The following is a 142649-nucleotide window of genomic DNA, read 5'->3' as shown; positions in this document are numbered from 1 at the left end:
CATTATTATGTGACCGTGGGTGAGCTCCCTTTCGCATAATGGTTGCAGTTTTCGCACGATTGCACCATTTTGAGGGGTTCTTTTTTTTGTTTTACAACGAGAAAGCACACAAACAAACACAAGCAAACAAACAAAATCAGTGAAGATAAACGAACCGATTGATGCACCTCTCACTCGGTGGCAGTTGGATGTTTAGAGTTCATTCATTCAGTCAACGGCATCCATTCATTCATTGCGAATCGCTAGTTCTATGCATTTTCTGAGCCCGAAAAGTACTGATGATTAGCGTCGTTTATGTGACCTCGAGTTGGTTAAAAGTTGTTTCGACTCCTTGTTTCTTTTTTGGATGATCATTTAGACGAGATTGCGTTGCAAAAAGGCAATAGAACTAACGCACCGTTCAAATTAGGTGTAAATTTTCCCAACGGTATGGTTTTTTGCTTCTGCCCATTATGGTAATGAACCATAATTTCACCCCTTTCAACGCAACGCAAATAGAGAGAAGCACGAAAGTGAGAAATTGTGCAAATGAAGCGTAAAATGTGCTTCAATTGGGCGGCACTGGGTGTGAAAAACGGCACGAAAAACTCGGGCGAGCCCGACAATTACATAATAATTGTACGCCACTGTGCGGGAACACAATACTGGAAATTAATTTGCAAAAACGTTTCGGATGGATGCGATTCGCCACGAGCGGGCACCAATTGGTCTCTGCTGAGCGTTTGCGAAGATGAGGAAGATTCAGCATAATGTGGCGTGTGTATGCAAAATTAGTCGCTTCGTTATGATGGCCTAGCGTGAAGAGCGATTGGTAGCCGAGGGAGATCTTCGTTTGATATCTGAAGAAGAGCGATCAGTTCGATGCAAAGATTAAGATATGAGATCCTGCTGAGTTGAGAGGGTATTAGTAGATATTATCGCATTTTTCACGCACCCTTGGGTGGTAAAGTGTTGTTGTTTGAATACATGATTTTTTTTGGTTGGATTCCTCTTATTTATATAATAGTTTTTTGAGGGCACATATGATGGTTGCTCATGCAAGAGATGGATTTTTCGTATATTTTTCTGAATTCTATTGCAAAATAGAACGTTGTGATATGTCTTTGAAGGAAAATAAACCATAATGAGATGCTAGTTGAGATTTATTTCAATAATCTTTCGATTATCCTCATTCTCATAAAAAAACGAAAATTATTTCAATTTAAAATTTTACATTTCTTCCCCATTAGGACAATATTCTCTGGTTGAGCCGGACGGTTCCGTGCGCACCGTCGACTACACCGCCGATCCGATCAACGGATTCAACGCGGTAGTGTCGAAGACGGCCCCACTCGTCCACGCTCACGCTCCCGTCGTCAAACACGTCGTGCCAGCTGTGAAGGCCGTCCAACATCACGTGCCAGCCGCTCCCGTTGTACAGAAGTTTGTCTATGCTCACGAACCACTCGGTAAGTAGAATTCACTCGACTGACTGTTCAGCAGATACTTCGCTGCTCTACAAACACTTTAAACGAAAAGAACGTATGGAATCATTCCTGCATGTGTGTCTAACTTCATGAGCCTGCTTCAGCCCAAAACCCGTACATGGCCCATCCAGAACTGGCCTCAAGTGACATTCAAGCATTGGCATCGCTGCTCATCCATGGCGTCGAAAAACTAGGCCACCACAATAAACGCCACATAATGAAGCGACGTCCCTCGCTCAATGGTGTTGTTGATGGCTACCAATTGTAAAAAAACCGCCTTCCCTCTCATAACTGCCTCTAGCCAATGGTGATGTTGTACCGATGACGCAGAAGTCCTTTATTTGAAAACAACATACCACTTTATGTAACTTTACGAATCGGCACACGGGTACTGTACGTGGTAACCGGTTCGGGATGCCATTTTATCGATCAATTTTTACAACTCGCGATCTCATTTGTTAATTGTTTGGTTGGGAGATTTTCGGCACAGCAGATCCGGTCTGGTACGCTTTCTTCCGCCGGTAAAATTGGAGGTATGCTATGTGGTACTTCCAGTTAGACAGGTTTTTATTTTATTTTATTCGGCGAGTTTTCTTGGAAGTTGTGCGAGCGTGTGTAGATATAGCGGGCAAGTTCGATAAGTCGCGTGATATAAGCTTTGTTACAATCTCGCTTGTCATGAGTCCTTTCACTGGGCTCGTTACTTCCGGATTTCCTTTTTGCTGGAGGTCATAAACGGCTGAGAGTTACGAAAGATAAAACAGCTTAGTATGATACAACTATCCGATTGTCCGACCGAAAGAGATTTGCATCGTCGAACTTGAAATGGATTTTGCTGATTATTATTAATTAAAACCAGCTTGCTGAAGCTCTTCAGTATATCAAATCATCATGAGTATCGTTTTAATTGCCCCTAAGGCTAACATTGCCTCATTCAACGATTGTTGAGTGGTTCCTCCCAAATTTTGATTACACAGCATAAACCATCCGTTACAAGGTTAGGCCAGCAGTTCGTCCTATCATAAATCTGCCGTTCTACCGAATTACCCCCATTCTAGGTAACATTCGATTGCACATCCGATGCATAGCGAAAACAGGGCACGGGTATAATTTGAATACCGTTCAGTGCGTCTCATCCGAGACCGCACCTCACGCAAACGGACGTCATTATTGTAGACCCTCGCCCACTATCCAAAAGAAGGCAATAGATTCGCAATAATCAGGTCAAGGCTAGGCTCGATCCAAACACAGCTCTCCCCGAACATGCGGATGCGACAAAACGCACCGTGTGAGGTTTTCACACAGACGCACCGCACAACTCGCTGGAAAAACAAATGCGGCCGACACACTGCGGCGTTCTTGAGATTGGAATCGGCAAGCGAAAAACAATGCAACATTGTGCTCAACAACACACGCTCCTTCAGTTGGTCCCAGTGCTCACTGTCACTGGTGAAGCGCGGTGCGAAGAGTTCTCTTAATTTGCATGTAACCGCTTGTAAACAGGCCGGATGATTTTGCTGGTAAAGGTTAATTACACACAAACACACATTTTACCAAGCGCCGCCGTACCCGTATCGGAGCAGTTTGGACGAACATAATGAGATTGGTTTATTTCTGAGCACTGTTGAGGAGTGTTTGCATTCATGTCTCATGAAACCAATGGACACGCAGGACAGCAGTGGGGAGTGGGCGAGCAGTTGGTCGTGATCGCCACAAGAGCCATTACATGCACTCCATCCGCTGTAAATAAGAACGGACCTTATGAACGGCACGATCTGGCAGCTGGCACTTGGTTTGCAGATGGATGAAGTGTAATACCGAAGACGAGGTCACATCGAAATATCTATTAGCAATAAAAAAAAAAAAGGGCAGTAATAATTCTGCCCATAGGAAAGACAAATGTAGCGGAAATATCAAGTAAAAATCAAAAGACTTCAACAAATGTCAATTTTAAGCGACGAACCCATTAACTTTACATCATACCGATCTCTCGTGATTTATGTCGCTTGTTGTTCCACTTTTCCATCTCTTCTAGTAGCAACATCGCAGATGTCATAAGAAAGTGATTATGCTGTTTTGCATAACAATATAATTACGAGCGAATTTCAAGAAGCGCGGAATATCGTTTTCTGCTTCTCTTTCGGAGCATGGAATCAATCGACCACACAATCGTCGATTGAATGGCACTGACTGACATTTTGTTTGCCTTTGTGACAAACGAGTTGGTTTAGCCGTTAACCTCCCCCGGCCTGTTTTCTTACCCATTCCCTGTTGATGTTTTGAATGCTGAACGCGTGAGTGAACGCACCGTTTCGGACATCAGCGAGCATGGTGGCTTCGCTTCAATCGATTTGCCTTTAAGCGTGCGGATCCGTGACAGCACGATCTAGCTGTCGGTTGGTAGGTAATGTTCTTTGCTTTCGGCTACCTGTCGACATCAGCGCGTGGCTAGCTGATGTCGATCTAGATCAGAAACGTGACTCTTCGCTAGCGGTCAGTTGATGAACGGTTGTTACTTAAATGTCACACTGTTCGGTGAAGATCTTGCTCGGCCTGCGCCTCTTACTCGATTAATGAAAGCTTTACGTTCCTTTTCCTGATTAATTTTGTATAATGTCTTCGTCTTCCGCCGTAACTAATGCAGTTGTCATTTGCTTTTCCGCCTTTTTCTTCCAGTTCATGTAGCAAAGACGGCCCACTACACCGAGCACGCTCCAGCCGTACACTACGGTGACTACCATGATGGATACTATGGCCACTACGACGATAGCCACTACTACTAAGAATCTCAGGCAGGATCGTATCGTTGCTGTTTGGTTGCTTCGGAACAGCATCATTTTCGGCAAACGAAAGAAAACAACTGCGTTAAGGTGCCTATTTGTCAATCGATGATGCTGTTCCTTTAACAACCACAGCAACGATTCCAACTACCACGACACTCATCTTTACACGTTTCACATTTTACACCCTCCACAACCAGTATTGCATAATTGCATTAGTTTGTATCATTAGATGCGTAAGTGAATCGGCAGGAGAAGCAAACGAGTTGTAGGAAGCGAACCGCCGCATGTAAATAATAATAATGAAGATGCTGTTGATATCTGCCTCTTAAACATGTACGTGTAACATTCTCTTTTCTTTTGCTATTGTTCAATGCCGAAACTTCCGAAATGTTTGTATGGGAAAAAGCATAAAAACATTCCTTGTGTGATATTTTATAGCGCATTTCTGTTAACGTGATTGTGTGAAAACTAATGGTAAACCATGTGTCGTTGGCATCTTCACCTTTTAGCAATACGGCCTGGCCGTCCCTCATGAATAAAAAAAAAAAAAAAAAAACTAATGGTAAATTGAAACCAACCAAATTAATTTGAACTTTTACCACCAAGCGTATGTGACATGGGTAAACAATAAAGACATAAACCCAAGAAAGAAAAGACATTCAACGAAACAACGTGCAATTCGTGTCGGCTTCTCTCTCGGTATGCTCGCTACATTAATTTGTTCAACAATCCGAACGCTTCGTGCTTGTGGCAAGCTGCAAATAATCACGATACTGGTGGTGAATAATTATTTCATTCGTTAATCAAATGATTGCCCCGGCACGGTGTACCCTTCATCTTCACCGTACATAATCCTACCGTTCAGTGAATGTTCAAGGCAGCTTTTCTGCTAATCGAGCGTCTGTATCTGATCTGATGAGAGTGGTAACGAGATGGATATTTTGCTAAAAATGATGTTAGTGTGTGATGCATATTGTTATGCTGGTTGTTTCGATATGTTTCCTCTTCGTTACCGAAGTCCCGTGAGGCTTCGTAGCCTTTAATAAATTAAAGTTTTAACTTGATTGTAGAAAAAAACTTAGTGGTTGAGACAGCAGCGACAATCTTCACACGGCAGGACTGTGGTTCAAATTCCATCCGGATCGTTTCTGCGCAGTGAAGACGGATTACCCAGTTACGAGGCATCGATAAATCTAGTAAGCCATTCGTTGGCCGGTGTGAGCTAGTAGGTCGTTAAGTCAATACAAAGATGTACAACTAATTGGTTGAATAATTTCACTTACTGTGGCTGCAAAAAGGAACGGTACGTGAACCAAGATCTTCAAGCAAAAACTCTTAAAGCTCTTCAGCTTTGCGTCAAAAAGATTTCGATTCATGTATCCGCATTATTTGCAGCACATCATGCTGCTTCTCTCTTCAACCGTAAACTCGGTTATGAAAATACCATAGGAAATGATAGTGAGGCAATTGAAGCATTCTTTTAAGAACATCTGGTAGTAAAAGTGGGTAGAACTGGTGTTTTCAATACGAAACTATCTTTTTTATCGTCTGCTCTTGCTTCGATATAATTATTTATCATCCAATTGTTATAATAATTGTGACAATGCAGCGTAGAGCCGTCATACTCACATAAAAAAATCGAACACCTAATTTTAATATTTAAGAAAATTTTCTATGGAGGTCTAGTGCCTTTTTAAAGCTCATGATGAAGATTTTTACATATTTTGTAGCTTTTTTGAAAATACATAGCTGCTTCAAATAACAACTTGAAACAAACTGGTATAAAAAGTGTTCCTTTTACTAAGTGCTATCATTCTGCTTATGATAATATTACGCCTGCTGCCTTATATATAATCGTTAATTTATATTCATAGCTATTTTGCTTATATAATGTACAATTATCATTTTAAGCAAACAAGTCACTGCAAAACCTGATCCGGATCGAAAGCCTACATTTGTAAATTGAATGTTTTAGAACAGATACGCCTAAATGTAGACAATGCAAAGCGGAGTGATATTAATGCATTGTGTACTAAAACGAAAGAACAATATAGCACAGTGGTTCTTCCCTTGAACACTTGCTATTGTTTACTTTTTCAGTGATATGGCAATTGTTTGCAATTGTTATTTTTTGAGTTACTCAACCGGTAATAACATGACCAGTATTTAAATGAACACATGTTAAATACGTGTATATTTTATCTTACCAATTATGCGGCTGTATCAAAATATATTATAGATTCAGGTCGATTCAGTAATGGAATTGGAAATGTTTCGTCATTGGATTGGCCTATCGATTGAAGTATTTGTTGAGCGGGATATAAATTCATGTCTTAACAACATATTTAGTCATATCTGTCCATCCTTTATGAAGATAACCATTCTTCAATGGATTTCAAACACAATTTGTGGAAAAACGCGATCAACTTTTACTTGAAACATTTATGCATTTTCATTATTACAGTCTAAACTAATCTAGGCATTTTTGTAACTGTCGGTATAACTTTAGCCATGTCAATATTACAATTCAATCATATTTAACCATTGAATGAAATCATTAAGTAGAACATGACTCCAACGGACATAAAAACATGTATTTTATTAAGCTAATCTCCTTTCTGAGTAAATGAGCCTTAAGTTAATGTTTCACCTAATCGAGCAGTAATCGAATCATAAATGAGCCGCATTAATCGTTCATATTTTGACATAATGTACTAAAACCTCCTCGAAACGGTAACCAATCCTCCAAAGGTCCAAACTAGTCAATAAGATGCGTAAAAATACTGTGCGAAGCGTGTCGTCATCCATACCGAAAACCCCCCGATCAAACCATTCGCCGGTGAGAAAACAGAGCTTGACTTCCATAAAGGTAGGTTTCCAACTGCCGTGAGATGCATTTCATCAAACCTTCGCATCGAAAGCAAGCTACGAAGAAAAAAAAATACTACACCTGTAAGCTCAATTTCCTACCATAAGCACCATCCGCGAACCATTCTATCGCTCTGGCAGCACTGCCGCGGGGCGATGGCTCTTAAAAAGGCTCAAACCAATTTGCTGCCAACCACCGGTCAATTGGTTTGGTGCGTGATCTTGTGTGCGAACGTCACCGATGTCCGGTCCTATCGGAGCAATCCACGCGAGTGCATGGTGTGTAACGAGAGCTACCCTACGGCGAGCTAAATACCGTTTTATTTTTGCTAAATACGTACAATACTCCCCTTCGGGTGGAGTCAGAAAAGGGTGAGACAAACACGAAAAAAAAAATGGTTCGTTCTTTCTTTTAAAAGGCCTACCGTCCCTTTGGGCAGTTCCGTTTAAAGATTAAGAAACTATCAGCGCTAAACTGACCGTGCGCAGCCCACCTCAGCATCGTCTCGATGACCTCTTAAACGTTGATTTGACGTGATTCATGGCTGGTTGTTGAATCATTACTGTTATTATCTGCGCTCGGGTTAAATACGTTTCTGCAATCCAGATCGTACACGCACAAACTGGCACGTGGTCGGGTATGTCACCGGGTGGCTTGTAGGGCCGGTGACCCTAGAATCAACCTTTCGTCGACGAAGAAAATGACGGCGTTTGATGCAATCTATTGAAATGTTTGCTAAATGCCGCATACTGATATTTGGTGGGAAAAGATCCTCACACACAGACACACACCAATACGCCCATGCCCAAGGTGCATCTAAAATGAGTGAAGTTACGGACTCCCCATCAATGATTGCGATCCTAATCGATCGTACAGTATTGGAAGATTGATTGGACTGTCAGTCAATCGATCATACGGCGCGAGGATTGTTCGTGCTGAGCTGCTGAGTTCCAAACTCCTACAGTGACTCCACCCCACTAAATGGGCAGTGTAATTTCCCACCTCCTGAGCACTTCCTCGGTCCTCCCTGCCGAGTAACTCCACCGTCGCAATGAATCAATTTCATAAGAACGTCGTCGCTCGGTTCGGAAATGTCGCCCAGATGGATGTTGTCGCCCGATGACATTCTCACACGTCGCACGCAACTGCCTGACGGATCGCCTCGGAAAATGGTCCCTTCAATACACCTTTCTTGCACTCTCTCTCACACACACACCCACTCTATCACCGAAGCCAGCCTGATGCTGGTGACGTGTTGAAATGTTTATTTGAAACTAATTGCACCGCTGGCTGCGGCAGGGTTCAACATTTTTGGCAATAAACCATACCAGGCGACACAGTTTTCCCATGACGATGCCGATGCCAAAATATCGAATCACCAGCATCAGGCTAGCTGAAGCGTAGAGGTCACACTCGGCACTCGAGCTGGTCGCAAAATTATGTGAGAAAACTGGCAGATAGAAATAGTTCATCAAGTGATTCGCGTGCTTTGGTGGCGGACAAAAGGCGTACCTTAATCAGTGGTCTCACCCCAGACAAACAAATGCGTCTCGATTCGCTGGTCATGGGTTTAATGGGTGGAGATTTTTGAGGTTGCATTTTTTTTTCGGACGTGCGACGTGATTAAGCACTGGTCGCGCGAGTTGCTAAATTTTATTGCTCTGCAGCTGTCACGCAGCTGCCTTTTTGTTTTGGAGCGAGAAAATGAGGCACCTTTGGCACGGTGGAAAATGATCGAGTACGGTTAAATTTTGGGCGTGGGAAATGTCGTTCGACGGGTAACCTTTTGTGATAAGTGAGAGTTAGGAGGAGTTTATATGATGCGAAAAATAGTAGCTTTCATTTATGGTTTTGCTGATTTTATTGAAAGTAGAAGGTCTTAATTAAAAAAGGTGGTCCCAAGCAGTAGACTTAAATTCAATCAAAGTAATGGTTACTATTACTACTTGAATAGTGTAATGCTTATGTCGCTTTACTGCATAAAAGAGAACATAAACATAAACACATTCTAATTTTTGTAGCTAGCCGATGAGGTTTTACTTTTAAATAATAATGACAACTCTTCATCATTATCTAAAAATATACGAACGAAAAAATATCAATCAAAGATCATTCTCCTATTTATTTTACACTAGTTTTTCGTGTTCAAGAACTCCACATAACAGCTACAAATCAAATTTAAGGATGCTTGATAGAACCACTTAGCTCAATGGATGTCAAGCTGCTGTAAAATTTGGCTGTGAACGAGCTTTAATAAGATAATTTGGCAGTTTACTGCGATGATCTTGTTATGGTACAGGAGATTTTGATACCTTGACATGACGTCTCTTCTGATAACAATTTCAGACTGCTGACGAACTCTAGCTCTAGCTCCAGAACTCCAGAAGGATTCAGAACTTTCCACAACTTGTTCGCAAAACATGATTGTTTGAAGAAGCAAAACATCTGAAGCTTTATTATGTATTATTTATTGTCTACAATACCCTAATGAAATGGACTATTATCCAAGCCACCCCAGATTTTCCGAGGAGGTGATACTTATTTGGGTCGGATACTCGGTTACACTTCTTAAGAGCCTGACCCGACAGTTTCTTTAAGCATGCAGTCATCCATAAGCTACCGATTTTTTGTAGTAAACGATGCACTTACAAGTACATCCTTCCCATCCCACCACCCCAATAGACGTATGTGTGCGCACACATTTGCATATGATTTACAGCTGACCGATTCGTTAATTATAATCGAACAACGTAGCGAACGAAGCACGTAACGGAACGGACTTGAAGGCTCTTCGGCAAGCCCCTTACCGGGCGAAACATATTTATAAAACTGTACCGAAACTTACCACTTCGGTTCAGTTGATTGGTATCGCACTGTGTATCGTAGCGCGCTTGGCAGTACAGCTCCGGTTCGGTTGCAGTTCCTATTCTAGAAGATAAATAGAACCTACAATATGCCGGCCCACGTACAGGCAAGTGTCCTGCAGCGATTGATTCCGATGCTGGTGTTACTGTCGATTGCTGCAGCCGTACCCGTCGTTCGTCCCGTTTCCGACACCATCAACGACACCATCAATCAGCATCGATCGAGTGGCGGGAAAACGCCACATCACACACCCCGGTACGAGTTCGCTTACGGCGTGAAGGACCCAATTACGGGCGATCACAAAGATCAGTGGGAAAAGCGCGACGGCGACCGGGTACATGGTGTGTACATGCTGGAGGAAGCCGACGGGACACAGCGTATCGTCGAGTACGAGGCGGACAACGTACGCGGCTTCCGGGCGATCGTCACCAACGTCAAGCTGCCCAAGGGCACCCACAGCCAGCAAGATCCGATCGCACACAGCTACAGTATGCTACAGGCCTCCACTTAGGTACGGTCTTGAGAGAAGCTCCCCAGGAATGGCCTTTAAAATCGGGTCAAAATCATCCCGATCACATCATCGGATTGAATTGGCACGAAACGCAATAAGCGCAATTAGAGACAAATAAAACGACTACGAATCGATCCTATCCGATCGACGAATCAATTAACGTCCTACTGCGTAATGTGTCGTATTAAATTAGTTTGCTTTTATGGAAACACTGACGAAGGTCCGATAATTCTCCTTAAGTTATTGAGCTAAATAAGCTCACCAATAAGCCCCCGAAAATAGGCAATCCACACATCCAGCCAGCATATCATTAGCGAGATGAAGAAGTTGTTTGAACCGTTTGCCTCATTCCCCACTTTCCATTTCACATCATTGTGGGCCGCGAAATCACGTTGAACATTCAACACGGGCTCAGTACAAACCTTACCGAGACAAGATATGAAACCTTTCATGCCGTTTGGGTTCACTTAAAGCTGGCAGCGCTTTTTCGCAACCGGGTTACACCTCATTAGGGCAAGCTGGCGGGTTCGCGTTGGGAGATTTGAAGAAGTCGCCAGTTTCGTCAGGCATCGTACAACTGTTCAGGGTGTCACATATCGAATCAAACGAATGCACCGCCAAATGGTAAAGGTTCTCTAGCTCGAGGTTTGAAAATTGTACCGCGTCAATGAGCACACATTCCTGGGTGTATTCTGTTGGTGGCTTTTGTAAAGTGCGCTTTCGGGGCCACCATTAGATCGTAGGCATGAAACGTCGTGTTTACTTAATTATCCGAAGACTTCTTCCCGAGTGCTAGCAAACGAGCAAGAAAGTGTCTTTTCTCCACTGCACAGAGTCGATTCGTCGATCACAAGCTTGCAGAGGTGTAGGGATCAGTGGCTTAAAAAGGGGATTCCCTACAAATGGTAAATTCCACATATCCCTGACTCTCGTTCGTGTTTGCGTTGGATCGTATGGGCTGGTGATTTTTTCCATTGGCTAATGAAAGTAAAGCAGTGCACCAATTGGTGGTGAATAATTGTCACTCGTCTTGGCGGTGATGACTAAATAAATGTAAAATATTTCAAACACCTGATTCAGGGCTCAATTGGGTAAGTAACGGAGCTGAAGCTCGACGGTTTGGTGCATATTTGTAACTACATTGTATGCTTAAAGTGAAAACTTTTATGAAATTTAGGAATTTAAAGTCAGGACGCAAATTTCAAATTTTTACACTCTTTTATAAACTCCAAATAGCATGCTAGTTTCTTTATTGTAAAAGTGCTTTTAACAGCACTTCGGAGCGGTTCAGCGTAAGAGGCGACAGCGGCGTCGGTCTTCACGTGGCAGAACCGCGTCTCAAATCCCATAAGGACAGTTAATTAACGAAGCAAGGATGAACGGAGGATGAGCAAGTTTAGTAAGCCATTTGATGGCCACCAACTGTTGAACTTAAGTTCACCTTGAACAAATTAAAGCTTTACAAATACATCACACAATTTTTCAACAACAACATAACGATGTCAAAAACACACTATATTCATTACACAAGTAAAAACATTCTGAAAAAAGATCCCAATCGAAGCAACACCAAACAATCGTTATTCAAACATTTATCAGAATGTTAATTTTGGCTTTATATCCCTTGTTCTTTTATTTTTCTACGAAGAATCTTTCGGACCAGGATTCTAAAAGATCAACTACACGAGGCTTTGGACAGAAACTGTTCCAAAACAAGCGCTACATCACAAAACTAGTTCTCTTAAATCGACGCTTATTTTCACTTTCTAAAACAAACGAACAAACTCATAGCAAACCTATAATTAAACATTTGCACACCACCGAAGTTGTACGAAAACCAACCGATCTGCTACAAAAACGAATCGATCGTACATACCCACCAAACTTGCCGGCTCAGAGCTTAGAACCTAACCAAAAAACATAACGCGAAATCGTCGATCGCACAGTCGATTAAAAATCCTTCGGCGGGCCAAAGTCGCCCCACATTCAGTGTTGGCGCTCGATCAACCATAGCCGAGAACAAGCGTCTACAACGCCGCAAGCCTTTGTATACATCCAATTTTTCCTTCGAAGATGTCTTAGAATGTTCGTATGCGTTAAGTGGGGAGGGTAGACGTTAAAGTGCAGAAGAGCATAAACATTACCGGTACCACAACACGAAAACTTTTGCATTGGCTAAACCAAGAGGAAAGTGAGTCGATCATGAAGTGGTACATCAAGTCGTGGTACCGTATGTCGGAAGTGAATCTAGGCCGAAAATTGTTCGGCTCGAAACTTGACCGGTCGACCAACTATGCTTAACCGTCTGTCCGGCAGACGAGTGCATCGTAGCTAAATGTTAGTACTTTTTCGATCTAGTCACTATAAAAGTTTGCGCAACCCCCGGCTACTGTATCAGTTACCAGCCGTCGATCGTACCGTTTGAATCGTAGCTGTTTTGTTTTTGCTCAGTTGCCGCTAGCGAGTCGCTCCGGTGGTGGTTCTAATTGCTTTCGTAACGAGCAGTTAAGAGTTTCTTTGGGTTAGATTTGTGGAGAGAAGAGCTTGTGAACAATGTCCAGCACAAAGGTGAGCATGACGCACGATGATAGAATGCGTGGGTTTCGTTAGTGATGTGAGGTGTGCTACTTCAAAACGTGTTTTTCACAGGTTTTTCTGTTGGTTGGTGCTGTGGTGCTGTTGGGACTTAGTGGATCGGCAGCTCAGACGAGTGCTCCTACGGATGCGGCCAAGGAAACGGCCACCGAGACGATCCCTGTTAAGGAAAGCGAACTAACAACGGAGCGATTCAATGCAAGCCGCGTGCTAAGTGCAATCCGGGCGGAAATCGAACGCCGTCGTGCCGATCGCCGACAGCAAACGCTCCAGAGAAGCCAGGAGCGTCGGGAGCAGATTCTGCAGACGCTCGATAGCTTGAGCGAACGTCGCCGGGAGTATGAACTACGACGCCAAGAGGCAGTGCAGGACGCTGAAGCCGTCAAGGAAGCCCGTCGTCTGGATATGGAGGCACGCCGAGTTGGACGTCTGTCCCAGCGGGAACGTGAGCGCGTGAACCGTGCTCGACTGGAGCAGCTGTCCGAACAGACGACGCCGGAGGAGAACGAAATCGAAGACTCGATCGATGAGGTGGCGGGCAGTGAGGAGGGTACGGAAGTGGTACAGCGGGTGCGTAACCTGTTGCTAATCGAGGAAGCGGGTGGCAATTTGCGGCTGATCGATTTAGACACTGAAGAAGGTCAGCAGTTTGTGCTGAACGGGGGCGTTAAGCGTGGACAGAGTGGTGAAGTAGGTGAGGAGGCGGATCAGGTGCAGGAAGAGGCGGAAGGTGGTGAAGGTGATAAACAGCAGGTGGTGGAGATTGAAGTGACCAAGCGGAAGCTTAAGCCTGGTCAAATTTAGACAAGAGTAGATTCTATAGGAAAATGTTGAAGCTAAAGGTTTAGATAAGTAGTTCATCGTTTCATCATTCAGTACATTCATCGTTCGAAGTATTCCAAATGCCATGTTTTGTTTTTCGAAATAAAAATTTAGATATCGGAAATATTTAGTCCATTTTAATTATTGAATGACCTACACTATTATTTTTTTTTTCTAGATCATAATAAATCATGAGTTGCCAAAGGACTGGACCACAAACGATGTACCAGCCGTCCTAAGAGAATTCCTAAAGATGAATGTAATTTAAGCGATGAGGATAAAAAAGTTTTAGATCAAAGATAAGGTCGATCAACATGAAAATGCTTTATCGCCAAGTTACGGTTGAAATGGCACTTTAAAATGAATTTCAAATGAACTCTGTTCGATCAGATGGACATTATAATAAACCTTTTCACAGTTAATTGTTATCGCATCTGCTAAACAGTTGCTTTATTCATCATAATCGTTCTAAAAATAAAACTTGGTAAGTATTTTTTCCATACTTTGGACGAGCTAATGGATTTTTTTGTAGTTTCAATTATATATTTTTTTATTTTTATGATACAATTTTCTTTCTCTCGTTTATGTAATGTACTTTTGAGATTATGTTCGAGGTTATCATTTATGATTTATGCTTTGAAACTATCTCCGAACTATATGATTTGCCTTTCTAATGATCTAAACTATAATTTTGTCTTATATTCCTGTTGAGTTTTTTCCTAAAACTACAACCAAACAAAGATATGCCATGATATGATATTTAGAAGACGTTAAGCTTCATCTTTTATGGTTTTGCTCGAAAAATTCTTTGCATTTACATTAGAACATGTTTCAAACACAATACTTATTTAATGTTTCAACCGTGTGCCTAGCCTTTAACGCTTAAAAGCGACAAAGAAAACTGTCGAATTTATTGGAAACGATCATTTCTTTCCCCCCAAAACTTCTCCGAAAATATTCAGCCACAATTGAAAACCTTGCATTGTTGCTTCCTTTGAGGTGCAAATTTCGACACTGACCTACAAACTGGAGCACCCAAAACCCTTCCAGCTTACCCACGGTACCTCCCACCATCCCTTTCCAAAGCGCCAGCATTCCAGTCAACGACACCTTCGTTTGTGCTGCTTTTTTTCTTTGTATGTTTGTGTTCACTCTCACCTTCAGCGCGTGCTTGCCATGGCATCAATCATCGTGATCGTGATGGAAGGCATGATCTGCACCACGCTTTAGCCGTGTACTTTACGCCCGTTACGGTCGAGAAAACGATGTTGCTCACACCGTGTGCATTAACATTTCCCTTTTATTGGTCGCACCGGGTCCGCTACTTCCGTTTTTCACCAGACCGATGTTCGGCCACCGGACCACGACGGTTAAAAGCGATCACTTGCTTTCCGAATCGGAAGCAAAACACACATTTGGAGTACTTTAAACTGCTCCATGCGGTGTTTTAAAATGGCAAACACTTTTGACTTGTTCCTCCGACGTAAACGTGTTGTATGAAAGGGGTTTCTTCATCCACAGTGGGAACTTTTTTTCTGGTACGGTGGCATGTTGTGTGTGAGTAGCGTGAACACCTCGAAGAAATGCAAAGCTGTAGTAAAACCTTGATGCTGGATTGCCAGCCAATACGTCGAAAGTAGGGCACAGGTGAGTTGCGTGCTTTACGTGTAATGCATGTCGCTCATCACATATGCATTTCGTGGGATAAACTATAGGCTTTTGGGAACTGACGGTGTGTACTTAGAAGGTGCATTCTAAATAGAAGATGATTTTTACTACCAGATTTATCCCACCATAATGGTTTGACGGGCAGTCGTTCTGAGTATAAAAGGTAGGTTCTGAGAAGCTGTTACTATCAGTTACGATTGACGCTTCTTATCACAACACAAAGAGAAAAACCTGAAAAATACACAATGAAGGTAAAAGTGAAACATAAATGATAATTTTGAAGCAATGTTAATATCTCAATTTTTATCCTTTTTCAGCTGATTGCATTCCTTCTCGCTGTAGAATTTGTATTTTCTTCCTACGCCCAGGACGAATTAGCAGAAGAACGCAAACTAATCACATACGAGACGAAAGTCTTTCACAAAATCCCGGAGCATACAATAATCGAGGAGAAAATCGAAACATTCAAGAAGATCCCTATTGCTGAGAAGAAAGACATCATCGTTGAGGAAAAGGAAAAATCATCCATCCCCAGTTACGAGTTTGGGTACGGAGTAAAGGACCCAATCAGTGGCGACCACAAGGATCAATGGGAAAAGCGTCACGGTGATCATGTGAAGGGTGCCTATCGATTTGACGAATCGGATGGTACGCAACGTGTGGTAGAATATGAGGCAGACAGCAAGAAGGGCTTTGAAGCGACGGTGAAGAACATCGAACGTAAGGACGCTATTGTCGAGGGTGAGGTAGAAAAAAAGGAAGGTAAAGTGGGGCATAGCTACAGCTATCTTAAGAGATCGGATAACTAATCAAAGTGACGCAATACTGGTCCGGATACCGGAGGGATACAACGGTGTCAATTGCCGTTTCGTGAGTACATTAAACTTGACTACTCGAATTATTTACCCAATAATTTGTGCCCCGCTTGTGGGGCACTGATCCATTGCGCCGGTCAACAGATTGCATATAATTTCAACTTCGTTCGCTCCTTCCTCTTTTCGGTTGATTACACGCAGCAGTATCAGTAATGGATGTTTTTACTTTGAAATAGCAAAGTAAATACAGGACTGTGTGAGATCTTGGCAAAAGGCTGTTGATTGAATTCAATCATAATGGTCATTACAATTAGCTGGCCATGAAAGTGCTCTTTTATAAGCTGTTCGGTGTTGAAAGAGTAAACTTTGCTGGAGTTCTTTGTATCTGTCTCTTGAACAATCTACTTGCTTGATATATTTGAGGCATTCTGAGACAAAAACTAACCTTTACATTTATTATTCGTACTCAGCTTGTCATTTTCTTCAAATTTCTTCCAGTTCCATTATTTTACAATTCATCATTATCAACATATTTATGTCGAAATAAATTCCTTTCTTCGTTTACTATAATAAACTTTTCTTGCCTTTTGTTTCATTTTGTGTGTGCAATATTTGTGGCATACTTTATACATTAAATCTATGTATTACTGAACTGTTCACAAACACTTTCTAAACTTTTCCCAGTGACAGGTACCTTTAGATCAGTGGCAGATTTAACATAAACTGCAAAGAAATCGAGATGGAGGAATAGGTTTAAGTTGGTTAAAAAAATATGCATCCAAAGAAGAAATAAAACAACATAAAGAAGCATCCAACTATATGCAAAACGCTCCGATCGGATAAAAACTGAGTGAGTTATAGCCAATTTTCCACAGCAAACCTCTGTTTCGTGGAATAACTGGACGAATGGTGGAGGAATCGAGATTAAGTGCAGGAAATAAATATGCGCGACTCAAATAAGCATACGTTGTTCAGCAAAAAGATGCGCAGCCTCAAGACGCACCCAACGGTATGCCGTACGCCAGAATCGGACCAGAACTGAGCGGGCTATCGCTGATTTTCCACGGGAATGTTTTTCTTCAATAACTGGGCAGGAAGTGGAGGGATCGGGTTGGAGTGTTCAGCAAAAAGATGCTCGGCCTCAAGACGTATCAAACGGTAGGTCGTACGTTAGGATCGGATCAGAACTGGGCGAGTTATCGTCGATTTTCCACGGGAATGTTGTTTTTCCTCAATAACTTTTAGGAGGGAGAAGGGATCGGGTTGGGGTGTTTGGCGAAAAGCTGCGCGGCTTCAAGACGCATCCAACGGTATGCCCGACGCCATGATCGGACCAGGAACGAGCGAGTGATCGCCGATTTTCCACGGGAATGTTGTTGTTTTCTGCAATAACTCGGGAGGGGGTGGAGGGATTGGGTTGGGGTGTTCGGCGAAAAGATGCGCGGTCTCAAGACGCATCCAACAGTATGCCGGACGCCAGGATCGGACCAAGAATGAACGAGTAATCGCCGATTTTCCATGGGAATGCTGCTGGCGGAATCCCCCCCCCCCCCCTCCCTTCTAGGTTCTGGAAAATCCCCCTTATTTCCATTTTATATTAAAAACCATCTTTTGGAGGGTTTTTAAAATATATTTCAAGAAAGAAATAAAAATGACTCTGAAGAACTTAAAATTGAAAGACAAACTTAAAATGAGACGGAAAAATATTTGTCGAGACGGAAAGAAAATAATTTTCGGACCACTTTTAAAATTTCCATTTGCTACCTCTTCGCCTGGTATGCTCTCCTGTTACTCCTGGTCAGATTTTGCCGCATCGAAATCTACAAAAATCTGGCATAAAAATCCGCCCAGGAGCGACTGGAAATAACAGGAGAACATGCATTCGAGAAGGTAGCTCGGGCCGGCCAAAAAATTGCAAATTCAAACTTAAAATTCAAAATCGGTTTTAAAATCTCTTGGCAAAATTTAGAGTTGACTTCCGGACTTAAAATTTCCAACTCATTTTTTTATTTCCAGTCGCTCCTGGGCAGATTTTTATGCCAAATTTTTGTGGATTCCGATGCGGCAAGAAAGATTTTCCAGAACCTGGTAGGGAGCCGGGGGGGATTCCGCCAGCAGCATTCCCGTGGAAAATCGGCGATTACTCGTTCATTCTTAGTCCGATCCTGGCGTCCGGCATACTGTTGAATGCGTCTTGAGACCGCGCATCTTTTTGCCCAACACCCCAACCCGATCGCTCCACCCCCCGCCTAGTTAATGAGGAAAAACAACATTCCCGTGGAAAATCGGCGATTACTCGTTCATTCTTAGTCCGATCCTGGCGTCCGGCATACTGTTGAATGCGTCTTGAGACCGCGCATCTTTTTGCCCAACACCCCAACCCGATCGCTCCACCACCCGCCTAGTTAATGAGGAAAAACAACATTCCCGTGGAAAATCTGCTATAGCTTGCCCAGTTTTGATCCGATTCTGGCGTCCGGCATACTGTTGGATGCGTCTTGAAGCCGCGCAGCTTTTTGCCAAACACCCCAACCCAATCCCTCCACTCCCCTCTTAGTTATGGAGGAAAAACATCATTCCCATAGATCGGCAATAACTCGGCCATTCCTGGTCCGATTCTGGCGTACGGCATACCGATTCTGGCTGCGCTGCGCATCTTTTTGCTGAACATCCCAACCCGATCCCGCCAGCCCCCGGCCAGTTATTAATAAAAAGAAAAACATTCCCGTGGAAAATCAGCGATAAATCGTCAGCGTTTTGGTCTGATTCTAGCGTCCGGCATACCGTTGGATGCGTTTTGAGGCCTTACATTCGTTCGTGGAACACCCCAACCCGATCCTTCCACCCTCATTCAGTTATTGCGAAGAATAACAGCATTCACTTTGGAAAATCAGCGATAATATGCTCAGTTCGATCCTGGCGTCGGGCATACCGTTGGATTCGTCTAGAGGCTGCGCATATTTTTGTGTCACTTACTTTCACTTCTTCTTCTTTTCTTTTTTCCTCCTTTTCCTTCCCAAATATTCCACCAAAAAAGGTGTCTCTAACGGTGTTTTTTCTGCCAGCTGATGAATATTCGATGTTTTTGGGGTTTCATAATACAGAACACTACAATTTAAGCTTTTATTTTGAGCAATATGATTTATTCAATAATCCACCCGTAATTATCATCCTCTTAATCCACCTTCTTCAGCTTACTGTAGCTCTGAGCAACCAACCCATCGGAATGTCCCCAACGCACATTACCCCGATGACGATCATCGATTCGATCGATTTCCTTCACAATCGCCTCAAATCCGCTCTTATCGTCGGCCTCATACTCAACCACTCGCTTCGTACCGTCAGGCTGATCGAGCGTGTACTTTCCCTTCACATGATCTCCGACACGCTTTTCCCACTGTTCCTTATTATCGCCAGTTTCCGGATCATGCACACCATACGCGAACTCGTACAGTGGGAAATCGTTGTAGTACCGATCCTTCTTTTCGCCCTGCTGCTGCTGATCCTGCCTTTTTAAACCCCACTGTTGCTGCTGGCGGAAATTTTGCTGACGACGACGTACTTCACGTGCTGGCAGTCGTCCTTGAGCACGTCCGATAGCTTCACGACTGCGTTCCTCACGATTTTCCAGACCAGTGCCTTCTTGCTGATTCTCGATGAATTCACGCTTGCGTTCGTTACGACGCTCTTCAGCCGCCTGCTCTATGGCTTCCTGTTCTTCCTGCTGCTTTCCATCGGAGGCAATGCCGAAGACTTCCTCGATGGTGTTCGTTATCTGCTCCCAGTCCATCTTGGTTTTGCGCTCTTGCAGGGGAGTTCCCGGCTTTTGTTGCAAGCCCTGAGGATCCGCAGCTCCCAGCACAAGGAGTGTAGAGAGAATTACCATAATCTGTCAAAAAAGCAGTCGTTACCCAGTTAAAATATGATATTTGACTTTATTCTATAAAAGTTGTACAATACCTTGGCCATAATGGTAGGGTGTTTAATTTAATACAGATGAAACAGGTTGCACATGCGGTAGCTGAATGGTACAGTTTTGGTTGCATTCTTGAGCTTTTATACTGATTATGAAACGCATTAGAAGTATGGCGTGACTCAGTGGAGCTTCCCCGTCAAGTCAACAGGCCGGTGTCAGCTGACCTTTGGCGGTGCACAGCGCAAACATGCAAACACCGGCTGAAGACGAAGCTCTCGCCCAACCATAACATGTAGTTCAAGATTGAGGTAGCTAAAGAACAACACTTAAACGGTTGCTTCTAGTGGTGAAATAGTCAAACGATTTCTCGGTCAAAGTCGTCGAACGAGCGCAAAACTTAGCTACAAAAAAAATTTTTTAACCAGTTTTAAACCCCAAAAGTATAATAAAATTGATACAGATGTCATCAACAACGCATGCGCTAGCCAATGATTTAAATTCACAAACAATTGTCTTTAACAGGTCAACAACAACTTCTACTATTTATTTACTCTCTAAGCGCTATTCTTAAACACAGAGGTAACAAAAATCGGTGCGGTTAGGATTCCAGCGTACGTGTCAGCCTGCTGAAGTGATCCTGATCCGCCTGAAGGCCAATCATTTAGCTGATTTTCTGGAACTTTACGTAGCTCTGTCCACCGTTGGCAGATTTTTCTCCATCCTTGGGCCCGGCACGAGCTCTTCCACCGAGTACAAAACCAAACACCGGATTGTCTACGTAAGCCATTGGCCCTATTTCCCGCACCGGTTGTTGCTGCCTGTACTCTAACCCACCCCGCAATCCATCGGCCGGCACCGGGGTACGCTCCGATTTTACCTTTTCCAGGAACTTTTGCGATTTATACACACCTTGGAACGATTTGGACCCACCGTATCCAATCTTGACCACCTTCTCCTTTCGCCCAGGCTTCAAAGAACCCTTGTTGATGAGCATCTTCAGCTGATCGAGCTGTTGCTTCTGTGCTGCAGTAGGACCCGGTAAACTGCCAACCGGCGATGCTTTTGCTATCTTTTTCCCATTCTCCGCCCTTATGTCGAATGACTTGGTTGGATCTTCAACGGATGGAGCCTCTTTGGGAGTTTCTTCGGCGGCTTTTTCGAGTTTTTTAAACTCATCCAGATCTTGTACGGTGATCTCTTTCTTTAGATAGTCTTTGAACAGCCGATTGAACTCGGAAATCGTAAGTCCACCCTGACGTCCGGCGAGAATCCGTGTCATTTCGATAATGTCCATATTAGCATCGATATCTGCTGGACCCGTGGCGACAGTTTCTTCACTACCCTCGTCAACCTCGTCTGTTTCACCTTCCGGTGCTTCCTCCACGTTTTCTTCGATCGGACGAATAGAGTCCTCAAAGTCCTTAAATTCAGCACTTAAGTAATCACCGTAGCTGTTGCGCAGTTTGCTAGAGGACACACGAACCTGCGAACTCCAACCAGGAGACTCTGTGGTTGGGTTACTTTCAACTGAGTTCTTCGTGGAGGTCGAAACCGGAGTCATCGGTGTGGTTGTATCCGAATCACTTACAAAGTAACCAACGGTCGTAAAACTTGCACCAGCTCTTAAACTTTCCTGCAGGAATTCAACCCCACCCTCCTCTGCCTGTGGTCTTTTACGAGTTCCTGCACTTTGTCGTGCGCTTGGTTGTGAGGTTCTCACACGCGAAGATTCAACCGTCCCTTGACGTTCACGATTTTCACTGATTTGATTCTGATCTCCTCCCTCGGGCCCATTCTCAGCATTGGTTTGCACTTCCAGCTTTTTCTTAGGGTTCTCGTACTTAAGCAATAGATAGATCTCCTCGTTCTCCTCGACAGCAGACTTCGGGATCGATTTTAACAATTTGCCAGCAGGTTTCACCGTTGTTGCGGCCGTTGTTGTGGTGGTCGTCGGTTCGGTAGAAAACAGCACTGGGCCACGTTCACGCAGCTGTGGCGTATTGTAAAAGTCCTGCGCACTGATCGATTTCACAATCGCCGCTCGTTCCGTGGTGGCTTCATCCGGTGGGTAGTATTCCACCGATTGGTACGACAAGACACGGTTCTGACCGCGTCCCCGGCTGCCCTGGAAAATGGTCGCCTGCAGCGGTACCTCCTCCAGCCCCGGGGACACGGCATTAAAGTCTATGCTCTTGATCGGTTTCACACTCGGGGACACTTCACCGCCGCTCGTCACTTGCTTTGCACTCGGCACCGTCGGTTTGGGCACCGTCAGTGTGGTGGAGATACGTTCCCCCTCACCCACCGCACCGCCCTCTCGTTCTGCGTTCACTGCACCAAAGAACTGTTCGTTGCGTTGCTGACCATTTTCTTTACTCGCACTTCCGGGGGCAATCGTGGGCGCTAGTGGCACCGAGCGCGACGTGCCCTCGTCCACGTTCACATGCCGCTGGTGGACGGCGTACGAACCGTGCTTGATATTGATCTCATACTCGTCTTTCTTCAGTGCACTCCCGGTGGAAACCAGCAGTGTGGCGAAGCACAGTATGACCACCACCAGCTGGAACCAGATACAGAAAAGGGATTTCTTAAGATCACTGACGACGTCGCGCTCGCGCAAACCACTGAAACTCACCTTAAACATTGCGAGCGAGTCTCTTTGGGAAGAGGCACCACCGTGTAACGCGGAGGCTCTTTTGACGACTCTGTTCAAACAGAAACAGAACGCTACGTGCCCTCTTCTAAAGCTACGACTACTACCGCGTTAATGGCTATCAGTGGACTGACCACTTTCTTTACTTTCGCTTACAGTATTTATAAGCTTGGCTGTTTACCGAGTTTAAGGCACCGATCCCTTTAGGCTGGCCGATTATGTGCGTGTGCATTATGTGCATCCAAGAAATGGCGGGGGTTTGTTGTGTGTTTGATCAGCTCGGTAGTCACTAGTGGAAGCGTAATCAAATTGTAGTGCAAGCAGGAAATTCGCAAACCACCCTGCTTAAGCAGTCAATTGCACTTTCTGTTTAAACGCCCTGCTTCGAGATGTTCCGTACTATGTGGGTGTGTGTGTGTGTGTGTGGGTGGGGAGGTTCACATCAAACAAACATATGTAGCGATTCTTCTAGCCCTCAGTCGCGTCGATAAATGTAACCGGACAATGGTTGAGGTGCCATCGGATTAAAATTGAAGCTTCGCTGCTATTTCATAGCATCTAAAATTTGGAACAGTAGGGCTTTGGGGTTCGTGACCGGTTAGTAAGCACCACCAAAGGCAGTTACCGCGTTGCGTGATGAGCAGACCCGTTCGGACAGTGTAGGTTCGCTTTGGAGCGAGCAAAAGTGTAAACTATGAATAAAGTCGATGATCATTCATCCGCAACGTCTAGACGTGTGAGGTAAATCAAATAGTTGAAATACAAATTTATTTAACTAATTGGAGCTCATGTAGTTTGTCGCTTGGAGACTGATCGCGAATGAAGGCAGACGGATTTGTTAACATTTGAATTGAAACTTCCGACCACGGAAGAATGGTCGGTGATCATTTGCACGAACATATTAATTTTAATAATACTTTAAATGTTTATTTAACTGTCGAAAAACATCGTTATTTACATTCATCTTCTTTTCTAGTTTTCGTTTTCATTTACGAATGGTGTTCGAAATATTGTTATTAAATATTCATTCTGAAGGTTGCATCTAAGTTGAAGCTGTTTGTTTTCTAGCCAATTCAAGCTTTTTAAGTTACAATTAAAGACATATTTAAACAGTAAATCAATTCTAAATAGACATCTTAAAAATTCTCAAATATGATGAGTTAGTCATTCGTTTATCATTTGTTTCTCAGCATCTTCCTTTCGATGATATTCTTCCATGATATTTTGAAACATCCGGTTGGTTTTTTATCACTATTTGTTCGATGTCTATTGATCTTTACTTCTGTAATTATTACCTATCTTGAACTTTTTTTTCTCTAGCAAAAATATCAAACAGATACAAGAATAATCCATACCTCACGACCTAAGCGAACCTCACTCATCATAAAGAACACCTGTAAAATCCAGTGGGATCGTAGGATTGATCGGAAATTCCTAAACAACGCTGTAATCCATTCACCTCTCGTGACTCAGTGCTTCGGCCAAGAAGAGTCTCCTTTAAAAACGACTTTCCTATACGACTTTGAACTGGAATCTTCGATCAGTTCTTATTCGAGGTCATCCCTTAACCGGACGCCGATGCAACTGGCCTCCAGTTTCTTGTACTAGCAGCACAGCTGCCTTGACATCGGAACGACCGGATCCGTTTTCCGTCTTCGTTTGTCATTTTCGATTAGTGGAAACTGGAACGTACCAAGTGAATGAAGATGAATGATTGTTTTCCATCATGTTCATTGTCTCCTCATCGGGTAGATGGATTGTTCGAACGATTGAAAAGCAGTGTTTGTCCGCACTGCTCTATAGATTGTCGATCAAAGAGCAACTAAGACGAGTCGCACTTTTGTATGACAAGTTCAGCGCTTTTTGCCTTATGCATGCCTTTCGTATAAGCCTTTGACCACGAACTTGGCGATGCTAACGATGGCCGATGGGTCGATCAAGGCCCGATCGGAGACGATGCCAACTACGCCACCGTATAATTAGCACTGCCGCACTGCTGCAGGCTCTCCTTTTTTGCCGTACCGCTGTCGAGCTGGACCGTTGTGGTGAGCTGAGCTGTGAAGGGAGTTTTGTGTTCGTTCAATCCAGCCAACTCCGTTTGACACTACGGCCCAACAACGGTTGTCTCCGAGAGAACAAGCGATGTGCTTATGGCACCGCAAGTTGACCGCAAAAATATGATGCCAACGGGTACAACAGCGACTAGAACTTCTCCAAGGTAGCGTGCAATTAGTCTGATTAATGAAAGTAGACAGCGGTTTAAGACGTACGGCGGATCCCAAAGGCCAAAAACACTTTGAGTGACGATACGGGTAGAATGGTGATTGTTATTGAGGAGTTGGAGATTTAGATCAAAAGATTAGGAATGTCTTGATTTTCCTAAGGTAGTCGACAGTGCGCCCGAAAGGAAAATTCCTCAAGATTGACCTAGAAATAGGCAAGCAAAGCCATCGTTATGTCATAACTCTCTTTCCGAACGCTGATATCGCACCGATACCGGTTTCGGACTGCAACTTGTACAAATGTCGTCTTCGATGTTTCCGAATCATGGGCGCTGGCGGCTTATACAAACCGTGCCCAAAACCACTTTCAAATGCGATGTCGGATCACGCTGTTCACACACTTTTCTTTTCCCTGAGAGCGTAACGTCTTGAGGTAAGGACTACTGAACTCAATCTTGTGCTCAATGTCTCAGACACCTTCTGGGGAGGACTACTTGACATTCGTGCTGTGTGTGGTGCCAAACAGCTGATTTTACAACTAGCAGAGAAGAAGCTAAAGAGCTCCAACAGAGACTGTGGCTTGCAACACCAATCGCCATAATCGCCGACGGAGCAGAGATGGCTGTTCGTGATGTAGCCATTTGTTGTTCTGTATAATTCTTAATAAAGCTATAATTTTGCTAGAACGGTGGTGTTGAAAGCTCGCTACATGATGCTGGGAAAGGGGTGTTAAAAAGAAGGTTTGATTAAGTTTAATTTGAAGTTTCGTTGCGTAGGGATGCGATTAAGTACACGGTTCATGCAGCGAGTTAAGAAACGAATTAAAATATGAGGGTCTAGAAAATTAACCAACCATTTTTATGTCTGTTGTAAACACTCTTGTGCAATTTGGTTCGTTTTTTATGTAATGGTACGGGTTTACTGTCCTTCGTTGTGCAAATTGAGTTTTATAATGACAGTTGTAACGCATTTACATTTTTAAATTAATTCAATGCATTCATCTGCATGCAGGAGACGATAAAATAAACCTTCAGAAAGTGATAAAGAGACCCCCATTAGTTTGAGTTTAGAAAAACAAAACATTCAACTGATAAAACTAGAGCCTTGTTAAACTGAAACCAAACCTTTTTCATGCTGGTTTTGTGATGGATTGAGAAAGGGAATAAACAATCAACGAACCATTATAGTTATGTGCGTTATCAGCCCATTTCTTTGACAGTTTTATTGCAAGGCTTTTGATAAGGCATAGAAGCAAAACGCGGACAGGAACTCACCATCCGTCACTGGTGAGAAACGGATCAGCTGAGAAAAGAAACAACATCTCCCTGTCTGGCGCACGGCAAATGAACATAAACAAACGTGACATAACCGCAAACCCAAGAGAGAAGTACTGCTGTTATATGAGAAGGGAAAAATTGTACCGGTTCCGGCGTTGAGCGCTTTCAAAGCTTTCAAAGCTCCCAAAGCACCCTCTACCACCAGACGGAAAGATGAGTTCTCCGACTGGAAAAGCTGCGAGCGGATGAGATCTTGCTGATCTGGTGGACACTCACCATTTTCGTCGCTAGCAGTGGGGATGCCTCATCAACATCAACAGCAGCAGTCTCAGAGAACCCACGCTGAGAGCGAAAGCGAGAGCAAACCGAGCGGTGCAGTTGGGGCGAAGGAACAGCAGAAAAAAATGGCGACAACAAAACTTTATTACGTTTTCGCTGGCTTTTGAAACATTTAGTACGATTTTTGTCGTCACCGGGGTTATCACGCGCCTGCTTTCGGCTTTCCGGCGTTTTCTCGGAACCGTTTCGCATGCTACGAGAGAAGCGAAGCGCTGTAAGTACACTAGTGGACCGACTTACGGGGTTCGTGTCTTGTTTTGGTGATTGAAGTCTCCGGTGATAAAAGTGCTTTTTGAGTGAAATTTTAAATAGTTTTCGATGGGAAAAAGTGTGTGTTTTGTGTTGTTTTATAAAATGAATTATTGTGTGATTGTGGGTTTCATTTGCCGTTTTATATTCCACCCTAAGCGTACATAAATTCTTAACCGAATCAAGTGTGAATTTATAGTGCTTAATGACGGTCGTTGTTAGTGTTAGGTTGATTCTATCGTCGGATGCCGTGTCGTAAGCGGTGTGTCTTTGCAAGTGATAATAAAGTTTGCCGCACTGACAACGCGTGAATTGTGTTTCTTCCGTGCGCTAAAGAACAAAATGCACGTCTACATTCTCATTAGTCATCCGACGCAGAAACAATGCAACATCACATCGTCGTCGTTCTCGTGGGTGCTACGGTGTCGGAAATTACTATTGCTGATGTTCGATGCATGCGTGTGGCCGTGTGGGATTTTCGTACACTCTGCGTCCTTGTCAGTAACGTCGCTTTTTTGTGTACAACTGTTTACGACCAGTTATGGCAAGATGGCCATCAACAACAGTGTTGACAATTGTGCGTGAAGTGTTTATCTTACGTATGCAAAACAAACCAGCGACGGCTCCATTCTGTGTATATGAAGATCTGTGTGTGACTTTCGGAAGTGTTTTACTGGCTTAAAGCAATGACTCGGAATCTATATTTACATAGCGCAGCATACTGCTCCGTACCGTGCCTTGCTGTGCTGCTCCAGTATTCGAGGCCGTTCGCCAAGAGATCCAGGAAGATGCGAGTGGCGGTCAAAGTGATTGCTATGAATTATGCATTCACCGTGCACCGTGCTTCAGGGCAGAACGTCTCCAGCGTACTTCCTGATCTTCCACTGTGAAACCGGTTACACCGGGCAGTTGATCGTTGGGCAGATTCTTACAGCCACTCGCAAACAGTCCTTCCAAGGAGGACGCTACAGTACGACCTCGATCCTTGTGTCTTCGGGACCGGAGAAGTTAGCCTTGAAGCAATATAATGACCGAGAACAGAACGTGTTGACTATCCCCGATTCTACCTTCAAACCTTCAGCTTGCTTCATGCGTTGTGATGCCTCCTGGGACACAAAGAATCTAGAACCCAGATGGATTAATGCCGTGGGCCGTTCAGATGATGCGATTCGAGACGATCTGAGCCGTCTGGCAGTGTTCTAGTTCTAGTTTTTACAGTTGCTTTTTCTACTGCTTCATGAAATGGGGACGCATTGGAATGGAAATGAGGTTGTTACGTCAATTGCATCATGAATTAATATGGAAAGTTGATGATATTAAGCTGCAGGAAGCCGTAGGAAGTGGTGAAACGTGTTTTAACGAGCAGTATGCAATTATTTTCCAAGTGTTTCAAATTAAAATGTAAATACTTTCATTTTTAATCCTACTGATTTGAATGGGATAACCACTCCAATGAAGATTATTTCTGACAGATATTGTAAGTGTTAAACTTGTTTATTTTTTTCTACGATAGAACGGAGAGGTTGTATTGCTATTAAATGTGTTTATGATGTGCTGCATTGCTCAATACCTTTTTTGACGCTAAAGGTGTTTAACAGTTTAATAAATTCAAGTGTCAAGCGTTAAAGAGCTATATAAGAGCAAATACTCTGTGTTTTGATGTCAATTTTCAATAATTTTGGTTCAACATTCAAAGAAGTTTTGAAAAATGCATAAGGAAATAATCTTCATTGGAGAGGAGAAATAAATTTTCAAAAATTCAATTTTATGGTTGATTATCACGGCCAATGGGGTTATGAAAATCATAATCAAAATGCTCGCCAATACTTCATCCTCAAACATTTGCTACACAATTTGCAACACTTTGTACGAAACATCTTCATCGCCTGGAGGCTTTTAAATGCATCAGTTGGGGAAAAAATCCACTTCGTTCGCATTATCTAATACCAATACGAATTGTGTTACATCGATAACTCTTAACATAACGACTACGAGGAAGGACGTTCCCAAATTCAACATTTTCAAAAAATAGTTAAAAGTACCGAAAAAGAAACGCATTGACACACTGCAATGAAGCAAACTCATTACAATAATTGCTCCACAATTAGCGATTCGTCGCACACATCGCACACCAATCCGTCGACGATCGGGGCGTCGGGTTTTGTCGCATCAGCCCACTGCCCGACTGACCCCGTGATCCCGCCATCACCCACCGGAACCTACGTTCCCACAGCGACGGGCGAACGATCGAGGAATGTTTATCATGCAAACAGCTTCCAGCCAGACTAGTTTCGATTGGTGCGACGAAAGAAAGCAGCCCAGCAGTCGGTGTCTTCGCTACGGAGCGAACCCGTACGCAGCAGGGGCGTGCTTGGTGCGTGTATGGCTACGCTTGCGTTGTCGAGTTCGCGGTTTTCCGATCCCCAAAGCCGTCCGCCCCCGGGTCGGGCGTTTGAAGCTCTGACGCAAGGCCTGCTGGTTGTAGGACGAACTACGAGCGTGACTTTTCCTCGCCGGCGAAGGTGGTTCGTTTTATGCAAATGCAAACGCCCGATATCGAATTAACATTCACAGCGCTAGCTGGATGACCGTACGTTGACGATATCGATAGCGATGGTGGAACCCGCAACCCGACCAGAATGCGACTCGATAATTTACGAGAGTGTAGCGACTTTTTCCTTCTATTTATTGCGTTAAACTGGCTCGTACTCACACTCACTCGGGAGCCCTCTTTCACCGACCACGGGTAGCGGCGTTTGTTTGAGGCCAATTTTGCAGTCAAACAAAACTTACCCCTTTTTTTTAAGTGTTAGGGATTTAACCGAACGGGGCTAGTGTTTGCCGATGGTAAAGCAAACAGTCAACGGCAACAGCGGCGGCACCGGGTCAAATCGCGTTCCGTCATTGGGCGCGTCGCGTTGGGCGATTCGATTGCACAAGTACTTCAGCTGGCGGCGTACTGACTTATTTTCACTCGTGCACAACCTCGACTAGCAGCAGTTTGTCGATACCATTCGATACGGGCTGGAACTTGAAAAACAGTGACACTTTCCTGGGGAAAATTATCGACTTTAGTTGAATTTGTTATTTCTTATCTGTGCGGTCGTGTTTAGTACTGTAACATGTAATGTAAATTTGTTCGCGTGATCGTAACAAATGCACGTGATTTAATAGATTAATGCATAGAGTATAAATTGCATAATGGCGTTTCAGGTGTAAGCCTGGCGTTGTTTTAAAAATGTCTGAAAAAGAAAAATAATCTGAAATTAGAATATTACATTTGGTTCTTAAAAAATATTTTCTTGCATAAATTTATACGAAAGCGATACATTTGTAAAATATTATTCAATATTATACATATTACATATAATGCTACACCACATTGGTTCAAACAATCAAGCACTTAAAAAAATCATGTAAGATTATTACCTTTTTTTAATCTTCTAAGCTATCCCTTAACCGCTTTGTCTTATCAAAAAAATAAAACTATAACAATATTTGCCATAAAAGCGATTGCATATTGAGTATGATACTCAAATTATTCCTAAATAATTTGAACTTTATTCCTATCAACAATCCAGCGGCAATTAACACCAAAGCAAACGATAAACTCTTATAAATTCGTTACATACATTACCCAGCCACCTTACCACCGGGGACTTTCAATTTCAATACAAACGGCACCATATGCTTTGCTCAACTTACACTATCAACCTCGCAAAACCAACCGAAAGTTTGGCCAAAAGAAATCAAAGCAAAGAAAGCACCAAAATGGATCCAGTCGCGTCACAGACCATTCTGTAAACGTTCGCCTATAAGCCTTGGCGGGATGCGAACTGTGTTACATGTATTGCTGCTGCCGCGTGTTGTACTGTGACCGTAAGGGGAAAGAAAGAACATAAAAGAAAGCATTTATCGGGCAAGCCGGCTTACGACGAGCGTACGAGGAGTTGGCATATTTCCCCAGCCATTTCCATGCATAATTTATTACGTGCACTTACCCATACAATGCCAATTTACGGGGGAGTAAAGGAAACGAAGAAAAAAGTAGTACGGGGGTTGATTTGCAGACAGAAAAAATGCAACCTTTATGTTTGGGTTTGATATGGCGGGAGTTTTTGGTTTTACCATAAACTGTTTGCAGGTTCGTGTTATGTTCGTGCGTGCCGTCGATTGTATGCCGTGGACCCTTTTATAAGTAATCGCAATCCTCTATCAGTGTCCTTTTTTGCGATTCATTGTGTGTCTTTTGTACGTTTTTGTTCGTGCGTTAGTGTATGAAAAAGAATTCAGTGACCCGCGGAGCATGATTAAGAACCAGATGAATGGACATGAAAATTTTATTGAAATTTATTAAAATTTACATTTCTTTTATAAACATGTCGCGCTTTTTTTTCTCAGACGGAAAGAACAGTCAGACATCATCGTTTCATGATCGATTTAAAAATGTGCTAAAAGTGCAGTGAAATGATGAAAGCTTTTATTGCGACAGTGGTATAACAAAGAACATTTAATTTTATTTTCAGAAGCAAAAAATTGTTGTAAACAAACTGTAGGATAACAATACAAAAATAGTGAGTGAATAGATAACCCATCGACATCATCAACTTCCCCTATACAAACACAAAATGCGGCGGAATCATCAATTTTGGATGGTAAGTTTCGGGGCTAACTGGGCAAAAACTTATTCAGTATTGAATTATTCTGTCTCCAATTTCTAATAAGCTGGAGGCAAAACTACTGCCTCATAATAAACCCACACAAAACCACTCGCAACGTTGAATTATACAGGCTTCATAATTCCGGACAATCTAGTTCCACGGCACATCATGCAAATTGCTATTTAGCAGCAATCGAATGCACGGTTTGCGATTCGCCAAACCGAGCAAGCTAGCCCGGGATGCGTAATCATCCGTCGTAATAATTCTATCGAACGAAACGATGCGTTACAGCCACTTCACAGCTTGACGTAACGATCATACGCGTCCAACCATTCAATCTCTCGCGTTTTGATTGAAAAGCATTCCGGAACACACAATCACGGATGGTTTTACCCCTTCTGCCTTCGTTAGAGAAAATTTGAAGCCGGCACAGGCAAAGCGTTCTCACCTCTTTTAATTACAAACAGCGATTGTTTCATTTGCAGCAGCAATAACAGCGGTTGTTTACTATGCGTCACAAGGCACAAGTGTTCCTTTCGTTCGCAAAACGAACGTTTTCTCTAACACTTCAAACACACAGAAGCGATAAACGTGGGGTGAAACATGACTGCCAACATTTGCTGAATCGAGTCATCTTCAGATGTTTGTCTTTTTTTTATTGCTCCACCATAAACCTTAAACCCTGTGCACCGCTTCGCCAATACGTTCGTCGCTTGTGTCCTCGCTTAAATCACGAACTCTTCCGCATCGATGCTCACCATCCTCAAGGTGGAACTGGCGGAAGCACACGGTGACGATGCGCAGCATAAAAATAATCAAATTGCTCGGATGAATCTGCAACGGATGTGATCATCCGCCGCCAGCTGTCAAGAGCAACCACTCGCACACACGCTTACATATGGTTTTTCTGACGTTGACCGCGTGGAAACGGATAATTGAGCCAAAACGATCGCCACACAATCCGTTTGCTGGTTCCGTTTGATGTCTGCGTTGGTGTGCTTGTGTTCACCACACGTGCTGACCTTGATCTTGAACTGGTGGCTTAGGTCGAGTCGTGATCGTACCGCAATGGTAAAGTGTGTGATGTAGTTTCGCGGGCAATTAATGAGATTACCGTGGTTTGCGTCTATGCCGGTGAAATGGTGTATGCGAATTCGATATCTGCTTATTACATCGAGTGCACTTAAGAGACAAAATAAATTACATACATTATGGGCTAATTAATACGACCAGGCACCCACTCACACGTGCGTAGCGCTTTATCGTGCTGGCGGAGAAATATTTAATACCTCCAGCCACACATAATAACAACAAAGTTGTTAAGCGAACCACTCTCTTTCCCTCCCTAGAGCTCGCGTCATGCATTTTTTCGCACTTCAAGCCTGCATAAGTCACTCCTTACTACCCTGTCCGTACTATCTCTGTTACCGATCGTTGACCACCTTACGGGTTTTTGTTGCGCCAGAAGTTATTAGAAGGTGTGACTCGGTGCTAAATGTTTGCTCTCCATTATGATAATGATTCGGGGGTGACGTTTGATTGATTGATAAAGCAAAGGCAACGAGGAATGAGGGTAAGCGGGACAGGAATTCGAAGACTAACCCCCTGTGAGTGTCTAAATCTGATCGACTATCAACTTGGTGGAGGTGTGTCGCGCTAGCACACTGGACCGTGTGTGAGTTTATATGTTTGGAAAGGTCACGCAAAAATATTGATCGCTGTCAGATTGATTAAATTATGCAAAAAATAGCCGCTCGCCGATGGTGATGCAATTGTGTCGCGATTGCACGGCTTCATTAGCTTCGCGCCTTTTGCACTAAGATTGCGTGTCATTACGAAGCGATTTTTTAGAGTTAATGGCACTTTTTTATTATGAGCTTCTATCTACTTAGATGATCCATTTCAAATTAAAGCCTTTTTTATTCACCTTTTACACACTGAAATAGATCGCTGGGTGTATGATTGTGATAAAAGCGTTTCGTAGTATCCGCAGTAGTATCATAAATCCACTGCTAGCCCATTTACTTACACGCCTCTTATACCTATGTTTTATTATATTCGCGTGCCATTCGCACGCCCTTCTAATCACAGTTTTGGCATCATGCAAAGCATAGCTTTAGGCGCACATCGTTACATTCTTTATGTGGCACGGATCAATAACGCCTTCGAGCTTCTCCCAGATTTATGGTACCATGCGAAATCCAAAACGGTAGCTACTAGGGCGTGTTTGTGTGCTTAGAAATCCCGCTGGCTGACTGAGAGGAACTGTTATGCTTTTCTTTTTAGTGCGCGTGCATCGGGGAACGATTTACGATCATGCGAGAAGGAGGTGAGTTGTTGCCTTGCGGGCAATCGATCTGGAATCGGATCGATGACCGGAAAATGATAATCTGCTGACCGAAATAGGGTTCAAATAAATCAAACATTTGGTTGGAAGTATCAGAGGAACACTAAAATAGACTAAGATTTTGATATCCACATTCCTTTATAAGATCGCTTCTAGGAAAATGAAACTCCCATCCTACGACTTTGACACACAAATCCCTTCACGATGAACTCGTAGCTCCATTAGTCGATGCTTTAATTAATTGCCCTCGCTGGCAGCTCTTCGCACAACGACAAGTGCACTGTCATTCTGATGGCCGGATCGTACCGGCCTTGATTGCGCGATTCAGACCGCGTGCCATAGTGTTCTCAACTTACCTGCGGCCATTCCTTCTATGTGCCACAGTTTGACGGTTGCAGCAAGATAATTGAATAAGCAAAACTAAACCTCATCTCCGTCCGTGGATTCTCAAAAAGGTATCAACTCGATGGTGGCGTGAGTTACTGAGCCGCAGCACCATGAAACCCAATTCTTTAGCATAAGATTCATGCGCGATGTAAACGTTGCAGTCCTTTATTGGACAGTCATGACACTACCAGGTGGGAGGTGAATGTCTGTGTCTCTTTTTTTATTTGACTTGATTAGCCACGTACCTAAGGGGTGATTTTAGAGTTCTTTTCTTTAGCTAAAGATCGATGAATAGAGTTAGCAGTGGGTGCAAACCTGCATGACTATAGGAAAAATCTTCCGACATGGCAATGCAAACATGATTTACCGCATTTTGGACGGTGACGAATCGGTAGAACAGTGTAGTTTTTGTGTCATGTATTTGATTAGCAATTCTTTTTTGATGAACTTGAACGAAACATCAAAGAGGTCTACGGAATTCAGGCAAGTAATTAAATCGTATTGAAACACATTGTTGATGGTTTTGTAGAGGATAAAAGAAAATTATATAATCGTATGTGGCGCGTATTGACGCAATCAAAGTAAATGATTTTCAAATGATCCTTCCAACATTGTTGCTGAGATGCATGCATCGATCAATCGACTCTATGGTTCTTACATCGTTAACAGCTTCAATACAATTAGTTTTCTTTGTAGTTTTTAATTGTGGTTTTGAATGACAAACATTTTAAAAGAATTCTTGCTTGTATTAGCATAAATATTCACAAAAATGATTCAAAATCTACGAAAGAAAAAAATCCTGCTCTTCTTGAATCGGAATTTAATTTCCCACACCCATTTTGCACAATTTTTATATACTTGCCCGCTGATCATTGCCCAACACCAAAGACACTCGATTTTCTTTCCAATCAAATTGGATAAAAGGTGCATGGTTTGTGTATGACTTTATCGATTGCGATTGCGTTTTGTGAGCTGCAGATAATCAGACTGTCAATTTCTCAAACATTTAATCACCCTCTCGAAGCCGTTCCAGCTGAACCGATTATCCTGCCCGCCAAAAGCCAATCAAGCACACCGGTCGAAAGGGAATTTTATTGATTCGTACTTTCACAAATACCTTTACCAGCGTATCGTGTGTGTGTGTGTGTGTGTGTGTTAGAGAGGCCATACGTGCGAGTTAGAGTTCTATCCACCACGGACCACGGACTGCAGATCATCATCCGTCCTCAGTGTACTAGACGTCATGTTTCCTAAATTGTTGTCGGTAGACGGCGTGGCACTGTCGGGCACCTAACTGGAGCAGCCCAAAACCAATTTTCCCAGCCCGCATTCGTTGAAAAATTAATTGACCCTTACGCAACGGTCTCCCTACAGGTTCTCCCATCTCCCCTATTACGCAGTTTCCTTCCAGTTAGGAGCTCAATCCAGGACTGGACTAAAAGCGAAGTGCAGTATCACATTACCATCAGGGGTTGCTGCTTGTTGATAAAAATCAACTCCCTTCCCTTTCGCCTCCAGTAGACGATCGTCATGCGTCGACCAGCGTACGAGTTCGTGTGGCACTCTTCGTACGGTTCATTAGAAAGAAAAAAGCCAATCCTAAGCCCTTCGCACTCGAAACGAACCATTTATGGACGAGAAGAAGGAATTATCGCACACGAATTATTACCGGGAGATTAGAAGAAGAAGCAAATGGAGTAGACATCACAAAAGGCACCATTCCACACGCTCGCGTACTCCACACAATCAAAGATCCATTAATCAATCCTTCAAACATTTCAATTTCCATGCGTTTGCGTTCCCATGGCTTTAGAAGCAACACACACACGCCATCGACCGGACCATTTTGACTTGTTGGTGCTTGTGATTTCCACCATTTCCTTGGCCTGTTTTGGAGAAGCCCCATAAAAGGGACACACACGGGCCATTGGTACGATCTTAAGGAACTTTGTTTCCCCGAGGCGGTTAGCGATAGTCAGTGGAGACAGCAGAACAATTACCGTTTTCGTGTCATCGTTACCAGAGCACGGATCAATCATACCACGCTACAACGAGCGGCAAAGAGATTATGTAAAAGCGCCACTGACACTAGCATGAGCATCATACAAAACGCTTTGCAAACTTCCAGCCTCGACGTGGGAGCGTGCAGCTTGAGTTGCGTTTTTTCTTTTCTTTCGGAGACGAAATTGCTCCGCGGGAGAGGTTAAGGTGATCGTTTTCTTCATGGGAATTTGGTCGGTGGGTGGTTGGATCGCTCAACGTTGAGGCGTGTTTGGACGCACCTCCCGAACTTATGTTTCCATTATCGATAGCTGGGCACGAACGATTAGCATTATTCAACCCATATTTTATTCCGCCTCTTCGGAGAAACGGCCACAATTGGATGTCTTAAATTGGATTAGCAATTCTCGTCCATCAAGCAAAGAAGCTCGCTCACATTTTTTTTTCTTTATGATTTATGAACCAGGGAGAGTTTCTCGTGCACAAAATTGCGACGTAACGCAAGCGAACGAGTTGTTCGTTGGGGGGAAAACTATTTATTGAGTATGGAAAAGTAGATAGCGGGAACTCTCCCCTGTTGACGATCGATTCCTTCCCGGAACGATGAGAGCCTCTTGACCCGGCTTACTCCAGGTGTTGATTGCTGTAACTGTAACCATGCTCACCGTGAACCTCCCCAAGATAGGCGTGCTCCTGGCCGTACTCCTGCACGTGGCCACCGTGGGTGATGTGTTTGACGTGTGCCTCGAATCCGTGCAGCTTGTCCGCCCGGTACACTACCACCCGTTCGGAACCGTCCGGTTCGTACAGCGAGTAGACACCCTTCACCACATCCCCGTCCCGTTCCTCCCAGTGACTTTTCTGGTCGCCTGTGTGCGGATCCTTAACGCCGTACTCGAACTTATACTTCGGGTAAGCGTAATAGTCGTGTGGTTCGTGATGTTCAAAATCCTGAGCAATCGTTGGCACGACCTGTTCGTGTTCAGTGGACGCTTCCGCTTCTTCGAGGTGCTCTACTGCTGAAGCCAGTTGAAGTGCAAGGAACAGACAGGGTATGAATAAATGCTGCAAACCAACAATAGAAATTGGAACACTATAGTCAACCACACCATCGATACACAGCACAATCACCGTTCTTACGCACTTGCTTCATTTTGTTCGATTTTATTTTCCACGCTTGCCCACAAATCACAACAAATTTCTCTTTATGTCTGCACTGAACTGACACTTCTTCGCTACTGCTTTTCTTTAACCGGTGGGCCTTTCATTTTATATGAAAAGCAATAAAATCATTTACCGTACCACACGCACCGTGCTTGCTTTGCCTAACGCGTCATTTCGCCAAAGCTCATCGGAACGTTGAAAGAGGATTTTTCTCTAATTCCTATTGGCAAATTCAAAGGGCGCGCATTGGTACGCCCCCATAATCAACTTACCTTGCATGAGGCAATGCTCATGCATTCCCTGGTTGTAAAGTAAATTGTATTCATATTTTTTTATTGGTTTTACTTTTTGTTGATCTAACTGGCCGACTGCCGCATACCGAAATGGTACGCGCATCGAAAGGGAATTTAGCTCCAATTTGCGCACCACAGGAAATGGTGGTATTTGACCGTAAGGTGGTCCGGTTATTGGGTGTTTCAACGTTGTTGTGGTGGTTGCCAAGGAAATGCGCTGGATTTTTTATTGAAGGCTGTAGAGAGACTTGCGGCACGATGAGCAAATAAATTGTATTTCAGAAGTTCATGCAGCTCTTTCTCCTTCTTCTTGAAAAAGATTGCGTTACAAATCCTTATTCATGAGAGCTTCTGCATAGAAACGACTTGAAGCGGTCATTAGCACGTTGGGTGGAAATTCTCTTGGTGACATTGATTTAGCCCAACGTGTGGCTACTTTGTGTAAAACTCTTAGACAAGCTTCAGCGTTAATCCTGCCGGTTGTCCAGTTACTTACATTTCGGCCGAATAAACGTACAGTTTTTGTGCGAAAGATCTAGATTATTAAGTTAAGATCATAACAAGTTTTGATTAAATAAAATCTATTGCAATGCTTTGGATACCGGCGCATACTGACTTAAATCAAACCAGATAAACTGCTTCCCACCTACATAATTGGAACCAAAAAACACGAGATTATCTTTGTACCGTTTCTTGCACACAACTTTTCACTTCTCACCTGTCTCGTTTAGCTAACTATTTGTAGGATTATATTAACATTCAAACAGTATCTCAATGACATATCATTAGGGGTGCGTTATCATGTAATGCGCGGCCCATGCATCCCCGTAGCTCAGTGTGCACTACGACTTGCGCAATGCTAACCATTAAATATGGGCGTTACGCGCTGTAATTGATAAAACTCGCTCAAGCCTCAGTGGAAAACCTGCACAAAAGCCCACTATATTTGCAATTTTCTTTTGCGTCTATATTTCTCTTCGGCGCAGCGACTACCCTGACTGCCAGAACAGGTAATGATGGCTAGACGAGCGTATCGACACCTGATCCGGTCGAGAGAGAGAGAGAGAGAGTGGTCCGGTTAGAAACATATCATACCTCTAAGCCATGGGACTCCAGCATTCAGGGGAAATGAATTATTATACGTTTTAATAACAACACTTCAGCTTCAGACCCATAATTGATTGATGACTTATCAGCCAACTGACGTCACCATTCGACAGGGCAAATTACTCACGGAGTCTCGGTGAAGTGCGAGGGTCTCCTTTAGCCACTTAAACCCAGACGCATCCCTCCGCTAGGTACACACCCGTTTTACCGCTGACAGGTGCACCGTTCATGTAATCACGGGCTCGATCACAACTGGGTTAAACAGAAGCGATAATCATCATTAAGATATTATCATGTAATTTCTTCATCGATCCTAGCGGCTGCTGGACATTGCGACATCCACCAGTTCAGGGTAATCTGGCGTAAAGATGCCATGGGGATCTTGTTCCAAAGTGTTTGATTAGACTAAAAGGCCACCACGGTGTGCAGCAAAGTAAAAGAAGAGAGCAAAAAATCATCTTCACCCTGAATAATGATCATCATTCTCCAAACTGCTCCGCACAAATTAAGATGCGGTAGATTGTGATAAATGGTTTCCCCTTTTCGAGAGGCCCTCGAGTTACCGCCATCGCGAATGGTTGATACATTTCGAGAGAGTTTCAAGCAGGTCGAGTCTATTTAAGCGTGTGGCATTTTCGTAGACTTTCGTCTCGTATATTTGTTTATTCACGAACGAACCATTTGTGGCGGTTTCGGCAAAAGGTTAACGGCAAACAACACGGTTTGATGATAGTGATACACGATCATTTATCATCCGGCATAATTTAGAAAGACAGATTCTGATTATGGTTATAAATCGGGAATACTTGGAGCTATCCTGAATTGTTGAGCTCTACTTCATGTTTCATTGACAAAAAAATTAAGCACAATGTTAATCCTTCAACTTCAAGTAATCCAAAATTTTGTGCGTATTTCGTTGTTATCTTGTTACAGAAAACGGAACCGACGGCATTGGTTCTGCTAGTCGTCTCAGCAATAAGCGTCTCAGCGATAAGGGTAGATTGGAATACAAACACCGGTCCAATAGTTCCCCCAACTAGCACACCAGCCCCTGTACCTCAACCTCCATTCCGTGATCCTGCTCCAGTGTGGGAAGATCAATCCGATGACATCCCGAATCCTAACCCTTACAGGTAGGTTCCCCCAAAAAACCTTGATATTTTAAAGTACCCAGTAAAAACAAGCAATACCCCCCAAATCATAGGTATATTCTCCCACCACCATCGCGTCCTAAGTACAATGACATCACTCTGGAGCAGCGCAAACAATCCCAACAACAGCATCACCAGCAAGCCCAAACTAGTGCTCAACCGGCCGCGCCAGCAAACCCAACACAGAGCTCCACAACGGCCGCCCCGACAGGAAAGATCATTGATAAGCCACAGCAACCCAACCACCAGCCAGCTTCCGGAGCGAACAGTCAGCCACCGCAGCAGCAACCACCACAACACGTCGTGCCAAGTCTGGCGGTGCAGTACGTGCCAAACAAAGGTCTCAAGTATTATGCCGTCGTACCGAAGCACACGGAAGTGACGTACGGTTCTGCCAAGCAGGCCCTGCTAGCTACCAACGATCTCTACAACGACCAGCAGCAAGCACAGAGCAAGTACGATAAGTACGATAAGCTCAACGGAAAGTACAATCCCAAGCTGAAGAAGTACAAGGCTTACGAGAAGGTTAAATACATGCCGTACATTGTGGTAAGTGAGTGTGTGTGTGTAAAGCATGAGCCCCGTGTCGCATGATTTATGCACGAATGTCTAATTTAATTAAATGCATATTTACCCTCTGCTGAGGCTTTCATTCGTTATCAAGTGAGGTTCGTGTCGTGTGGTTGCGCTTAAGTCTTTTGTCAACGCATATGCGCTACCACCGCCGGCATCTTTTCTTCTCGGTAATGTTCACTTTTATCCAACGTTTGTATTCGAATTGTTACTGAAATTGGTATGTTTGGTGTAATCGAAGTAGGTTTTGTTTCTTATACGCCAAGCCCGGTTGGTGTTACAGTACTTGTAAATAGACACGAGTCGGGGCACACGAGCAAGTGGCGAAAGGTGAACTTAGAAAGCTGCCTTTATTTTCCGATGGCAGTTTAGATTTTCCTTACCCTGGTAGCTTTCGCTTCGGTGACTTCACATCTGAATGTAACAGATCACTTCGTGCCGCCACTCCTCGCGCACGAGCAACGCCCTGTGTGGACTGGAAAGAAAGTGTCTCCAGACACCATAGATATTCACGTCCATAATCCCTGATGGCTGAGCTTATGCGCTCATGTTCGCTTATGTCATCTGGACCACAACCATGGACCAACTCGACCTCTGCTATCTGGCAAAGAGACATACATACAGGGCATACGAGGCCACTTGCTCGTTGTTACCGTAACGCTCCCTGCCTAGGAACCATGGCAAGTGGATAATAATAAGGCGCTTCCCTTTTGCAAAAAAAAAGAGTCTTGGTTAGGGTCGAGAGTTTCGTTCCTCTAGTTTTCGTTACTTTCTTCATCTAGACCCACCGGATGCTGCACCAGCAGCTGTGCTAATGAATGACCCGCGTAATGAACACAGAGGCACTCCCTTCTTCGTTGAAGCTTAGAGCTGTTCCATTTTTTCTGTCTCGTCGTCTGGTGCCGGTTAAAGGCAAATTAATCGAACACTACCATCAAATTGCAGCTAATTAACTTTCCTTGCTGGAAGGAAGACAGTGAACACGATCCCGTGGCAGATAGGATAAGCATGTATGAACCTTCGATCCGATCGCCGACACGATCGACGGGTGCCCAAATCCATTCCACCGACTATCGGGTCAAGATTATCAAATTGCAATTACGTAATTGTACCGGGAGGCAAGGTTCATTTCTCCACTCCCTGGTGGCTGCCGGCGTTGTCGGCACTTTATCTCGTCTACTCCCACTTCGATTAGAGAGCGTGGCAAGCTAAAGCACACGCTTCGGCTATGGTCATCTCACTGGTTCGATGCTACACGCGAATGGAACGGTCCGCAAAGGCTGAGATCCGATTGGGAAAATGTGAAACACTTTGTTCTGCATGCAGTCACGTGGCGCGAGATACGGGAACGGAAAAGTAGAAGCTAATGGTCAGCAGTTGTGGGTCCAAAAATAAGGAGAGAACATTTTGCAACCTGACGTGGCGTTGGTAAGCAGGAGCAGTTTGAAAACGAAAACAGCTCAAGCAGGTCGTTTTTTTTTTTGTAAGTGTTTCCCTCCTATTTTTGTCAAGGCAATTAGTTACGCTCGTGTAACTACAATTGCGACAAATGAAACGTGTGGTGCGTGCAATAGTGAAAGGGATTGTTTGGATGCTGTGTTTGCTTTTCTATTGCTTTTATTCTCTTCAATTTAGAGAGCCATTTTGGCCTTATTAAAATGGAAAATTATCACATTTAAGACCAAACGAAAAGAGCCCATGATATTGACAAGGAACTTAAAGAGTCTCTATCAAAGGGCTTCTGATTTTGCTTTGCTTTTTGTCGCATAATTGTCTCAATTAGCCTTTCCAAAAATTTCATTTCCCGCATTCAACGGGTTACCCTTGTAGTTGCATTTTTCACTTTCAACACATGTCCACCAAACTTCACCACTTTAAAGACATTAGTCCCAAAAGGACAGAAGAAAAAACGATCATGCAAAAAGCATTAACAGGAACTCACTGCCCTGTAATGAGCTTAATTAAACGTCATTAGGTAAATTGTTTATCATCAATTTGCCGCTCAATTTTCGTTGACAAAAAATTACAGTTTTCATCGTAGGAACGTTACTTCGTATCTCATTGATCGCATGTGACATTTTGAACTTTTCTCCCCAAAAATCTTCACGACCTCAACAACGAACAGCGATTAATAAGCAAGTCTATGTTGTTTTTCTCTTTTCTCTTTGTTTACTGGTAACTTTTTTTAACTTTTTGCTCTTGGAGACAACTATTTTCACATCTTGCACGATATATGAGATAATAACACTGTCCAAAAAAGAAATTATAAGCCTCCTTCAACGAAGGTGCCAAAATGTGAAAAAATTGACAAAATCGGCTACTCGGGTCAATTGCGCCCGTGCGTGTGTTGTGAAGGATGCCTCATGACGTAACTGACATTTACAAGGGAGTGTCTCTTGTACTTCAATGGTGAAGCGTGGAACAAAAGCATCGTTTCAGAATCGCCGTAAACGAATTAACATAAATTATGCTCTGCCAAAAACCGTGAATCTTCTTTTTTGCTTCGCGTTTCGCTTTCCTCTCTTTATTTAACTCATGCATTTTCTTTCTTTTTTTATGTTTTCTTTTTGCTTCCTCTTCCCAGTATTACGATGCCACCAAGCAGCAGTTTTACTACACCAGTGTTCCTTCAACGATGGTCATAAATAATAGTCTGTAATGTAAACGATGTGAGGAAGGCATGTGTGTTAGGAAAGTAAAAGTATACCGAAAAATCCGTCAACAATGGTGTATCATGCAAACCCTGCAAAAAACCTTTTCTTCCCTTGGATTAGACAAAACTATGATCCAACAAAAACTACTTCAAAAATAATTAGACCGCGCAACAAGAGACACAACCGTCCGTGTAGATTGTTTTGTCTTTTATTTTGTTACCGAAATTTGACTTACCATGTGCTAAGCGTGTGTGCATGATGATTGGTGGTTTTGCTTCACTCGGTGGAAATGCCTGAACGAACATAAGGAAATTTGATACTTGAACATAAATATGCCATGTCAAACGTTTCCACTACACCACAAAACAGAAAGCAGAGCCTTATTTAGATGTGAAACAATCGACACAGACACACAGTGAGAAGCACGCATTTCATATGTTTAGAGTTAGGAAGAAAGTAGAGGAAAACAAGCAGTTAGACGAGACAATCAAAAGCATTTGAGAATAAAAAAAAATGTAAGAAAATTAAATAAAGAAAAAATAGAATGAGAAACCCATGAGCGGTAAGAAAATGAGAAGAGTAAACTGCACAAAGTAGAAACAGAATGTAAATATCGAATGAGATAAAATAAATGTAAAAAAACTGTGTAAAAAATGTAACTCTTGAATTTAAAATTTATTTTTAAATGAGCATTGATCAAAATTTGAAAGAAATCATGCTTTATCACAACCAATATTTGTATATCTAATGCTATTATACATTCGCAACTTTCTACAACCTTCATTTCCTCGCAATACATTGTGCCTTATACGGCGAAAGACTTCTTGGTGGAGTAATTACTGTTCTTCATGCACAAAACTATTCATTACATCGCATCCTCTAAGGTTGCCATTTAGAGTGTGTGGAAGTGTGTGCTAAAAATAAACGTACGATGAGCAAACACAACATCCTAGATCACAAGTCAAATCCACACAGAGAGGGCACACAGGTGCCATTAAGCGGCGGGGGGGCACACAATTCCTCACACCCGTTGTCTCAACGACTCAATGCCGAAAGGGAAAGGAGTCTTCGATTGCGGACATCATTCTTGGTAGCGTCATCTGCTTACGTTTGTGGTGGTTTTCGATCGTAAACGACTTCTGATCGTACCGACGCGCGAAGCTGCTGTGCTTAAGTGAATGTCCCACAGCGTTCTTGGCCGCTTAGTGAAGATATTTGCTCCACATTCACTTTATGATGAAGATGATGCACGCTTCGGTGACGGTTTTGTAAAGGTACAAATGAGTGTGCTCTCCTGTAGTTTGCTAGATTTATGGAAAACTATTTTAGGTTTAGAAAGGTAACTGGCCTCCCAGAAGAGATGTGAAGGAAGATTGGAATTTCAAGACCTAGATAATTTGTCTAAGTAGGTTTCTACTTTTGGTGCGTTGCCTTTAAGTGACCTTAATCTTCGCCTCATGATAAACAATAACGTGTCCTTGTTGATGGTGTAGGTGATCACCGGAACGTGCCACAAGCAATGGAGAAGAAAATCGTGCCAACTTTATCTTAATTGGGAACTTTTTCGAAGATTTCATATGACCTCCACCGGCGAAGCAACTTGGTCGCGCCGCGACCTTTATCGCCGCTAGCTGACCGCTTACTGAAACCGGCCCTGCACAGTTTGACATTTTCCACGTGCAAGAAGAAAAACAACGTAAGGTTGAACTTTACGTGCGCAAAGGAAACGGCTAGCCATAACTAGAGCACAATGAGAAGTGATCTTAAGAAGCGGATAGTTGTGGTAAGGAAGGAACCATAGGAAGGCTTAAAATTTCACTCTTCTTCTCGCCTTTTTGCGTTCTCGAAGGCTCTCGGAAATGGGCTGATCGAGGCTTCTATAAAGATCATCAACTCCAAGGTAGGTATGCGGCGAGTGCGTTGATGGTGGATAGCCAAACGATTGTTGCACTAAATGCCATCTTCAAGGTGCACTAGCTCAGCTCTATCAACGAACAACGAATGCACTCGGCTGCAACGCAGCCAGGCTCTGCCCTTGTAGAAGATGCAGAAGTGAAATTTGAAGCTCAAACCCTCCTTGTACAACTTGAGTCGAGTACAGTATTTTTTTTTTCGCCTCGTGCTTACATCACACACAGCTCGAGTTGACGCAGCGGATGCTTCTGCTTGGGTTACATCCACAGGGGAAGATCTGCAAGGGATCGGATTCCGGTGGGAGATGTTGTCAGTCGGCTGGTTTCTTGACGTTCTTCCTTGCGATACAGCACCACTCGATTGCCATTTAACATCGCAACCACAGCCAGCAGAGGACATGAACATGAACTTTATCGCTCGAACCACACCACAACCGAGACTCTTCACCGATATCCCTTTCGATCGTTTTCAATATCGCTCATCGTACTTCGCGAAGTTTTTTTTTGTACACCCCGTGATATGTTTGCTTATCAAGCAAGCGAATGTGTTGCTGTTGTTTTTCACTTTTTGCTCACGTCATTCTCCATTTATGGCTGACCTGCGGCAACATAATGTGTTGTTTGCCTTTAAGCTATGTTGAGTTTCGGGTGTTATTTTTGCGAGTTGTGGTTTTGCGTCTTGTAGTAGGTACGCGCTGCACGCGTTCAACCTTTTCGGCGCATCCTTCGTGAGCTTTATCGTCACACTGGCGCGTAAAGCTCTCGGGGGGGGGATATGCCTTTTAACTGGGTGTTGGCTTGTTGGCACATTTCACCATAAAAGGTACACCACATGCGTGAACAGGAACATGTGGTTTGATCTTTAGCGGTACTGAATTTTGTGGCTTTTTAAATGAGCAAAGTTTTTATGAGAGTAGTTTGATATGAGGTGTTCCATCTAGCAATGGCGGTGGAAAATCATCAAACAGGTTTTCTTTTATGCCGTAAGGGTGTCAAATCCTAAATAATTAGTTTTACATACTCTGAGTCATAATTTAAAAAATAACTTTATCTTTCATCTTCTTTAAAACATTATTCAGCTGAATATCTCTTCAACATACAACACAGAAAAATCCATTATTTTCCATAATATTTCATTGTTTATGTTTCACCAAATCTACCGATAAATTACTCCAGTGGAAGAAATTAAACAAACGATCAACTAACCGTCGGCTAACCAGCCTTAGATCAACTACCCAACCGTCAATAAATCATACTTAATCACTACAATTTACTGTAAATCACGCTCCCACCTTTCAACAGTACGACAAAGTACCAACCAGCACAAATCCCATTCCAAGCACGGTAGCAAAAAGGAACATCCAGCTCCAACCGGGACTTATCAATCACTGATCATCGATTACTCTACCCGTTCGAATACCCATTCGAAAGTGTAACATTGTAGCAGCCATCTGTGCAAATAACTGCCGACTTTGAAATTGATCGTCAAACGATAGCGTGATTCAGTGCGGACAAGCCTAACATCATGCTGCTGTGCATTAGCACCTCGCATTCCTTGCAACCTTGCATGAAGCTAAGCTGCAGATCAATCAGTCGATACATATGGCACGGCGACACCTTGCCGTACGGTGGTGTGTTGAGATAAGGCGATGGAAAAATATCAAGAATTAGAACGGGTCCACCTTTTACGGTGTGCGATGCGATTGAGAAATGGCAAAGTTCTTAGACAAAACTTAATTAGATGCTGTTGTTGTACAACATATACAATAAATTTCGTTCACCACAATTTAGGACAGCGAGAGACGGAAATTCATGGTAGACGTACTTATGTCAAATCAACGGTTTTTATTCGGGTAAAGTGGATGCGTTACTGAACGAACTGGACAAACATTAGCTTCCCAAATGAACAGTCTAAATGCCACTGAAACGTTTCTAATCGGGAAGATTAGCAAGCTATTTATCACGATATGCTACGGCAGTCCAGCACACCCAGAACAATAACAAAACCGAGGTGACCAAACAACTTCCTGAATGCACCGGTCCACAAAGGTAGCTGCAAGTTGTAGGCTTATAACAACAAAAAAACAGGTTTGCTTCGAAACACACACTTTACAGGACGCTAACGAGCGATCAACCTTAAAGTGTAGCAAACTAGTTACTTAAGATGCGACCAGTACCAGTGGACCACCTTCTTCGGACACATCGTGCCCCATTGTGGACGGTTTTGGGGACGAACGCCTAACTAAACGCCTCGGCGATTGCGACGCGTTCTTGACCTTTAAGCGAAAGCGGTGAACGGAATCTTAAGATGCCTGCGGGAAGGATGTGAATCCTGTGCTATGAGCGCACCCTATCTATCTCGGCCATAACGCCTCCCAGATGACCATGAAGGACGCGCGAAGAACGGACAGTCCTGCCCCAAGCCAGCGGTGCGGTAAGCGATGCTGTACTTGGAATGGGAAGTTTTTGTAGAGCCGCGAGAGTTGTTTTCCTTATGCGCAGCGGACCATCTTTTCGCCCGAAGCCACACAACCGAACCGGGCAAGTGTTCTGGCGCATCCGAGATGGGGTGTGGGAATAGGCTGCTTCATGTTTTTTTTTTTAGCTATTTTATTTTATCGATTCTGGTGTGACTTGCGGTGTGGCTATCCTTGTTGGGATTTAGGATACGGCAAGAACGGTGGATGATGCAATGAGTGACTGACATTTCATCACAAGGCCGACGAGTGCTCTTTATCGACGATACATCCGAATTCCTCTGCGGGGAGGAAATGAGACATTAACGCCATAAAATAAGATCAGGACAATGAAATAAAAAGGAAGGATGGCATTGTAAATTAAAGAATTAATTATGTATCACTATTATCTATAGCACTATTAACTAAAATAACTTTTAAACAATCACAATAAAAGTAAAATTTAATCGCTTACTTCAGCACAGTAGCGATATGATAGCCTCTGTACCCTCAATACACTCCAATGTCAACGAACAATTTGCCAAAGATAGCAAAACAACTTACTTGTACGTAACCGGTTGAGGTCTTCATTACACAATCGTCCAAATGATCGTCTTCAGCGATATGTATTTCCTTCAGTACAACTTGAACGTCCGTAGCACCGAATGTTGATGCTACAAAAAGCCACCAGGCTTGCCCTTACCCGATGACGGCATGATTGCAGGCAATGTCAATCACGGCCACTCGCTATGCAAATTGCCGACCATTGGCGTATGACTTGCCGCTAGTTTGGAAGGGTAAAGCGTACTACTAACACACAAACATGTCGTTGAGGCCCTCATTGTGGTTGAGCCGGAACGTGTGGTCACTGGTAATGTCCACTTGTGCGAATTAACTGTTTGGCCTTGACATAAAGGGGGTCAACATGTAGACAATCAGAATGAAAGTAATTTGATGCGACGCATTCTAGACGTCAGTTCAGGAATGTTGTGACAGTTGAAAATGTTTTCACGATGGAATTTATGAATTCATATCAAATAGCTGGTATTACAATTAAGCTACCTACCAGATTTTTTCCCGACTCTTCAGGGCACATAAATAACGAAAAACGCACAAGAGCCTAGGTGAAATGTCAAATATTGAGGCAAAAAACATTCGAACTTCAAACACTTATCTTCTCGAAATTCATAATAAGCGTGAAACGAATGTTCTAGTTTCACCCTTAGGTGCTTGCCACAAATGAAAGTAAACCACCGTTTGTTCAAGTTCAAGAATTAAGGTCTAGCCCAAGAACACCCAACCCCAAACTGTTGCGTTCGGTGAAGCGCATCGACCAATTCACCCACTTTCTATTTATCCTATGCAAAAGGGCTTCACACGCAGACGTTAGAACTTTGTGCAATTCTTATAAAAGCATTGCCTGACCAAATATGTATCATCAGTTCGGAAGCTTCCACGGTAGGGTGCATCCTCAAAGTAGTCAAAATGTTCAAACTCTTTGCGTCGGTTTGCCTCGTTGCATTGGTGCACGGAGCACACATCAAACAGCACACGAGCTATGAGACGGTGGTACAGCACGAACCGATCGAAACGAGCCACTACCAGCTCGAGGAAGTCGATGCGGGTAAGGCGTCCGGCGAAGAGTCACAGGATTATTACGCCTATCCGAAGTATCAGTACGAGTACGGTGTCAAGGATCCGTTGACGGGTGATCACAAGAGCCAGTGGGAAATGCGGGACGGTGACATTGTGAAGGGTAAGTTAGGTGGCTGGATAGTGGCAGTGGTGAATAGTAAACTGATGACGTAGTGCACTCGTCCACCAGGATCTTACACGTTGGATGAACCGGACGGTACGCAGCGCATCGTAGAGTATCGTGCCGACGATAAGAACGGGTTCGTGGCAATCGTGAAGAAGATCGGCAAACCAAAGCATCCAGAGGCAGTGCAGGGTAAGAAGGTGCTGGACTTGAAGAGTGCAGACGCCCACCATGTCGTCGGGCAAAGTTACAGCAAGCTGAAGAAGTACAGCTGATTCCCGAGACCTTAGACCCCTGACTCGTGATGGTGTCATAATGGAATTTACATAAAAAATAAAATTCGTTCTACGGAACGTTTGCAAAGACTGTTCACAATGCTGTTTCTATTGGTAGATAGGGTATTTATTGGGAAGGAATTTTTATTACCAAGGTAGATGGAAGTTGTCAGGCACAAAGACATTAAGGTAACGATTAGTTACGCACAGCGTGGGTATTGAACAACAATCAACAAGCGGCGGCGTACAATGATGGCTAAGGAATGTCACGCTGTGAGTGTCTGGCAGAGGTGTCTTCATCTACCGCACGACAATGATTTACGATTCAATCATGTTTATGCAGCGAAGTGCTATCTTGCACACAACTTAATTACTATTGTGCAAGCTTTATTTATTCAAAAGATGCATATAATTAAATAAAGCTAAGAATTCCTATTGCTCAGCATCTCTTTGCACGCTGGGAATGCTCGATGGTATGTGCCTTGCAATTGGAGTCCAACTTAAGTTTTCCGGTTGTATCTGTGTGTTGTATTCAACCTATAATGTCCATAATGTCCAGCTAGATTGATATCTAAAAGATATGAAATTAAGGTATATCCTGTTCCAGTATCGATTGGACTTCTATGGGTGTATGAAGGTCTGTAATTATTTATAAAAGTTTCAAAATAACATTTTTTAATTATCTCTGTAACGATGTTGTTATTTAATTTTCAATAAAAAATGGCTCGAACTTAAACAGATATTTTACATTTGTTTGTGTGTTAGACAATTAATTTTTTTTATCGTGAATAATACTATGACAATACCAGACCTGTTCTTTCTCTAGCAACAATGTTTTCCTATCCAATCCAATCCTCCTATCCACTAAAATACAAATGATGCTCTCGTAGGTAGCAATCTATAAGCAAACCTTCTTCGTTTTTATACTCAGCGTATGACCTCGTGTACATGTTCGCAATAGAAACCTACAATTACGATTTAAGTGTACTTATAAAAACAACTCACACACCCCACGCTTAAGATGACCCAGCATCCTCACCAAATACTGGTTACTGGAAGCTGTTTTGTAAAGCACATAAAGAACATCAACACACCTGTCCCGAACAATCAACTGAAGCGTTCAAAACGACCGAAACCCATCACCTTTCGCACACAAGGCAGCCACAAGTCCTTCGAGCTCGGTACCACTAACTGAAACGGTTCACCCTTTGATTACTCCATTGTACTACGGGATCTTTGCGCCATGTCGCTCGCCGTATCTCTCTCACTCACTAGGCAGTGATACCCCTGCTGCTGCTGCTGCTGCTGCCGCTGTTTCAGAGTTCCTTTACAGAGCGTGCTCATCTTCAACTAGTGTTCGATTTTATCTCATATTTTAACTGTACATGGAGAATGGTATATTAAAAATCACAATCATACTTACACATTCACACATACTAAAGATGAACCGTGGCATGATTGGGAGGGTAGTTGAGATCCGTCAGCCGACATCACCTGCTACTAGTACAGCACGAACGATTCTCCCCGACGAAAACCCACCGGTGGAGGTTAACACCGGGTGACGGAGTGATGTTGATGCTCACCACGATGTTGATGCTGTCGCTGATTGCGTTTCATTGCGCTTGGTGTGCCACCATAACCACTGCACTCACGTCGCCCCACCGAAACCGAATAGGATCGAAGATTCTTCTAACGTTCCCATCTCGCTCGCACGTCTAATGGGGCGAAGATTGCAGCTTACTACGGTCCCTTTTAGCTGTGGATCCTAATGGCCGTGGCATGGAGGCATCCTAGGCGCACCATCATGCCGCACCAATCGAACACACGAACACAGCACCCCATTCGATTCGAACAATTTCCTCTCGCGCACTTCAGGAGGGTGCGCATCGGAAAACCTAATTTTGTAGCGCTGCTCCAGACGAACGGCAGGCAGAGTTTCATCATCCATCGATCGATCGATCGGTGTCGTCGTGGTCGTTGCAAATCGTCGCTTGCGACATCAGCACCGTACGGTACAGGGTGTCCAATACTGCAAGCTAGCTCCTATCACAGCTTCTGGCATAGTGTTGACGTTTTGGGGGAAGTATTGAACACAGACAAAAAACGCGAAGAAAGCTTTATCTAGGAGGTCTTCAGACATCGTAGCAAGAAGAAAAACTTTTGAGAGGAATATCGAAAGAAGAGAGACGGGAAACGGTTCATGATATCATGCACTTACCTCGTCGTGTCGTGGTGTAGCATCAACTTACGAAAACTCTCAACTAGTGCTTCCCGTGTGCTGTGAATAGTGGTGTAATAATTTCATAGTGTGCTAGCCGTTGGTTTTGGCACCCCCCGTCAGTGTAGAGTGATTGTGGCAAAAAGGTTTGCAAAGTGTGTACCTTTTCATCTTAACACTATCTCCCTCGCTCGCTGTTTTGTGCCATTCACATGATCTAACCACAATTCGTTCAGAAGATTCTACCCAGCAAAACAGTCGGCAAGGTGAGTGATTGCACGTTAACACAAGCAACGAACCCGCGTTACTAACCTACCATTCACCAAAAACAACTTGGTATACAGCTGGTGGCAATCGGACGCAGCAGAAGGTACGTGATTGATCGTCGGTACCCTCGGTTCCACGTGACACTTGGTGAGTGAGTGAGCAAAAGAGGCTTCTTGATTTATGGACTCGGGCTGCACAATGATTGCAAAAAGATTCCAAATTCACCGCAGGATTAAATTCGTCACGGGCGGCTCGGAGTGAAATCACTCGAACGTAGCATTTGGAGTGAACTTTAGCTACGGTTTGCTGTCTTTTCGCGAGGCAGCAAAAGAAAACACCCCTCCCAAACCACGGTCTGGTCAGTTATGATGGATTATTACAAATAAGTGCAGCGCCACAGGGCAGCAGGATGGGAACATTTTGCGCGAACTTCATTAGTTTAATTGAAAGCGAGTGCAAAAACCGTTCCCGGAAAGTTCCGATAGCTGCAATCGTTTTGAATTTTTTTCCCACTGACCACACCACGCGAACGTCTGAAGACGAGACGGGGAAAAAAAAAATTCAATCGCGCAATCAATTACCTTCGCGAATGGTTGTTGTGTGATAATGACGTTATCGCTGCAAAATTTTAAACTTTTATTAATCACGACTTGAGTGGGCGAGTGTTTGAAATCTAGTCGATAAAAATGAAAATTTCTATTTTCACCAGTCATTAATCATGTTGATAGCTTTTGTAAACGGCAAAAAGAGAAACAAAAACAAAAAAACACAGGAACAAAGCGGAACATTATTACTTAGCGCACGACACGGTATTGTGCGCCGCAATTCGTTTTAAACCGGAGCAAACATCGTCTGCTTGCTGTGAACAACCTTCGTGCGATATTCACACGTTTTGGTAGGACGGGTGCTGGCCACATGGATGATCCATAGCATTGCAAACGCTTACATTTTGACCTTTTTTCTTTTCGCTACATGTACGATGTCACCCAAGGTGGGGTGGGTTCGGTGGTGATATTCCAGCGGTAGTTATTCAATTCGCATACGATCATTTGATGAATGGTGCTGGTAGATGTCTGGCATGGGTAGAGTGATTCAAACTAGCAATTTGTAGGATTCGTGCACGGTTTTGATTGGCTCGCTTCCTACGCTTTAGATGTCTCCATTGATCGTTTGAGTGATGAATAGATGTTGTTATACGTTCAAATCAACAGCTGGCAAATCTATAAGACTGTTGTTGCACGCACATCTGGAGCCTTGTAGTGGAGCAGACTGCAAAAGGTAATATTTACAAAGGAGCTTTATGTTGAACGGGAATTGTTGATGTTTTTAAAACGCTACCTCATCACTTTGGATTCATGATCAAGACTTGATGTTTTAGGAGATCTCAATTGGAGGCTAGATGGCACGTGGTCCATCTGAATGAACATTGCAAGACAATTAACAATGTTAAGCTTGTGCTAATTGAAGGTTCTAAGCTATTAAGTTGATGGACATTCCTGCAAGAGCCATACGTTTTAAGACAAGGTCGTATAAAGTAACACTGCGATGAATTATGAAGGCTTATTGAAATAAAAAAACAGTCATTTCAGAAGCAAAAAAATCTTTTTTTTAATGAACATAACTAAACGAATATAATTTCAAACTATTTCATTTAAATTTTGACGAGAACGAGAACAACTCGACGAGAAGAACTTCAATGCGCAAACAGGCGAGAAACACACCGAAATTCTAATGCAAGCAACAATGTATGTTAGCTGAACCTTTACAACAAACCACAAATGAATTATGCATTAGAGACCACCTTACCAATTAAGCAAACTATCCCAAAACAACCTGGCCAGGGTTTTCAATTAACGCTAAATGGTATGCTTCCTTCCATAAGGAGACCTTTCAACAATCCTTTTCTCTTGTCCAGCAGACCAACCAGACAACGCCCAACACCGGTGAATTATCACCAGCAAGCTCAGTGAACCTTGCACACATGGGTACTTAATCATTACCAGCGAGTGAACGGTTTACCGGCACCTGCCCCGATAGTGCGGCAAAAGCAGATCGTTGCATAAACTATTTTTATGAGATGTTAAAAAGATTTACGACGTATTTCGGCAATGATTTCAAGTAACCATTCCCAAACGACGGTGTGAAGCGTTTGTGCTACACCACCTTCTTCATAACTTATCCTTATCGGTACCACAGTGCTCCTAGAGACTGATCGCATCACACGTTTAGAGATCGATAAGTGACGGCAGGCCGAGGCCGGAAAGCCCCCCCTGTGTGCCCTATCGTCGTGAGTGAATCAAAAGCGCTCTGTGTCGGAGTTGGCTTCAATCAAGTACTCGACGCAAGACACTCGATGCGGTCCAAATCGGTGTGGCGCTCCAAGCCCAGTGAGCTGATAAATTGTTAATAACCCAAGCCATAAAGGAAAATTTATTAGCCGCAAGGTTAGAGATGGCGATGAAGCTCACCGTTCGGTGCAGTGAACATGCAACCAGAAGCTTATGCTTTTCTGCACCGGTGACTGGCACTGCCACACTGGGATGGCGGCCCCACAGTCACGTGTCGCAAGAGATGCAACCGATGCGATAGCCTTACCGCGGACGGAAGGCCACAAGCCCGCGTGCCCGAAATGGCCGGAAAATAGACTCAACCTAAATTTTCTAAATCGCTCCGTTCCTGAATTGGTGCTTGGTAGTGCTTTATCTTGCACGGTGTAGATGTAGTTAACACCTGATCCAGCACTGGTCTGCCGATCACGTTCATCTCGTGCAGTTCTCTCAAGCTAGTACAAATCAGCGGCCCAACACTTGCAGCAAATAAGAAGTGAGCAAATCGATTTCATACGTAGGGGAATTCTGGTCCCTTCGGTACCGAGTTGCAAATCGATCGACGTCCATTCCTTTCGAAGGCATTTAGCTATATGTCACGAACGTACGCTTGCATGTGTAATGATGGTTGATTTTCTGCCTGCCCGGTTCGGTGTGCTCAATGTGATCTTCAATCGTAGCTCAATTAGTATGTTAATTTGCATGCAAATCAAAATACATACAAACTGGACCCTTCTATTTGAATGGCGTTAATTTGAGCAAAATAGAACGGAATTCTTCATGCTGCTAATGACGACAAATCGTTTTTGAATGTAGCAAAATGGACGTGTACTAATGATAAAATTATGTTCACTTACATTCAATGGACGATAGCTTTTATTCTGTGAGATGTGTGAGGTTTTTATGTTTTAAAACTCATTACAATTTTATCACTCGTACCTAAATACATAACCTGACTTTTTTAATTTATTTTTAAAGGAATGTTGCAAAAGGAATGTTATCCTAGCCCTAAGTACGGAGGAACGAACGGACAACTGTCCCTTATATTAAGCATGCCATTTGTAGAGCTACTTGAATCGCACATATCGAGCCCACGAGGTTCTTTCACCTTCCAAAACAAACTCTCTCCTCAGGTCTCAAAAAAAAACCCGTTACAGTTGAAAGTATCCAAAAACCAAAACGAACCAACGGTTGATAATCCGTGATCTTTCTGGTGACCTTTCTATTCGGCTGACCCTGAACCGTGTGCCATGGAAGCACCCATCAACCGTGCAGACACCCGTGTGGTGAAAAATTAATTATAACGGATTAATTTGCTGCACCGTAACGGCATTGTGGTGATGGCAAACGTTTGGCGCCTTTTGCAGGGAGCCACGAGAAAGAAGCAGTCGAAAAAAAAAACACTCGCCAACTACTACCATCCAGTGACCTTCGCTCATCCAAACGGACAACTGGCGGACGATGGCGAAACTGGTTGAGATGGGCTGGACAACACAGTGCAAACCTTCCTTCAAGCCCTCCGGAACGTAATTAACATTTGAGATCACCGGTTCGGTTCGAGCACAATGCTTTATGGAATGTTTTATCCACCGGGTTTTTTTTCTCGCCTTTTCCAAAAGTAATGTACACGGCAAGATCACATCTTTACGATCAATCCATCAAGTTCACTCTCGGGTGTGAAAAGAGTTCATGAACTCTTTGGCACTGGTGGGCAGTGTGGTGCCAAGCACTCGCCCTATAGGTCAACGAAGCTGATGTTTATCAATAGATTAACGACGCTTATGGTGGCTTTCAGCAAGTCACATGGAATGTTCATAATAGGTTACGAAAATGCATAACTTGCGACATAGATTCAAAGACGATTTCAATAAATTACTAAAGCTGTTATGACGGATGAATCAGCCAAATACGGCATTAAAAGAATGTAGATGAAATGGTAAGGTTCCATGCGAATTTGGCATCAAGTGACAAAGCGACGATCGTCTTGCTTGCATTTAGAAGGAAACAAAGCGTTAGAAAGATACAGCCGGAAAATGTCCTAAGGCAGCAATACAAACCTGATCCTATTTGTTTGCCCTTCTTCTCGGTTGAGCACGTTTTGATGGAATGCTTACAAGGTCATTCTGTGTTTTCCGTTTCCAGGAAATCCGCTTTTTCTGAAATATTCAGTAAAAATATAATTTATTGCCCTAATCTTTCATCCTCGACTGCATGTGGTCTCCTCTGCACCAGATGCAGTTAACGTCCGAGTTGCTAATGAGCGATTTCCTGGTAAACTATGAGCTTCCGATGTTGCACACCTTCCAGCTGATGTCAGATATTGTTTATTCATCCGATTTGGAGAAGCGATATGTGTAGCTCATAACAAATTTAAAATGATCGATCTTTCTAGTGAAACATTTGATGAAAAATATTGTCTTCGGCATTGAGTATTCAATAGATCTCAGAATTTTCAAGCACGCTAAGAGAATACTTATATTTAAAATAATCCTCAGAAAAATAACATATTAATTTATTTAACAGCTTCCTTTTACGCCCCATGTGTGATGCAAATTACTGTCAGAATCTTTATGTCATCACAAATCTTTAAACAACAATCCAAACTAAACTCATTTACATACAATGCAGTCGAACGATTCCTTGTGCAGTGATACAATCTTCCTTCCGTGGTAATGTAAAATTTGATTTTCCATCCACCTCACCGACATATCGCTATCATCCACGCTAAGGTCATCTGTAAGACAAAAAGCAGTATAAATATTTCATAAAATCAATTACATTCTCAAACGATAAATATCTACCAACGTTATTCATTCGTCCGGGAGCCGCTGATGGTGTAACGCCAACACGCAGGGTGTGACATTTATAATGTTGGCCTTGAACATTTTCAATAAAGTGAAAAAATCGAAACATGCAAGAAAACACCACCCCATGAAATCGGTTCATCATAACCTGATTTGCATACGAAGAAACAATACATACAAAACACCACCTCAAAGCGAAGCGAGAAATTGAACGCGACACCATATCGCTTTCGATCGCATCGGATCAGATCTTGGTAGTCAACAGTACCCGACATCTCATACCGGTTGAAAATTGGTTCATCTCGAAGCAGCTGCAAAACAAACCATCGACCATCGTCTGGTCCCCGTCTTCTACTCTCACACTTCGTTGCTTCGCTCCCTACGACGCAGCTAAAGTGCTCGATTGCCCTTGAGTGGCTTATTATTTTGCACATGACAGCCCCGGTCATGCTGATGCGCCTCCAATGCCAAGTTCACTGAAACAGTGGCGTTGTCGATGGATGGCATCACAAAACAAGCGAAAAAACCAAAAATGGTACCAAGTGTAGCATGCAAAAAATCAACAACAACAGCTGAGAATTAATTCCGGCCCGCCAAACTGCCCGAGGGAATCGCACCATACTGTTCACCAGGGAAAGGACAGTGATGTGTTATATTTGTGCAGGAACAAAAACTGAACAAACTGCATCATTAATGAGTCTTCATTAGGTTGCGAGTTGGAATAGTCGGTGGGGATACAAAACAACCAGCAAAAAAAAACCATCCTACGTTCTCCATAAACAACGAATGAGCTAGCGATTCCTCGTGTCACTGATGGACAGGAAACTGATAGAGATGAAACCGACCACGGCCACCGCTAAAGAAGACGTTCATCAATGTGTCTTCGGCGCGTCAAACGCACTGGTGCCGCTGGTATCTAACGAGCTTCAATACGACCCTAATAAGCCACTGCTAAAGCAGCTTGGATGGATTGATGTGAACAAACAGGGAACCGACATTTGATGTTCCGTTTCCGACAAACAAACAATCGCTCAAGTTCGCACCTTCCATTCCGCACCAAGGGAAAAACCCTCCAAGGAGTTCAGCAACCTGCCATTCGTCATGGAATTGAACATTGATCCGATGGGTTAACAGCCAGCGTGAGGAGGCATCAGGCAATCAAGAACCACTTTACTCGTGGTTCTAGAGGTTTTGTAGAGCTTTGTCTAGCCTTAAGCAGATGAGCTTGTATGCGGCAATGGAGACTAACAAGTCGTGACGAGCAATAGTTATGTAGAAGGTTTAAACGATTTTCTTTGATGTTTATGGTTACCGTTAGAATGAATCATCCAAACAAGGAAGAAAAAGCTCGATTTGTCCAAGGATGAAAAGCGCCTAGGGTAGAGTAAATAGTTGAGGCTAATAAACAACGTTAGTCGAATTTTTTTTCTATGAGGTTGAGGGATCGCGAAAGAGTAGCAAAAGAAATTAAATCGTAATATTTAAAAAAAATGAGTTTGATTATTTTTAGTAAAGAATTTAAATGGCTCCTTTCATAAAAAAGAACATAAAATGGGAATCTGAAGTGAATCATGCCAGCAATTATTACCGATAGCGCTACTCTGCTGTGAGGAAAATGGATTTAATTAAAACGATTGAATCATACTCCCATAAAAACCCCTGACTAAGCATTAAAAGTATAAAGTTTTTTTCAATTATTCATAAGACAATTTATTGCTAGTGCAAATTGAGAAAACCTGAATCAAGTCCCATTTGGCTCCCCTTTTGGCACCGTTGAAATATAAAAGCACCAATCCAAGAATCATGTCTTTAGTTTCAATCAACCTTAAGCGGCTCAACTGCCAAAAAAAAATACACCCAGACAACTGAACTTTAGCGTTCGATCGATCAAAACAAATTCTGGACGTATTAACGAATCACTGTCGGAAGCAGGATAAATACCTCATCCAAATGTCAGACCCATTTTCGGACGACCCACGCACGCGTCCCCTGGTACCAACAATTTGAACCTCCACCTCTCCGAGCTCTGATGTTTATGATGTTTACTACTTCTTTGTGCCGCAGGGCTACTTCATCGTCTTCCAAGAACCTGGTATTAAATTTAAGAATAGGTGACAACTCCACAACCACAATAGTTCCGATGTGCAAGAAGGAACACACATCGAACACACAACGCAATTTTCACCATCCAATCTTACGACGCAAATATCAAGGTCAATGGTATAAATTCGGGAACAAGTGAATGGAACGACGCTACCGCGGGCTTGCAAGATAGCGCCTCAAAGGTAAATGACATACGGCAATCGTTCGCAAGTCTTTGAACTTTAACGAGCGGTAAGCGACGAACCCGAGGTCCAACCGAACGATGTTATTGCAAGGCTTAAGGGAATTGCGCGTGGCTTTACGACAGGAAGGAGAACATTTTTCATCTATCCACATCACCATTGTTGTATCTCGGGTGATGTTTGAAGTTGAAACTCTTGTATCAGATCGAGATGATAGCTGGGGAATGATTTCCGAGACCCCTCATTCGCGTATGATTAACGCATGAGAGATGATATCGGGCACATTCTTGTTCTATTTTGAGACTATCCTTAATGAACTGGTTTTAGAAACTTAACCACAATGGATGGCATGAAACAAAGGCATGAAATATAAACCCGTCTATCTTTAATCTTACAACTAAGAACACTAACATTTCGCATGCAGGCGACCGCTTTTTTTAAGTACAACTGCGCGTGTGCTTTTGAAGAGCTCAGAATAATCACTTCTCTTCTAATCCCTCCTTATCGTTCTTCAAACATTCCAGATGAACCTGTTTCAAGCAGTCGCCTGTATCTGGCTAGCGATACAACTGTGCGTCCTGCTGACAGCCGGCGAGCACTTGGTCGAGTTCGTGTCAAATTACCAACAGAACGCTGAGGTAATGGGGGCTGGTTTTCAATAGCTGAAGCACAAGCTTCCTTACATCAGGTGTAACTAACGCGTTACGAATTACATATCAAACATTAATTAAGGTACAAGTTTGTCCATTTGCGCCCTCCCATGATACTGGCGCTGGGGAATGTGAAGACTCCCATTCGCGCTTCGATCGTCTAATCTCTGTAAGCTAGCGTGAGGTTTGCTTAATCTGCCTCAATATCGGATACCTGCTTGCGCTGGCAATAAATCAAGTCGTGTGTGTAAGCAGTCTTGAGCGCGCGCGCGCGCGCCATGGTAGCAAGGAAGAAAAAATGGCACCCAAGCCCTCCCGTGTTGCGCCAAAACACCCAGTGGTCTGAACTTTTCGTCGAGAATTTACGACGCTTAAATTACTTTCAATTAGCGAAAGTGCACCCTTAGCGTAAGGTAGAGCTAAAACCACCAAGAAAAGCAAACCAGAGCTGCTGGATGCAGTAAATAACACAACATCACTCGTACTCGAAGATATCGGCAGCCAGTTCCAGTATAGTTCGATCTCGAACGTGGCAAGAACTTGGCCAGGGGCAGTCAATTTGCGAGCTTCGCATTTTAAACTTCCCTTGACATACGACGCTTACTGTGCGTGCAATAAGCGCTACTTCTTGCTATCTGGAGGGCATTTCGTGATCGATAATTATGTTTCAATTAAGAAATAGAATACCTCATTAATTGGTGCAATGGCTGTGAGGAACTGTAACTGAGGGTCCAATTATTGTTAGCTAAACTGTTTATTAAAACGTGTTTCAGATTGACTACTCTTTTCGGTACTACATCGATCATCCTCCTTCCGGAGTGTCATTCGACCATTGGGAGAATCGGAAAGGGGATCACGTTCACGGTGGTTACGGTGTCCTTGAGCCGGGAGGATTCGTTCGTACCGTGCACTACGAGGTCGAGGGTGACAGTGGCTTCAGGACGGTTATTAAAACGACAGCGCCAGGTAACGATGTCCAACCTACTGGCGAAGGTATTATGTGTCAAGCGATGTAATCCTCATTTTTCTCACCTGCAGGAAGCTCTCAACAGTACAACATACACACCGGTGGACGAAGGACACCTCCTCCGCAGCCGCTTTGGAACACAAAACCGGTCGCTTTCGTGCAGGGTGGTCATAAATCGTAGCATCCCAAGCCCTTGAATGCGACAAAACTGCACTCCGATAGTGCCCCATAATACTTGGCCCGCGATCCAAACATCCCTCTTAGAGGTGTCTGTAAGTTGCATAACAAAAGACAAGGAACCAACTTAATAGTTTCGCCACAAATCACCACACTAGGTAAGCAGTGTTTGAGATTACCTATGTTTCCGTCTCACATGACATCGGCCAATGTTAGGTGATAAGTTGCGTTTATGTTTTGGTGCTAATAAATAAGCATTTTTACAGATGCTTCTTCCGAACGGAAACTGAAAACGTGTTTGTTGTGTGTTTGATTTAATGATTACTACAGGAAGTGGACCAAATATCCATATTGTCAATGATGACTTTTATCGGCAGCGGAAGATTTATGTAGCCACGTACTGTAAGATTATGAGAATAAAAGGTAAAGGTTAATATTTTTACAATCTGACGGAATTGTTACCGGTTGTCTTAAAAACGACCTACATGATGGCGACGTCTATGAAAAAAAATTTCTGTTAAAATGATAAATACTTTATTTTGCTTCTTCACATTGCAAACCTTGTAATTACTTCGAAACGTAGTTATTTTATTGCAATTTAAAGGAAAATATTGTTTTACGTTCACAATAATTTTGATTTATTTAGTAAATCAACAACAACTAGTAGATTTAAGTTAAAAGTTTATTCAACATTTATTTTTGGAATTTAAAAACACAATAGAAATGATTTCTTGCTTACATACATGCTTCTTGAACTTAAATATACATAATTCTAAATGATTTTTTAATTCATTCCCGCAAAACGGACTGTACATTGAACTTACGTTAAGTAGCAGCAGATTGGCCAAGAATACTATTAAAGAACTTAAACTCCCGCGGCAGGCAATTACATCACACGTAATAAAACATAATTTGCTTCTCTGTCATCCACAGTCATCCTCTTTTGTTCTTCTCACTAACGTCTTTCGATAATCACATTTCATGAAAACGTATTTCCTATGCAGTTTAATTTAACGATCGATTAAATGTGTTTATGAAGGTCCCAAACAATTTCGCGAACAAAAACTCACACTCTTAAACACTTGGTATAAAAATACCCATAACATCAGACAGCAGCCCCAAAAGCCATCCCCGTTCGATTGGATCGGTCTAAAATTTTTGCACTGTTCATCATAAATCTCGAGCCCGCCGTTCAGAGCTAACGATCAAAACACATTAAGTTCAAGGGCAAAGCGGTTACCGAAACTTCGCCGACCGAGTTCAATCAACTGTTGACGTACGGAACGCGCGAGATCGATCGATAGTACCGAAATAAATCGAAACCCTCCCCAGAAATTCCATCCACGTTCAGGTGGAGTTGATGGAAGTGATCGAAGGTTTGAATGTTCAGCATTCGAGCAAGAAAACTTCACGACGATCAAAGCTTCTCATGGGATAAAGCTTAAAAAGCTAACCCCGTTGCTAAGTGTACATGAGCTTATGCAGGTAAATTCGAATTTTTATTTCAACAATTTAGTACAAAAGATCGTTTGAAATTAAGGGTGCTTTTTACTCAGTAGCTTAAAGAACATTAAAATATTTAAAAAACAATGGTAAACTAAATAATCTACGAGGAAGTGAGTAAGTTTTAAAGGTTTTAATCATTTAGTATAAATATTGAGATTTATATTTTTATCTTGTAAATGGAAAACTCATTGAAAGTTTAAAATCTTTTTATCTTTATTATTGCAGCTTATCATAAAATTTTTATCGATGAATTTAAAAAAAAACAATAAACTTCTTCAATCGGTCATTCAATTACCGTTACTCACTGTTACATTTCAATAGTATTACAATTGAATTAATTATCGAAAAAAAAATTTGAAACGAAGGCACTCTCTCAACAGATATATGCAACATTATCCTAACTTAAATTTTAATCCTTTAAAAAATAGCTTCAACAATGTACATTGATTTCAACAAATGAGGACCAGGAATTGGAGTCTTCAGTCATACACAGGCATCGCTGGCTGTCGCATAATCGCTTCTTTTCAACCCAATTCGTAGCCAATTCAGTTGGGAAGCAGCAGTTACACAATCCGTCCCGTCCATTCGGTGCACCATCCCGGTCCGGTTTTATTGTTGTTCATCATCTTCGTCGGGAAAAACAATCATCGCGCGACCGCTCCGAACCAAGCTCTGATATAAGAAAAGTGCTCGTACACGATCGAGCAAAGTGTGCGCCTCCCTCAACAAGGGAAGAAACTCTCACTCTCATTAATCACAAACAAATAAATAAACGTTGGCCTGGCGCCCAATCCTTCGTGCAGCCTCTTGTCGTTTAATAAGAGCTTGCAGCACTGCTCAGCATGGGGTGAATACCAACCTGGAAGGTACGAGCCAATGTACGTGAGCGTAGGAGAAACATAATAAAGGAAGAGTGGAGTAGCAGAGCCACATACCCACACACAAAAAGCATGAGTGGAGCAAAAGAAAACTAATAGCATCGACCACCACCCTCACCACCGCCTCCCAATGCCTCACAACCGAACCGAAGCATCGAATTCAAGTTCAACATAATTTTCTTCACTTTCAGCTTCATTCGCGCACGCTTATTGCATCAATCGTGAAGGCTTTAGGTTTTTGTGTGAGTGGCCGTTTTTTTATTACTTTGTACTCCTCTCTTTAGTGGAGTAGGCTTCATTCGTTCAGATGTAGGTCATTCGTTCTGCGCTCCGCCGTAGTACCGTAGGCCGAACACGAAGATCACTGCTCAACGGTAGCACACCGCATCAGGCACGCGTCAGTCGCGATTGTTTCCGCGAATTAAATTAACTTGACATGAGTTGACTGCGCAGTGCCGATGCGGTTTAACTAAAATATGCAGAGCGGTTTTACATTTGGGTAGAGCTTTTTTATTTTTTTTTCGGTATTTGAGCTGGAAAGACATTATTTTTCAATTGACAATTTAAGGTACGACGGTTGCTAAACTATTTAAACTTTTTTTTAAGGAGATTAATTCAAAAATATGGTTCATATGAACTAAAAGAAAAAAAGGACAACGTTTATTATGTAAATTTTTTTTTTTTTTCATGTTTATTTATTTTTCATCTTATCTTGTGTGACACATCTTCAAAAATCATTGCTTGAAACCTAATATATTAGACTGTCAGGAAATAAATCATGCATCCTGGCATGTTATAAATTGCAATTTAAGTGAAAATCTAATAATGCATTTTCAAAAATAAGATGTAAAATTAAGCTTATTTTCAGTGGTTCGATTGTAATTTAGTAATAGTAATTATAAATCATCTGTGTCACGGAGCAAAATAATAGTAGACAGGAATATATTGTGAATGACTTTAGGGTTGTTTTAGAAACTAATTATTCATTTTAATATTTTTTTAAATTATAGTTTGCTCTTGTGCTATCAAAAACTCTTTTTTAACAAACCTTTATGGAAATAACGAAGCATTTTGATAATTTTTAAATTTCATATAAGTGAAAATCCCACAATAGCAATACGGCCAGGCCATCCTTAAGGCAGGCCATAAAGAATAATAAACCTTAAATATTTAGACTAATGAAGCTTACTGTTGCTATTTAAAAAACAATCCCATGAACTCGTGAGCTGTATTCTTTGGCTTACGTTTATTAACTAATCCTTGCTAAAAAGCCTTGTCAGAGCTTATGCCTCTCTGCTACATATACTCAAACTCTGCTATTAAATACTCAAACTTATCCATCAATTGACCAGAAACATCTTAAATCATCTCAGGAAGCAAGCCAGGAAATCACAAACTTCTATCAAAAACAATAAAAAATTGAAACAATGAATGTATCCCATTTCAGATATCTTTATCCTTTTATACACTCCAAAAATGGTTCATTTGTTTCGTCAGATTCCTTCAAAAGATAATAAGCATACCATGTCACAATACGCAACACCACATCAGCTCTCACAACTCAACGTCCTACATCAAATTGATCCGATCGGCTCAAACGTACAATTTCGAGCTCCCTACGCAATGCACGCATAAGGCTCCCTTCTGCGGACTGTTCCTAAAAATCAATTTTGAAGAAATTTTTAATTGCATGCTAGTGGACATTAACTACCCATCATTATCATCCCATCCACTAAACAGCTATTAAAGTGTCATCCGTTTGTGGCTAAACCATCCCAAAAACCCACCGAAAGGCACCCCACTGAGGCTGTCCGCACGATCCTCATTCATAACGAAATAAAGCGATCAATCAGTCCACAAAACCGATGCAGCAATTAACGTACGCTACGATTTTTACGATTGATCCATAACACGGAACAACCCTTGTGACTTGTGCTGGCTTGCCCAATGCCCATCACGCTGCTTCAGTGGGTGAGCTGGCTCGTTCGCTGTGGCAATAGTAAGCCACCGCTTTGCACTTTTTCTCCATCACGAAACCGTTTCCCGAGTGTCACACGTGTGCATACGCGCATACGCTTACTCGTGGCCAGCCTTCTCCGTCCATCGGTTGGCAGCAGAAAAAAAAACTATAATGATGAATAAGAAAAAGCACACTCTCTCACATAAACACATACAATTCCAACATCGAATAAAAAAACAAACGAAAGATTGCCACTGGCCTAGTGGCCCCCAAAACGAGAGCATAAAGCATAGCGAGCTTTACTCCCCTTCAATCATAGCTACTGTGGCCGAAGGGAGTGCAGCATAGTTTTTTTTTGTGTGTTGCTTTTGTCATGTTACGCTAATCGAGCGGCTTCGAACGACGAGCGGCCCATATGCTTCACAACCTGAACTCATTTCGATAAGTACCTGTATTTACCAGGGAGAGATACTCACCCCGCGTGCCCCCGGGAATGCGCGGACATGGCGGCGAGTCGCGCTCTTAACACGATTACTTCACGATTGCATCAAAGTTTGGTCAATTTTCCTGTGTCCACTAGTGTCGCACCCCCTTGTGTGGCTGTGTCTCGATGACAAAGCTTGCTCCTGGCGCAAGGGATAAATTTGAAGCGCAAACAATGTTAAGCATTGCAAACATAATCGACACTCAGGTGTCGGAATGGCAATATTGCAAAGCTACTGCCCGCTGTTCCTTTTATCGGTGGGCAATGAAGCATTGGCCATTTTGCAGCAAGCAAACGAAGCAACTGTTACTATCGTAATGCGCACCGATAACGTGCATCCATGCAAATCATTTGCAGAAAAACAACAACACAAAATGCAATGAATTTTACGCCATGAATTATTTCGAATTGTTTCAAATGCATACAACTGTAGCATTTTTTTCAATTTTAAATCAAATTCCATATTGTTATTTTTAATAAATCAATTTCAATCAATCACACTGCTTTCACTATTTTACATTCGTGAAAAGCAGTTTTTGAAATAACCATTTACATTGAAGTTTTTAGTTCGATTGCTCAATTTCACACTGCAAACGTTTACTGCCGTAATCTATCACGATCAACGTCCGAGTAGATGTTGTGCAGTTTTGTCGACGCCAATGCCTTCTTAAAATGACACAAAATTCCAAAATAACATGGCCATAAATTACACATGAAACGTAAACTGCACAGTGTAAAGGAAACATTTATTTTACGATTTTTATCCAGCATATATGCAATGTGTTTTAATTCTCATATTGCTACATATCTCTTATACGAAAACGTTGCTTCCAAACTAAAACACCTAACCTGATATAACTCTTCTCTCGAACTAAGTAACAGAAAATTTCTCTCCCATCTTCTATCACAGTCTTCCAAAACAACTACAGCTGCAAATCGAGCTTCAGTCTTCCCCACCGCCATCACCTTGAGTAGCTACACTTACCAGCACTGAATCGAAATAGGTGACAAAGACTTCTCTGCCACTATTTTCTAGTCGTTTGCCTTGAAAAGTAAACATCAAAAATTGCGCTGGTCATGGCACGACATCCAACTTTCATCATGGACCACATAAAAACACCTCCTCGGTGACTTGTGGCAGACAACATTGAATGGAATGGATTTCTTTTTTCTCCTTCTCTTTGCGCTGCTCACACCGACCCCACAGAAGCTTATTGAGATGAGAAAGGCCGTCCGTTGATGCGACCGAGCAGGGAACTTGAAGTAGTAAAACGTGTGGGCCGTAATTTATAGAACACGAGCGAGATATTGCATAATGATGCAGTTAGAAACTAATCAAAAGTGATCAGTTCACAATTAATGTGCGGGTTCAATTCTTCAATCCTTGTTGGAGCTATTTCATTTCGTTCATGTTTCGAGACTTTCGATTCATTGGTCTTGTTCTCAACGTGGAGGACACTGTGTAGAAGGCTATTTTTAAAAGATTTATTGTGTAGCCTTCGTTATACAATTTTTGTGTTTGTTTTGTCAAAGTAATAATTCTATAGTATTACCTAAACCAGTTTACTGCAGAAAAATTACAACTTCCAAACTAACGAATGTACTAACGAAGTTTACAAAGTTATTAACACATACTGCCACCAATCGTACCAATAAAACACCGGTTGCTCCTCCCCACAACCGAAATCATTTTGATAGCCCACCACCACTCAACATCTCAATCTTTCGCTTATGAATCAAATCCAAACTGCGCCTGCGCGCTGCAAAACGGATGGGAAAGCGTGTTGTTTTACGAGCTACGAACGGGTCTTTTTCTTCTTTCGGAACTTTAGACCATAACTTACGTTGCGTTGACGGACGCATTTCCGGACCACTTGGCACAGCACAGCAGATTGATAATTAATTTCTATCCTATCCTTCACAATACGCAGCCTCAAGGGGTAAAGGATTGAAAAATCGCGAGACAAAAACGTATTCATAAACATCTAAATCAGAAAACAAAAGTGAGAGAAGCATGCTTCACAAACAAAAGCAAAAGCACCCGATACATAATGCGCTAATCAATTTATGCAACATGCGTACGTTCAGCATATCGATAACAGGGTAGCTTAGGTGAGGTGTTATGCAATGCAGGAATAGATCAATCACCAACTGTAATAGCCAATCAAAGGTAAATAAACAGCTGATTATCTTAATCGTTAATCATGACCATGATAAGGATCATTTATTAAGGGAGACCCAAGAAAAAGTGAAGCATGATATGTCTGTGGTGTTTCTAAAACATTTCTAAAATATTTAGCACGATCAATCGTTTGGAACATCCAATCAGTAGTGCACCTTAATTAAAACAACTCATTTGTTACCTTTCAAACCCATACCCTTCATTTTGTGAACCGATATCGTGGTCAAGATCACGACAAAACCAATTTCCTTGTGGCACGTATCATGGCGTTCACGTTCGTCGGCTCGCAGCAACATCGGCATCGTCCTGCCCGAGTGACACACAAATCAATGCACGCAACGCTAATCCACACTCGATCGGAATGTCGCTCAATTACTACCACCGACAGTAGTAATTAACGCTTCACATGCCTCAATACACTGACTTAAAATGCACTCAAATGCACCCTCCTAGTGTGCATTAATAGCGCCTAATAAAGTTCCACAAAAAAGCCTAGTTTTTTTTGGCAATTCTGTTCTTGTTTTCTTTCTGCCAGAGTATGCTTAATGTTTGCAACATCAATCAAGCAACACGGCAAAACAACCTCAACACCACACCGTGTGGCCGCCTATGTTGCAATCTGGTTCCCATCAAAGGGTGTTCGGAAGCAGAAATAACACCAACCGTAGCAAACAAAAACTATTTCACATTCAAAACGATCTATACACTAATGGGCGGTAGGCTAATTAGCAGACGCAGAAGTGCTTTTGGGGTCAATTCGTTGAATTTTTTTTTTTTTTTGTTGCTTTCGAACTCCACCGCAACAGAAAAGCACTCCTTATAAGACACTAGCAGGGGGTGTGACATACGCCACCTTTACCCCTGTTAAGCACACGTCACACGTGCGACGATTTGATGGCACGCATGCGTGAAGTGCTTTTCATCACCGCTACTTCCACACGACTTCCTCTCCTTCCCACCGCTAATGCGATACTGGAAGTGGAAAAATTAATTTCAATGCCTTTGCGGTGCACACGGCTGACACACTGACGTAGTTCTGGTGCGGTTTCTATTTTTCCATCTGCTCGGTGGAAAACGCCCGCTGAAGCCATCCATTGTATGGCACGGTGTTGCACCGATTTCGGTGAGCCCGTTGTTAATGTTTATGGCTACGGCTTTTTGACACACGCTGTACACTATGGTTCGGCGAGAACGCCGATACCCTTGCCGAGTTCACGAGACTCACAGCGCCACCAACACCACATAGCCAACCCTACGCCTGCAATTAATTGCCACTGATGTCCGTTTTGAAGTTCTTTGAACCGAAGCACAAGCGTTGGTAGGTTGAAGGAGATGGCTCACGAGACGGAGAAGGCGGGAGGAGGTTGTGTCCTCGAGAATCAATGGCGCACGGGCGTGTGTGCACGGTTAGGGGTTGTTTTCAGTCGAACTTCTGCTGCAACGTTTTAGCAGCAAGTTGGAAAAAAGCTCCAACCATATAAAACCGTTCGGTCGGGCACAGAACACCATCAGACGTGCAGTTAAACGTTGCAAAGGCACAGCAGATCTAGTAGTTCCGGAGCAGCAGCCACAGTTCCTCAGTGCGGTGTTTGTGATTTTGCATTTTTAAGATTTGTGCGAGCAAAGGATTACACTTTCGGAAGAAAATGTTGCGAGTGAGTTTTCCCTGTGTTCTAGTGACTAGGAGGTGTAAATTTTATTGGAATTTGGACAAAGGATGCTAGTGGAGTGGTTGAAACAGTCAGAGGACTTCTCATTTATTGTAAATAGTGTGATTTAGAAGCTTCAAGTATTGGTGACGATCATGATTTTCATAGTGCTTTCAATTACTACAAAATAAGCTTTTTTCGAGTGTTGTTAACTCCATGAAACATTCATAAAATTTGTAGTATTTGTGATATTAGCAAACCGTTCTTAAATTGCGAGAATTTGACAAGAAATGACGAAGAAGCTCGAAAATCATTTATTGAACGATTCTATTTCCTTCGCCAGTTTGTTTCTGCTATTGCCATCTTGGCTGCAACGGCTGTCCAATCTGCCCCAGTCAAACCGGCTCAGTATGCTTTCGTAACGAAGCACCATCACGTTCCGGAGCAGCATCACGTACTCGAGCATGTTCATCATGTGCCAGAACCAAAGCTAGCCGTACACTACCCGGTCGAGCTGCTTCAGGATCAACATCATTACCAGGAGCCCCAGCTCGTTCTAAGCAACGATAAGTACATCGGTGAAGCTCACGAGTACCATCATCATGAGGCTCCTGCTACCAGCTACAGCGAGGGCAACGACTACAGCTCCCTGTACGGTGGCAAGCACGGTTCTCACCTGTACGACAACTACCAGTATGGACAGTACGAAGCTGGATACGCCAAGAAGTATGACGAGTACAACGCATACCCCAAGTACAGCTTTGAGTACGGAGTAGATGATCCTCACACCGGCGATCACAAGAAGCAGTGGGAATTCCGTGATGGTGATGTTGTGAAGGGTAGGCTTACTGAGGATTTCTGCTGAGGTTGTTATATCCAGTGCAATAATTTCACCTACTTATTCTCCCAGGTGGATACATGCTGAAGGAAGCCGATGGAACGACCCGTGTCGTCGAATACACCTCGGATGATCACAACGGTTTCAACGCAGTCGTCAAGAAGTTCGGCCATGCCCACCATCCGGAACCAGTCAAGCAGCACAACGCCTACGGCTACATCGGTAACTATGCTGGTGCGTACGCGACTGGCGATTACTATGGCAAGGGTGCCACCAGCTACGCCAAGGTTTGGAAGCAGCACTAAACCGCAACACACCGATCAACACTGCCTCAGCGGTCAGCAGATGTTTTGGGCATCGTTCAAGATACCAAAGAACCTGGCTGATCGGGAAATGCCGTTGAGATTAATCTAGATAATTGCAACACCGAATCCGAACCGCATTCTATAGGAGAAGATTATTTATTACTCGTTACTGCAAATACTGTTGAACAGGCCCTCAAACTTACCTGGGTGGAGATGGCTGATTGCAAACTGCTCGTGCTCTTTTATTAATAAACTTATCTGTGATTGAAGTTAAACCGTCGATGTTGATCAATGTTGAGGAACAATTAAATATCACAAGTGGCTGTTATCTTGATATTTGTCCGTCCTGCAACTCGTCTCGTAAACCTCAGTTAACGTTAAAACAAGACGTTAAAACAAGTATGTATGTTGATTGAATGGATAAGTTAACCCCACCTAGCAATTGAATTTGCTTTGATGTAAAGATAATTGCAGTTCAAGAAATCAGGTCACATTGTGGATTTAATTTATGCATTAGGTTACGGGCAAAAAGCTGCATCTATTGTGTCATGTGAATAATTAAAAATAAATTATAGTATTTTATACTTTTTAAACATTACGCATTGTTTCGCCTTTTTTTCAAAATGATCTTCAATCAAAATGTTTCGTATGTTTTTATTAGGCTAAAAAATAAGTTCCACCAGTCGTTATTGCAGTTACTCAGGTGTTTCAATCTCCACTTTCAATATTCTCTTTATAAAATCGAAAATCATCTGCATCAGTTTCATACAAATCATGAACACAAAAAGTCTAATACAAATTCCCAGATCAAATGTAAAATAAAATACAAATTTATAAATTTTATTCATTGCTAGTGCGTCGTTTTTTTTAACTAGATAGGAACTTAACCATATCGATTGATACAGCGGAACGTAAGAGATGTTTCCGAAACTCGACACATACCTGACTTGGAAGATGCTCGTTATTTCCTCATTCGGTTCGAGGCGTAACTACTGCTTAGGAAACCTGTTGGCGTGGTAGTGTGTAGTTGAACCTGTGGAAAATCGGACGTAGCCATTAATGGAGAAATGTAACACTGAAGTGGACGGCCAGGCCATGTCTTAACTATGTACTTCAGTGAGCGGGTCCAAAATTTAAAAAAACATATAATATTTTTGAGGCCTTCTAGGACATTTTTGAAAACCGTAAAATGGAACAATATAGTAAATAAATCCAAGCTTTACTAAGAAAATACAAAAATAAGGTTGTTTTCCTAATTTATTAAGCATATTTTAATATAAATTGCGATTTACAGCTATATTTCAACTATTTTCCGAAAATCAAATCCTATTCGAACCTTTCCCCCGCAGCGAAGACTGTTCAACTAAAAGGTATCAATAAATGGGCAACAGTCATTTATTCAAAATGTGATTGCCATGACCAAGCGTGCCTTTAAGCCAAGGAAAAAGAAAAAAATCTCTATTTTGGTGTCTCAACCTCAACAGCTGTAATAATCACATTTCTGATTGGTTCTTCGTGGAATGTGTAGGCGTTTAGAAAGATTTTGCATTAAGCATTATGCAATGTTGAGCCAAAAAGCGCTAGACGATAATGACTCGGAGTACGCAAATAGAGTCGAAAAGTGGATCAGAGTATTATTTTGGCGCTCAAGTTCAGCCATAACGCATCGAGCGTATGTCTGTGCACAGACTCGCACAAATACGGTGGGAGTAATAAGATGATCATACATTCCTTTGTATCTCTTCAAATTCAGCTAGGAATTTTCCTCACTTACTTTTGCTATAAATATTCATGCTCCAAAACAAAGAAATCATCAGTTTATTTGAAGCTATCTCAGCAAAAGCAACTGAAAGTGCAAAAGAAATTGAAAACATAACAAAATGTTCAAGGTACGCAAGAGTGATAAACGATAAATTTGGCAAAAAAAAAATCTACCAAGAATGTATCGTATTCCATAGATTCTCGCCCTTATTGCCTGCTTGGTCATTGTTGCCTCTGCCCAATACCACGGTGAACCCGAGCACAAGGAACACTACGCACACCCGAAGTACAAGTTCGAGTATGGTGTCAAGGATCCCCATACCGGTGACCACAAGAGCCAGTGGGAAGTCCGTGATGGCGATGTCGTCAAGGGAGCCTACACTCTGCACGAAGCTGATGGAACCGAGCGTGTGGTCGAGTACAAGTCGGACGGTCACAACGGATTCGAGGCTGACGTAAAGAAGGTCGGTCATGCTCATCATCCTGAGAAGTACCCAAGCCATCCCGTTCACGTTCCAGTGCATAAGCCTGTCCATGCTCCGACCCATGCTCCAGTTCATGTTCCGGAGCATCACGTGCACCATGGATATTCCGGTGCCAGCTACGTTAACGTTGACAAACACTACTAAAGGATCTGTTGATCGTCTGCCTCCAAACAAGCCAAATCCTATTGTGATGTAATAAAAAAGATTACATGCTGTTACAACGCAAAATATCAAGTCTTTTGACTATGTTTGATGAATCATTATCACATATTTATGTTCCGTAATTTCTGGGCATTTCTGGGTTCTTTTGACTTTGATCTTTCCTACAGCTGGATAATGGGATTTCATACAAGGTACTGCTGTTGAGAGATCAAAGAGATCAAGCACCTCAAATACTCGCGCCTTCAAATTACTTTAGATACTTAAATAAAATCTATAAAAATATAAAATCTTACCTTTTTTATGTTGAATTACATTTTTACAAAAAAAATGGAAAAAAAACAAATATTTGTTCATATATTTATTCGCCAAATATCAAATTTGCTGAGAATAAGCTTTATATTATGTTAATATTGTAAACAAAAAGTAAAACCCAAGTTCTGGTACAGATTCAATCAAATCCTATCTGAAAATGAATTCATGAATCAAACTTGTAACCGAAACCAATCAAACAATGCAGGCTTAACAACAGCTTGTTTTTTTCCGTGATGTCTTCTCAGTTTCTGCCGTTTCTGTTCCATTTTCTGGTCGAGCCATTACAGTAGCATTAGTCGACATTGTCGCAGTTGCAGTTTCTACCTTTTCCGTTCTATTTTCTGAAAGAGCCATTCCAGTTGTTGTGGTTGACTTCCCCGTAACTGGCACCTGTTCCGTTACCGTACTGGTGGTGTCCATGGGAAGAATTTCTTCTGAAGACCTATGAATAAAAAGCATGTTCTACATTCTTGTCACTAGCTTGAAATCCCTCGCGATCATTTGATTTATACTCGACAACCAGCTCCAGTCCGTCATCTTCGTGCAGATTATAGGTTTTTTGATCATCTTTCACTGCGTACTGGAACTTGTATTTTGGGAGTGCTAAGTCTTCCTTATGCTCGTATTCATCGTCATAATCAGATGAAGCAACAATCCCTAGACAAGCCATCAGAACTAGAACCTTTCAAAAAATTTATTGACGTGATAAAGTAATTTTTTCAATGGATTGAAAACGGAAAATTGTTACCTTAACCATCTTGAATTTCTTGTGCAATGTGATCATCATGTGAAATCTTGAAAATGACTGAAACATTCATTGACGCAAAAATTATTTATACATCAATTTCAAGGATATTCTCAGTCAAACTTACATTCCTACATTTCATGCAAATAAAAACAATATTTCAACTGTTCAACACATTCACAATTTTATAGAAAGTTCTTCTTCACTCTCAAAACAAAACAAAAGAAACCTTTGCAAGATATTGCAGCAAGGATAAGCATTCAAAACACTCACCTAGAAACATTAAGACAATTTCTTTTACATGCTACAGAATTTCACGCGCTTCTGTCAATTAATTGCCTCTGTGCGTTTGAAATTCTTCAAAGTACCTTGAAATATAACCGCATTGGCCAAAGCTGACCCTGAATACTGGGTATAAAGCTTCTGTTTGAGTGCAGAGCATTCATCAGTTCATCCTTACATTTCGACGTGAAAACACACTCTCCAGCAAATTCAAAATGTTCAAGGTATAAAGATTCTCGGTGTTGGATCGCAGTGACTCAGCTAACAATTATTTGAATCCTCTAAATGCTTAGGTTCTTGCCCTGATTGCCTGCCTGGCTATCGTTGCCTCGGGTCAGTATCATGGAGATCACTACGAGCACAAGGAACACTACGCACACCCGAAGTACAAGTTCGAGTATGGCGTCAAGGATCCCCATACCGGTGACCACAAGACCCAATGGGAAGTACGTGATGGCGATGTCGTCAAGGGAGCCTACACGCTGCATGAGGCTGACGGAACCGAGCGTGTGGTCGAGTACAAGTCGGACGGTCACAACGGATTCGAGGCCAATGTCAAGAACGTTGGTCATGCCCATCACCCGCAGGTGTACGGTGGACACTCGTCGCACGGACATCATGAGTACTCTCACGGACCAGGAGCCAGCTATACCAACGTGGATAAGCATTACTGATATCGATGTTCCTAAAAATAGATCAAAATGATGTGAAAATATACAAATGAATCGAGAATCAATAGGAACATTTAATATTTTGGTTGTTTATAAATTAACTTTTATACATAAAATATTTATACTTAGAATTATTAACAACTTTACTGATCATGAGAGTCCTAACTCAAGCTAGCTAGCATGATGGTTATTTATTATATTGTTTTTATGTCACATATCTAGCAAAGGTAATGGAATATTAGAGCATATTCGATTGGAAAGAAATCACACTGTTACCTTCAGTAAAACTGACTAAAAATTATAGATTGTATCAAACTTTCGAAAAGTCAAGTTTGCAGACCTTTAGCAATAGTTTAATCTCATTGCATTGCAAATAATGCACGGATTTTTGATTCAATATCGCCAGTAATAAAAAAAATACATCTTTGTGCATCATACATCATTGCACCACCACAGCCAGAAGATACTTGTACAGTGCGTGTCATCTGAGAAGGATATATTTCTAAACATCCATCTCCATCCAACATCCAACATAATCCATTTCCCCCTGTTGTTACGTTTGTATAGATTTTTTTAACACATAGCTCTGCAAAACAAAATCGAAAATAAAGCTAAAGAACATTAAATTCCCTTTCAAAAAACCTCACTAAAACAATAATTATTGCTTCCAAAAATTATATAATGAAAAATAAAAAAATGTATGACCTGGACTTTCTATCGTAATAAAAAAACCATACAAATAAAATATGTATGCCCACTAAGAACAGGCATCAACAGTTAGTAATTGTAATTAGCAACATAAATGTAATTGAATATCAAACCGTTTAGATTACTCCTTTCTTTTAAGGATAGCTATTTGCATTGTTTATTACGTCACAATAGGATTTGGCTTTTTTGAAGGCAGACGATCAACAGATCCTTTAGTAGTGCTTATCAACGTTAACGTAGCTGGCACCGGAATATCCATGGTGCACGTGATGCTCCGGAACATGGACTGGAGCATGGGTTGGAGCATGGACAGGCTTATGCACTGGAACGTGAACGGGATGGCTTGGGTACTTCTCAGGATGATGAGCATGACCGACCTTCTTCACGTCAGCTTCGAATCCGTTGTGACCGTCCGACTTGTACTCGACCACACGCTCGGTTCCGTCAGCCTCATGCAGAGTGTAGGCTCCCTTGACGACATCGCCATCACGCACTTCCCACTGGGTCTTGTGGTCACCGGTATGGGGATCCTTGACACCATACTCGAACTTGTACTTCGGGTGTGCGTAGTGTTCCTTGTGCTCGGGTTCACCATGGTATTGGGCCGATGCAACAATGACCAAGCAGGCGATAAGGGCAAGTACCTAACATTAAAAATATCAGTTACTAAAGTATTGTGGATTTTGAATTGTAAAAAGTTTGCATACCTTGAACATTGTGAATAGTTGTTGACAGTTAAGATACGTTAACAGAAAGAAATCACAAGATGAACTGATGAATGTTCCGAAGCTGAACAGATGCTTTATACTCGATCAGAAAGACAACTGAGCCATATGAAACTGCATAGCATTGCCATCGATAATTATTTCATTGCTCTGCTAATGAGCAACAGCTGTAGTTTGTTTGTTGTGGCACACTATTGTGGCTACGAAATAGATGCAATTAACCTGGAATGATGAACACATATTCTGCATTTAATTTGGTTTTCTTTCAATATCTTCAAAGATAATGGAATGATAGAATGATCTCATCCTAACGACAAATTGCATTTTTTTTTAGCACTCATACATTTACCATTTCATGTATAACACACACAAATTTACACCGTCGAAAGCTTACTGGATTTCAACAGATAACAACGAAAGATTCCAAAACATGTACCGATAATTACTCCGGCACAATTGACGTTATTAAGCATTCTCGTTGGCGGCTGACTATCAAATGCAAATATGTGTAACAATACTTTTCTTTCTTTGAAGTTATTGCCATGTAAATAACAAGATGTAAGAAACCAGGTGATAATGTCCCTGAGCTTCAAATATAAAGCATCTCTGTGCCGTGTGTATCATCAGTCACTCATCAGGCATCAGCTGGTAAACAACTCGACAAAACACAAAACATTCAACATGTTCAAGGTACGAATATCCTTAAAGCGTCTAATTCTACAGTTGTAAATTAAATCATATTACATTTCATAGATCCTTGCTCTAATCGCCTGTCTGGCTATCGTTGCCTCTGCCCAATACCATGGTGAACCCGAGCACAAGGAACACCATGCATATCCGAAGTACAAGTTCGAGTATGGTGTCAAGGATCCCCATACCGGTGACCACAAGAGCCAGTGGGAAGTTCGTGATGGCGATGTTGTCAAGGGAGCCTACACTCTGCATGAAGCTGATGGAACCGAGCGTGTGGTCGAGTACAAGTCGGACGGTCACAACGGATTCGAGGCTGACGTAAAGAAGGTCGGTCATGCTCATCATCCGGAAAAGTACCCAAGCCATCCCGTCCACGTTCCAGTGCATAAACCTGCTCCAGTTCATGTTCCGGAGCACCATGTGCACCATGGATATTCCGGTGCCAGCTACGTCAATGTTGACAAGCACTACTGAAGGATCTCCCCTAGCCATGTCGCTTCGTAATTGCAGTTCAGCTGCAAATCTTTGATAAGAAAAGACACTTTTGCTGCTGTGGCATACCCATTTACAGTTTAACGAAGCTAATTTAGCATCGCTAATACGTGCGATAGGAAACATCAATTGTAATAGAAAAGTATTCAAACAAATCTAAAATGTTGTTCTCTCAATTAACATTAACTTGATATACATATGAAGGATGTTTTTCTTTGTTTTTTTCCGTTAGAACGGCCTGGCCGTATTGTTGTTTTTTTCTTCTTGCAGGACACTAATTTCCCACTAATTCTTTTCCCATCACTCTCGAGGATGAAAAACATTCTTCTTTTGCAACAATATCAGCTTAGTTTCTTCTTTTTCTTGTTCTTGGCTCTACAACCTTCAAGGGTCACGCCAGTCGTCGAATGGCTTACTGGACTTGCTGATACCATGTAGTTAGATTGGAAGTTGGTGGTCCTCACTACGGGGGTACGGTCCGGATAGGATTTGAACTCCGGTTCTGCCATTTGAAGACCGGCACCTCTGTCGCCTAAATCACCGGGAAATCTCTTAAGTAAATTTTATTCACGTTGAATAAAATCGATTTTTTTAAATATTATACATAACTCGTAGGTATGAGCAGTCATTCTTGATTAATTAAATGAAAATAAGTCATTCCTAATTAAATTTTGTTTAAAATGATGGAATAATTCCTAGATTTTTTTTCTACACATAATGAACAAACAGACCAGTTTTTATGAAAATACATTTTCATGTCACCACCAAAGCCTTTTAGTCTGTCAAAGACCAAAAAGCACAGAAAAAGCAGCACTTATTGATCCAGTTAAGGTAACAGTACCAAATTCCAGTCAATATATCTTTCCTGCTGGCTTTACATCAAGGGATACATTTTTTCAATAAATATTAAAATACAATGGCATAACTTCTTGGTGATCAAGTGCCTAGTAAAAAAAAACATGAAGATATGTGAAATCATTTATGGAATCAGAAGTTACAGCGTAATTTTTCGATCAAAACAAATAAAATAATGATTCAATCACCAAATTCAATTTCATTTACGGTTTATTCCCCTGCACAACAATATCGAACATCCAGTAAGCTCATTGTCGGTCACAAACGCTTTGGCTTTAGTAATGCTTATCCACGTTGCTATAGCTAGCTCCTGGTCCGTGAGAGTACTCATGATGTCCGTGCGATGAGTGTCCACCGTACACCTGCGGGTGATGGGCATGTCCAACGTTCTTGACATTGGCCTCGAATCCGTTATGACCGTCCGACTTGTACTCGACCACACGCTCGGTTCCATCAGCTTCATGCAGAGTGTAGGCTCCCTTGACGACATCGCCATCACGTACTTCCCACTGGGTCTTGTGATCACCGGTATGGGGATCCTTGACGCCATACTCGAACTTGTACTTCGGATGTGCGTAGTGTTCCTTGTGCTCGTAGTGATCTCCATGATACTGACCCGAGGCAACGATAGCCAGGCAGGCAATCAGGGCAAGAATCTATGCATTTAGAGGATTCAAATAATTGTTAGCTGAGTCACTGCGATCCAACACCGAGAATCTTTATACCTTGAACATTTTGAATGTGCTGGAGAGTGTGTTTTCACGTCGAAATGTAAGAATGAACTGATGAATATTCCGCAGCTGAAAAGTTACTTTATACTTGCTTCTCAGGGACGAACGTATGCGTCTTGAATTAATGGCATAAAATTTAAATTGTCGTTCTAGCGGATACGTATGGCAAAAAGCGCACAAAATTTCTTCTACGTGTTTTGGCTGCCAGCAAACCCAAGCCGACTCTCACCACAGTTTCACCAAAGTTTTCTCATTTACATTCACCTTACTCACACAAGGAGGTCATCATTCGGCAATAGAGTCGCGTGCCAAGTGCGAATATATCGTGAGAAAATCGCCGAAATCGCCAAACCTCGTGATGATAGAACTCCGCTTCACATGCTGCAACCAGCCCAGCGAAAGAAGGTTCAATTTTCCAATGGTCATTTTCCAACAGTCATCACAGTGGGGACTAGTGCAGATGCATGCCGGTGGGTGGCTTGGTGTCAAACATGGCACAGACTCGGCACCATAATTCTACTCTTGCCCACCAGCTGTCAGATCAAAATGGATCACAAAATAATTGCTGGCCGTGCACATTACTGATTGAATTTAATGGCATTATGTGCAATCGACGCGAGTGGCGTTGGTGGCTGTGCGATTCCGACAGAAACGCCAAGCGGTGCACACGGATGGTGCGAACGGTTGGACAGTAGGGAAAAAACAAACAGCAGAACATAACACAGGCAGTTGGGTCCGTGTGCATACATTTCCCAGTTAAAGCAGTGCCATAAGTGACCGAACGGACCGAAACTCTGGCTGGTGCGTGAAACTCCGGGTACACCCCCTTCGCCGGGGTGGTTTCGGTGTGGCGTGTGGGGAAAATCTGGGCCATGCTTGGCCTCCGCTGACCACTGGGCTGTCATCGTGTACCAGAAGCGAAACAGCAAAACTCCGGTCGCATGTTCACTCGGACCATCCTCCTTCGGGTAGCCGTGCTGTTTGGCGTGCTTGGAACTCAAACCTGCCCCACCATCAAGACCATCACCCCACGATGCATGATGTTATAACAATCGAGTTATGCTGCACATACATTTCGGACGCTTTGGTTTCGCGCTACCGTGAAGCTTCCCCGGCAAAGCAAAGTAGAGGGATAGAGAGTCGTCAGCAGAGGTATAAATAGACAGACGCGTGCTACGGTAAGGTATCAGTTTCACATTAGCCTTCTCTTCGTCAACATTCAAAACAGTCTATTAGCAGCAAAAATGTTCAAAGTAAGTGTAGTATTGCACGTCTCCTTTCTGGCACGGAAGGAATGCAAGTAAATTTCATTCAATACGATCGTTGTTCCCGATTGTTGTAGATCCTCGCTCTCGTCGCCTGTCTGGCCGTGGTTGCTTCCGCCCAATACTACGGAGGAGAGCACGGACTCGGTGGATACGCTCATCATCATGAAGAGCCCAAGGACTACTACGCTTACCCGAAGTACAAGTTCGAGTATGGCGTCAAGGATCCCCATACCGGTGACCACAAGAGCCAGTGGGAAGTGCGTGATGGCGATGTCGTCAAGGGACAGTACTCGCTGCATGAGGCTGACGGAACCGAGCGTGTGGTCGAGTACAAGTCGGACAAGCACAGCGGTTTCGAAGCCGTCGTCAAGAAGGTCGGCCATGCCCATCACCCGCAGGTGTACGGTGGACATCACTACTAGGAACCTTTGTTGTCATGCTCCTTCGTGTGAAGGAGGATTAGTCCAATGTTCTATCCGCTGCATCTGGCCTACGTTAGAGCTGGAAGCATTTTTTCCTAAACCCCGAATGTGATATCTTAACTGAGCTCTACAAACCTCAACAAGCTGAAAAACACTCAGAAATATACAAAATGAAAACATTTTACTTCCTGCGTCTATCTGTGCAAGCAATTGCTAAAATTTTAGAAACATTTATTTTGTGTATTCCTATTGCATATCCAATGAGTTTTAATGGAAACAGTTCGATGAAGCTTAGGCTTACTCTTCATTCCAAACATTTAACATTCAGAAAATTCGATAGTTTGATTTTTTGACCAATATGGTGACGCCGCATAGTTCATCTTGTGCTTAATTTATTTCAGTATTGTAGTACACTTAAAGATTCTTCACCGAGTGGTCCGGTAGCACCTGTCTTTACACGGCAGAACCGTGCGAGATCCGAATCCCGTGTGGTCCGTTCTCTCCTAGTTAGTTCTTACTATCCAACGACGTGGTATCAGAAGCCAATTAATCTCCTGCTGGTAAGCCAATTAATGGCCGGCGTTAGGCTAATAAGAAACTATTCTTTTATAGCATTGTCTCAATCACTTCTCCAAAATATTCTTTCCACCGGGGTAGGGCAGGCGAACAGGCTGCAGTCGGAAGGGGAAACTATAAGTTACGATTTTTAATGCTTTTTATTTGGTTTAGTTTGACTCCTTTCTTTTTCGTGTCACAATTCTAATTTTATTTTAAAATAAAGGACATTGAATAAGAATAGTTAACAAATCGTTTCATTCTCATTCCGCATGGAGTTATTGCTGTCATTACTAAGTACAATTATTGTGTAAGTCAATAAATTTGATTCAAATTCAAAAATTTTAAAAGCTGAACCATAATTCTTCTCTACACAAATATGACAAAACTGTGTGTAAAAGGACGACCTTTTGGATTCCATATCAACAATGGGTAGGAACAAATGAATTCACTACCGTGCTACGGGTAAAGTTAGTCTAGGAAGCCACCAAGATCTCTCAAGACTGTAGCTAGAGACAAACAGATCAAAGACTACTGTTCAATTTCGAATAAGTTTTTTTTTTTGTTCAATAATGTTGATTTTTGCTTTAATGCTACACTCCATACGATGCATCGCTCCAAGTCAGATATAAAATATTCTTCCATCAAGTTCGACATCATACTCCTCTGAAGTAGATTTCTAGCAACATTGTATAACTGTCATTCATATCTATCCTTCGCATTCCACATTATTTATGCTATATCCTCCGACATTCCAATATTATATCACAGAATAACAGATATTGACACAAACCGACACAAGACACACCTCAGCTGCAACATGGTTGGAATAAAACATTCGAATTGCTACGGTTACTGGTCTCACTAAAGCTGCGTGTGCACCATCGATCGTCAACTACGACGCCCGGCAGGCCATCGTTAACAAAACAACAACATTAAAATCATAACACTTCTTCTCATTTGCAAGAAATGCATATGTTTGTACTGAGACGTCTTACATAAAAACTCACAGTACAGACATACATCCCGTTCACCCTCACGAAGGGGGATAGAAAAACAAACTGCCATTTGCCATAATTACATCTTCAAGCACATGTCAACGACGGTGGGCAGTTTTCTGCGTAAAGTTTACTTTATGACCAAATTGTGCAAATCTAATAACGGGGCATGCAATTATGTAACTCTTAAAATAATCAATCTTGCTTCAACAATTTGTTGAAAACCAAACAACCAAACAACCACAAAAAAACCATGACAAAATCAAACCATAACTTATTTTAAAGTTTTTTTTACAAAAAAGTTTAGCATATAACTACAAGCAGCTATCGTGTGTGTCTTTTCAAAATTTATGTTGCACAAAAAGACATAAAATAATACAATTTTCATAATCGTTCCCATAAAACCTGAAAAGGAAAGCTGCTGACTTAATATCCCTACCCGTTCACGATCACGGGAAATTCATTTCAAGGTTGACGCAAAGATGGAGGGATTGTAGCGTGCAACCACACACGACGCAAGCTCTTTTGAATGTTGGTCACTATTTAAGCCACGGTGTTTCGACGGTAAAAGCACAGTAGCAAGTCTAACGCATTCCAACCCACAGCCCAGCAAGCACGAAAAACTAACAAACCAAAGAAGCTTCCAAAATGATGAAGATCACCATTGCCGCCCTCGCCCTTCTGGCCGTCGCCGTTGCAGCTTACGAGCACGAGGACTATCATTCGCATCCCAGCTACAAGTTCGAGTATGGAGTGAAGGATCCTCATACCGGAGACCACAAGAGCCAGTGGGAACATCGGGATGGAGATGTCGTCAAGGGAGCGTACACCCTGCATGAAGCCGACGGAACTGAACGTGTTGTGGAGTACTCGTCCGACAAGCACAACGGCTTCCAGGCTCATGTGAAGCGAGTGGGTCATGCCCATCACCCGGAAGTCTATGGACACCATGAGGCTGGACACTCGTATGGTGGACACGGTCATGGACATGCCAGCAGCTACGCCAACGGAAACCTCCATCAGTATCATCATTGATTAATCTTCTGTGATGGATTAAAAAAAGTTCCTGCTTTTTAAAAACGAATAAATCAAAGTCTTTTATTAATTGACAAATGAATCGCATATTCTACATTTTTCATATGATGTTAAATAGTTTGTTTATTCAAACGAGGCCTTTAATGAGATCATTATGGCATATTTTCCGTTTCAATGCCTCTTAATGACAATTTTATTGTTCTCCACTTTTTACTTTGCAAGTGAAAGAAAATTGAGCGAAAGTTTAAATCATGTTAGAATGCAGTTAATCAACGAACAACGACTTTTTGTTAACACAAATGTAACAAGTCAAATTAAGCATCAATTCAAACAACGTCTTTTGCGTCTAGCGGCTACGGGTCAACAGGATTTAATAGTAATCACAAGGCAGCGGTGGGTATCAAGGATCCTTACCGTACGAAGGACTGACCATCTAGTTGTGACAAAAATAAAGTCAAAAGAGGTCAGAAATCATAGACCAATTGACCGTTGAAGCACTTGCTAATGATGAATATATAGTAAATGATATAGGAAGATTTGAGTTTATGTTTGTCTTAATTTTTTAAATGATGATAATTCCTACCTCTTACCCCGACATGTGTTTCACAAGGACGAAATTATGTTCATGCTATGTTTACAATATTTTTACGACACTATCGTACACTATCTGTAAAGGTGTATGGCTTGGCGAGACACTCTTTTTCAACAATCACGTCGATTATTTTATCAGCAAAGCTAACAAATCACTGTGCCTGGTTGTTAGGCTATCGTCCGAAATCCTTGACACCTGGAGGCTTGTCTGAAGTCCCTCTACTGTTGTTAGGTTCGATCTTCCCTGGAATACGCAGCTGTGGTGTGGTTTGGTCTCCTCAACCGCGATGGCCAGACTGGAGAGTGTTCAACGCAAATTTGGGTGTGCAGCTGTTCGGCACTTCCTTACCGGTTTTCATCTGCCTCTCCCTCTCTATCCTATCCACTGTCGCCTTCTTGGGCTTGAGCCTATGGAAGAAAGACATTTCCATATCCGTGCTAGCTTCATTGCAGTGCTCCTGTTAGGTGAACTAGATGTCCCTGTCTCTCCTGTCCGCCATCCCCCTTTACTCCCCTTCTCATCGTCTTCGCGATTGACCTCCTCTACTATATATCCCATTCCGCCACACTCTCAACGGTTCGGATCGACCTCTTTATCTGGGATATATCGACCTTCAATAACACTTACCACCTGTTTGAGTAAATTGTCTCTCTGTCTCGCTTTCATGTTCGTCTTCATAAATCTTCCCTCCTTTCTTCACAATCCTTCCAATCCTCCTCTTTCCATTAGTTACTTAAGAATATTTTTTTGTTAAGCCATTATTGGCGGACAATTTAACATAATAAATTAAAAAATTAACGAATCACCATTCAATTCCAAATTTCCTCTTAAGAATAGATCAAAACTCGATTTCACAGAATATCTGTTATGTTGTTATGGACTTCTTTTTTAAACTTCGTTTTTATTGCATTTCTATCGATCTCACATTTCAACAATTGATTCCTTCTCTAAATGGTTTAAAAACACGTTAAAACCCATTTATTTAAACGAAAAACACTATCAAAACTTAAAATATGTCATATTGAAAATGTATACCCCAACACAACTATCTACAAAACTTTGAAATCATTCAAAATAAACGTGAACCACATAAAGAAACTGTTAAAATCAACTTGAGTAAACAAAACAAGCTATGCTACTTCAGTAAAGCTGACAACTCTTGCAGAAAAGATCAATAGAAGCAATTGTGAATTTCATTTCTTATGTCGTGCATTTCCTTCCATTTCCATGCCCACTTGCAAGGTCAACTAGTAACTTGCCAGCTTGTAACATAATTCAATGAAAGGCACGCATGCATTCCTACCCTACTCCATTCAAAGCATATTTAAGACGGCATACTCGAACCAAACGGCATCAGTCAATCGCCAGCCACAGCTCAATCTACATTCAACCAACTAACAAACCAAAGAACCTTCCAAAATGATGAAGATCACCATTGCCGCCCTCGCCCTTTTGGCCGTCGCTGTTGCAGCTTACGAGCACGAGGACTATCATTCGCATCCCAGCTACAAGTTCGAGTATGGAGTGAAGGATCCTCACACCGGAGACCACAAGAGCCAGTGGGAACATCGGGATGGAGATGTCGTCAAGGGAGCGTACACTCTGCATGAAGCCGACGGAACTGAACGTGTTGTGGAGTACTCGTCCGACAAGCACAACGGCTTCCAGGCTCATGTGAAGCGAGTGGGTCATGCCCATCACCCGGAAGTCTATGGACACCATGAGGCTGGACACTCGTACGGTGGACACGGTCATGGACATGCTAGCAGCTACGCCAACGGAAACCTCCATCAGTATCATCATTAGGAAACATGTTGAGTGAAGAAAAACGATCATGAAATTTGTTTTAAGGCAATAAATATAAATATGAACTACATCAATGGAATTGTTTTTAATCCCCCAAAATTTAGAAACACAAGTGTTGTTGTCTTTTTGCATATTGTAAAGGCATTTCACTTTCAGTAACAATGTAAAATGGTAACCAAAAAAGACACAGAAAAGAAATGAAAAATAATTAAACGACCTATATTACTCATCAGTTTGTTCGCCTTAAGACTTACTGGACCGTTTAAAAAATGACTATATTTAATTATATTTTCAGACTACAATTTAGATTCCCTCTTCTTTCTCTTCTTTCCATTCAGGAAAAACTTCACTTTTTTCAGAAAAAAAAACAAATTAACTTAGCTTTATCCGATGGGATTCCAAAACCATTCATACCGTTCAGCATCATTCAGCAAGATTTACCTCATTTTATTTGAGCCAACAAACTTGTCTGGAAAAGTTTATCTAAGTCAATACTCCATTCCTAAAAAGGCTCGTTAAACCAATCCCATATTAATACACCTGTAACTCATCTCTATTGAACATATTCGATTATATACAACAAGCTAAAGTATATTTAGAATTAATAAAGACGTTAAGACTAAATCCTAATAAATTTGCTTTCAAACTTATGAACTCAAAACTTTATTTGCTGTTGAAATAGAACGGCCTGGATGATTTACGCAAATGTTATTTCTAATAATTTTCCTTTGCTCCCATATGATGCAAACTCTAAAGGTTTGTCAATACTAAGCAATACGATCGATCCAGCCTAACGTTACTAATGCGCAACGAACTCTAAATGCCCACAAATCAACCTTGCCGTCACAATTCACACGAAAGCGTCAAACAAAAAAAAACAGAAAGCTAAGCATTTTTTACACCACACCTAGATTGGTGGCAAAAGGAATTTGAAGTTCAAGCGATTTCACGCTTCACTATTTCCTGAAATGGCCAAACTAACCTACCTTTACCGTCGTTCGATTTTCACATGATTACTGTGTGCGGAAAGCGCCAATAGAGTGTGTGAGTATGTGAGTAGCATGTGTCGTTTGAATGGCATGTTAAGCCACTGTGCTAGCAAATCGCATTCCCCGCTGCAAATTTGATAAATTGGGTGAATAAATTCATTTCTTACTATGAAATAGTAAAATTAAGTAACAATTAGGACGGCCCGGTGGTAAAGGCGACAGTGGCGCCGGTCTTCCAACGGCAGTACCGGAATTCAAATCCCATCCGGGACCGTCCCCCCGTAGTGAGGACTGACTAAGCCATTTCGATGGCCGGCATGACCTTAGAGGTCTTTAAGCCAAGAAGAAGAAGAAGTATCAATAAGCAGTCCTGTACAAGGTATAAGCCATTCCTTTGTTCGGCATATTACTAGCTTACAATATTTTGTATTGAAAGTATCAGTTGTAAATCGTGAATTGTGATGGCTATTCTCAATCATTAGACTCGATCATGTCTCGGTCTCTTAAATCCATTTCACAAATTTTTCCAAAGGACTTGATCTGTCATTAGTTGTGCCTTATACCTTCAAAAACATCATACTCGTATTTCAATCATTAATTTAAATAATATCTACGAACAAAACCAATATTAACATGAAAAAAACATCACGTCAAATTATGAATATAAAACAGAATAGCATCAAGGACCATGATACGGTACAATCACTACCGAGTAAACTAATTGTTAATGCAAACTCAGAAAATACTTAAAGCAGAGAAAAATGCAAAACAAAAAAATCCTTCTGTGTAGATACATCGGTGGCTACAAGCGATTGAGGATCATTACAACTACATACATGAAAACACAATGAAAAGCATATAAATCTATTTCGAAGGATAACCTTCATGAAATCTGTTTCATTTATTGAAAAAATCATAAGAACTACTGCTTCTCAATCGTATATGTTGTTCAATGATGATGCTGGTACAGATTTCCGTTAGCATAGCTGTTGGCATGTCCATGACCGTGTCCACCGTACGAGTGTCCAGCCTCATGGTGTCCATAGACTTCCGGGTGATGGGCATGACCCACTCGCTTCACATGAGCCTGGAAGCCGTTGTGCTTGTCGGACGAGTACTCCACAACACGTTCAGTTCCGTCGGCTTCATGCAGGGTGTACGCTCCCTTGACGACATCTCCATCCCGATGTTCCCACTGGCTCTTGTGGTCTCCGGTGTGAGGATCCTTCACTCCATACTCGAACTTGTAGCTGGGATGCGAATGATAGTCCTCGTGCTCGTAAGCTGCAACGGCGACGGCCAGAAGGGCGAGGGCGGCAATGGTAATCTTCATCATTTTGGAAGGTTCTTTGGTTTGTTAGTTGGTTGAATGTAGATTGAGCTGTGGCTGGCGATTGACTGATGCCGTTTGGTTTGAGTATGCCGTCTTAAATATGCTTTGAATGGAGTAGGGTAGGAATGCATGCGTGCCTTTCATTGAATTATGTTACAAGCTGGCAAGTTACAAGCTGTCCTTGCAGGTGGGCGTGGAAATGGAAGGAAATGCACGACATAAGAAATGAAATTCACATTTGCTTCTATTGATCATTTCTTAATGTGATGTGAGCCTTACTGACATTTCAGCAAATCAGACATGTCTTGTTTTGTTTACTCAAGTTAATTTTGATAGTTGATTCATATGGCTTACGTTTATTTGAAAGATTAAAAAGTTATTGTAGATAATTGTGCTGGAGTATATAGTTTACAAAAACCTCTTCTTCTTAGTCTACTCAGGATTGAGCACGTCGCTTAGACTTGGTCAGGTCGCTGATCCGTTTCCAGGAAACTCGGTCCTCAGTTTCCTCGATTGCAGTCCTCCATCCACGGCTGCATCCGATCTTCGACAGGTTATACTCCACTTGATCCAGCCAACGAGCTCGCTGTGCTCCTCTACGCTTCGTAATTTTTCTCAAAACGGCTGAAAACCGTCACAATTAAATAAAATAAATAATTATTTTAAACTCAGTCATAATTTACTATCAAAAAAAGATAAATTATAAAATTAAATATTTCAAACTTTGACATTGATGTTCGTTTAAATTAAAAAGTTTAAAAATGTTTAAGAGCCATTCAGAAAATAAATTAATGAATGGGAGTGTAAGATCTAAAGGATAAAAGAAAATTGAAGTTTTTAAAAGAAAACAATAACAACATAACAAAGGTTCTGTAAAATTGAATAGTGAACTCTACAAAAAAGAAAAAAAGAGGAAATATGGAACAGGATGTTTAAAGTGTACGATAGTGTCGTAAAACTATCGCTAAAATATCGTAAAGATAATTCCGTCGATCTCAAACCTTTGTTAAGGTAAGAGGTGGGACTAATCATTATCTAAACAAATAAGAATACATAAACTCCAACGTATACTCCTGTTTTATAGTTTACTATATGTTCTTTTTAAAAGAAGCGGCTCAACCGTGTATTGGTTTCCAATTTCTGGCATCTTTCGATTTAATTTTAGTCGTAATTAGAAGGCCAGTCCTTCGTACGGTGAGGTGGCCCGAATGATCCATGATACCCATCATTGCGTTGTGATTACTATTAAATCCTGTTAACCTGTAGCCGTGAGACGCAAAAGACGTTGTTTGAATTGATGCTTAATTTGACTTGTTACATTTATGTAAATAAAAAGTCGTTGTTCGTTGATTAACTGCATTCTAACATGATTTAAACTTTCGCTCAATTTTCTTTCACTTGCAAAGTAAAAAGTGTAGAGCAATAAAATTGTCATTAAGAGGCATTGAAACGGAAAAATGCCATAAGGATCTCATTAAAGGCCTCGTTTGAATAAACAAACTATTTAACATCATATGAAAAATGTAGAATATGCGTTTCATTTGTCAATTCATAAAAGACTTTGATTTATTCGTTTTCAAAAAGCAGGAACTTTTTTTAATCCTTCACAGAAGATTAATCAATGATGATACTGATGGAGGTTTCCGTTGGCGTAGCTGCTGGCATGTCCATGACCATGTCCACCGTACGAGTGTCCAGCCTCATGGTGTCCATAGACTTCCGGGTGATGGGCATGACCCACTCGCTTCACATGAGCCTGGAAGCCGTTGTGCTTGTCGGACGAGTACTCCACAACACGTTTAGTTCCGTCGGCTTCATGCAGAGTGTACGCTCCCTTGACGACATCTCCATCCCGATGTTCCCACTGGCTCTTGTGGTCTCCGGTGTGAGGATCCTTCACTCCATACTCGAACTTGTAGCTGGGATGCGAATGATAGTCCTCGTGCTCGTAAGCTGCAACGGCGACGGCCAGGAGGGCAAGGGTGGCAATGGTGATTTTCATCATTTTGGAAGGTTCTTTGGTTTGTTAGTTGGTTGAATGTAGATTGAGCTGCGGCTGGCGATTGACTGATGCCGCTTGGTTTGAGTATGCGGTCTTAAATATGCTTTGAATGGAGTAGGGTAGGAATGCATTCGTGCCTTTCATTGAATTATGTTACGAGCTGGCAAGTTACAAGCTGACCTTGCAGGTGGGCGTGGACATGCAAAGGAAAATAATGGAAGGAAATGCAAGAAATATGAAATGAAAATTTACTATTGAACTGACATTGCCAATGATCTCTTAACAAAAATTTAGTACAGTTTTAGAAAAGGATTGGATATTTTATGTCCATAGTATTAAGATCATTCCTTCAATGCGTCTTCCTTGCTTAGGGGATGTCACCCTAGCTATGCTCATCTTCTCTGTATCATTTTAATTGCAGTGTAAGTGCAGATGCAAGAAATATTGTTGATTATGTTTACGTTCATCAAATTAGATCAAAGCAAAGCGAGCATTAAGCAACTATTTGCCCTTAATCAAGGTAAAAGCAATGTGGTGAAGAGCCTTCATCAAAATATAAACAGTTTTTCCTGTTCTTTTTCTTCTTCTTCTTGGTTAAACGACCTTAGAAGGTCACGCCAGCCATTGAATGGCTTACTAGACCTTCCGATACCACGTATTTGGATAGTCAGTCCTCATTGCGAGGGAACGGTCCGGATGGGATGGTTCAGTTATGAATATAATTTAAATTGTAACATACAAATCTAAAAAAATGGATTCAAAAAAATTGACTAAATTATACCGAATTACACTAACAACAACAAAAATAGCTTTAAATTGTGACCTTAAACAATAACAGAAAACATATTAATTTTAGATGCTTCGTGTTAACGCTAAACTATATGTATATGCTCATTTCACCATGAATTAGCATGAATAAAAGCTTCACATTCTCTATAAACGTCAAGGATTACCATTATTAGAGTAAGGTTTGTTTGAAGATGTTTGTTTATAAATCGTCAGACATGCTTGGAACTTAGAAAACAATGAAAACATCATTGCAGCATTATTTTTGTATTTATACAGTAAAATTTATATAGTTTACTAAAGAAATTGGACTCGTTTACACAGTATTTAACGCTCTCTCAAATTTATTTTAAGTATGTTAAAGGGTTTTCTGAATTCGAAGTTGCAGAAGTTTCAGAAAAGAATATTCCAATTAGTTATATTATTTCGTAGAGAATGACATTCCACCATCCATTATAACTTTTTAAAAACAATCATAAAAAGACTAGTATTTTATGGTGTAACAATTATTTACTCGATCATTGACATAACGGTGGTAAGCCGTGAGGACATAATATCAATAAATTCAATCGATAAATCTAGATTCTCAATTAAATAATGCAGAAAACGTAAACTGTAACAATGAGAAGTAAGAACAAAAAATTCTATATTTAAAGCAAGTCCTACGGGAAATCAAAGTGAATTTAAAAATTTTATCTTTACGATGGTAGATCCTGCAATAAAAAGAAAATTTTAGCATTTTCTATTTATTATTTTTTTAAATTCCCTAAGAACGCCCTGTACGTATTGCTGTACCATTGAACCATTGTACCATTTGCAATAAAACAAACTTTTCCATAGTTAAAGGCATTCTATTGCTTTCATACTAAAACAGCACAAATTTTAATCTTCAGGAAATATTTTTATTTCATTTTAAAAAAAAAAGCAGGAACTAGCAAGGAACATTCAAACATGACTTTCAGTGATGATGCTGATACAAGTTGCCGTTGGCATAGCTGCTGGCATGTCCATGACCGTGTCCACCGTACGAGTGTCCAGCCTCATGGTGTCCATAGACTTCCGGGTGATGGGCATGACCCACTCGCTTCACATGAGCCTGGAAGCCGTTGTGCTTGTCGGACGAGTACTCCACAACACGTTCAGTTCCGTCGGCTTCATGCAGAGTGTACGCTCCCTTGACGACATCTCCATCGCGATGTTCCCACTGGCTCTTGTGGTCTCCGGTGTGAGGATCCTTCACTCCATACTCGAACTTGTAGCTGGGATGCGAATGATAGTCCTCGTGCTCGTAAGCTGCAACGGCGACGGCCAGAAGGGCGAGGGCGGCAATGGTGATTTTCATCATGTTTTTGATTATTTTAGCTGAGCGCTTTACACAGAATGTATCTATTAGGTTCAGACTTTACCGAGAAACTGTTGCTGTTTAGTGAAGCCAGCAGTTCTTAAATACCACCCACGGCACTCACGAAACTTGGTCACTCTTACTAAACCACTGGTTTCGTGACGCAACGCAATACGCACAGCCTTGCATAGAATTAACACGAAATCAACCAAAAACCACGCGTGCCTACGAGCTGCTGGTGTTGGTTGCAGACCTACTCTTTTCCTGCAGCAACATTTGGCGCTTACTTTCTGATTTTCATTCCGTGTTTCGGTATAGGATCATTTATTGGTTTGCTCACCATTAATTCGCTACCCGTGCACGTATCTCGAATCAGTTATAACTGCAGTGTTTCGTCAATTTCCAAGCAACTTTACATGCGATTAAACTATACTAAACAAATGAACTATCAATGGATTTGGTAGGTGAAGGGAGGGTATTTCCTCATAATAGAGGTACGTAAGTATAAAACAGCCAGAATATTGTGCTTGTGTGTAAGAATGCCCCAAAAGCAATGCTTATTCGGTATTATTTCACATAATCCCATTGTGTCATAAGTAAAACATAAAGAAAATCAAGCAAATGTCGCAAGCGAAACCTTTGTTTCCATAGAAAGATATGTAATGCCAATAAACTGTACTAAGAAAAGCTAGTCAACTTCAACAGAGAAACAGACCATGTGCAACAATTTATTTTAAATTAAAGTTTGAATTAAAAATAGTCAACCATCCATGCGTTCTAACATGTAATGACAAGTTCAAGTCTTATAAAAATGGGCATCTCAGATGCAGAAGACAATAACAGTCTTGGCCTCCAGAAGATCATGGTGATGAAGATGGCATGTCCTGCGCCCCGGACATGTCCCGGTTTCCCCGTAGTAAAGACTGACTATTCAGCTATGTGATTTCGATTAATGTGGCTTGATATTGGATGACCGGCATAAGCAGATCGTTAAGCTTAAAAGAAGGTATGGGAATGCAACAAAAGGAGTCAGAATACAGTATGAACTCATCCTCATACTTTATTTGACTTAAATTTGCATTACGGAAATTTAGTTTGAATTTTATCGAAAGAAATAAAAATTGAATGCTCCAACCAAGCTATGTTTCTTAAGTGCAAGCGTCCATATTTTATTCACGCAATAATCAAATGAGTTGCACATTTATTTATAATTAATAATGACGGTCTAGTGCCGTATTGTCAACACCGCCTGTGTTGAGTAAAAAATGAGTTGCACATTTTGAGCAAATTATAATAACAAAAAATATTTAAAAAATAGTATTACATACAAATAACTAAGAACAGATTCACACCCAAACAGCTGTGCAGAAAAAGAGCAATTTTGATCAAGACAACAAGCGAAACAACGTCTTTTCAAAATGAAAACTTTGAACACTTTTATTATTCTTCTAAAAAACTGCATTTTGTATCAGTCACCCAAAACTTCTTCTCAGTGATGATGCTGGAAAAGATTTCCGTTAGCATAGCTGCTGGCATGTCCATGACCGTGTCCACCGTACGAGTGTCCAGCCTCATGGTGTCCATAGACTTCCGGGTGATGGGCATGACCCACTCGCTTCACATGAGCCTGGAAGCCGTTGTGCTTGTCGGACGAGTACTCCACAACACGTTCAGTTCCGTCGGCTTCATGCAGAGTGTATGCTCCCTTGACGACATCTCCATCGCGATGTTCCCACTGGCTCTTGTGGTCTCCGGTGTGAGGATCCTTCACTCCATACTCGAACTTGTAACTGGGATGCGAATGGTAGTCCTCGTGCTCGTAAGCTGCAACGGCGACGGCCAAGAGGGCGAGGGCGGCAATGGTGATCTTCATCATTTTGGAAGGTTCTTTGGTTTGTTAGTTGGTTGGATGTAGATTGAGCTGCTACTGGCGATTGACTGATGCCGTTTGGTTTGAGTATGAGGTCTTAAATATGCTTGGAATGAGGTCTTAAACATGGATGGAGTAGGGCACGAATGCGTGCATGTTTTTCTTTTGAGCATAAGTTACTTGGATAACAAACTTTAAGCTGACCTTGCGGATGGGCGTGGAAATGGAAGGATGTGTTCGACACACTGATTTAAACTAGGACAGTGAACTTTCAATCCTAAGAGTATGAACAAAATGTAAAAAAGGAAATGTTTTACAACAGTTCCATCTATGCTTTGTAGAACATATACAGTGTGCATAAATCTAATTAATCTACAATTAAAAAGATAACAATACGGCGTAGAGTCGTCGTACGAAGTTAAATACATACATAAATATAATATAAAACATTATAAAAGATTTCTGTTTAGCATAAATTTATTCTTTTGTATCTCGACGTGACATGTAACTTATATTAAATTGATCATGAACAATTTACCGATATAGCATCTGTTTTGACCGATAGCAAACATAACTATGTTTACCAACGTCACGACTAACGCTTAAAATAATTGTTGAAGAATGTTGAGGAGAAAATTCATTGTTTTTACAGATATATCTCATTGGAGCTTGCATTATTAATAATGACAATATTTTAAACAAAAATCTCATAATAAACATAAGCACATTTAAGATCAGTTAAAATTCTGCCATACTTGCAAGGATCAAATTTGCATATTTGAGTTTTATGACGATAAAATAAAACTAAATATTTCTTAACTTTTTAACAATACAGCGCAAGCCGTCATACTTAAAATAAATAAAAATTTCGAAATATTGTTCTAACAACAAATCAAGAATAGATTTTTGTGAAACATTTTATGCTTGATTATTTGAAATATATTTATTTGAGTTTATGCATGATTGTAAGATCAAGCTAACAATAGCACGAACACATTAAACCATTGATTTACCTTACACCCAAAATAGCAAATCACATTCTAACAAAATACGACTATAAAACGTAAAAACAATGACAACATGGAATCTAGCATCAACAATTTGAGTCATAGTACTAAACCTTAATAAATGATAACAGAAACAAGAAGTACTTCCTTAAATTGACACTACGGTACTGGACCGTCATATTTAATTATTTAAAAAATAAAAAAGTACTTCCTTTAAACCCAACTCCTTTCGATCAGCAACGATCCATCGGCAAAGATTCACAAGGGAAAATAAATCATAAAATATTTTATACGACTGTTGTTGCTTGTAAAGTTTTCACTCCAATATTATGATCAAATAGATAAAAAATATTTCAAGTCGTGAAAATTATCGAAATGAAAGTCACCAATTAACCAAATAATTAAACTCAGAATCGTTAAGTTTTTTTTCCTTCTGCTTCAGCATTATTATATTATTTATTTCAAAATCGTAAGAACTGCTACCAATCGATCATTGAAACAACTCAATGATGATGCTGGAAAAGGTTTCCGTTGGCGTAGCTGCTGGCATGTCCATGACCATGTCCACCGTACGAGTGTCCAGCCTCATGGTGTCCATAAACTTCCGGGTGATGGGCATGACCCACTCGCTTCACATGAGCCTGGAAGCCGTTGTGCTTGTCGGACGAGTACTCCACAACACGTTCAGTTCCGTCGGCTTCATGCAGAGTGTATGCTCCCTTGACGACATCTCCATCGCGATGTTCCCACTGGCTCTTGTGGTCTCCGGTGTGAGGATCCTTCACTCCATACTCGAACTTGTAGCTGGGATGCGAATGATAGTCCTCGTGCTCGTAAGCTGCAACGGCGACGGCCAGAATGGCGAGGGCGGCAATCGTGATCTTCATCATTTTGGAAGGTTCTTTGGTTTGTTAGTTGGTTGGATGTAGATTGAGCTGCTACTGGCGATTGACTGATGCCGTTTGGTTTGAGTATGAGGTCTTAAATATGCTTGGAATGAGGTCTAAAACATGGATGGAGTAGGGCACGAATGCGTGCATGTTTTTCTTTTGAGCATAAGTTACTTGGATAACAAACTATAAGCTGAACTTGCGGATGGGCGTGGAAATGGAAGGATATGTTCGACACACTCATTCAAACTAGGACAATAAACAAACAGTCCTAAAAAATTGACCAAAACATAAAAAGAGCAAATGTTTTACAACAGTTACACCTGGGTTTTGAAGAACAAATACGGTTTTATTGAAGACAATTTGTATTAATTGAAGTAATCTTCAATATTATTTCGTTTAAAAATAGTAAATAGTTAAGATTTAAACTAAAAAAAATAGTTGGTCATGAAAATCATGCCGAAACACAGTCTTTTTCGACAGATCGCAAGCATAGCTTTGTTTAACATTATGATAACTTTCGGTTACAATAATTATTCAGGAGTAAAAGCTCACCTAATAATTTGAGAATGACTGCTCTAAGCCGTATTGTCCAGGAATTCAAATGAATATTTTTTAACAAAAAATCTCAATGGATGCAGCGAACAATAAATAATGTTAGCAAAATTTAAGATAATAATCTTATAATAAACATTAGAACATTAAAGACCAATCAAAATATTGCCATACCCGCTAGGATAAAATTTAAATATTCGAGTTTTATGATGATAAAATAAGACTAAATATTTCTAACCTTTTTTCCAGCAACAAATCGTGGAATAGATTTTTATGAAACAAATTATGCTTGAATATTTAAAATAAATTTATTTCAGATTATGCCGATTATTGTCCGATCGAACGTACACTTGCATGAACACATTAAACCATTGATTTATTTATTTTTTTATTTACAATCTATCTCTACAATCTATCTATTATGACGGTCCAGTGCCGTATTGTCAAACCATTGATTTACCTAACACCCAAAAATCTCATTCTAACAAAATATCAAAAAAAAAATCTTAAATAGAATGATACCATGGAAACTAGCATCGATCTTGTATGTGACAACAAGAGGTACGGGAATGAAACCACCACATAGAGTCATAGAACTAAACATTGATAAACTAAAAATAGAAACAAAACGCACTTCATTCAGGCCCAACTTCAACAAAGATTGACAGGGTAATATAATTCATAAAAGCTCTTATACGACTGCTTTTCTTAGTAAAGCTTTTACTCCTAAGCCATGATAAAACAAAACAAACATTTTTCGAACCGTGCAACCGAGTATGACCGGAATAAGGCAAGGAATAAGGAGGAAATGCCTTATAAATATGGTTATAGAATTTGTTCAACACAAGCGGTGTTGACAATACGGCACTGGACCGTCATAATTAATTATAAATAAATAAATAAAATATTTCGAACCGTGAAAATTAACGAAAGAAAAATCACCAATTTAGAACGCAATCAAACTCGCAATCGTTAAAGTTATTTTTCCTTCTGCTTCAGCATTATTATTTTATTAACTTCAAAACCATAAGAACTACTACCAATCAATCATTGAAACAACTCAATGATGATGCTGGAAAAGATTTCCGTTGGCATAGCTGCTGGCATGTCCATGACCGTGTCCACCGTACGAGTGTCCAGCCTCATGGTGTCCATAGACTTCCGGGTGATGGGCATGACCCACTCGCTTCACATGAGCCTGGAAGCCGTTGTGCTTGTCGGACGAGTACTCCACAACACGTTCAGTTCCGTCGGCTTCATGCAGAGTGTACGCTCCCTTGACGACATCTCCATCGCGATGTTCCCACTGGCTCTTGTGGTCTCCGGTGTGAGGATCCTTCACTCCATACTCGAACTTGTAGCTGGGATGCGAATGATAGTCCTCGTGCTCGTAAGCTGCAACGGCGACGGCCAGAAGGGCGAGGGCGGCAATGGTGATTTTCATCATGTTTTTGATTATTTTAGCTGAGCGCTTTACACAGAATGTATCTATTAGGTTCAGACTTTACCGAGAAACTGTTGCTGTTTAGTGAAGCCAGCAGTTCTTAAATACCACCCACGGCACTCACGAAACTTGGTCACTCTTACTAAACCACTGGTTTCGTGACGCAACGCAATACGCACAGCCTTGCATAGAATTAACACGAAATCAACCAAAAACCACGCGTGCCTACGAGCTGCTGGTGTTGGTTGCAGACCTACTCTTTTCCTGCAGCAACATTTGGCGCTTACTTTCTGATTTTCATTCCGTGTTTCGGTATAGGATCATTTATTGGTTTGCTCACCATTAATTCGCTACCCGTGCACGTATCTCGAATCAGTTATAACTGCAGTGTTTCGTCAATTTCCAAGCAACTTTACATGCGATTAAACTATACTAAACAAATGAACTATCAATGGATTTGGTAGGTGAAGGGAGGGTATTTCCTCATAATAGAGGTACGTAAGTATAAAACAGCCAGAATATTGTGCTTGTGTGTAAGAATGCCCCAAAAGCAATGCTTATTCGGTATTATTTCACATAATCCCATTGTGTCATAAGTAAAACATAAAGAAAATCAAGCAAATGTCGCAAGCGAAACCTTTGTTTCCATAGAAAGATATGTAATGCCAATAAACTGTACTAAGAAAAGCTAGTCAACTTCAACAGAGAAACAGACCATGTGCAACAATTTATTTTAAATTAAAGTTTGAATTAAAAATAGTCAACCATCCATGCGTTCTAACATGTAATGACAAGTTCAAGTCTTATAAAAATGGGCATCTCAGATGCAGAAGACAATAACAGTCTTGGCCTCCAGAAGATCATGGTGATGAAGATGGCATGTCCTGCGCCCCGGACATGTCCCGGTTTCCCCGTAGTAAAGACTGACTATTCAGCTATGTGATTTCGATTAATGTGGCTTGATATTGGATGACCGGCATAAGCAGATCGTTAAGCTTAAAAGAAGGTATGGGAATGCAACAAAAGGAGTCAGAATACAGTATGAACTCATCCTCATACTTTATTTGACTTAAATTTGCATTACGGAAATTTAGTTTGAATTTTATCGAAAGAAATAAAAATTGAATGCTCCAACCAAGCTATGTTTCTTAAGTGCAAGCGTCCATATTTTATTCACGCAATAATCAAATGAGTTGCACATTTATTTATAATTAATAATGACGGTCTAGTGCCGTATTGTCAACACCGCCTGTGTTGAGTAAAAAATGAGTTGCACATTTTGAGCAAATTATAATAACAAAAAATATTTAAAAAATAGTATTACATACAAATAACTAAGAACAGATTCACACCCAAACAGCTGTGCAGAAAAAGAGCAATTTTGATCAAGACAACAAGCGAAACAACGTCTTTTCAAAATGAAAACTTTGAACACTTTTATTATTCTTCTAAAAAACTGCATTTTGTATCAGTCACCCAAAACTTCTTCTCAGTGATGATGCTGGAAAAGATTTCCGTTAGCATAGCTGCTGGCATGTCCATGACCGTGTCCACCGTACGAGTGTCCAGCCTCATGGTGTCCATAGACTTCCGGGTGATGGGCATGACCCACTCGCTTCACATGAGCCTGGAAGCCGTTGTGCTTGTCGGACGAGTACTCCACAACACGTTCAGTTCCGTCGGCTTCATGCAGAGTGTATGCTCCCTTGACGACATCTCCATCGCGATGTTCCCACTGGCTCTTGTGGTCTCCGGTGTGAGGATCCTTCACTCCATACTCGAACTTGTAACTGGGATGCGAATGGTAGTCCTCGTGCTCGTAAGCTGCAACGGCGACGGCCAAGAGGGCGAGGGCGGCAATGGTGATCTTCATCATTTTGGAAGGTTCTTTGGTTTGTTAGTTGGTTGGATGTAGATTGAGCTGCTACTGGCGATTGACTGATGCCGTTTGGTTTGAGTATGAGGTCTTAAATATGCTTGGAATGAGGTCTTAAACATGGATGGAGTAGGGCACGAATGCGTGCATGTTTTTCTTTTGAGCATAAGTTACTTGGATAACAAACTTTAAGCTGACCTTGCGGATGGGCGTGGAAATGGAAGGATGTGTTCGACACACTGATTTAAACTAGGACAGTGAACTTTCAATCCTAAGAGTATGAACAAAATGTAAAAAAGGAAATGTTTTACAACAGTTCCATCTATGCTTTGTAGAACATATACAGTGTGCATAAATCTAATTAATCTACAATTAAAAAGATAACAATACGGCGTAGAGTCGTCGTACGAAGTTAAATACATACATAAATATAATATAAAACATTATAAAAGATTTCTGTTTAGCATAAATTTATTCTTTTGTATCTCGACGTGACATGTAACTTATATTAAATTGATCATGAACAATTTACCGATATAGCATCTGTTTTGACCGATAGCAAACATAACTATGTTTACCAACGTCACGACTAACGCTTAAAATAATTGTTGAAGAATGTTGAGGAGAAAATTCATTGTTTTTACAGATATATCTCATTGGAGCTTGCATTATTAATAATGACAATATTTTAAACAAAAATCTCATAATAAACATAAGCACATTTAAGATCAGTTAAAATTCTGCCATACTTGCAAGGATCAAATTTGCATATTTGAGTTTTATGACGATAAAATAAAACTAAATATTTCTTAACTTTTTAACAATACAGCGCAAGCCGTCATACTTAAAATAAATAAAAATTTCGAAATATTGTTCTAACAACAAATCAAGAATAGATTTTTGTGAAACATTTTATGCTTGATTATTTGAAATATATTTATTTGAGTTTATGCATGATTGTAAGATCAAGCTAACAATAGCACGAACACATTAAACCATTGATTTACCTTACACCCAAAATAGCAAATCACATTCTAACAAAATACGACTATAAAACGTAAAAACAATGACAACATGGAATCTAGCATCAACAATTTGAGTCATAGTACTAAACCTTAATAAATGATAATAGAAACAAGAAGTACTTCCTTAAATTGACACTACGGTACTGGACCGTCATATTTAATTATTTAAAAAATAAAAAAGTACTTCCTTTAAACCCAACTCCTTTCGATCAGCAACGATCCATCGGCAAAGATTCACAAGGGAAAATAAATCATAAAATATTTTATACGACTGTTGTTGCTTGTAAAGTTTTCACTCCAATATTATGATCAAATAGATAAAAAATATTTCAAGTCGTGAAAATTATCGAAATGAAAGTCACCAATTAACCAAATAATTAAACTCAGAATCGTTAAGTTTTTTTTCCTTCTGCTTCAGCATTATTATATTATTTATTTCAAAATCGTAAGAACTGCTACCAATCGATCATTGAAACAACTCAATGATGATGCTGGAAAAGGTTTCCGTTGGCGTAGCTGCTGGCATGTCCATGACCATGTCCACCGTACGAGTGTCCAGCCTCATGGTGTCCATAAACTTCCGGGTGATGGGCATGACCCACTCGCTTCACATGAGCCTGGAAGCCGTTGTGCTTGTCGGACGAGTACTCCACAACACGTTCAGTTCCGTCGGCTTCATGCAGAGTGTATGCTCCCTTGACGACATCTCCATCGCGATGTTCCCACTGGCTCTTGTGGTCTCCGGTGTGAGGATCCTTCACTCCATACTCGAACTTGTAGCTGGGATGCGAATGATAGTCCTCGTGCTCGTAAGCTGCAACGGCGACGGCCAGAATGGCGAGGGCGGCAATCGTGATCTTCATCATTTTGGAAGGTTCTTTGGTTTGTTAGTTGGTTGGATGTAGATTGAGCTGCTACTGGCGATTGACTGATGCCGTTTGGTTTGAGTATGAGGTCTTAAATATGCTTGGAATGAGGTCTAAAACATGGATGGAGTAGGGCACGAATGCGTGCATGTTTTTCTTTTGAGCATAAGTTACTTGGATAACAAACTATAAGCTGAACTTGCGGATGGGCGTGGAAATGGAAGGATATGTTCGACACACTCATTCAAACTAGGACAATAAACAAACAGTCCTAAAAAATTGACCAAAACATAAAAAGAGCAAATGTTTTACAACAGTTACACCTGGGTTTTGAAGAACAAATACGGTTTTATTGAAGACAATTTGTATTAATTGAAGTAATCTTCAATATTATTTCGTTTAAAAATAGTAAATAGTTAAGATTTAAACTAAAAAAAATAGTTGGTCATGAAAATCATGCCGAAACACAGTCTTTTTCGACAGATCGCAAGCATAGCTTTGTTTAACATTATGATAACTTTCGGTTACAATAATTATTCAGGAGTAAAAGCTCACCTAATAATTTGAGAATGACTGCTCTAAGCCGTATTGTCCAGGAATTCAAATGAATATTTTTTAACAAAAAATCTCAATGGATGCAGCGAACAATAAATAATGTTAGCAAAATTTAAGATAATAATCTTATAATAAACATTAGAACATTAAAGACCAATCAAAATATTGCCATACCCGCTAGGATAAAATTTAAATATTCGAGTTTTATGATGATAAAATAAGACTAAATATTTCTAACCTTTTTTCCAGCAACAAATCGTGGAATAGATTTTTATGAAACAAATTATGCTTGAATATTTAAAATAAATTTATTTCAGATTATGCCGATTATTGTCCGATCGAACGTACACTTGCATGAACACATTAAACCATTGATTTATTTATTTTTTTATTTACAATCTATCTCTACAATCTATCTATTATGACGGTCCAGTGCCGTATTGTCAAACCATTGATTTACCTAACACCCAAAAATCTCATTCTAACAAAATATCAAAAAAAAAATCTTAAATAGAATGATACCATGGAAACTAGCATCGATCTTGTATGTGACAACAAGAGGTACGGGAATGAAACCACCACATAGAGTCATAGAACTAAACATTGATAAACTAAAAATAGAAACAAAACGCACTTCATTCAGGCCCAACTTCAACAAAGATTGACAGGGTAATATAATTCATAAAAGCTCTTATACGACTGCTTTTCTTAGTAAAGCTTTTACTCCTAAGCCATGATAAAACAAAACAAACATTTTTCGAACCGTGCAACCGAGTATGACCGGAATAAGGCAAGGAATAAGGAGGAAATGCCTTATAAATATGGTTATAGAATTTGTTCAACACAAGCGGTGTTGACAATACGGCACTGGACCGTCATAATTAATTATAAATAAATAAATAAAATATTTCGAACCGTGAAAATTAACGAAAGAAAAATCACCAATTTAGAACGCAATCAAACTCGCAATCGTTAAAGTTATTTTTCCTTCTGCTTCAGCATTATTATTTTATTAACTTCAAAACCATAAGAACTACTACCAATCAATCATTGAAACAACTCAATGATGATGCTGGAAAAGATTTCCGTTGGCATAGCTGCTGGCATGTCCATGACCGTGTCCACCGTACGAGTGTCCAGCCTCATGGTGTCCATAGACTTCCGGGTGATGGGCATGACCCACTCGCTTCACATGAGCCTGGAAGCCGTTGTGCTTGTCGGACGAGTACTCCACAACACGTTCAGTTCCGTCGGCTTCATGCAGAGTGTACGCTCCCTTGACGACATCTCCATCGCGATGTTCCCACTGGCTCTTGTGATCTCCGGTGTGAGGATCCTTCACTCCATACTCGAACTTGTAGCTGGGATGCGAATGGTAGTCATGATGATCGTATCCACCAGCAGCAACTACTGCTACCGCAACAACAAGGAAGATGAACTAGAATGCCGAGAAAAAGTAATGTTATTTTTCATTTTATTTTTCCTAACTTTGAAACGTACTTTGCAAAGCATGGCGATGTTTGTACGATGTTAGTTCTGATGGTGTACAACAAGATATGATGTTTGTAGTGATCATATCTTCCACCTTTATAGCATAGGCTCACAACCCAATCGCCGATGAACCCCTTCTGCCATAAATACGCGCAAACCTTCAGTACGATAGATGTTATTGCATTTTATTTTCAAACAGATCGTGTAAACATTACGTTCAGAAAAATCGAAAAACAGTGGCACGCGCCATAGACCATCTGACACCGAAAACAAAAACCTTAGCGAAACTTCTCCTACCTTGGAAACGCGATATACAATACACGTACATACACAACCGATCCGGGGCAGGTTGAGCCCTTGCCGTACACATGTTTTGATTTAACGGTCGGACAGGCAGCAATCTACCCATTTACCACCAATTCCTTCAAATCGAACTCACACTCACAGTTGGCACACGCTGGCCCCCGTATTTTCACATGTTCGTAATCCAACGGCCCGTTTTCGGACATACCACGAGCAGGAAGTGAGAGACCCAAAAATTGACCGTATGAAGTTTTAACTAATACCCTGCGTGGCTTATTTTCGCAAACCAATATTTTTCGCTCCAAACTGCAGCACCCGCTAGAGTGCGATTTGTGTTTTCCTACAGTTTCCCATTTATCGCTACTCAAATTCGCAAGACCCTTCGCAAACTACCCAAAAGCCGGTAAGCAAAATGCTCGACTAGACCGCTTGACTCTCTTGCTCGAGTAACCTTCCTCGGGCTCGTGCCGAATGTCCACATCGCCGGAGCAGGAAAGTGCAGCTAATTTAACGATTTCGTCACCCGTCATTGGGTGGGTGCGGTGAGTTTTCCCTCAAGCGCAGCCACCTGCTCGCAAAGAGGAAATTATCAACCACAATTCGGTTTTTGGGTGAGCGTAGCCGTATCTCAACAATGGTCAGCACGCGGGTATAAAACCACCGAGCGCGGGACAATTTGACATCAGTACTCGACTAGCGTTCGGTAGACACAGTTGCAGCTAAAGCATAAACCACCCTCAACAAAATGATCAAGGTAAGGTGATCGATACGAGACAAGGTTTGAAAGGAACAGTTAAGCTCAATACTTTACCAACTTTGCAGATTGCTCTGATTCTTGCCCTGGCTGTTGCCGTGTTTGGATATGGTCATGAACATCATGACTACCATTCGCATCCCAGCTACAAGTTCGAGTATGGAGTGAAGGATCCTCACACCGGAGATCACAAGAGCCAGTGGGAACATCGGGATGGAGATGTCGTCAAGGGAGCGTACACTCTGCATGAAGCCGACGGAACTGAACGTGTTGTGGAGTACTCGTCCGACAAGCACAACGGCTTCCAGGCTCATGTGAAGCGAGTGGGTCATGCCCATCACCCGGAAGTCTATGGACACCATGAGGCTGGACACTCGTACGGTGGACATGGTCATGGACATGCCAGCAGCTACGCCAAGCTTAATCAACATCATTAAGGAATCAGAGCATTGTGATCTTTTGTCATCCTCTTTAACTGCCACTGTGATCTTATCTGTGTAAATAAATTTCGTTTCATCATTTCTTCAAAACATTAACTATTTCGTATGTTTGGTATGATTATTTATTCCGAATCAACTTGATCTTCACTTATTGTACTGTTTTTACATTTCACAACAAGGTACAAGGTTACACAACACAACAAGGTTACTCGGTTTTATGTGTTGTTACTAAACAACTTTAGAAATTCGGAATATTGTACTCTTAAAGAGATGATTAATGAGCTGATCATGTCTTGCAACAGGGTTTCTTATTATAAATTTATGACAAAATTGTAAAATTGCATAGTAAAAACCATAGTAAAATTTATCAACAAAGGAGTAAATATTCAATAAGCGGTGGCCCGGTGGTATAGGCGACAGGTTCAAATAGGTTCAAATCCCATCCGGACCGTCCCCTCGTAGTGAGGACTGACTATTCAACTACGTAGTATCGACAGTCTAGTAAGCCATTTCGATGGCCAGCATGACCTTAGAGGTCGTTAGGCCAAGAAGAAGAAGAAGATTCAATAAATAAAAGGCCCAGCCCTTCGACAGGTCTCAAATCATTACCAAGAGAATGGATTTCCATATAGAATGTACTTTTCCCATCTAAAATGTTAAACAACCAGTAAGCAAAACGACCACAGAAAATCAATTATGTATAATGCAATACTTGATCAATCTTTTTTTATTCTGATTTATTCTGATAGAATTTTATTCGATACTTGAAAATTTATGTGATATTATGTCTTAGGAATAAAAACAGTAATCCATAATATTTGAAATATACTTTTACTTTTCTTCTAATACCAATTCTGACAACATTAGGTTTGGTAGAAGTGAAGATGTGACTGTCGGCTGTAGGTGGAATGCGTGAGTTAGATGCTACTGTAGCTTCACAAAGTTGTAGTGGCTTTCGGACTCATGCCGATGTTGTAAAGCCATCGGTTCTGCCGATGGTGGGGCCGCCAGCCACAACAACAAAATAGAGTTGCGAACACCAGAACTCCCAGTCTACACCATACGATGCTCCAAAGAAGCGATAATCCTTTAGAACCAGAGAAGACACCAACATGAGAACGTTACCTGATAATAACAACATCCACAACCCAGCTCGCGCGGGACTGAGTGAGAAGGAAATGTCCATAATTCATATAGCATATAAGTTGAATGAGTTACTAGCTAAGATAAAGCTAGATATAAGATTCCATTTAAAGAACAACGGCCTGGTCGATATTTTGAAACAAAAAAAAAGCAATTCTATTCTTTCTAACGCATCTCATATAACAAGGTATGAAACTTTCCTGCAAATGTTTATACGATTTCTATCTCAAACGCCATACATTATAAACCACATTTGGAGGTTTTTATTTGTGTTTTATGAATTGTACCATATTAACACACAATTTCATCTTATAAAACGTATTCTTTGGAATCAATCAAATAGCATACAAGAACTCCTTTAAACGGTTCAATAAATCTTTATTATCATTTTCTTTAAAGTTCGATTTAATACATTCAGTTAATCTTCGAGAGTTTGCTATAGCTATGACCATACCCATGACCATAAGAACCACCATAACCAGCCTGTTGTCCATAGACTTCCGGGTGATGGGCATGACCCACTCGCTTCACATGAGCCTGGAAGCCGTTGTGCTTGTCGGACGAGTACTCCACAACACGTTCAGTTCCGTCGGCTTCATGCAGAGTGTACGCTCCCTTGACGACATCTCCATCCCGATGTTCCCACTGGCTCTTGTGGTCTCCGGTGTGAGGATCCTTCACTCCATACTCGAACTTGTAGCTGGGATATGCATGGAAATCATCAACAGCCAACACTGCAGCGGACAATACTACCAGAGCAAGGAATAGCTGGAATAAGGATTTTTCAATAGAAATTCAATTTACCAAACTCACTAATAGTAAAGTCTATTACATACCTTGTACATTTTGTTGGTTAAGGTTGGTTGTTTTGCTGAGGTAAACAAAAAGTGAATGATGATTCTGTTCAAGCCGCATCGTTCTTATATACCATTAAGCTACTAGTGAAAGGATAACAGCTAGTCAAACATGCTAAGCTACAAGTTTCCCTTCTTAGCAAACCAGTGCCATCGCGTGACCAGTTTAGCTAGAGCTTTGATTATCATGTCGTTGCAACTAAACCGTTGCCTCAAAATGTGGCTTAAGTTTATGTTTTGATGGCTCTATTTTATGTCATCCATTGGTCTTCTAAAATATTAAAATGAGATAAGTCAATCAGTATAAAAATTGGCACCAAAAATAAAAACATTTCTAGCAAGGGGTAAAAAAATTTCATTTTGATCATCGACATCCACCTGAAGATTTCCTGAAGCGATTTTCTCATATTCATACACTCACCCATTCTCTCCGCTTGCACAGGATTGGTGCCTTCCTACAGCAACATAATTAGTAAACACGAAAAATGATCTGATCCAATTTCATGCCCAGTTAACCACGCGCAACATCTCAGCTGCCCATCCGTTGATGAATATTGACCAAATCCTATTTACTATTCTCTCTCTTATTCGTTTCGTTTCATGATCATTCCTCCAGCATTTGCATTTGTTTCCCTCTGACACAAATCTTCTCGTTTCATCCATCACTCGACTCTAACCGAACCTCCCCATACCTTATTCGCTAGCTGCCATTCATGTTTTCCAATCGTTTTCTTCCCAAGGTTTTATTTCGTTAAGACTAACGTTCATGCGAAGCATAAAACATAACACCGCCTAAACCTCGACCAACTAACCACTGACCAAGGTCAAAATTCACGTAAGGTGAAAATTAAGATTTTCGCCTTGGCTAACCTTGGGCGATGGTTTTCGAAGGCAACAAAACAGCCAAGTCCATATTGCTTCAACCGCCATTTGTTCAATGAAGAAATCGAGGCGAAAAACGTTAAACGCATCGACAGTCGTTTGGTGCTAAAGTTTGCGTACCAAACCACGGACATGTTCGTTAGACGCGTATGACTGACTGCCACAGCCATGAAACGTATGCCATGCTACGCCCACGAATTCTATCTGTCGCATGCCATGACTAATTGTCCTTTCAGTGAGCTGCGAACCTCAAATTAGCGAAATCGTACCGAGTGCTTATTTTTTAAGGGCCTGACCACTGTTTCTTAATTAGTCAATATTTTATTTCGCATAGAACTGTCACTGTCCACCAGTGGCGAGCCATGACAATATAAATACCTAACTGTGGCTGCTCAAAAACCATCATTCAGCAGCCAACTGTTCTCAAAGGCAGCCAGCAGCAGCACTAGTAGCAACTATACCAAATCCTTTAGCAAAGATGTTCAAAGTAAGTGCAAACAAATTCATATTGTCTGTAACCATAACCCTTGCCTTGCCTCATTCCAGTTCGTTGTATTAACTGTTGCCTGTCTTGCTGTGGCTGTGTCTGCCCAGTACTGGGGAGGAGCTGGATATGGTGCAGAACATCATGGCCATCACGATTATTATTCGCATCCCAGCTACAAGTTCGAGTATGGAGTGAAGGATCCTCACACCGGAGATCACAAGAGCCAGTGGGAACATCGGGATGGAGATGTGGTCAAGGGAGCGTACACCCTGCATGAAGCCGACGGAACTGAACGTGTTGTGGAGTACTCGTCCGACAAGCACAACGGCTTCCAGGCTCATGTGAAGCGAGTGGGTCATGCTTATCATCCTCAGGTCTATGGACACCATGGCGGATACTACGGAGGTCACGGTCATGGTGCAGGATACAGCTATAGTAAACTGGATCAGCATTTTTAAAGCTGTTGCCGATCGTGAATGATGAATGAAAGCTCCACAAGTGATAGGATAAAAGTTCCGTAATAAATGCATTGTTAATTTTGTTTTGTTTTTGCAAGTTACCCATTCTGTGTATGAATCATTGCGATTTATAGTACAACATCAAGTTTTTTTGTGAAAGAATGGAAAAAGATTTCTCAAAAAAAGTTTCCAAAATTTCCATCAATTTTCAACTTCAAGACGTTTTTTTACGAATGACAAACATCTACAGGATGAGTATATGAAACGAACTTAGCAGTCTTTGGGTGTATTTGAAAAAATATAACAAGTTACAGTAATCTTATTTCTCACAAACAAACTACAACCCTTTCTCAGGTACACAGGATTGCTCAGGATGCTGCAGTTATTGAAGAACATTCCTCTCTAATAGCCCTTGCCATACCCATACCCATGATGCTCGGGCATCTGATAGTGATGAAAGTGATGCTGATGCTTATGCGAAACCTGCTCATCAGCCTCGTGGTTATGATGATGCTGATGCTCCTCCTGTGGTTCCTCATGAGCCGGAGCAACATGATGCTCCTTCTTCGGGATGTGTGCGTGTTCGATCTTCTTCACCACGGCGTTAAACCCATGGTGAGGATCTGCCGTATACTCGACCAATCGGGAGCTACCATCAGCATCCAGAACAGTATAAGCACCCTTCACCACATCTCCATCACGTTCCTCCCAGTGCGTCTTGTGATCACCGGTGTGAGGGTCCTTAACGCCGTACTCAAACTTATAGTTGATGGGCGCATAATAATCGACAAAGTGATCGTGCTCTTCGTGGTGATGATGCGCCTGGTGATGTTCTGCCGATGACGCCTTCGGTTCGTCCTCCGCAGCGTGATGGAAAACCTTCCTGGCAGCATGCTTCGAGCTAGAATGTCCATTACCGGATGGGATGTAGGCAGCCGTAGCAATGGCTACCAGGGCAAAGCAGCTAGCAAACTAGTGAACGAAAAGAAGTCACATGTAAGAAATCTATTCAGAATACTGTCACTCAATCATCCACCCAGGTTAACACTCACTCGGAACATATTTCTTCAAACACTTGCAATGAAACACTGCAACACTGAACACTCTCTGTACCCGTACACTAGGCTGTCTATTGTTCGATCGCGTTCGATTGAATGGTACCGACTGTACCACTTGAAACCACTTTATATACGAACAGGTTGTCTTAAAGGGTGAAAATAGTTAATCGACCGGGAGAAAGAGCCGACGACTGCAAGACTCAGCTCGGCAGAGTTAAGCTAATCGTAAGTAATCTCACCCAACATCAAGCTCCCGATTTTTTAAACCCGAAACGAAGAGCTTTCCACGATCGCACCGACAGACAGTAGTCGTGTTACATAAAAACAGCGCCGAAAAGAAATTGTTAAATCGCATTGACGTCGCCCGATGCTGGCGCGGGTGAGAGAAAGGCAACCCAGCGCTTTGCGGCTAGTAGTTACAGTAATTTAATTAGCGCTCTGTTACAATCGATTTGTGACGCGGAACCGATGCCACCAGGGATCCATGAAAGCTTGCTTACAATTGAACCCCTGCAACCTTCTCCGTATCTCTGCGCTTCAATGCGGTTGAGGGTGAGTTTTGTTTTGGTGTTTCATTCACTGCAGTTTTGTTGTCTGACCGATTGGAAGAGATCGTGTTGAAAATCGAGCGTGAGAAATGGACAACTGGATGCTGTTCCGGATTCGCGTTTGCATGTGTGTGCTACGTTTTAATCGACTGTGCCATGTATGAATGATGAGTTAATCGACACTTAAATAGCTTGAATCAGATGAGCAAAGGGAAGCAAGGTAGGGCCGATCTTAAGCAGCAACCGTGGTCAATTCGTGGAGCGATAAATCAATAAATAGTTCCGCCTTTTCATCGGAGTGAGTTGGCTCTTTTTGACGTCACAATTAGGAGGCAAAGCTCGTTATGTTTGAATCATTCAAAGACTTGTTGTATATATTTCTAATCATACGATCGACCTATGCTCAAACCATCATCATCCATACAACATCAGCTAATTCTTACTAACATTACTGAAACCATGCATCAGTACATCACACACGCGCTCTTGGCCTACTCCAACATACTTTGCGATGCTCTGACCATAGAAGACACGATTGTAAGATCATCCTTCACACGTCGTAGAGCTCGTTACTGTAGCGACACTTCCTTTGTCCTTTCACACGTACAGGGCCATACATCCTTCTGAGGTTCTTCTTCGCAATCTCAACTATGAAAGTTTGTCATGGATTCTTTACAGTTTCCAGAATGCTTTTTAAATTCATGCTCAGTCTTAAACCACCCATTTCCAATACTTTTGTCTGCCTAACTCACCGGTAACCGTTCATGGTTTTTCAAATTCCCTAAAACAATCGCCATGAAAGCTTGCCACAAATGGACCGAATAAAACTCGGTAAAAAATCGTTCCAAGAATGTATCAACCTTATGCGCTGTGACAATAATTGAGCGCCGTTGAATAACTGGAGCAGCACACTTTCCCGTCACGTCTGTAACTTTCCACCAAAACCCACAGCACCATAATCCAACACCATAAGAGATTTAACACCAGTCTTCGAATTAGTGATCCCGCCTACTGGGGCCGGCACGTGCCCGTGCATTATGACCGTACAAGTGATCGTTTAATCCGAACCGATCGTTTCCCGGTGCAATACCAAGCAAGCCCTCCCACCAACGGTTGTTTCACTTTCCGATGAAGTAATTGACATTTTATTGTTCATTCTCTTACGACCCCAGACTCACGGCAGCCCTTTCAAATATGCTTCGTATACCGTAAACAAACTTAAAGAAATCTTACCTCCATATTAAGAGCTCATGAGTCTTCTATTCTCACGCAAAAACCGATGCAAATGGAACCATTTGCTCGGCAGCGTAAAACAAAAACAAAAATCCATCTCATTCCAACGTTTAGCCACATGCTGTTCATGTGAGAAGATCGCCTATTTTCTCAATGAGAGATCAACAGCAATATTCGCTTACGTTGGCTCGTTGCACCAGTAACTCACACCCTCACACGCACTTTAAGCGCGTGCGAAAAGGTGCTTGGGTAGGAGGTTTTAGCGACGGCACCGTACTCCGCACGTTGTGGCAAATTTGCAATCATCTTCGAAGAAGAGTCAGCATAACTGCGGCAATTATGCGCACCTGTTTGTGCAATCGATCGGTATCGTTTTTCTCACATCCACTGGAAAGAGCAGGCTCGACGAACCAATTGGATGTCGGCCGCGGCGTGGTCGATCATTGAAAAGAGTAAGCCCATCTTTATCTCAGATGAAGAATAGCCGCTGGTTGTACCGATTACGCTTTGCTGGGAGTCGGTCGGGATGGGCAAACAGCTCATTAATCGTCTCGGTAAACGGTCGATGACAGTAGTGATTGAGGGGAAGATGGGTATCGATAGTAAGTAGAAGGAATACACGGCGGATAAATGGCAATCCTTTCATTGTTGAAATTGTTTTATAAGCATTAAGTGATTGACTGTGTCAAGATGGGAAGATCTGCAACCAAATACTCGTGGGATCTTCATCGTTAAATCCAGCCAATAAGTGCATTGTTTGTTATTAGCTGCAAGCTCGAATAGAAGTAGGCGAATGTCACACAAAGCTACAAAAATTAATTACCTTTATTGTTATCTTACCGTTTAATTTTGCATGGCTGGCATGATCTAGCAGATTATTAAGCTAAAAAGATGAAAAATCACTCGATAAAGTCCCAGCAAACCCCAATCTGCATGCTAGGTCATAAAAAACAAAGCCGATCAAAAACTATTTGGCACACCATTGCCTAACTGACTCGCATACAAACCCTTTTACACCCTTCTAGCGTACTTCATTTTTGACATTTTGATGCCCGCCAACAGAAGACAATAATTGTACTGCTGACAGCAACCTACCGTTCTCACTTTCAGCAATCGAACGAATAGTATAGGTTCGCGTAGCAGCACATTCCATCGCTTACGGTCCCAGGCAAGCTTTCGTGTGCATGTCAGCATCAACGATTTCAGCACAATGTGAACCATTTGCTCATACCACGCATACACCGTCAAGCAGGCCGACTCGCAGCCATAATGCGTGCAGATGGGACAGAACTGGGTGAAGAATTGCCAATTTTCCGGACTCGATCTTGGCGCAAATGTAAACAAATCTCAAGCAGAAATGATTACAATTCTCACACGCTAAGAAACACGTACTGTTTTCCATGTATGTTTAGCTGTTTGCTGCCACTACTGCTGGATCGCTCCTAACCTTATGGAAGGGACGCATTTGTCTAAGAACAGTATATATATCTAAGGTGGGTACTGTAAAGTTCATATCAGTAGTGCAGTAGACACAGTGCCAAACAGACTCTTCATAGGTGTTTTTGTGCATTAAAAAGAACTCTTCAGCAAAATGAACGTGTTTCCGGTACATAAAACGATACCAAACAATGTGCATGTTAATCTGGATGGTGATAATCTAACGCCAATTTCATCGTTTGCAGGTGACTTCGACAGTGCTGATGATGATAGCAGTAAGCAGTGCATATGTCACAGGCAACGGATACAAAATCCTTACCAAACATTCGTCGCAATACTTTGGTAATGGAGCAAACTCGATCGATTCCTATCAACCGCTGGGTGTTGGCGCGGGATACAGTGAAGCTGGTCTAGTCGGTTACAAATCATACCAGGATGGAGGTTATCCGGAAATTGGTTATGACTACAGCGATCACTACGCTTACCCGAAGTACAAGTACGACTATGGTGTGCAAGACGCACACACCGGTGACCACAAGAGCCAGTGGGAGATTCGGGATGGAGATGTCGTCAAGGGTGGCTACACGCTGTACGATGCCGACGGTACGAAGCGTGTGGTTGAGTATAGCGCAGACAAGCACAAGGGATTCAACGCCGTAGTTAAAAAGATTGGCCATGCGAGCCACCCGCAGGTGTACAAGACGGAGCACGGCATTTCCGGCGGTGGCTATGACGAAGCGGAAGGTTACAGCTACAGCAACATCAACCAACATCTGTAAAAAGCGACCGCTTGTTGGTTGCACGCCTTTATTTATTCATCTTAACTTTTTTTTTCTCTTCGGTATGCACCATTCATTCGATATTGCTCGAATTGCATACACTGTAAAAAGGAACGCCTGAATGTATACACGTTTGTTAAAAGATCATTCGAGTACGCAAATATAACAGTTTACTGAACTACTCTTGGTGGTTACGCTTATTTATTCGTGTGATTGGTATCATAGAACTGATCGGTTGCTTCTAACTGATCTGTTGTAAACTATTGTAAATTTGGTTGTATGAGACATACAAATTGAACAACATTATTTGGCTATTCGTTTGTTTGCATTACATTTTGGAACATTATGTATCGATTACTGCTGTACGTTCATGTATTATTTTCTTCATTTAAAATTATTTTCAAATCAAATAGATCAGTTCTCAAAGTTTACCACTAGTCGGTTTTCATTTAAATTTGTTGTTTTTGGATTTGTAAACACTAAAGATTTTTATTACTCATTTGATGCACACCTAAATCATCAAAATACTTCTGTTGAAAGAATGTAATTTTCTCGAAATTGAATCTATTTATTTATTTTCATTTGATATTTTATTAGCTATTCATTACATCAGAGATATTGAAAGAAAAACACAAAGAGCTTCAACTGTACTCTATCCAAACACTTTGGAGGATCATATATCACCCAAACTGCACCGTTTACAATGCTTGCCTCGTTTATGGTAGATTTGCATACTTACGGAACGCTCATGCATCAATCGATGGTGTGTAACGGTCAAGGTTTCGGTTTTAGTACCTTGTTTGACAGTTTTCCATCATCATCAATCTCTCGAGACCAATGTTCTGGGATTTTGCACACAACCACAAGAAAAACATACACCTTCATATGTGGAAAAAAAATTTCGATCATCTCTCCCTGCAACTCAGCTGATTAAGCAATTTAACCTGCTCACCACAATACAAAACCCTTCCAACGCACATGGCGAACACGGCGCGATCAACACTGACTGCGGTTTGACCAGCATTACACTCACATCACTGCCCTTTAAATCATTGAACCTTTGAAAGCTACTGTTGCTCCGGCTCCGGGAAACTGGTTCTATCCCTGCAGGCCACAACGAGCAGGTTAGTTTGACGATGAGTTTTCCATTTCGCAGCTGCGTCACTGCGGCAGTTACACACACCAGCACGGTTAGCTGAAGCAAAGTGATCATTTTCCCTTTTCGCTTATACGGTGCCTCAAGGAATGAAGAGAATCTAGCCGCAACCCTTGATTGATGTTTTGTTTGCACGATATCAACCAGAGGCTTGGCCAGCTTTGAAAAAAAGCTTTTTTTTAAGAGATTTAATTTTGAACAGGAGGTTCGTCACTTGCGATTAGCCGTTGAAGTCTTTTGAATTTATTTTGTTATTTTTCAACCAATGTTAGGAAAACGCGTTAATAATAAATGGGTTTGACTTAATACAAGCAATAATAAGTTAAACACAAGTTAAAAAATCAACTCCACGGGCTTTCCTAAATAATATCAATGACTTTACACCTCTTCTAATGGTACAACAATGTTGCAGATACTACGCTCTTCAACGACATTCAATTTTTGTGCGACATTTGCTAGAAGTCAACGCTTTCATCTAATTTATCTCTCTGCTACCATCTCTTAATGTGCCCACAATCATCATTTATTCACCGCCAACCAAACAATATTTCTAACCGTCCTCCGTCCATTAAACAAAGGTAATCGCAGCGCAGAAACGTACTTACAAAATGTTGCACCCGCACCCGTAGAAAGGGAAATTTATCCCGCTGATCGACTGACACTGCACATTGACACGATACAAACGGGAAAGTGCTCCACCGATTCCCGGCCTCGAGGAAAATGTCATCGAATCGCAATGTGAACCGGTTTTTCACTTTCCATTTCCATCCAGCATGCATCGTGGTTCGGGATCATGCAGCGAGGCAAGATCAAGGCAACTAGACCCTACACTCCTAAGGTGGGTTTGCTGATGAAGTTCAAGACGAAGAGAGACGGAGAGTGAGGGAGAAAGAAAGGGAAAGGGATGAGAGGACATGAAACGAGAAAAAGGGATACGGTTATGTGCCACCGGTGGTGATCACTACCACCGGACGGCTATAAACTGGAAGGAAGTTCGATTAGGGTTTGTACGTGAGTTCCTTTCCTTAACTTCAAGCCTCCCCTTTCACGCATGCATCACATCCCCAGTGTGTATGTCCCTTTCCTTCACAACGCACACCCTTTAGATCGAAACAAAAACTAAACGTGTGGTGATGTCACGAACAGGTTGCGCAGTCTATTCGCGCTTTAGCAAAACTGCACGTTTGCCACCACCGGTCAGCACCGGAATCGAGAGAAAGGCTTTTACCGACCGAGTTCCATTCGGTGAAAACTTCGCTCTTGATCTTGTCGATGAAAACTAAACCCAGCTAAGACGTGGTGACAGGACAGGGCAAACAAAACGCCATACACACACACGCGGGTTTGATTGCCACCAACGCCAATGGTTGGCATGCGTCCACGAGGTATATAAACGCTCAAAGAAGATGCACACCGGTTGACTGGTGAAAAGACCTTCAAACCGTGCAGACGCTCTGTGGTGTATTCGTTCCGGTGTCCACGTTGCGATTCGTGAAGCGTGTAAATAAATGCAAAAAAAAGTGCTCGTGATAAAGGAGATCCCAGTGCCCAGTGGTGCTTATCCAGATTATGTGTGATAGCTCGTGAAGTTAAGCGGCAAAACCAATGAACTGTTTCATTGGTTGTAAATTACATTCAAACCATTGCAGAAAATAAACTCTTCTTTAAGTGTCGAATTGTGTTTCTCGTGAATAAATAGAAGTACGTTTGCAGGGTGACAATGTTACTGCTCAAGGTGAGTTAAAGCTGTCGGAACTCAAAACGCCCCAATCTTCGCTGCAAGTACAAAAAGTTTGACGTACTTAATGTGTGAAACAGTTTACAACATTTAATGTACCGCGCACATTGCTCGAAAACAAATCTAACACGTTTGAGTTCACTTTTCATTCGCTGCTCGAGGGTTTGGAGGTTGACGCAGTTTGCTGCAATCCTTTGCTGACGTACCAACACGTAGTGCCGCCACGAAAGTTTGTCGCTTATGTGCCACACACCTGTCGATAGTATTTACGCGTTTTTCCAACCCGGTGAACAAAACACGCAAGAGGTGAATTCTAAGAAGGGCATTATGAGGTTTAGCCACCTTGTTTTATGCTAAATGTGATTTTAATCTTACATTCGTCAAAATGCGGCCACTCTTTGCGTAGCGGTAGCTTGTCGACACCATCGCTGGGGAGGGCTTTTGCCGTCCACTGGGTGGCTAAGAATGTACCGCCGTACGTGAAAATACATCTGACGGATATGAGAAGCAATAAACCACCGCTTTCGTCCGTGGTTCGTTTGTGTGTATGTGTGCCTTAATGGGGTAGATGAAAAGCGCGGATGGTAATGCAGGGAAATGCAAAGCGGGACATAAATCGAACACTTAATGACAAAGCTGCAGGAAAGCGAGAGAGAGAGAGAGAGAGAGAGAGAGAGAGAGAGAGAGCGAGAGAACGGTGCATGAAGGCTATAATTACTGCTACGCTTCGAGTGTGGCATTGCACTGCAAAAAGTCCAATGCAGCAGCATCGATCGAATCTATGCCTAGGAATGCTGCCGAGGTCCGCATTGCCAATCGCACGCTAATCTGTTGACCTAACGCAGAATAGCAAGGAGTGTGCAAACACACACAATTAATTACACATCTCGTACACCAAGAAATGCGATGAGGACAGAGAAACAGTCCTAGTTTTTATGGTCAATCGGAAAAATAATCCGTCTTAAGAACCACCCAACAAGCTGGTTTAGCTTTTCGTTTACAGTTCAATGGGCTGAAATACTAAATTAACCCACAAAAACAAACAAATCGAATCAATTAACTCCACTCGCTTTGTAATTCATTCACCATTGAGCAGTTATCATGAATGGAAGGAAGCCACAGCAGTGGCTGTTTAACTGCAAACAAACAAGCAAACAAACCAGATCCATTTGCCTGCAGCCATTTTCACACACAATCACCACTTCCATTACACAACGATCCATCGGTTTTGGATGCTTGCAATTGCGTGAGTGCATTTAACACTCAATCGTACACCCTAATCATAGTCTAATCGTTACGATTGACAGCATCGTAGCGAAACGTTCGATATGCACCAGCATAGATTCAATCCGATTCGATTCGTGTTGAGCGAGTTAGCAGCAGCAGCAGCAGGAATGGAAATTTTTACAGGCGAAAGAATGAGAGAAAACGACACCGAGATGCAGCATAAAGTGAATGCATAATCTGTTCTCGTGCTAGCAGGTCGTTGCATTGCCCCTAACCATATGGTTGGTGTTGATTAGAAATACATAAAATTTAATAATCGTCTTAATGGGTGCGAAATTAAACGCTTCGCACAGGTACGACTGACTGATTAGTGGGCGCCGTTGCAGGTGAGCTAATTGTGCTTTGTTATCAATTTTCCGATTAAACGCCAAGCTGTTTAAAGGATGATACACTTGGCTGGTTTATTTCATTAGCATTATATTTTCTTCAAGTTTTACACTTTGCTGTCGTCCTCCTGTTACATCATGCTTCACTGTCCCCGTCCGCATAAATATCTTCCAACCGTGTGCTTTGCGTGCTAGAAAACTATCACTTCCGTGATGCTATTACCGATTCCAAGCTGTTTGGAATCATTGTGAATGAGATTCCATCGATCACGTGCCAGTATTGATGCGCCATGATCGCCTATTACACAATGCCACCACAAAACGATGCAATCTTAGAGCAAAAAAGGTATTCAGCTGTTTGTTTTCCGGGCTCCAATATAACGGATCCACGTTCGGATAAATGGTTTACATTAAAGTCCAGATATTCAATGACTTTCAGAGCACGTTTGGTGTGAGTGCCTGTCGAACTGGTTCCTAAAGGTGTAATGGCACTGCTCTTTCGTGAGACTTTGCAGGGGTTGAACGGCGTGGACCAAATGAAGATGGCTTGAAATGTTAATGTGGCCGGTATAAAACTGTCAACTGGTTGCATTTCACGTCATGTACTACATAACAGTGTTGAGGTAGATTGACAGGGTGTGGTATAAACTTAAACTTTAATTTTATTGTCACTCTTAGTTTCAAGGAATATAGTGACAATATTCAAACGATCCAATGGATGGACATTTTCCCACCAATATTTTGAAACTGGACTATATTAAGGGAGTATTATGTAACTATAAAAAAGAAATTTAAAACATGTCTGGTTGAAGAAAGTAAACCATAAATCGCTAAACAGGAGCATAAACATCTCTCCTTTTTTAATTGGGTACATTTCTTGTTAAATTGTCCTCGTTTACATAGCCTTTCATCAAATTAATGACAACAAACCAGCCAGACAGACGCTTCTCTTCTTTAATTAGTTTACCCGATCACAAACATCTCATTAATCTTTTTTCCTACAAAACGCTTCCTGCTGCGTTGTTTGTTTTCATCGTTGCCGATCCGCGCAGACAACGCGCCACAGCCTCAACCGGAACTGACCTACCCCAACAAGCCAACGGTGCGCGCTTGCGCTGGAAGCGTCGGCACGCCAAATGATAGATTGCGTATCCCACTGAATCGCTTTTCACCTTTCTACCCCCAATTTCCTACGTACTTGCACGTTTGTTATCGTCCTTTTGATGTAAGATGCTTATAATGTTTTTTATTCGTTTCCTTTACACCTTATTTTGAGTTTGTTTGCTTGTGCCTTGGACATAGCGCCCACGAAACCGTAAAGGCTTCGTGGACATTAAAATGCACCACCCAGCTTATGGTGATTGGTTCTCTGCAACATGTGCAAAGTACGTGCACTGTCATGTCAGTACTTTCGCACGCTTCGCCACAACTTCGCTACCGATTCCGATTCGATTCATTTTCATGCCTTTTGATCCCTGCCTGGCGGATGACTTTAACGGTCTAACGGACCGCATGCAGCACCGTGTGTCGCATTGCGGAAGTTTTCACTTTCGATAGACAGGAATTATTATTCAACAATTGCATATGCACCCTGGCGACGGGAGATAAAACCATCATCCGGTTTCGGCGTTGGACAAACTCGTTTTTCCGGAGTCGCGTTTTGCGTATGCAACCAACGGAATGGAAAGCGGTGCCATAAACCGACGAAGCTAAAATCGTATCCGGTAGGTTAAGCCGGGAATCTATGCCTTCCTTCGCCAACCGGTCGTCCCGGAGGGTTTGGCACATGTCTTACGGTACGCGGTACAACACGTGTGATTGTTTGCAAACCGTTAAAGACGAACGATCGTGTGCCGAAAGGCAACGTGTAAGATCATTATCTTCTCACACGGAGCGAGCTCATCCGGCACATGTGTCGCCTGAAGTCGGTGAGCTTGCGAAAAGAAACACAAAGCGATACCGTAGTGACAACCAACAGTCAAAGTTCCGCTAGCACAGCGGAAACGTATGTCGTTCCATCTGCCAAATCGTGGCCAATTGGCCTACAGGTTGGGAAATTTCGTAATAAATTGCATAATTTACACGTATGTTACACAATCCACAGATGGTACCTTTGTTTGCTTCCGTTTTGTTTGTAAAAGGTTGGGGAAAGCTTTGGCTATATATTTGGTGCAAAGTGCTAACCTGCTTTTGAATATACAAATGTCTTTAGAAGAAAGTATTCCTAGCCGGGGTAAATTGATATCTTCAGACAGTGCTATTGGATCATTGAAACCGGGTTGAATCGTTTTAAAATTAAGTTACAAAAATGTTTCTTGCAAACTCGGCTTAATACCATTCTCATACAGATGACTTTTTTAACCCTTTTTTCTCACGTTTTGATGCAAGGACATACAAACTGCAATCTGCTGCTCAACGATGAAGAACGGCTGACCCACCCAAAAATCAAATTCCATCAACGGCCTTCGAAAAAACGGTCTGCGTGCAGCCATGGTTATAGGGCACCATTTTTAGCTACAATCAGCTCCAATAGCGTCGGTCCAAATTTGAAAGCCATACGCGATGTGTATAGTACGGGGACGGCTCGCACTAGCCCTAACGCAACTAAACAGTTTCACTCATATCCTCCGGTGCAGCACGGTCCGTGCGTTGATTCAAAATGGTCATATATTTTATCAAACTGTCACCGGTGTGACTGGTCCAATTGTAGCCGGTCACCTTTTATCACCCGCTAGACCGAGAAGCTCAACGTGAGTTCCGAGACCATTCTTCGCGCAAATTGTACACGCGATCACCTGAGGTTGAGGCTGGTTGAGGGCCCAACCGTACGGCTGCCGAATTGAAGATTTATTAACAGCCTTTTAAGACGCACCCGTTCGCGCCACCAAATTAATAACCGCGGCAAAGGGGAGGGAGAGAGCGAAATATACAGAGCAAAAACAAGGTGCGTCGCCCAGTAAGCGGCTCGGTAAAGTGTAAGTAAATTTAGACTTTAATTGGCTGGGAAACGGCCGGCGGGGCTAATAAATCATCAATGAAATTTCTTTCCAAACTCCAAACGGAGGATGAAGCGAATGGGGATAAATGTTGCTAATCGGACAAATGCTTGACTACAGTTGTCAGTGGTCACTAGGGCTTGATCGAATAGCCTGATTTAAATCATGCAATGTTGCATTCGTATGTGGATGATAGGAAATTTATTATTTTTATCATATCTTTCAGCATAGTTCATTTAAAAACTATCAAAGCTTATGATCAGAAACTTTCATTTTAATATTCTTTATCTTATTTTAGCGAGCCATTCCAATCACTACCTAAGATATCGAAGCTCAATGGATACAATTTAAATAAAAATCAATAATAAAGAGATCTTCAAACATGCACATTGATAAAAAATCACACTCATTATACCATCAATTATCACTTACTTATCTTTCAATTTATGAAACACGTTACTCCAGCAGCAACACTCAATGTTGTTAACCTTGCTTCGGAAGCATATCCTACCAACACCTCAATCAAAACACATAAATTTCAAAGCTATATTAAATTGCTTTTATTATAACGTCTTTCTCGTTCACAGCATTTTCTAATAGTAATACTCGCCTCAACCAGCATCGGTATAGTATCCTGCTATAAGGACTCCCTGCACGCCTACGCACCGGAATATGTAAGTACCACCGTACGAATCACCGTGCCACTGACCTTGACCAAACTCGCATTACCGTAACTTAACCTACCGTTGAGCCAGCGCAATCGAAATAATTAGCACTGCGTCCGTACGTCCGTCGGGCCCGTCATCGTTAGCCGTCTCGTTTCACTTTCGCACAGCTTCCACAATGGTCACGGACTCATAAATTTGGCACTTTACGAGCGAACGCGAGAATGTCACCAAGGAGGTCGAGAGTGGCTTTGAAAATGTGATTTACTTTTTTTTGCTACCTATTCTACTCGTGCCTTGTCCATGCTGTACCCAAAACCGGACGCTTAGTAAACGCGCACTCATTTACCTCACCCAAGCTCGGTATCGATGCGAACCAAAGGCAATCAAAATAAACTTATCTGCATTAAGCAATAATCATCCTACGTGTATGTGAACCCACCACCGCATCCACTTTCTGCTCTCAATCGTTCGAGTAATTGTCTTACGCAACTCGCTCTAGTGCACCAAATCAAATATGCTTCATTAGGACGCTCAGTATCATTTATAAAACGTTAATTTATTTGTTGTTTATGCTTTCTTTCCTTAACTGGTTGCATAATATCTTCTCCTTATTAATTCCACCGTATCGTAATGGCATTCATCAATGATTTAAAAATAAGTCACCCTCGGTTGACCTCCCTCAATAAGCGCCGGACCACGACCACGGATGCAAATGAGGCACGGACCCCGTTTACCAGTCGCTCTGCTTATCTCTTCCTGAACGCACTTAAACTAGATGCACTTTGCAAAAGCACAACTAATGGGTTGCACGGTTTCTCTCTTTTCTCCTAAAAAAAAACTGATCGTTCTTAAAATAAACTAATTTGCAAACCTGTAACATGGTGTCTGCCAACACTGATCAGAGGATTTTCCTCTAGATACATTTACATTAACTTATGTTAAATCCCCTTTTTTGTAGCAGTGTAAACCACTGATGCACTGCTTGGTTGTGTTTTTTGGTGTCAACCACTCATGTGCGAGCGCCATTTAACACTTTACGCACTACTCTTAAACTAGAATTAGAGCCAACAAGTGGCCAACAGGGCTTGGTGGTATAAATCAATCGAAGGGAAGGCTCATGATTGCTGTCAAAATCCGCCAAAGTCCGCCGAGGATAGCAGCGAGCAGTGTACCGTTGAAGTGAGCGGCAAATTATACGCAAAACGTTGTTAATTTATAATGTTTGGACATTTCATGCAGATTTTGATTTTTTTATTTTGAAGTGAAATATCACATCATAAGCAAACGATCACGAAACAACAAATTTAGAAGCGAAAAAGATTGGATACCAAAAACACTTATTTTTTATGATATCTTGAAGCGAAGAATTGGATGTTCTGTTTGCACTTCCTTCAAAATTTATACTAATTTCTTGATCTATGAAAGTGATAGATAGTTAATGTTTTCATTTGCTTGTTTTTCTAATTTTATCCAATACAATAATTTCCAAATTTAGTCATCAAATTTTTATTACGCTTAAAATAATATCTTTCAAGCCCAATAAAAAGCCCAATAAGCTCTACACCCAGCCCTTCGTGGCAGCATCGTGTATAGTGCTTCAATCTATCTACAGGCACTTGTCCATACAACGCACCGTCAACTGTCCCTTATCGTGCGTATCAAATAAACCTTTTATTACACATTAGATTTAACATATTTTTCTAATTAAAAAATTATCATAAACTTCTCTCCGATCCGATGGCGCACACGCTACATTGTAACGCGCTGCAACCGCAAGCGTGCAGCAACGCCACTCGCTATTCTCACCGCAGTCATGTACTAATGTTGCTTTATGCTCTTAAAACATCAAACGAATGTGGTGGCACAAGTGCAAAGACCCACACCACACATCTTGCGCTGGTGTGAGAAAAAGGAGGTGGCCATACGAGGGTGAATTAAATTAGACCACACAAAAGGCGGCATCTGTTGAACGCAGGGGATCGCGTTGGTAGTCGACGGCGGATCGCGAATTTCATGCGAACCTCATTTAAATGCATTCCGGCATGATTCGCACGTGATAAATTATGCAGTTTCGTGCCGGCACGATACGCTGTTGGCTGAGCATGAAATTGATGCAATGAGTTTATATTGATTTGTGTTTAATTTTTTTAGCATGAAGTAGATTTAAAAATGTTCTAATTATACCATCCCGTTACAGGCTCATCCAGCGTATTCCTTCAGCTACGGTGTTAAAGATCTACATAGCGGTGATGTGAAGTCACAATGGGAAACGCGTGACGATGGTATCGTCAAGGGCCACTACAGTGTCGTAGAGCCGGACGGTTCTATACGCGAAGTGGATTACACAGCTGATTCTAAAACGGGATTCAACGCGGTTGTTAAAACACACGGCCCAAACGCTCATCCCGTGCGAGATCACGATCATCAGGAGCACAAGACGCACTACTACGATGAGCACCATTCCCAGTCGAAGATCAATCACTTCAGCAAGGGGCAGGACCATCTCATCCTTAGCTCGGATCTTCCCCAGCACGAAAAGGATATTGCCGAAATCAGCGAAAAGAAGCGCCCAATTCCTTCAATCTTGGAGTTGAAACCACACGTCAATCTCGAAAAGCCATTGGTTGCGTACAAACATTACGAACCACCGAAAACCATCTACAAACACTACTCCTACGACGAGCTGAAGCCTCATCACGTTACGGTGGAAACGGAACATAGCCACAAGCATTACGTTTCCGACTCGTCCGATTTCTTCTCCGAGCAGGTGGACACCGAGAAGGACCTGTTCAAACCGAGCATCCGCATCGAGGAGGTGAAAGCGCCGGATCTATCGAAGCTGAAGCCTATCTCGCCGGATGTAGATTTTTCACAGCTTTCCGAGAGTGATCTTGGACCGTACTACACAAAGGATAGCTTCCGACCGTTTGCACAGTACACCAATCACGTGTCACATCCCGTTACGCTTCAAAAAGCTAAAGTGCACGCGATCCAGGTAGACACGAAGCCAAAAAAGAATCTGCTAAAACCCCTAACTACACCGGGACTTAAAAACTTTGCCACACCGGCGGTGTACAAATTTTCTGCCCGTGGACCAGCGCGGCCTGATTATGCGAGCTACTTTAAGACGAAAACTAACCGTCAGGCGCGCAATGGGCCGGTCCTGTTCCATCCGGATGAGCAGAAGCGTGCGTCGCAGCGAATGGTGCAATCGATGCTGTCGCGTCAACATTCCCGTAACGTTCCCGTTTATGCAAAGAACTATGCTTGACGGAATGTTTGCGAAAGGTCGTAAGTAGGTGAATCGTGCAATAGAAGCCTAATCTGCTTCCTTCTGTTGATTTCGTGAGTCGCATTTCCGCATAAACAGTGATACTCTAATTTAGCTGAAAAAGCACCCGAGCAGTTGATGACAATAGGGGTTCGTCACTTAACCAGTCACTCGAGTCGATAGGTTTTGAGCAGATTAATGGTTTTCATAGAACGTTAAGATTGTTATCTATTTAATAAATATGATGTACTACAGCGTATTAATCAGCGAGGATGTTTTTTTTTTTTTTTTTGAAATCTTATGTAATAAAGATATATAGAAATTTCAACGGGTAAGTATACATACAGCTTTTGCAAATAAAATCATGTATAGCTATGTCATATCAGATGTTAAGTTAAGCTTAGTAAATAATTGTTGCTACTCATTCTAGAGACGTCGACAATAATTTAAAAATATACTTTAATTAACACTCCGCATATCGATCGATTCCCTCCAGCGCAAGGAACTAACTCGGCAAGTCACACTGCTGATCATGAAAGGTAAGGTAGCTTTCGTTCGCATGAGAAACATTGTATCATAAGTACAGTCAGAGGTAAGACAAAAGCCACGAGTGGCTTTTAATGGCCACGGTTTAATAACGCAACCATACTAATAACCATTAACCGTGACGCTAACGTGACCAGTTGGTGCTATCGAGAATCCGTATCCGGAATCTTACCCAGGCATCCGGTTCAAGCTGACGTAAGAAGGGCGAACCAGCAGCAGGAATCTGGCCCAAGAACCTAGAACTTTACGGCCCACGCTTGTATCCATCTTTGGAATGTCTCCACCTAATTATCCCTTCCACGTCTGCTGCTTCTATTGCCCAATCTATTGATCGCAGATCAAGCGCAACCTTCGATTCGGCCAACCAGGTCACCATGGGAGGTGGAGCAAAGCAGTGGCGGGTGCCTTATAATTAACACGCAACATACCAACAAACTGACCAGCCAAAAGGACACCACTGCTGTCCAACGTAGCCGGATTCTACCCGGACCACTGATGAGAAGCTCCAACTGCAGCAGCAGCAGCCACAGCAGTAAAAAAAGTCCATACCCTCGCACGCACTCCAACATTCGTGTGCTGGACATAAATCATCGACGTTATTGGTCCAGATTTGATCGTGGAGTGGTCTGGATTGTTTTTTTTTTGCTTTTGATTTTCGTCCCATTTGCAACTCTCCTTGCATTAAATTTTATTTGACAGCGTAACCATCGAGCCCAGGGTTAAGATGTGGAGTTATCGTGCGCCCGGGCGTCAGGGAACGCGTTAGCGCAAATATTAATCCATTCCGCCCTCTCGCCTTCGCGCGGCAGGCATTTGTGCGTCGGGTGCGAAAAACGGGTGGGTAAAGTGTGCGTGAATGGGTGGTTGTGGCGCCAAGCTAATCCAATGCAAAGCACAAACTATCTGCATATACCTTGTTTCGTTTTCATCGTCCCATTTTATTTGACTCCACCCCACGGTCAACCTGTGCTCGCTGTGGCTGGGGTCCCCAAAAGTCTCGCACAAGGCGATACCGAAACAGCGACACACGGTTATTGACTCAATTGTACGGACAAACAAACCCCTTAATCTAGCCCAAAATTTCTGGTCTGCCACAAAAAAGTTAAACATTCCAATACGTACGTCACCACCCATTTTATAAAAAAGGAAAGAGGAAAAAAAAACCTTAAACCGTTCCAAAACTGCTTTACTGGGCCAATATGTTGGATAATGCACCAGCGTGACCTCTGACCAAGTCTGAGTCTCTGGCCGTCTGGGTTGGGGATTAAATTTCACTTTTGTTTTACGGATTGCATCCTTCGAGAGCCGAACCTGCAAATCAGATCCCTTTCCCATACAATGACACAGTGTGCAGAGCACTTCGCCACCGTGAATGTTACGAAACTGTCCCGTCCAAGGTCAGCTGACGATGGGAATAGTTGCCATTTTATCAAGCCACGATCCTCATTTCCGAGAACGAAAGGTGACGGCTGGTTGAAAGTAAGAAATCGAAGCAAAAAAAAACACGAGCAACACTCGCCAATTCCATAGCGTACTCCAGTCCAAAATAGGGAACCAGGATAAAGAACGAACGCCTAGGGCAAACTGCCGAACCGCACAAAACGTGGCGTGCGCTGTCGCACCGGCACAAACGTGACTCAGCCAAGGTAACACGAGACCGGCGGCGGCTGATTCTGAGCGCGATTATTCATGCACCAGTTTCTGGACTTCCTTGAGGTCACTACGACCATCCGCCAATGTTCCGCAAGGAATAGCAGCAGTAGTAGGTGGAGCCGTACTGGAGCCGTATACACACTGCACAAGGTACACACTGGTTGACACTGTCGCACACTGTCCAAAACACTAACCAAGGTTTGCCACCTTTCTTAGGTACCGCGTACTAGACGCGTTAGGTGTCGGGTGTCAAATATATGCCGGGGGTTTTTTTTTATTGTCACCCGGTACGAAGGAAGGAAAAGCACCTACAATCTGAACGATTTCGAGCGTCGTTTAGGGTAGTGTGTCACCGAAAATTGACAACACAATGTCAAAGAACTAAAGCTGAGTGTGGTTAAGGGCAGGAATGACGCCAGCCAGAAGACGACCATGGAAGGAGAGAAGCCAATTTGATTAAATCTTTCCATTTATTATCCATTATCCATATTTTTTCCATTCTGTGTTGTACAGCATCAAAAACTTAGGAGAACTGAAACAATTTCTTTGCACAAATTCATTAATATGGTTGACCATCTTTTATTCAAAATTTCGTACACCAGGACCTGTGTTCAGATTCCATTGAAACTGTTCCCTAGCCTATCTACCAGGCTTCTATAAGGCTAGTAAGCCATTTGATAAGCCGCTGTGATTTCTCGAAGGTCGTTAAAGCAACAAGAAGAACCAACATCTTTATATTAACTAGTAGCAAACCATTTAAATTCCCACTTCATCGCTTTTAATTCATCAGACTTGTTCGATCTTCACATCGTTAACGTAACGAAACAAATATTGCAATCAAACCAAATCTCTTTCTTCACCTCACGCTTGATGTCATTTAATCAACCGTAATATAAGGCTTTATTTCAACTACCATCATTACCAGTGCGAACGCGAGTCAGTACCGATACCTGTTTTGTGCATAGTTTGTCAGCAACTTTATCTTTCTCACCATCATGGCCGCCAATTCGCGATCGTTCGGATTTGTCAGCAACAAAGTAGAGTAGATGACTATTTTTTGTACGTATCCTGCCTTAGCTTGACAAAATCATACCGCAATAGCAGCATTAACAAACACAGAACAAAAAAAACAAACGAAACACTCTAAACGTTCATCCATTTAGACACGGTAAGTACCAGTTAGCGTTGGATGATTTACGGCCATACACATACAAAGCACTGCGAAGGAGAGTAAAGGTGAGTTTTTTAGTTGTCTCCCATTTCGTCCAAGTACCCTCTACAATCCCCGTGGGCAATGCGATTAAATAGATTAAATCGAACGGAAAAATTATATTACCTACCATCCAAACGGGTTCCTTACAGTTTCTCCACTCTGGACGACTCTTATGTTGGGCCCTTCAATGCAACATTATCGCTGTGTCTCGGTGGTATTAGCAATAGTTTTATTTTATAAATTAAAACCTAGTCCAAGTGTCCAAGGGCTCCAGTGATAGAGCAGGGCTTCTCCAAGGGAAAGAGAGAGAGAGAAAGAGCAAGAACTCTTTTTGTTTGCCTTTTTTCGTCTATGACTAGCCAGTGGCGCTTTTTGTTTTACTGCACAAATCCACTGGTTAAAACAATCCGTCTTCCCACACCGTGAAACACACACACACACAGATACGTATGAACGGCCCAGACAGGCCGGTACCACGTCCTAAACCTTTCACCGTGTCAGTCAACGCACTAAATTCTTCGTCGCTCGTCGCTGCAACGCTAGTGCGCGCGATCAAGACTTGATTTGACATGTTTCTGTCATGAAAATTGCTACCCCCGGACGGTTGAGCCGCCCGAAGCTGGGCAAGATCCGCACCACACTAGAAAAGCCACCCGATTGCGGCGAGCTTCAAAGCACCACTATGCAATGGGTATGCCTGGTGCCAAGTTGCACAGGGTGACTTCCACAGCGCCCAACATGCGCTAGGGTGCACGGAGTGGACATAACCTTAGTGTGTCCGGGACGTTCTTCAGCTCGCCATTGCGGAATGGAAGAGACATCAAGATCTTCACAGTCTAAGGATGTAGTTTGTTGCAACCATTCAAGCCAAGAATGTAGAAAACGAATTAATTTCAGTCACGCCAGAACCAGGATTAATAGGCACGCACGCACACGAATTTGCCACAATTGGTTTTGGAATGCGCCGTACGATCATAGTTCACTGGCGCATTTGGTTCGCTGACAACGTATGAACGAAAAACCCAACCAGCTTACCAATGAAGGAGACCTAAGTAATATAAATGAAGCAATTAAAAGAAAATTTAAATCAGATTAACCACACGGGAAGGTGGTACCCGGCCATGGTCGTCATCAGTCAGCTTCAGGTTTGGTTTAGACGGTGTGTAAGATAACGGTGTGTGGAAATGGAAAATCCACCAGCTGTTTGGACGAGCGCTGGTCTAACCAACTAACTCCCATGGGTGGTTGGACGCCCTGCAGGTGTTTCCTTGCATGCGTATCCATCTGGTAGGATTCTAGCAGCCAATTAATAATTTATCAACAGCCAATACACGCTGCGAACCAAGGGCCGTGAACGGTAACGATCAACGAACGCACCAACCAACCGTCCATCACCGTGCCAGCACCGTGTGACGAAATTCTCTCACTCTTTCTCTCACCCTTACCGCATCCAGCAGGCGCTAGCCTAGAATCGATTTCAAATGACCGACAGGATCCCATTTGGTTTGTTTGAGCAACGAGAGTAGCGTCAGCCTGCTCAGCCACAGTTTTGCTGCAGCAGCCTCAACTAAAGAGCACATTCGAATGATCGTAGCTGCCGCTATTACTTCTTCAGTAAAATCAACGCTTGTGCCATGTCCAGCCCGTCGGGGCTAGCAAACGATCTGCGGGGAGCCGCAGCGCTAACCTGTTCGCGTTCATTACGTACCATAATTTGATATCGTCCACAAACGGAAACGTCAAAAGGTGACATTACGACCGTTGGATTCCGTCAATGACATGTACGGTATTCATTAAACGGAATCTGCAAACCGTTGCTAATTGATTTACACAATCAAGCGTTTCTGCAGTGTAAGAAAACGGGGTCCGCATGGCAGTACTGGCTAACGTGATAACAACTGCACCGGTTTGACCTGTGAATTATCACGGTGTACATGTTTGCAAGCATTTTACTTCATTTATTGATCTGCATAACAAGAACCTGTGACAACTAAACTTATCGTTAATGTACACTAAGATCTGCTAATCACGTTTATAACCATAATTGGTTCTACCAAGTCAGAGTCGTATTCTACCAAGTCAGAGAGAAGTATTTTAAATTGGTAGTAACAGTCTCGTGATGGAACAATGCATCAATTAAATTAGCTTTTTCAATAATACAATAAATTGCCAATAAATTACTTTACAGTGTTTATCAAAAAACAACCTCTAAATAGCTAGTAATTTTCCGCTCAAAATCGATACCATAAACACATCTAAACGATGCTTAACACCGATCCGTCAATGAAGATAACACGACCCCCAAATCAACACCGCTTAACTTAAGTATATGGTTGTTCCAACGTACCACAATGACGCTGCACCAAACCGAGCATTTTAGTACAGCATCCAAATTACAGTTTCCACTCCCGCGCTCAATACTTCAGCACTTTTGACTTCATCAACGCACGACGCTGTTTTGAATTTGATTCTTTTTTATTGCCTTAACATGCTGCCATGTTGTTGTTTCGCAGCACTGCAGCGCAGGTTTATGTGTTGGCGGTGGCGTTTGTGCGGGTCGCTCTCCACTCTTACCGCTTCGATCGCACCAACTGGACCTGCCTGATCAACACCCTAACCAATCATTATCCGGTGATCTAAATTGATTTGTTACAATTACAGACGGCATAGCGGCTGGTTACATGTGTAGTGTATTAGCCTGATAACGATCGGCACACTAGGGGTAATGTTTGCTGTTCTATTTATTCATAACGGTGGTGCGTGACTCCGTCACGATGCTCTACCTAGCGGCACTATTCTACTTTAAGCGCTTATCCTGCCCGGCTCCGCTCCATCTTGGGCGAGATGAATGGGAAGGCAATGAAACAAAAACCACACTTCTTAGGCATTGAAACCACCACTTCTAGAGCGTACACTAGCCGTGGTGGTTATAACACATCGCTACACTACTTTTACTGCACACCGCATGTCGCTGCTGCTGCTGCTGCACCGGGCCACAGAGTGGTAAGTTAGTTTATTCAAGCCTCGGGGAATTAAGGCAACAACAGATGAAAAAAAAATCTTAACTTACCAACAACTATAAAGTTGGTGCACCAGCACCTCCTTAAACGACCGTTCAATCACTGCCCGGCTTTTCTCGTATCTTCTGAGTTTTTCCAGATCCTTATCGACGGACTTTAATTGCGAAGCGAACAAACAGCTTATCCTAAGCGATACGCTTAAGGAGCACGTCGGAATCGCGATCTTCGCACCATCCAGCTACAGTGGACGGAGTGTGGTGCGTGCACAGTATTATTATCATATTCATACCTGATTCGAACCGATCGTGTACGCTGGCAAATGGTTAGGAAATGTGTCGATACAGTATAATTATATCAAATGTATTTTCACCCACCCAAGTTTACACCGAACGTGCACGTACGTACGTATATGTTACACCATCCGATGGCACTGCAAAAGTAGTGGAATAGAAGCTGTTTGAAGGAAAAAAAAGAACCAAAAATATAGAAATATATGCTTCTGCAACATAGTCATGCGTGCTGCACGCCATTAACTGCACCCGATCAAGGGATGTTATCCCGGCGTTTGCTCAGAACCTTGTCAGTTTACGTTGAAGGAAAATTTTTATTTATAGTCACGATTTGCGGCTTGATCGAAATTCACGTCAAGATTACTTCATTTCATCGACACAGGATGATGCAAACAGTTTTGCTCCGCAAAGTTTAATTTCATTAAAGGTTGAATATTGTCTTTTGCGCTGATAACATTTGGAAGGAAGTAAAATCCTTAGAATCGTATTTCGTATTTTGAAAATTTCCATAGAACCATAACAAGAGAAGTCTCGTAGCAGCCACTCAAAACCCCTTAAATGCAATTAAAACTAATTCCAGTCAGACCACCAACCAATTTTCTAGCACTAGCCGTTGGCAAATCGGATCGAAATGGAAATTCCAGCTAGCAGTCTACACTGCACTGATAACCCTCTTGTTCGACAGCTGTTATCGCACATTCCACCAACTCGGAGGTCGGTTACTAATAGAACACTTGTTTGACTTGTTCCAAAACCTACCGAGAGATAGATTTTTTTTTCTATCCATCTCACTCCCTCTCCCTGCCCCGTCGTCCACAGCCAGTATCTGCCTTTCGGTTGACTGGTAAGGGAGGCCCAGCTTTTCCACGCGCTAACGATCTGACACCAATTTTGTCGTTCGTGAAACACATTTATGCTATTTAAATTTATCTCCACTTTAATAAAGCATGACAGTGGTAGACTAGGTAGCAGCCAGACCAACCCTGCCGAATGCACAGAACCACATCAAGTGCAAATACTCAACTGCACCGAAGGAAGCTTGATGCTTCACCCGGACTGGTCCCACAAACTGACCGATTGACGCGATTGATTTTCTCGTCCACCGACACTCGTTGACCATTTTTCGCACTTTTAATCCATACTCGTGAAAGCTGCAGTGTGTTTGTGTATGTGTGCTTATGTATGTAACTGCAGTCATATTGGCGGCGTTGACCCAGCTTTTCCGTGGCTAAACCTTGTTGGACAGCCGACACTCTCGTCCATCAGGTGTCGTTTTAATCCTAGCGCTAGTAAGCGTCGTCACTTTCGAATGCTTGCTCTGCGTAGCGCTGGTACGTTCGGTCGGGCCGTAGAGTGACCGTTGAAGCTCGCGAAACCTTCGCGAGGGAGTGGCAATGGTGTGACACTAATGCTGGCGGCGCTTACGTTTGATAAGCGATTTTCTTGCTGCAATAACTTTGCTAAGTTAACGCCGGGGAAATCCTGTGAATGACGGATTATTTTTTCACACTCACTAGACGAGATGAGTCATGAACTTTCAGGCAATACGTTATGATGGTATTTGCCTTCATGAAAATCAACTTAAAATCTGTGCTTGGGGTTTTTTCGGAGACAATTTACTCAAATTAAACCTTTCCACCCCGACATGAATGCATTCTAGCACAGTACTTTTATGTCGTAAGCAACATACTGTAATCTACTTCGTCTGATGTAAACATGAACAGGAACATGATTTGTCTGTTCAATCGGGTCGAAGTGTACCTGTAACCTTTACCCGTTTTATTGTACCACTCGCGTAAGAAACACTTTTCTCACCTCACCTCATCTCCTTCACTAGTAGCCAAATATATTGACATCCAGCATAAACCCTCACAAAAGCTCTCGCCCTCTTCAGCACAACCATTAATCACGCGCTCAATTATGTCGACCACGTGTCAAAAAATTAACCAATTCATCGCGCAAACGTTTTACCGCGGGCGCCCTCAGTAGTTGGTACGTCAAAACAAACACTGCATTCGTGTGCCCTGGCGGGTCAAGACAGGGAAGAATTATGGATGGTTCGCCATTTGCCCAGTGCAATGCCGATAACCTGGCGCATACGAATGATACGCAAAATGTTTGCCAGCTGCTTTGCCAGCTACGACGGCACGAGATCGAGAAGAATGGAAAACCCGTCACTAATAATGTGATAAAGTGCCTCGCAGACAGACAGCTAAGTGCCATTTCATGCAAATTCTTTACATCCAACGGTATGAATAATAGCTCGCTGATAATCGGCTCCTTTATTGCGAACGAATCAAGCTTGTAATGGTAGGAGAATGTTAATGTTAACAGTAATTTGTACAGTATGCATTTGGTGAACAAATTGCACCTGATTAATGATACTTCAGAATCAATAGAAGGTTCTTTACTACGGAGAAGCAATGATTGCATGCATTTTATTAATTTTCCTCTTCATTTTCCAAGGCGTATAGTCCTTTACATTTGCCAAAAGCCGTAGAAATAACCAACCAACAAACCACCCACAAAGACTTCACCCAATTATTTTCTTCACCCGAAAGTTCACCCCGATTTGCTGGCGAACACAACTAATAACAGGTGCATAGGAGAATTATTCGAATTTTCAGAAGGATAATGGTTGATTAAGGTCGAAAAAGATTTCTTACTGAACTCCCACAATTTTCAAACCTTCGAACTCCTTTTGGAACAAAATAATAATAAAAATTAAAACAATAAAGCGCTCTACTCCATCAGCCCCACAACATAGCAAAGGCTTCCACTCTATCTCCAGCAAATGCTGATTCCGATCGACGAACCAACCAAACAGAACTCGATCGTTCGATCTAATCATTCAGCGTCGACCGGTCGGCCATTATTGTGAAAGGAACCGTACCGCTCCAGTTTCGAAGGGTAGCCAGATAACGATCACCAGTCCACGGCTAAGAATGAACCATGGGAACGCATCGATTGCTGCTACAGTTTACACCGTCCCCAGCGATACCCATGCACAACACCGTACACTGCATTCCGGTTCGAAGTCGGTTCGTTGGTTCACTCCGGCTCGACCGTACTTTGCTTATCGACTTAGTCGGGCTTCTCCAAAAATTCGGATCCCGCGTCCGAACGCGTGATTTAGTGAGCTCGACTCGAAGCGAAAACGGTAACGCACGATATGATCGTGTGGAAGTGTGCGCACCGTATATGGAACGGACTCAGGGCGGCAATGGCAATTGTTTGCAAACAACTGCCCCCTGCCTTAAGGGTGTCTACTTTTGGCAAAAGGCTTTTATCTCGGGTCTTGTTCGATGGCTTTGGTCCATAAGCCATGGGCTGCAGGCGGATTAGGTACGGTGATTTGTGCAAAATGGTGCGTGAAATTTACATCAGTCAGGATTGAATTATACCAATTTAATGCAGTAAGAAAATCTCCACTGAACGGTCTTCGGATCGATAATCGATTCAATCCATTTGCGAATCCAGTTTTGGGATGTGGTGAGGAATACGTTCTTTTTTGCGAGCTTGCTTAATTGTACATTGATAATAATGCTATAAAATGTGACTAAATCGCATGTTGTCTTACGAAGCGCAGGTACAAGGTCAGGGGATTAATGCGTTTGAGATTATAATAATTAAGAGAACAAGAATTCAAGGTCTTGTCGAGGAGAAGAACTTCAATTGTCTCAACTGATTTGTGCTCCGTTTTGATTTTCAACACATTATCTCTCCCGATGCATTTATCAGTCTTGACCGTAAAACTGGATTTATATGGTTGAATAATTGATGAGGCTTTTAACAGATTCGAAATAAAACTATAAATTATTTCCCTCTCATAGTAGAATTACTGCTCTCACAGCATAGACTAGGAGAATTTAAAGCGTGTTTCACCATGTGTAATAAAAACGGACGTTAGAAGATTCAATCCACAATGCACAGTAACGTGTATCACACAACATATCTAACTCAATGAAGCAAGACGTCACGTGACTTGGGTATTTGCCATCTACAGCCCGCAAATCTAACCACCCGCAGTATCACGAACACAATACGCCGCTCGATCAATCAACCACCCGGTGAACCTTATGTGCTTCACCTGCTAGCATGTCAGCTGGGTCCGCTGGCTGCTAGAATACACACACACACGATCAGTATACTAGACCCGTTGCTGGCGGCCCCCGGGAAAACGGTCAACATAAATCAATGAGCCTGCCCATAGCAGTTGCCTTTCCTCGCCAGAATTGCGGACTAACCTTGAATTACGGTGGGCAAGTTCACATCACTGCTCTGCGCAAGCATGGAATGCGAGATCAGCCCGCGATCGCAATCGAATCAAGAGACGCGCTTTCAGAATCAGAACCCAACCATCCCCACCGAGAAGATCTGACCGGGGGATGGAGGAGAATCTAAATGGACGGTGCTTTACAAACGCGTGTGACCTCAATTCACCAATCCACCGAGCTAGCTCAGCCACCAACCGATACTGACGACCATGCCAACCAGCCACACAGAAAGTCCCCGGTGCGCTCGGGGACTTGCCTTCCCACAGAACAGATTGTGACATTTTGGGGCGTGTGTAGCACCAGCAAGGTGCGATCACTTGTAGACGTTACAATACGTCAAACATTTAGATTACCAGACAATGAATGGCAAAGTGGTAGGGGAAATGGTCCACACACCACCACCTGCAGCATCCTGAACGATGCTAGGTCGGTTTCGGGAGTAGACTACCGCGACCGAGCGCGATTCTGTACAGTGTGCCGCCTGTCAAATCAAGCTAATGGGTGTTGCTGTGCGCCACCTCGTAACTGTCAGTCAACCTTTATTTATGCTTAATTTAATTTGAAGTAAAGATATCATAATTTTCAACGTTGATCGAGCGAATTGTATCCCCCATTCCGAGACACCAAAGTTACGTGAATACAGTTTTCGGTTGAAACAAGGGTATTGAATACAAATTTTGATCGGCTGCGAGCAATAGAACACCAGTGGGTTGCTTCCCGACGTATGTGAGAGACGGCTATACACGTAAGAACTAACTATAAAATTACAGAGGGAGGGAAAAGCCGTATACGAGGAGGTCTTAATCTCGCAAGGTTACATTAGCTTCAGATCCGACTGCCTAACAACCACTGGAACCCGTTTCATCCGTTCCGGTCGTCCGACCGTCCGTCAGCTTAGGCGCCAACCCAATGTCAATATAAAAAAGGTCACGTGCTACCTCACACACCTCACCGGTGATCCAGACCGGGGACGCGGACCACTCGTATCGATGCTTCGATCAGCTGACACTTCTTGGTTTGGTTGAGGTTTTGGGGTTCGAAAAACTAACCGGTGGCAACTGGACAAAACTTAGCAAATCCGTGCTAGGTCACGCAGTAGACTAGTGATCGGGCCGGTGTCAAAATTAGGAGCTGAGTCATCCGTCGCGCTAAAGTCGAATTGATCGATTAGTTGTCAAATGTCAGACGATATTGCCCTTTTTAGGACGTCTCGGTTGTCTGTGGGTCAGTCGCGTTAGCAAAGGAGGTAGAAGATCACCAAGCTTGAAGTGTCGCACGTCCATTAGAGGAAATATTATAATGCTTAGCAGATATTAAAAATGAGATACTATAGTGCACAGCACTGAAATGGTGGTCAAATATTCCTCTTTAAACTTCAATAAGGGATCAGTTTAAGTTAAAGCGGACAAAGTTTATGGTCAATTAATTGCAATGAATCTGTTACTGAAATCGAATCTGTTACGAAGCTGGGTGTTTCTTCCTTAAATGGAAATTGTTCTACAATATTTTCACCTTGAATAAATGAAACTTTAAACAGAGCTTTGCAATGCAGAAGTACGAAAGATTCCATTCTTTACTGGAATAGTATACTTCCGCTACATGCATTTGCCATTTTCCCCTAATGGAATCAATTTTTATTTGTTCACCGTGTCAACCTTGCAACCTAAAAACATTACCGACAATCCCGTCTTTCCAATCGCTTCGCTCCAATAATGTCCCGTGACCTAGAACCTATTTATCTGCCAGCACAAGCCGATCAATCCTTTCCTCACATCCCTTTCCTTCTCTCTTCTTCAATGCAATTGCATATGCAATTCTACGCATCCTACACTAGACCAGTACCTGTTTGTTTGGTCGCCGTAGGTGTAATTGAATCGTATTATCTCATTTTCATATGGCGCTCGGTTGGCGCTATTGATCGACGCCTTCCTTGGTTTAATTTTCAGTTAGCAACGATTGGCGTCTGTGCGTCAGGCAGTTCGCGAGCTGCGCATGGACGGAAAGGTGACAAAACGACGCCTTAACACTTGTAACTGGGAGCCACCGTGAAGAAACGAGCTTATGAAAAATGCCGCCACGAGACGATCGATCGTTACGGGCGCGGTGCCGATTGTTTGTAAATTACACATTGTACTCTGCATAAATGCTACGTTTGGCCAATCAGTTAAGGGATCAAGGGAGCTGCACCTTATGGATACACTGTGGAAGGAGAGGATGCAAAGGAGAAACACATACAAATCATTATTCAACCACCAAAAACTTTTTCCCTACGAGTGAACGATTTGCTCCAGCAAACCTTTCTCAAATTTTCTGACGCCCTAAAACTAAAATACACATACACGAGCCGCCATACCTTCAAAGGGCTCCTATCCGAACGGCTAGGGCGGCTTACTGTGCAGCTTTGTCCTGCGGTTTCGCGGGCTTTCACAGCCTACCAGTGACCCTGCACGGCCAACTCCATTCGCCATCAATCTGCTGGATGTTGACGGACAGCCGACACACTGAAACGCGCAGCACCTCCTCGGCATGATATTTCGATTTGTAAACTTCGATTTAATATTCCTTTTTAATTAAATAAAATTATGTTCTCGCGTGTGCGATTCGACTCAAACGCGTGCGCACACACACACACACGCGCGTACAGGTTTGATCTGGTTCACGGCAAGTGATCGCCACAGGTGTGCAACACCTTGCCATTCTATCGGAACGCCCATTCTGGCCAACCGTCAAGGAGATCCAAGGCTGCACGACGGTCCGACTGGTAATGTTGCAGCCCTTCGCGGAACAAAGATAAAAGCCACCGAACACGAACAAACTCGCTAAACACTAATGCACCGGGACGTTGATATGCCTCTTTTAGATAATATCGTTTCATCTACCAGTTACACCCAATTATCAAATCGGTAATAGGCATCTTAAGGTTGACTTTTGTGCTTCTGTGTTTAGGAGCTGTTTAGGAGTTCTCACCTGGATCTATAATTAAATGTGTTTTGTCAGCAAGGCGAGCTATTCTATAAAATAAGAATAAACATAATGTGAAGAAATTATTCTCCAGATCCTATAGGTTCAAGATCATTTGATATCCCTTTTTAACAACGAAGACTCTTCAACATAACTAATGAGTATAAATATTTGAACTAATTATTCAAAAAAGTCAATACAACAAGATTGTCCAAAATGTAATGGTCCCTATACAGTTTAAAACGTAATTGACTTAATGAACGCACTAACCTGGTAATTCGTTAAGTGCATGTTCGCAAGTGGAAGAAACCACGACCAAACCACAAAAAAGCACCCAAAAGAAACGAGAACAAGTGAACAGGCAAGCAGTGCTGTAAATTATGCAAATAACAGGCTTCTGAGAAACACGAGAAATTGCACCCAAGTGACAGCGATTTCTGTTGAGGAGTTCTTGCCGAACGATCGAGCGACCGAATGAAGAGCATGTCGAGTGTCGCAAAACAGGGCGTAGGCAGTAACAAGCTCTTCAGAATTCGTGGGGACAACTTTATCATCGATTCAGGTGGGTTCGAAGTACAGGGAGCTGCAATGCTGCAATGCTAAGTTATGTCTTTATCAGTTGGTTTTGAATTGAAAATTTGTAATAGTGAGTATTGAGTGGCAAATATACTTACTTTTGATGTTAAGGGTAAGGTTGGGAAATTATCGCCTTGAGAATGTTACAAATTAATTAAGTTATTAAGTAATTAAGAGTCCTATTAACTTTGCCTAAAATTACAGGTTTGAAATCAATACATTGGAGATTAAGAAACACAGAAACAGTCATTTGTGTGACTAAAATACAAAATCATCCGTTATTACCCATTTCCGCCACATAAACCCTATTGATCCTACTAGCTAGAGTTTGCAATTGTTTGCAAATGTACATTCCCTTCAGCATGCCAAACTCGTCATTTTGTATCTTGTCCAGATTTCTGCCATAGCGCTACACACCTAAGCTCCCAGCTGCCTGACCACCGAGAAAATATTGTGAAATATTTCACGCGCGCTCGTTAAATGTCAACCATCATTAGCGAACAACGGACAACCGGGAGCACCGCGTGTGTGTTCGCCAAGTGCGTACGACAGCAAACTTCAAACGCGTCTACAACTTCTACAGGGAGAGCCCACCAGCCCGATGATATATACATGAGCCAGTTCTACTGGTACCACGCGCGCGTGTAACGCTGGTCCAGTGCGTGAGAATAGGCAATTATCGAACGCACAGCTCGTTAGAATTGGAGCAGTTGGGCCTGCGTCCCAGCGTGTCCCGCATTCAGCAAGCGACCAGTCTGCCTTTACCACGGGAACACTCCGACCAAGCGCGCACCGGGCGTGACTCATCGGCCCTCGCACTGGCATCCCGCAGTGTCACTACCTTGGCCAGCTTTATTGGCCAGTATCTCATGCAAAATACTTTTCACGACCTGACCTGTCTTCGGGTACACCATCGCGGCTACAGGTCATCGCTGGCATGCCACCGAACGCGGCTTTAAAGGCGTTTGTACGTCTAATCAAATACCAACACCGCAGATCGATCCGCCAATCCGGAATGCTAACCAAATTGCGACAATTAATTTCATTGTGCATTGCGTTCGACGGCCCGAACCAATCGATACGAAGGCTATCGATACGATTATTTGCCCATTCTTCTAGGGTCTGGTGCGCATAACCTAGTTTTTTGGAATCCACCAAATAAATAATACAAGCAGAAGAAGAAAAAAACTTCATCCTAACAGCAGAATGCGAATGTTTACTTTATGAAGCGTGTCTCCTGAACAACGTTCGAATGGAATTGAACCATCAGCGCGTGCAAATAGATCGAATTTGGTTACACAATTTTTGGCATTTGCAGCGAAACGGGCACCGTGTTCCTGTCGATGTTTTACTATCGAAGTTTGCCACATTGCCTGCAAAAATGGTTTTCAACGGCCTCCAGATCGTGTTTGCATTGCTATTCACATGAGATTTTGTTTGGAAAAAGATTGACGGTTTTGATAAAATGCATCATATCACAGACATCAAAGAGCTACACAATAATTTTATGTATTATTATAGCACAATGCAACATAGACTAAGATAGTTATTTAATCTGTAAAAACTTAAATTGCTACGTACGTTATGGTCGAAACACATGTTTTATAGTGAACAGTAAATAAATCTTAATAATAGCGGCTAAATTTTACTCTATTTAAAAATAATATTCAACTTTCAA

At 42.1% G+C, this 142649-nt stretch overlaps 23 protein-coding genes and 2 pseudogenes across 27 annotated transcripts in view; 18 read left to right on the top strand and 7 right to left on the bottom strand.

Annotated features, from left to right (window-relative positions):
- LOC126561071 (cuticle protein 19.8-like) overlaps positions 1–4274 on the top strand; it is a 23395-nt gene extending 19121 nt beyond the window's left edge. Inside the window, exons 6-7 of the mRNA XM_050217016.1 lie at positions 1230–1448; positions 4143–4274. Of these exons, the coding sequence (XP_050072973.1) occupies positions 1230–1448; positions 4143–4249 (326 nt within the window). The 3' untranslated portion in view covers positions 4250–4274. The remainder of the gene's footprint in view (positions 1–1229; positions 1449–4142) is intronic.
- Positions 4275–10071: 5797 nt separating this feature from the next.
- LOC126561069 (larval cuticle protein A2B-like) lies at positions 10072–10494 on the top strand. Its single transcript, XM_050217015.1, has one exon. It carries the CDS (start codon positions 10072–10074, stop codon positions 10492–10494), a length of 423 nt encoding a protein of 140 aa, XP_050072972.1.
- Positions 10495–13047: 2553 nt separating this feature from the next.
- LOC126562867 (trichohyalin-like) lies at positions 13048–13893 on the top strand. Its single transcript, XM_050219461.1, has 2 exons — positions 13048–13062; positions 13144–13893. The coding sequence occupies exons 1-2, from the start codon at positions 13048–13050 to the stop codon at positions 13891–13893; spliced, it is 765 nt and encodes a 254-aa protein (XP_050075418.1).
- Positions 13894–15824: 1931 nt separating this feature from the next.
- On the top strand, positions 15825–16388 carry LOC126561068 (larval cuticle protein A2B-like). The gene is made up of 2 exons (XM_050217014.1): positions 15825–15830; positions 15897–16388. Exons 1-2 carry the CDS (start codon positions 15825–15827, stop codon positions 16386–16388), a joined length of 498 nt encoding a protein of 165 aa, XP_050072971.1.
- Positions 16389–19569: 3181 nt separating this feature from the next.
- On the bottom strand, positions 19570–20363 carry LOC126562932 (capping protein inhibiting regulator of actin dynamics-like). Its single transcript, XM_050219535.1, has 2 exons — positions 20355–20363; positions 19570–20283 (listed from the first exon to the last, which is right to left on the bottom strand). The coding sequence occupies exons 1-2, from the start codon at positions 20361–20363 to the stop codon at positions 19570–19572; spliced, it is 723 nt and encodes a 240-aa protein (XP_050075492.1).
- Positions 20364–20971: 608 nt separating this feature from the next.
- LOC126561810 (uncharacterized) lies at positions 20972–22954 on the bottom strand. Its single transcript, XM_050218136.1, has one exon. It carries the CDS (start codon positions 22952–22954, stop codon positions 20972–20974), a length of 1983 nt encoding a protein of 660 aa, XP_050074093.1.
- Positions 22955–31675: 8721 nt separating this feature from the next.
- Positions 31676–100664, top strand: LOC126562812 (uncharacterized). Of its 5 annotated transcripts, none has more exons than XM_050219396.1 (5): positions 31676–31705; positions 39944–40143; positions 40215–40710; positions 43319–43403; positions 100651–100664. In XM_050219396.1, the coding sequence occupies exons 1-4, from the start codon at positions 31679–31681 to the stop codon at positions 43391–43393; spliced, it is 798 nt and encodes a 265-aa protein (XP_050075353.1). In that variant the 5' UTR covers positions 31676–31678; the 3' UTR covers positions 43394–43403; positions 100651–100664. The 5 variants fall into 5 exon arrangements, with proteins under 5 accessions (XP_050075353.1, XP_050075354.1, XP_050075355.1 ...); XM_050219397.1 differs by lacking the exon at positions 100651–100664 and adding an exon at positions 98778–98791; XM_050219398.1 differs by lacking the exon at positions 100651–100664 and adding an exon at positions 94885–94898.
- On the top strand, positions 49243–49791 carry LOC126563189 (cuticle protein 8-like). The gene is made up of 2 exons (XM_050219815.1): positions 49243–49513; positions 49583–49791. The coding sequence occupies exons 1-2, from the start codon at positions 49243–49245 to the stop codon at positions 49789–49791; spliced, it is 480 nt and encodes a 159-aa protein (XP_050075772.1).
- Positions 60217–61490, top strand: LOC126563263 (cuticle protein 8). The gene is made up of 3 exons (XM_050219894.1): positions 60217–60330; positions 61116–61308; positions 61381–61490. Exons 1-3 carry the CDS (start codon positions 60217–60219, stop codon positions 61488–61490), a joined length of 417 nt encoding a protein of 138 aa, XP_050075851.1.
- Positions 69829–71288, top strand: LOC126561067 (uncharacterized). The gene is made up of 3 exons (XM_050217013.1): positions 69829–69902; positions 70386–70984; positions 71056–71288. Exons 1-3 carry the CDS (start codon positions 69829–69831, stop codon positions 71286–71288), a joined length of 906 nt encoding a protein of 301 aa, XP_050072970.1.
- LOC126563390 (cuticle protein 19-like) lies at positions 73169–73678 on the top strand. Its single transcript, XM_050220028.1, has 3 exons — positions 73169–73177; positions 73247–73533; positions 73627–73678. The coding sequence occupies exons 1-3, from the start codon at positions 73169–73171 to the stop codon at positions 73676–73678; spliced, it is 348 nt and encodes a 115-aa protein (XP_050075985.1).
- On the top strand, positions 73871–75715 carry LOC126561066 (cuticle protein 19-like; annotated as a pseudogene).
- Positions 76627–79913, bottom strand: LOC126561065 (uncharacterized). Its single transcript, XM_050217012.1, has 4 exons — positions 79905–79913; positions 79473–79835; positions 76766–77058; positions 76627–76654 (listed from the first exon to the last, which is right to left on the bottom strand). Exons 1-4 carry the CDS (start codon positions 79911–79913, stop codon positions 76627–76629), a joined length of 693 nt encoding a protein of 230 aa, XP_050072969.1.
- LOC126563269 (cuticle protein 7-like) lies at positions 77716–78306 on the top strand. The gene is made up of 3 exons (XM_050219900.1): positions 77716–77829; positions 77893–78179; positions 78255–78306. The coding sequence occupies exons 1-3, from the start codon at positions 77716–77718 to the stop codon at positions 78304–78306; spliced, it is 453 nt and encodes a 150-aa protein (XP_050075857.1).
- LOC126563474 (cuticle protein 19-like) lies at positions 81149–81600 on the top strand. The gene is made up of 2 exons (XM_050220119.1): positions 81149–81163; positions 81253–81600. Exons 1-2 carry the CDS (start codon positions 81155–81157, stop codon positions 81598–81600), a joined length of 357 nt encoding a protein of 118 aa, XP_050076076.1. The 5' UTR covers positions 81149–81154.
- On the top strand, positions 83802–84188 carry LOC126563302 (cuticle protein 19-like). Its single transcript, XM_050219933.1, has one exon. It carries the CDS (start codon positions 83802–83804, stop codon positions 84186–84188), a length of 387 nt encoding a protein of 128 aa, XP_050075890.1.
- LOC126561064 (uncharacterized) lies at positions 84296–86589 on the top strand (annotated as a pseudogene).
- Positions 88573–106111, top strand: LOC126561063 (uncharacterized). Its single transcript, XM_050217011.1, has 3 exons — positions 88573–88897; positions 100277–100500; positions 105743–106111. Exons 1-3 carry the CDS (start codon positions 88576–88578, stop codon positions 106109–106111), a joined length of 915 nt encoding a protein of 304 aa, XP_050072968.1. The 5' UTR covers positions 88573–88575.
- On the bottom strand, positions 92655–93041 carry LOC126563303 (cuticle protein 19-like). Its single transcript, XM_050219934.1, has one exon. The coding sequence runs from the start codon at positions 93039–93041 to the stop codon at positions 92655–92657; it is 387 nt and encodes a 128-aa protein (XP_050075891.1).
- On the bottom strand, positions 98421–98807 carry LOC126563305 (cuticle protein 19-like). Its single transcript, XM_050219935.1, has one exon. The coding sequence runs from the start codon at positions 98805–98807 to the stop codon at positions 98421–98423; it is 387 nt and encodes a 128-aa protein (XP_050075892.1).
- A 1528-nt stretch (positions 106112–107639) lies between the features above and the next one.
- On the bottom strand, positions 107640–108172 carry LOC126561062 (cuticle protein 19-like). Its single transcript, XM_050217010.1, has 2 exons — positions 108094–108172; positions 107640–108033 (listed from the first exon to the last, which is right to left on the bottom strand). The coding sequence occupies exons 1-2, from the start codon at positions 108170–108172 to the stop codon at positions 107672–107674; spliced, it is 441 nt and encodes a 146-aa protein (XP_050072967.1). The 3' UTR covers positions 107640–107671.
- A 1299-nt stretch (positions 108173–109471) lies between these two features.
- On the top strand, positions 109472–109938 carry LOC126561061 (cuticle protein 19-like). Its single transcript, XM_050217009.1, has 2 exons — positions 109472–109480; positions 109540–109938. The coding sequence occupies exons 1-2, from the start codon at positions 109472–109474 to the stop codon at positions 109936–109938; spliced, it is 408 nt and encodes a 135-aa protein (XP_050072966.1).
- Positions 109939–110340: 402 nt separating this feature from the next.
- On the bottom strand, positions 110341–110999 carry LOC126563090 (cuticle protein 19-like). Its single transcript, XM_050219705.1, has 2 exons — positions 110991–110999; positions 110341–110910 (listed from the first exon to the last, which is right to left on the bottom strand). The coding sequence occupies exons 1-2, from the start codon at positions 110997–110999 to the stop codon at positions 110341–110343; spliced, it is 579 nt and encodes a 192-aa protein (XP_050075662.1).
- Positions 111000–114368: 3369 nt separating this feature from the next.
- LOC126563135 (cuticle protein 7-like) lies at positions 114369–114998 on the top strand. The gene is made up of 2 exons (XM_050219759.1): positions 114369–114383; positions 114460–114998. The coding sequence occupies exons 1-2, from the start codon at positions 114369–114371 to the stop codon at positions 114991–114993; spliced, it is 549 nt and encodes a 182-aa protein (XP_050075716.1). The 3' UTR covers positions 114994–114998.
- Positions 114999–117868: 2870 nt separating this feature from the next.
- On the top strand, positions 117869–126435 carry LOC126562427 (uncharacterized). The gene is made up of 3 exons (XM_050218939.1): positions 117869–117884; positions 123084–123170; positions 125362–126435. Exons 1-3 carry the CDS (start codon positions 117870–117872, stop codon positions 126433–126435), a joined length of 1176 nt encoding a protein of 391 aa, XP_050074896.1. The 5' UTR covers position 117869.
- The last annotated feature ends 16214 nt before the right edge of the window (positions 126436–142649 follow it).

Source organism: Anopheles maculipalpis, chromosome 3RL (genome assembly GCF_943734695.1).
Source record: "Anopheles maculipalpis chromosome 3RL, idAnoMacuDA_375_x, whole genome shotgun sequence".
Classification (NCBI taxonomy): Eukaryota; Metazoa; Arthropoda; class Insecta; order Diptera; family Culicidae; genus Anopheles; species Anopheles maculipalpis.
Note: the sequence above shows the minus strand (reverse complement) of the source record. Positions and strands in the feature narration are given on the sequence as shown.

Bases quoted from the DNA above. Each gene is read 5' to 3' on its own strand.
- LOC126561069 (XM_050217015.1), top strand. From the start codon at position 10,072: ATGCCGGCCCACGTACAGGCAAGTGTCCTGCAGCGATTGATTCCGATG.
- LOC126561810 (XM_050218136.1), bottom strand. From the start codon at position 22,954: ATGTTTAAGGTGAGTTTCAGTGGTTTGCGCGAGCGCGACGTCGTCAGT.
- LOC126562812 (XM_050219396.1), top strand. From the start codon at position 31,679: ATGCGGCGGAATCATCAATTTTGGATG. The intron at 31,706-39,943 runs GTAAGTTTCGGG...ATCTTGTTACAG, and splicing joins GGAATCATCAATTTTGGATG to AAAACGGAACCGACGGCATT. The intron at 40,144-40,214 runs GTAGGTTCCCCC...CCCAAATCATAG, and splicing joins CCGAATCCTAACCCTTACAG to GTATATTCTCCCACCACCAT.
- LOC126563189 (XM_050219815.1), top strand. From the start codon at position 49,243: ATGTTCAAACTCTTTGCGTCGGTTTGCCTCGTTGCATTGGTGCACGGA. The intron at 49,514-49,582 runs GTAAGTTAGGTG...CTCGTCCACCAG, and splicing joins GGACGGTGACATTGTGAAGG to GATCTTACACGTTGGATGAA.
- LOC126563263 (XM_050219894.1), top strand. From the start codon at position 60,217: ATGAACCTGTTTCAAGCAGTCGCCTGTATCTGGCTAGCGATACAACTG. The intron at 60,331-61,115 runs GTAATGGGGGCT...AACGTGTTTCAG, and splicing joins ATTACCAACAGAACGCTGAG to ATTGACTACTCTTTTCGGTA. The intron at 61,309-61,380 runs GTAACGATGTCC...TCTCACCTGCAG, and splicing joins TATTAAAACGACAGCGCCAG to GAAGCTCTCAACAGTACAAC.
- LOC126561067 (XM_050217013.1), top strand. From the start codon at position 69,829: ATGGCTCACGAGACGGAGAAGGCGGGAGGAGGTTGTGTCCTCGAGAAT. The intron at 69,903-70,385 runs GTTAGGGGTTGT...TAAAATTTGTAG, and splicing joins CGCACGGGCGTGTGTGCACG to TATTTGTGATATTAGCAAAC. The intron at 70,985-71,055 runs GTAGGCTTACTG...TTATTCTCCCAG, and splicing joins TGATGGTGATGTTGTGAAGG to GTGGATACATGCTGAAGGAA.
- LOC126563390 (XM_050220028.1), top strand. The intron at 73,534-73,626 runs TGAGAAGTACCC...GGAGCATCACGT, and splicing joins GTCGGTCATGCTCATCATCC to GCACCATGGATATTCCGGTG.
- LOC126563269 (XM_050219900.1), top strand. From the start codon at position 77,716: ATGTCCCTGAGCTTCAAATATAAAGCATCTCTGTGCCGTGTGTATCAT. The intron at 77,830-77,892 runs GTACGAATATCC...TACATTTCATAG, and splicing joins AAACATTCAACATGTTCAAG to ATCCTTGCTCTAATCGCCTG. The intron at 78,180-78,254 runs GGAAAAGTACCC...GGAGCACCATGT, and splicing joins GTCGGTCATGCTCATCATCC to GCACCATGGATATTCCGGTG.
- LOC126561065 (XM_050217012.1), bottom strand. The intron at 77,059-79,472 runs GTGGATAAGCAT...TTTTAATGTTAG, and splicing joins CAGGAGCTAGCTATAGCAAC to GTACTTGCCCTTATCGCCTG. The intron at 76,655-76,765 runs GTACCCAAGCCA...TTCCGGTGCCAG, and splicing joins CATGCTCATCATCCTGAGAA to CTACGTTAACGTTGATAAGC.
- LOC126563302 (XM_050219933.1), top strand. From the start codon at position 83,802: ATGATGAAGATCACCATTGCCGCCCTCGCCCTTCTGGCCGTCGCCGTT.
- LOC126561063 (XM_050217011.1), top strand. From the start codon at position 88,576: ATGACCGTGTCCACCGTACGAGTGTCCAGCCTCATGGTGTCCATAGAC. The intron at 88,898-100,276 runs GTAATCTTCATC...ATTTTGTATCAG, and splicing joins GAAGGGCGAGGGCGGCAATG to TCACCCAAAACTTCTTCTCA. The intron at 100,501-105,742 runs GTATGCTCCCTT...CCAACTTTGCAG, and splicing joins CCGTCGGCTTCATGCAGAGT to ATTGCTCTGATTCTTGCCCT.
- LOC126563303 (XM_050219934.1), bottom strand. From the start codon at position 93,041: ATGATGAAAATCACCATTGCCGCCCTCGCCCTTCTGGCCGTCGCCGTT.
- LOC126563305 (XM_050219935.1), bottom strand. From the start codon at position 98,807: ATGATGAAAATCACCATTGCCGCCCTCGCCCTTCTGGCCGTCGCCGTT.
- LOC126561062 (XM_050217010.1), bottom strand. From the start codon at position 108,172: ATGCGGCTTGAACAGAATCATCATTCACTTTTTGTTTACCTCAGCAAA. The intron at 108,034-108,093 runs GTATGTAATAGA...TTGAAAAATCCT, and splicing joins TAACCAACAAAATGTACAAG to TATTCCAGCTATTCCTTGCT.
- LOC126562427 (XM_050218939.1), top strand. The intron at 123,171-125,361 runs GTAAGTACCACC...ATCCCGTTACAG, and splicing joins ACGCCTACGCACCGGAATAT to GCTCATCCAGCGTATTCCTT.